The sequence below is a fragment of the Haliotis cracherodii genome, unplaced genomic scaffold, assembly GCF_022045235.1.
Source record: "Haliotis cracherodii isolate W230 unplaced genomic scaffold, xgHalCrac1.p SCAF_3, whole genome shotgun sequence".
NCBI classification, from domain to species: Eukaryota; Metazoa; Mollusca; class Gastropoda; order Lepetellida; family Haliotidae; genus Haliotis; species Haliotis cracherodii.
Genome location: NW_027266286.1, coordinates 297,688 through 416,634, shown reverse-complemented (window position 1 = coordinate 416,634; position 118,947 = coordinate 297,688). Strand labels below are relative to the sequence as shown.

Sequence of the window (118,947 nt, the reverse complement as noted above, 5' to 3'; positions counted from 1 at the left end):
AGATCGATCGGGGGGCTTTCGCGTAGTCTTGTGGTTCAAGCGTTCGCTCGTCACGCCGAAGACCCGGGTTCGATTCTCGACATTGGTACACTGTCTGAAGCCCATTTCTGGTGTCCCCCGCTGTGATATTGCTGGAAAATTGCTAAAAGCGGCGTAAAACCATACTCACTCACTAGATGGATCGATAACGCCATCGGGAACATCGTATGATCATCAACACCAGCGTCATCATCATCACGCCTAAGACGCAGATCCGACCTCCAATATGGGGAGAACCCCGTGGAATTCTGGGTCAGAGTAGGTCCTAATCACACAGTGATCCATCCACGTCACCTGGTGCGGCAGTCTATGTATGTTGGGCTCAGACTTCATATTTACATATTTGTGATAGGGCTGATTAGGGTGTACAGCTACAAGCAAACAATGCAAGACATGCCCCTTCCCGCATAACCATAGACTTCATTCGACTAGATCTAGACTACTGTCCCAGATCTCACTCACTGTATGTAAAATCGCCAATAGCAAAATCTCTGATAAAGGGTACTCATTCAGTAGTGGTAGCAGTGTTACTCTAGGCACAACTCGCAACCTGCACCCACCCCGAACCCTCCGACCACCTCACCACTACCCCCTACACGCCCCCCCCCCCCCCCCCGACCCCAGCCCCACTTCCTGGTGAAAGCATGCTTCAGTACACGGGGAGTAACACAACTCTCTATTACTCACCTGTATTATTGTCTATATCGCGTTCTGAGTTAAAGGGGGAGTGACGTCCGCTTGTAATCTTGATAGAAATCAAAATAAGCAGATTGAAATATTTTATTGTCTTACAATTAAATGTTCGTTGTTTTCATTGAAATTCCTGCATTCTGATTAGCTGAATTGGTCACGTGTTATTGCATTCATTTCCCCATGAATGTGAAAAATTAAGCCACGCCCATCGAGGCGGACTACTTTTATTACTGCGGAATGTCGGTGGTGAATCCAAATAGTCACAGTCGAGGGAATTCACTCTCTGCTCACGTGTTTCGTCATGCACAGGGCATTTAGCCTGTTTTCTTCCCGCTCGCCTCGGTTCCACAACTTTCATGTCATCGGGTTTCAATTCTAACAAGCAATGTTTCCAACTGTGTCTTCCCGTTTTCAGGGAACTAATGTTTGAAACTGGCGGTATCTGATCATGTCATTTGAAACAGCCGCCTTCCCCCGGACATATTTGTTCCAGTCTGACTGTTGCAGTTCTTCTCGCCTCTTCCCTTGATTGACGGGAATCCCGTGATGGGATTCGAACCACGGACCTTCTGATCCGAGGTCGGACGCCTTGTCCACATGACCAAAGAGGTTAACCCCGTCAGCAAGCTGACAAGATGACTCCACGCTTTGTGATATGTGAATAAATAAAACAATCACCTGATTCATGTCACGCCACAGTATGTATTGCTACACCTGGAATGTTTATCAATCTCGCAATTCTTGTCTGCTTTCATATATACAACTGTTTCTGGTTAAACTATTGTAGATACAACATGTTTACGTTGTCGGATTTATTATAAACATTGACTGTGTATTTCTTTTCGGTTCATTGAGATAATAATCGAAAACCGATGTGCAAACTTTTGTAAGATCGCGTAGCGGATTCCTACAGATGTTTGCACATCGGTTTGTCGATCCTACAGACGTTTTCACATCGGTTTGTCGATTCCTACAGACGTTTTCACATCGGTTTGTCGATTCCTACAGATGTTTGCACATCGGTTTGTCGATTCATACCCCAATGAACCGAAACAAATATAGTCAATCCTTAAATGGTTTTACATAGGAACCAGTTACATTAAAGCGTTTGATTCCGTAGATACAAAATATGTATTATATCTCTTGGCACACAAAGGTCTGAAAGGAAATATGTTTACTGCTATTAAATCTGTGTATGAAAAGGTTAGAAACACCATAAAGTCTGATGGAAAATTTTCAGATATATTTGAATCTCACATAGGTTTAAAACAAGGGTGTGTTTTAAGCTCTTTATCATTTTCTCTGTATATAAACGAACTCGTTCATACTTGAGACAACGAAAACAGAGGTGCAAAACATTTTCCTGAATATATAGAATTGTTGATACTTTTATTTGCAGATGATATTGTATTGTTTTCAGATACGATTTCAGGTTTACACAACCAATTAAATACTTTCAATAAGTATTGCAACAAATGAAAATTGACAGTTAATTTAGACAAAACAAAAATAGTGGTATTTAGAAACTATGGAATTTTGAAAAAAACACGAACGATGGACTTTTAATCACCAAAATGTCGAAACAGTAAAACACTATAAATATTTTGGTGTTGTGTTTTACTCAAGTATGAATATGATAAAAACAGTGAAATACACCTGCCAAAAAAGGTAAATTAGCACTTTATGAAATTTTAAGATCACTAAATAAACTTGGGTGCATGTCTTATGACATATTCTTTAGAATATTTGATGTAAAGATTAAGCCTATTTTATAGGCAGATATTTGGGGCACCAATACATTTGATCCACTTGAAAAAATTCAGAATTATGCATGTAAAAGATCTAGATTTCTTGGTTTACCGTCACAAACTCCAAATGTTATGGCTGTGGGATAATGTGGTAGATACCCGTTTTATGTTGATTCATTTGGGCAGTGCCAATGTATAAAATATTGGCTAAGATTAATACACATGTCAGATGATAGAATACAAAAAAGTCGCATAATATGTTAAAACACCTAGATGAATGTGATAGGAGAAATTGGGTAACAAATGTTAGAGAATCTTTGTGTTTGACAGGTCTTGGAGAAGTCTGGTTCTCTCAAGGAGTTGGTAATATTGATTATGTAATAAGTATGATTACATTTAGATTAAGAGGTATTTCTTTACAAGAGTGGCAAGCAAAATAAAGAGAAGGTACAAGATTCGATAGTTACAGTAAATACAAATTTTCATTAAACGCTGAACCATATGTGCATTGCACAAACTTTTTAATGCATTGAAGATACTTAGCTCTTTTAACAACTGGAGGTGCAAAAATTTACATAAATGTTGGAAGATGGAAAAATGTTGAAAAAAGTAAAAGAATCTGTCAGAATTGTAATTTAAATGAGTTAGAGGATAAATGTCCTCGTAATAATGAAATTCTCATGTTTTAATAATTTCGGAAACCTTTTTGTACCAAAGAATGTTTTAAGGAAATGCACATCAAAATGTTTTATTAATTTAATGAATGATTATGATCCAGCTACTTGTATAGTAGAAACTTGCTAAAATTCTGTAAAGCTTCACTTGTGAGGAGAGCATGTTATCATTAATTACTTTACACTCTGTTATCATTGAATATATAAGTATGATAAACCGTCATCACCCTTGATGTATAATTTATAATTGTGGGATGGGGGTGAGGGTGGTGGTGATAGGCCGCACACTGCAAGGGTCGTCCAGGATTTCCTGTCTGCGCACAACGTCACCGTTTCTGTGAAAATACCCATGGACATCAAATGTGACGACGGCACTGGCAAAGTGAGTACAAATCCCGTATCTTTGACTGTTAGAGATTGCTTTTTACTGACCAAAGTAGATTCTGCTTGTTCAACAATGCTGATCGTGCTCAGTTTTATAGTCGCAGTGGGGAAGGATTGGCACCAGGCTGCATTCAGGAAGAGCATCCATATGTTTGTGGTGGGTGATGGTTTGGGGAGGAATATGTTGCAACCACCGACCACATCTATAGGGATGACTTTATTCAAACAGTGGTGCTACCATTCCTTCACCACCAACAGAAAACACTCTTACAGCATGCCAACGTCGCCGTTCGTCGCCAGCTCAATCACCAGACTTACATCCAAATGAACACTTGTGATATCAGCTGGATCGTCAAATCAGGGTGTGTCCTCATCCTCCACAGAACCGCCAACAGTTGAGGGACGAGTGACAACGTATGTTCAGTGACGTCGTCAGGCGGCTGACAATATCGATAAGACGACGATGGGCGTGTTCGTAGGTGTTATATTCGTTAGTGAGGATGTCTGGTATTTGTCAACCAACTCAAACTGACAATACCTGCTTCACTGAGCAGTGTGTCCTGTGCTACCCCTATGTTCTGTGAGCAGTGTGTCCTGTGCTTCCCCTATGTTCTCTGAGCAGTGTGTCCTGTGCTACCCCTATGTTCTCTGAGCAGTGTGTCCTGTGCTTCCCCTATGTTCTGTGAGCAGTATGTCCTGTGCTACCCCTATGTTCTCTGAGCAGTGTGTCCTGTGCTACCCCTATGTTCTCTGAGCAGTGTGTCCTGTGCTACCATCATGTTCTTTGAGCAGTGTGTCCTGTGCTACCATCATGTTCTTTAAGCAGTGTGTCCTGTGCTCCCCCTATGTTCTCTGAGCAGTGTGTCCTGTGCTTCCCCTATGTTCTCTGAGCAGTGTGTCCTGTGCTACCATCATGTTCTCTGAGCAGTGTGTCCTGTGCTACCCCTATGTTCTGTGAGCAGTATGTCCTGTGCTACCCCTATGTTCTCTGAGCAGTGTGCCCTGTGCTACCCCTATGTTCTCTGAGCAGTGTGTCCTGTGCTACCCCTATGTTCTCTGACCTGTGTGTCCTGTGCTACCCCTATGTTCTCTGAGCTGTGTGTCCTGTGCTACCCCTATGTTCTGTGAGCAGTATGTCCTGTGCTACCATCATGTTCTCTGAGCAGTGTGTCCTGTGCTACCCCTATGTTCTCTGAGCAGTATGTCCTGTGCTACCATCATGTTCTGTGAGCAGTGTGTCCTGTGCTACCCCTATTTTCTCTGAGCAGTGTGTCCTGTGCTACCATCATGTTCTCTGAGCAGTGTGTCCTGTGCTTCCCCTATGTTCTCTGAGCAGTGTGTCCTGGGCTACCATCATGTTCTTTGAGCAGTGTGTCCTGTGCTACCATCATGTTCTTTGAGCAGTGTGTCCTGTGCTACCGCTATGTTCTCTGAGCTGTGTGTCCTGTGCTACCCCTATGTTCTCTGAGCAGTATGTCCTGTGCTACCCCTAAGTTCTGTGAGCAGTGTGTCCTGTGCTACCCCTATGTTCTGTGAGCAGTATGTCCTGTGCTACCCCTATGTTCTGTGAGCAGTGTGTCCTGTGCTTCCCCTATGTTCCCTGAGCAGTGTGTCCTGTGCTACCATCATGTTCTTTGAGCAGTGTGTCCTGTGCTACCGCTATGTTCTCTGAGCAGTGTGTCCTGTGCTTCCCCTATGTTCTCTGAGCAGTGTGTCCTGTGCTACCCCTATGTTCTCTGAGCAGTGTGTCCTGTGCTTCCCCTATGTTCTGTGAGCAGTATGTCCTGTGCTACCCCTATGTTCTCTGAGCAGTGTGTCCTGTGCTACCCCTATGTTCTCTGAGCAGTGTGTCCTGTGCTACCATCATGTTCTTTGAGCAGTGTGTCCTGCGCTACCATCATGTTCTTTGAGCAGTGTGTCCTGTGCTACCCCTATGTTCTCTGAGCAGTGTGTCCTGTGCTTCCCCTATGTTCTCTGAGCAGTGTGTCCTGTGCTACCATCATGTTCTCTGAGCAGTGTGTCCTGTGCTACCCCTATGTTCTGTGAGCAGTATGTCCTGTGCTACCCCTATGTTCTCTGAGCAGTGTGCCCTGTGCTACCCCTATGTTCTCTGAGCAGTGTGTCCTGTGCTACCCCTATGTTCTCTGACCTGTGTGTCCTGTGCTAACCCTATGTTCTCTGAGCTGTGTGTCCTGTGCTACCCCTATGTTCTGTGAGCAGTATGTCCTGTGCTACCATCATGTTCTCTGAGCAGTGTGTCCTGTGCTACCCCTATGTTCTCTGAGCAGTATGTCCTGTGCTACCCCTATGTTCTTTGAGCAGTGTGTCCTGTGCTTCCCCTATGTTGTGTGAGCAGTGTGTCCTGTGCTACCCCTATGTTCCCTGAGCAGTGTGTCCTGTGCTACCCCTATGTTCTCTGAGCAGTGTGTCCTGTGCTACGCCTATGTTCTGTGAGCAGTATGTCCTGTGCTACCCCTATGTTCACTGTGACGTCATGTGCACGTCACCTGTTGTGAGATGCTCATTGATATGAGGGATGTGATATCTTTTGATACCTGTATCAAATATATCGCCATCGTATAACCTTTTCTTGTATGTTCCATGTGTAGCCGCCATCTAACAAGGGTGAAGACTTTCTTATGCCCGACAGTTTATTTTCATCTCTATTTTCAAATGTTCTGACAATTTGTTAAAAATGAAAGCAAATGTATATGATATCGTTTAAAAATGGTCAAATAGCTAATTTCCTTGTCCTGATTTACCCACCTGAGCTACACGCAAAAGAAACATGATTGATAACTTCAACCTTCCAATGGCCAACATTTCCCTTTATGTCTAGCAATATTCTAGCAGTTCCAGCCTTTGATGTCTACATTTCACAACTCCTGGGGTACAAGTGGACTTGCCCGTTCAAAGAGGACCAAAGTGGTTTGGTCAGGCTTACAACTTTCAAAGCTAATAAAGAGTCTGATGCAATTTCCAATTTTAACTTGTATTGGTTCAGGTGAAGAAATGCCTTACCTTGGCATGTGCTTGGGACGTGTGCCCCCAGTGTACAAGGTGCGCTCACCTTGTCGCTGAACAGGGTATTCTGACTATTTGATAGTGATTCATAAACATATGCTTATCATATAGTCGGAATCCTGCAATGGATTCTGCAGATGACTGGTATGGTTCTGGAAGTGGACGATAACGTCAGACCACTCAGTGCTCCTGCTGGTAAATTAAGACATAATTTCTTCAATGAATATTACACACCACGTGACACAACAGACAAAATAAGTGCTAGATTTGTAAACACTATAGTTCCGGGCACGACACGTTTTTGTGTGTATTCTATAGTTCGTGGTTCAAGACATTATTTGTGTATTCTATAGTTCGCAGTTCAAGACATTATTTTTGTTTTCTATAGATCGTTGAACAAGACATTATTTATTCATACGCTAGTTCGTAGTACAAGACATTATTTATATAAACTATAGTTCGCGGTACAAGACATCATTTTTATGTACTATAGTTTGCGCATTTAAGGCATATTTACAAAACCACCCCTAAGCAGTGGGACATTTGTGGTCAGAGCCTAGGCGTATGGTGATGATTTATCAAAGTTTGAGACGCCAGTGTCATGAATATGTTACCAGTGTATGCAAGGCTGAATATAAACAATCTACGAAGGGTTAAAGTTCAATTCAGTATAATGTTCACATTCTTGTCTCTGATAAACACACAACGCCATATGTGAAATATGTCAATGGGTCTTTCACAAAGGCCTCTATACTCCTGTTGTTAGCTCCTACTTAGTCCACAGTGAATGGATGCAACAAGGAAGTAAACCACCTGACAATGAGACTTTTGTAAATCACCCCTTGTACACGTCCTCCCGTCACGCACAGCACACCGGCAACATGGAGACTGGGTTGAGGAAAATTGTAGAACTCCGCAGCAACATGGAGACTGGGTTGAGGAATATTGTAGAACGACGCAGCAACATGGAGACTGGGTTCAGGAATATTGTAGGACGCCGCAGTAACATGGAGACTGGGTTCAGGAATATTGTACAACGCCGCAGTAACATGGAGACTGGGTTCAGGAATATTGTACAACGCCGCAGTAACATGGAGACTGGGTTGAGGAATATTGTAGGACGCTGCAGTAACATGGAGACTGGGTTGAGGAATATTGTACAACGCCGCAGTAACATGGAGACTGGGTTCAGGAATATTGTAGGACGCCGCAGTAACATGGAGACTGGGTTCAGGAATATTGTACAACGCCGCAGTAACATGGAGACTGGGTTCAGGAATATTGTAGGACGCCGCAGTAACATGGAGACTGGGTTGAGGAATATTGTAGAACGCTGCAGTAACATGGAGACTGGGTTGAGGAATATTGTAGGACGCCGCAGTTACACTGGTACTGTGTGGATGAATATTGTAGAACGCCGCAGTAACATGGGAACTGTGTGGATGAATATTGTAGAATGTGTGTGCAAGTAGTAGTGATCACGGATGTTCTTGAGGAACCTGTATTGGATCTGTACACATCCATGTCGTATTAAGAGTGACAGTGTTTTACATGTGTTCGTTTTGGCAACTCCCTAATAGACAGTTACCTGGCTGCATGCGACACCCCACTCACCCTTCCACTAGCAACGTCAATGAAATCATCACACCGTCTGTATCATGTTTGACACCGTTTCAGTAAAAGGTATTCAACCCCGACCAAATGTAGATAGTTTGAGTTTGGTATCAACGTCCTCGTTCATAAAAGTGGAATCAAGGTCCAAATCGGCTTCATCCTTCCTGAACGAATGTAGCTCCATACGACCGACACGGAAGTTGTGGTAGCTGATATCATCTGCGTCGGCAGGGAACATCTCCTTTGATCTCCTTCTGAAATAGATATTTGAAATCATTCATGTTCATGTACACAGCGAGTCTCGTTTCGATCATCGCGTCCGGTGATTACATGTAAATATCAAACACACGACGTGTGTGTAGTGCCCCTGCAGGGTGTAGACGCCAGGAGAACAATGGCGGCACAGGAATAGTTCACTGACGTGGTGGCATTGTGGGTGGCCTAGATTCGTGTAAGGGTTGTATTGAAAGGTGTACTGTGTGCCTAGATTCGTGTAAGGGTTGTATTGAAAGGTGTACTGTATGCCTAGATCGTGTAAGGGTTGTATTGAAAGGTGTACTGTATGCCTAGATTCGTGTAAGGGTTGTATTGAAAGGTGTACTGTATGGCTAGATTCGTGTAAGGGTTGTATTGGAAGATATACTGTATGGCTAGATTCGTGTAAGGGTTGTATTGAAAGGTGTACTGTATTGCTAGATTCGTGTAAGGGTTGTATTGGAAGGTGTACTGTATGGCTAGATTCGTGTAAGGGTTGTATTGGAAGATGTACTGTATGCCTAGATTCGTGTAAGGGTTGTATTGGAAGGTGTACTGTATGGCTAGATTCGTGTAAGGGTTGTTTTGGAAGATGTACTGTATGCCTAGATTCGTGTAAGGGATGTATTGACAACAATGACACAATGACACAATTGTCTGAGCCCGACCTCCCGATCCACACTTTAAACTGATCGTACAGAAAGCAAAACACGGATCTCCCAGCACAGGCTGACATAGTATGACACGGATCTCCCAGCACAGGCTGACATAGTATGACACGGATCTCCCAGCACAGGCTGACGTAGTATGACACTGATCTCCCAGCACAGGCTGACATAGTATGACACGGATCTCCCAGCACAGGCTGATGTAGTATGACACGGATCTTCCAGCACGGGCTGACATAGTATGACACGGATCTCCCAGCACGCGCTGAAATAGTATGACACAGATCTCCCAGCACAGGCTGACATAGTATGACACGGATCTCCCAGCACAGGCTGATGTAGTATGACACGGATCTTCCAGCACAGGCTGACATAGTATGACAAGGATCTCCCAGCACGCGCTGAAATAGTATGACACGGATCTCCCAGCACAGGCTGACGAAGTATGACACGGAACTCCCAGCACAGGCTGACATAGTATGACACGGAACTCCCTGCACAGGCTGACATAGTATGATGCTGAACTCCCAGCATGGGCTGACGTAGTATGACGCGGAGCTCCAAGTATTGGCTGACGTAGAATGACGCGGAACTGCCATCACAGTCTGACGTAGTATGACACGGATCTTCCAGCACAGGCTGACATAGTATGACACGGAACTCCCTGCACGGGCTGACATAGTATGATGCTGAACTCCCAGCATGGGCTGACGTAGTATGACGCGGAGCTCCAAGTATTGGCTGACGTAGAATGACGCGAAACTCCCAGCACAGGCTGACGTAGTATGACATGGATCTCCCAGCACAGGCTGACATAGTATGACACGGAACTGCCATCACAGACTAACATAGTATGACACGGAACTCCCTGCACAGGCTGACGTAGTATGAGACGGAACTCCCAACACGGGTTGACATAGTATGACACGGATCTCCCAGCACGGGCTGAGGTTGAATGACACGGAACTGCCATCACAGTATGACGAAGTAAGACACGGATCTCCCAGCACAGGCAGACGAAGTATGACACGGAACTCCCATTACAGGCTGACGTAGTATGACACGGATCTCCCAGCACGGGCTGACGAAGTATGACACGGAACTGCCATCACAGGCTGACGTAGTATGACACGGAACTGCCATCACAGGCTGACGTAGTATGACACGGAACTGCCATCACAGGCTGACGTAGTATGACACGGGGCTCCCAACACGGCCTGACATAGCATGAAACGGATCTCCCAACACAGGCTGACATAGTATGACACGGAACTCCCAGCACAGGCTGACATAGTATGACGCGGTACTCCCAGCACAGGCTGACGTAGTATGACGCGGATCTCCCAGCACAGGCAGACATAGTATGACGCAGAACTCCCAGCAGTGTATCAACTTATATTTTCCACGATAGTTTAATATTGTTCAATATAATTCGTCACTACCATTCGCGATAGGAGGGGGAGATTCCTTACCTGTAGCAAATCACGGATACAACGACCACAATCAGGATGACAACCCCGCCCACTGCACTTGATACAGCCGGTATGATAAGTCTGGACATATCTGCAAGAATACCAAAACCACATTAAACGATGTTTACACGTTACGCTGTTCAAGAAGTCACACATTACATTGGGTCCGTAATCTTCGATACTCTTCGGATATTTTTCGGTGAGGACAGAATCTGTGATAACTTTGAATTACATTCTTTGTATGTTTATATAAAGGGATACCTACCTTCATTGTGCGTAGAGGTCGTTGAATCAAATGTAGATGTAGGACCGAATGTAGGTGTAGATGTAGGCGTAGACAGCGCAGAAGATGTAGATGTTGGTGTTGATGTAGAAAGGGATGAAGAGATAGCTGTTGCTGCATATGTAGATGTGGATGGAGATGGGGATGCAGTTGTAAACGTAGAGGTAGTTGTCGTGTAAAATGTAGATGCAGAAATAGGCGTTGATGTCGATGTCGATGTGATTGTGGATGTTGATGTTGGTGCAGGTCTAGGTGTATATGTAGTTGTGGATGTAGATGTTGGTGTAGATGTAGGAGTAGGTGTAGGTGTAGGTGTAGGTGTAGGTGTAGGTGTAGATGTAGTTATTGATGTAGATGTTGGTGTAGATGTAGGTGTAGGTGTAGGTGTAGGTGTCGATGATGATGTGGATGTGGATGTGGATGTGGATGTGGATGTGGATGTGGATGTAGATGTAGGTGTAAGTGTTGATGTGGATATAGGTGTTGATGTAGATATAGATGTTGATGTAGGTGTAGATGTAGATGTAGGTGTAGGTGTAGGTGTAGGTGTAGGTGTAGATGTTGATGTAGGTGTAGGTGTAGGTGTAGGTGTAGTTGTATAAGAAGATCTAGATGCAGTAGCTGAGGGTAATATGGTAGCTGTTGATGCAGATGTGACCTGTGTTATAGTGCTTGTTGTAGTTGAAGCTGTCATGACCGTTGTTGCTGCTGCTGTCGTCTGTGAATCACCACGTGTGGGTGTATATGTGTCAGAAGATGTTCTTGATGGCAGAGAGGACGTTTCTAGTTGAAAGAGGAAATGTGTTACTCATGAGCCTGAGACATGGCCATTGTGCCTGCTGTGCTGTTACTGCCCACAGTTAAACAGGGCAACTTCACCAGCGCTTCACGGGGCCATACAAAGCAAACAGATTAAACAACTGTACCTACGCTGTTACTGCCCACAGGTAAACAGGGCAACTTCACCAGCGCTTCACGGGGCCATACAAAGCAAACAGATTAAACAACTGTACCTACGCTGTTACTGCCCACAGGTAAACAGGGCAACTTTACCAGGCCTTCACGGTCACATACAAAGCAAACAGATCAAACAACTGTACCTACGCTGTTACTGCCCACAGGTAAACAGGGCAACTTTACCAGGCCTTCACGGTCACATACAAAGCAAACAGATCAAACAACTGTACCTACGCTTATAGTTCCAGGTTAATTTAGAACTGTCAAAACGAAATGTAACGAAATCTATATCGACAACTCAGTGCATTTACATCCTCCTTTAGCGTTAGAGCATACGTAACCTCAACCTCGTACCTTTTGATGTAGAATATTCTTCGTTTTGATACAAATTGAAAAGATATGTTTGATATCAACATACACTGGTTAGGTCATTTGTGTACATCCTTAAATACCACATCAGTCGATCCTGACAAGTTCTATGTACTATCTACTGAAAGTACTATGCTGTTGAAAACCTATATTTAATTGAAAGCGGTATTTTTTCTTACATACAAGAAATTATTGAAAGTAACGTTTATCCTGTATTGAACTGTGTCAAATGTTCAAGGAATATTAAAGGTACCTGTTTTTGGTAATGATGTTCCTGTTGGCGATGCATTCGTGGTTGTAGTTGTTGTTGTTTTAGTAACTCGAGTGAGTGTTGTACCGACTGCAGATGTGGCCACAGACAATGGTTGAACCGCGAGCCGCCGGGTGGATGTCTGGACTGATGCTGACGTCTGTGTCGACGTTGCCGAGGGCGTGGTGACGGATGTTGTTGCATTCGCTGAAGCCAGATAATACATGTATTATCATCCTATTCTGTTAACTTCAATGTCGCCATAGAATATAAATTGTCAATGCAAGAAAATAACCAACCTAGATTTTCTGCCGAAACAGATTCGACTTGGCATCAAGGGAAATAGCTGTGGAAATTATATGAATGGATCACTGAAAATTAGTCATGACACCAGGTGTTCGCAAAGAGGGTAAGCATGTCCTGCCCTACCAGTAGCACCCGTTATACGTACAATTTGCATAAAAAAACAAGTATTTATTGCTTGATGCAGCACAGCAGTACTCCGACCATGCGACGTCAGCCTTTGAGAAAACCAGACAATCAAGTGATCGGTGAGCCAGAGTGACGCCATGTTATGTTATAAATGTTATAAATCCATAAATTGTGTCTTCTTTGTCATCCGTCATCTTGTAAGTAATGCCTATCAAACGACTAATGTATGAACAATATGATATACAGGACTAATGTATGAACAATATGATATACAGGACAAATGTAAGGACGATACGATATAAAGGGCTAATATATTCACGATATTATATACATGGCTAGTGTAAGGACGACATGAAATACATAACTTATATATGTATGATATGATATAAATGACTAATGTTTGAACGATAGTATATACAGGAGTAATGTATGAGCGAGATGATATACATCATTAGTGTATCAACGCTTTGATATGCATGACTAGTGTATGGACGATATGATACACATGACTAGTGTATCAACGCTTTGATATGCATGACTAGTGTATGGACGATATGATATGCATGACTAGTGTATGGACGATATGATATACATGCCTAGTGTATGAATGAGTGAGTATGGTTTTACGCCGCTTTTAGCAATATTCTAGCAATATTACGGCGGGGGACCCAAGAAATGGGTTTCACACATTGTATCCATGTCGGGAGTAGAACCCGGGTCTTCGGCGTGACGAGCGAACGCTTAAACCACAAGGCGACCCGACCGCCCCGACTTGTGTATGGACGATATGATATACATGACTATTTTAAGGACGATATGATATGCATGACTAGTGTATCAACGCTTTGATATACATGAATTGTGTATCAACGCTTTGATATACATGACGAATGTATTGGCAATACGATATACATGACTAGTGTAAAGACGATATGATAAACATGACTAGTATAAGGACGATATGATATGCATGACTAGTGTATAAACGCTTTGATATACATGAATTGTGTATCAACACTTTGATATACATGACTAGTGTATTGGCGATACGATATACATGACTAGTGTAAAGACGATATGATAAACATGACTAGTATAAGGACGATATGATATACATGACTAGTGTATCAACGCTTAGGTATACATGGCTAGTGTATTGGCTATACGATATACATGACTAGTGCATGGACGATATGATAAACATGACTAGTATAAGGACGATATGATATACATGACTAGTGTATCAACACTTAGGTATACATGGTTAGTGTATTGGCTATACGATATACATGACCAGCGTATGGATGATATGATATACATGACCAGTGTAAGGCCGATATGATATACATGACCAGTGTAAGGCCGATATGATATACATGACTAGTGTATGGCCGATATAATATACGTGACCAGTGTATGGATGATATGATATACATGACCAGTGTAAGGACGATGAGATCTACATGACTAGTGTAAGCACGATAAGATATACATGACTAGTGTATGGATGATATGATATACATGACTAGTGTATGGCCGATATAATATACGTGACCAGTGTATGGATGATATGATATACATGACTAGTGTATGGTCGATATAATATACGTGACTAGTGTATGGATGATATGATATACATGACTAGTGTATGGCCGATATAATATACGTGATTAGTGTATGGATGATATGAGATACATGACTAGTGTATGGCCGATATAATATACGTGACTAGTGTATGGATGATATGATATACATGACTAGTGTATCGACGATATGATATACATGACTAGTGTATGGCCGATATAAGATACGTGACCAGTGTATGGATGATATATACATGACTAGTGTATGGCTGATATAATATACGTGACCAGTGTATGGATGATATGATATACATGACTAGTGTAAGGATGATATGATATATATGACTAGTGTATGGGCGATATGATATACATGACTTTTGTAAGGACGATACGATATACATGACTAGTGTAACGACGCTTAGATATACATGACTAGTGTAAAGACGATATGAAATACAGAACTAATATATGTACCATATGATGCACAGGACTAACGTATGAGCGAGATGATGTAAGGGACTAATGTACATGACGAACGATATAAAGGACTAATATATGAACACTATGATAAACAGGACAAAAGTATGAACGACATGATACACAGGACTAATGTATGAAAGATGTGATATAAAGGACTGATATATGAACGATATGATATACAGGACTTATGTACGAGCGAGATGAAATTATTCATCTAAGCAGGTACAGTATTTATATATACATGTCATGTCAATTCTGGTACATGGTTTTCCAGACATGTGCATCATTCCATAAATTAAATTTTTGCCTGTAGAGTCCACGTGCTGTTTTAACAAAGTGTGGAAGGAAGACAAGAAACTAAAAAAGTTTGCACAGTTACAATTTGTGAATGAAATTACCTTGTTAGTTGTAAGAATATAGTGAATAATCTTATGAGTAGAAAGGAATTTTTCCAAAGACCAGAAATTGAAGGATCAGAAAACATTGAAAAACTGTTTTTGTCTTGTAACTGTCATGATATCAGCAGACTTTATCAGGTGTCACATAGACACCCTAGGGAGTGCAGAGTCTATTGCAAGACAGGAACTCCCGTAACATGTGTATGATCCACGGACATTGACCACAGTATCAACCCTACGCCTCATACTTATTACAAGTCGCTGAGGCAAACGGATCTATTCTTCATGAAGTGCGGCTTCAAGTCAAGCGGGAGTTAAAACAGGGGGATCACATATCTGATTTTCGGGCCAAGAATGTCCCAGAGATGCTCAATCGGATTAAGATCCGGACTACAGGCCAGCCAAGGAAGAGTGGCAATAGCTTCTTGACGCAAATAAGCCAAAGATCTTTGTGGTCTGGGATTGTCGTCTATGTAAACAGGTCTTGTCTGAAGAGGATATATATATAAGTCTCACTCTTTCAGCACATGTAGTTCTAACTAAGCAGCATGGTACCTACCTTGTGAAACCACACACTGATATGTCTGAAGTAAAATCACAGCCACGGAGAAAACTTGGAATGTGTCCATTGTTAATTACCGAGCAGAATATCAGTCCGTGCTGCAGACAGCGACCTGTGTTGTGTCAATCATCGTCCTGGGTGGAATCAGGGAATAGTCTCCATGACTACATACTGTCCTCACTAACAGCTGATAATGTAATCTCACCTACTCCCTCGTGTATAGACATATAGACACTACATTGAAACTGATAGTGTACACACCAGCCTATACAGAGAAAAGCTGTGGGACAGAGCGACGAGGAAGTAAGTTCCGCATGGCCGTACAGGAAAACACATGTCCCTCTCTGTGTCTATTGAAGGAAGCCAACATGAACATGGGACAAAAATACTCTTTTGTCTTTCGACCGACAGTTGTGAGTCAACCCATACTTGCTGTAAGAGGCGACTAACGGGATCGGGTGGTTAGGCTTGATGTCTTGCTTGCATGTTGCGTAGATCGACGCCACAAACAAACAAACAGAAGATGTGATTCCTGTTCAGGCGTTAGCGTGTCAGCAGCTGTCAGCTGGACCTGGGCCCACTTGCGCAAAGCGATCTTAGCGCTAAGATTATCGTAACTCCCATACTTTAACATAGGCTAACGCTGCTCTTAGCGCTAAGACCGCTTTGTTCAAGTGGGCCCAGGGCCCCGTTCCACAAAGCGATCGTAGCACTACAACCGTGTTAAGTCTGTTGTGTAACAGTGCTGTGACAACAGGTCGGAGTGTAACAGTGCTGTGACAATACGTCGGAGTGTATCTATACTGTGACAATAGGTCGGGGTGTATCTGTACTGTGATAAAGGGGCGGAGTTTACCTGTACTGTGACAATAGGTCGGGGTGTACCTGTACTGTGACAATAGGTCGGAGTATACCAGTACTGTGACAATACGTCGGGGTGTACCAGTACTGTGATAAAGGGGCGGGGTGTACCTGTAGAGTGACAATAGGTCGGAGTGAACCAGTACTGTGACAATACTTCGGGGTGTATCTGTACTGTGATAAAGGGGCAGGGTGTACCTGTACTGTGACAATAGGTCGGGGTGTAACAGTAGTGTGACAATAGGTCGGGGTGTACCAGTGCTGTGATAATAGGGCGGGGTGTACCTGTACTATGATAAAAGGTCGGGGTGTACCTGCACTGTGACAATAGGTCGGGGTGTAACAGTGCTGTGACAATAGGTCGGGGTGTATCTGTACTGTGACAATAGGTCGGGGTGTACCAGTACTGTGATAAAGGGGCGGGGTGTACCTGTAATGTGACAATAGGTCGGAGTGTACCAGTACTGTGACAATAGGTCGGAGTGTAACAGTGCTGTGACAATAGGTCGGGGTGTACCAGTACTGTGACAATAGGTCGGGGTGTATCTGTACTGTGATAAAGGGGCGGGGTGTACCTGTACTGTGACAATAGGTCGGGGTGTAACAGTGCTGTGACAATAGGTGGGGGTGTACCAGTACTGTGACAATAGGTCAGGGTGTATCTGTACTGTGATAAAGGGGCGGGGTGTACCTGTACTGTGACAATAGGTCGGGGTGTAACAGTACTGTGACAATAGGTCGGGGTGTACCAGTACTGTGACAATAGGTAGGGGTGTATCTGTACTGTGACAATAGGTCGGGGTGTACCAGTACTGTGACAAAAGGTCGGGGTGTATCTGTACTGTGATCAAGGGGCGGGGTGTACCAGTACTGTGACAATAGGTCGGAGTGTAACAGTGCAGTGACAATAGGTCGGGGTGTACCTGTACTGTGACAAAAGGTCGGAGTATACCAGTACTGTGACAATAGGTGGGGGTGTAACACTCCTGTGACAATAGGTGGGGGTTTATCTGTACTGTGATAAAGGGGCGGGGTGTACCTGTAGTGTGACAATAGGTCGGAGTGTACCAGTACTGTGACAATAGGTGGGGGTGTAACATTGCTGTAATAATAGGGCGGGGTGTACCAGTACTGTGACAATAGGTCGGGGTGTACCTGTACTGTAACAATAGGTCTGAGTATACCAGTACTGTGACAATAGGACGGGGTGTACCTGTACTGTGACAATAGGTGGGGGTGTAACACTCCTGTGACAATAGGTTGGAGTTTATCTGTACTGTGATAAAGGGGCGGGGTGTACCTGTAGTGTGACAATAGGTCGGAGTGTACCAGTACTGTGACAAAAGGTCGGAGTGTAACAGTGCTGTGACAATAGGTCGGATTGTAAAAGTATTGTGACAATAGGTCGGGGTGTATCTGTACTGCGACAATAGGTCGGTGTATACCAGTACTGTGACAATAGGTCGGGGTGTAACAGTGTTGTGACAATAGGTCGGGGTGTACCAGTCGGGCGTGTTCACATGTCAGTGGGAGACATCAGTCTGCATACTTCAGACTGTGTTCACATGTCAGTTGGAGACATCAGTCAGCATACCCCAGACTGTGTTTACAAGTCACTTGGAGACATCAGTCAGCATACCCCAGACTTTGTTCACATGTCAGATGGAGCCAGCGGTCAGCATACCCCAGACTGTGTTCACATGTCAGTTGGAGACATCAGTCCGCATACCCCAGACTGTGTTCACATGTTAGTGGGAGACAACAGTCAGCATACCCCAGATTGTGTTTACAGTCAGTTGGAGACATCAGTCAGCATACCCCAGACTGTGTTCACATGTCAGTGGGAGACATCTGTCCGCATACTCCAGACTGTGTTCACATGTCAGTTGGAGACATCACTCAGCATACTCTAGACTGTGTTCACATGTCAGTTGGAGACATCAGTCAGCATACCCCAGACTGTGTTCACATGTCAGTGGGAGACATCAGTCAGCATACCCCAGACTGTGTTCACATGCCAATGGGAGACATTAGTCCGCATACTCCAGACTGTGTTCACATACAGTTGGAGACATCAGTCACCATACCCCAGACTGTGTTGAGATGTCAGTTGGAGACATCAATCAGCATATCCCAGACTGTGTTCACAGATCAGTGGGAGACATCAGTCAGCATACCCCAGACTGTGTTCAGATGTCAGTTGGAGACATCAATCAGCATACCCCAGACTGTGTTCACATGTCAGTGGGAGACATCAGTCAGCATATCCCAGACTGTTTTTACATGTCATTTGGAGACATCAATCAGCATATCCCAGACTGTGTTCACATGTCAGTTGGAGACATCAGTCAGCATACCTAAGACTGTGCTACATGCCAATGGGAGACATCAATCAGCATATCCCAGACTGTGTTCACATGCCAGTGGGAGACATCAGTCAGCATACCCCAGACTGTGTTTACATGTCAGTTGGAGACATCAATCAGCATACCCCAGACTGTGTTCACATGTCAGTTGGAGACATCAATCAGCATATCCCAGACTGTGTTCACATGTCAGTTGGAGACAACAATCAGCATACCCCAGACTGTGTTCACATGTCAGTTGGAGACATCAGTCAGCATACCCCAGACTGTGTTCACATGTCAGTTGGAGACATCAGTCAGCATACCCCAGACTGTGTTCACATGTCAGTTGGAGACATCAGTCAGCATACCCCAGACTGTGTTCACATGTCAGTTGGAGACATCAGTCAGCATACCCCAGACTGTGTTCACATGTCAGTTGGAGACATCAGTCAGCATACCCAAGACTGTGTTCACATGCCAGTTGGAGACATCAATCAGCATATCCCAGACTGTGTTCACATGTCAGTTGGAGACATCAGTCAGCATACCTAAGACTGTTCTACATGCCAATGGGAGACATCAATCAGCATATCCCAGACTGTGTTCACATGTCAGTGGGAGACATCAGTCAGCATACCCCAGACTGTGTTCACATGTCAGTTGGAGATATCAGTCAGCATACCTAAGACTGTGCTACATGCCAGTGTTAGACATCAATCAGCATATCCCAGACTGTTCACATGTCAGTTGGAGACATCAATCAGCATTTCCCAGACTGTGTTCACATGTCAGTGGGAGACATCAGTCAGCATACCCCAGACTGTGTTTACATGTCAGTTGGAGACATCAATCAGCATATCCCAGACTGTGTTCACATGTCAGTGGGAGACAGCAGTCAGCATACCCCAGACTGTGTTCAGATGCCAGTGGGAGTTGAAGTGACGAACGGGAACATTTTTCATTTTATGATCGCTTCATCCATTATTCGTGGTCTTGCAATATATACTCAACAAAAGTTCCTTTGACACCAATATTTTAGTATATTTTTCAAACAAGTAAAGTTTGGTTTATAATATTGTAGTATATGTATGGAATCAAGTCACAACAACGCCACTGCTACAGAAAAAGCATGCATGCCATGCCTAAGTTGACTTTTATGCAAGCCCCATGCATTTCACTTCCCAAGAATGGATATAAAAACATGTACGCTAACGGGATTCCATAATTATGCATTGTTTACCATGGTGCTCTAAAACAACCACTCAGAAAAAAAAAATTACGCATTCAACATTACGAAATGCCATGCCTGTCCGTAAATGAGTGTTTGCGAGCCATTGGTATGCTTGAAGCAGGATCAAGTCAGCGTGATGTTGCAAGACAATTTAACGTCCACTGAAACACCATTTGGCGTTTATGGCAACGTTGGCAACAGACGAATGCAGTCAGAGACCATCCTCGGGGTGGCAGGCCACGTGTAACCAATAATCGACAAGACAACATGATTCGAACAACACACCTACGAAATAATCGATTCCAGCCAGCAACAGTGACTGCAAGAAGCATCCCTGGTCTTCGACGAATATATTCACAAGTCGTATGTCGCCGCCTCACTTGTGCAGGGACTGTCGCCAGAAGACCCGCCAGAGGTCCCATTTTGACAGGAAACAACCGTCAAGCACGTCTACACCGATGCAGACAGCGTCTACGCTGGACGGCCATGCAGTGGGAACAAGTTTTCACTGACGAGTCTCGTCTTCACTTCAGTCACAGCGATAGACAGATTCGAGTGTACCGACGCCGAGGTGAACGTTGCGTCAATCATTGTGTCATGGAAGAAGATCGGTTCGGGGGCGGCAGCATTATGTTATGGGGTGGGATTACAGCAAGACAGAGGACCCGTTTGATAGTGGTAGAGGGAAATCTCAATGGACAGCGCTACCGCGACGAGATCATGGGCCTTGTTGTTCTACCGTTTTTGCGTCGTCATGGCCCAGGCATTACCTTTCAACATGACAACGCTCGGCCTCTTAATGCTCGACTTGTTCAGGATTCTTTTCAGCAGAACAACGTGAATGTCATCCCCTGGCTGGTTCGCTCCCCTGATCTCTCACCAATCGAGCACATGTGGGATGAGATGGATCGGCGCATGGACAGATATCCCACTGGTCCATTCCCTGAGACGAAGATGTGTTGTTTGCATCGCAACCAGAGGTGGACACACACGCTATTGATTTGTAAATTGACATTAAATCACAGGGACTTTTGTTGTTCAGTATGTGATTACACGGGTGTATTTATAGGGAAGTGTGTAATACTAATATTTCAGTATCAGAGATAAAAATTTTGATGCAAAGATTAAACTATGAAGCTTGTTGGAATGAGTTCCACACATCTTATCACACTCGCGTGTATCCACGTGCATATCCACTCCCTCCACGGAAGTAAAGATGTGCACGTGCAAGTGTGACATCATCATAAATGAGGGTTGGCGTTGGGGTTTGGGTTTGGGTTAGGGTTGGGGCTGGGGGTAGGGTTGGGATCGGGGTGAGGGTAATGGTTAGGAATAGGGTTAGGGTTAGGGTTAGGGTTAGGAGTAGGTTTGGGGTTGGGGTCGAGATGAGGGCTAGGATTAGGGTTAGGGTTAGGGTTAGGGTTAGTGTCACTGGCAATGAACAGCAGCGCACTACAGGACCACCTCACCCAGAACACCTAAGGTGTTATTAGACGACCAGTATTTCATAGTACTCGCCATAACGCAAAGCATGTTTCTGTGTAACGTACTGGTGCATTGTGACGTTTCGGTTGTTGTAGAAGCTACTTGAGTTGCCACAGCAGCAGTTCAGTGGGTTCCACTTTGAAATAACGGTTAAAAACGACCTTTGACAAAATTTAGATGAATTCTTGAAAATTGTATTAAATAAAAGTTATCACGCGAGTGTGTTTTAAATATCCTGTATTAGAATTAAATATTGTATTTAGTGACTCTTGTCAAGCTGAATACATCGTCTGTTTTTTTCCTATTACATGATATTTACCATCCCCAAACACAACCTCTTTATCATATAATGTCATTCTTCAATTCTGGTCATCATATTAATCACAATTATCAAAGAACATTAATTCAGGTTGTATTAACTGTTTGCCAAAGCGCTGTTTTTGTACTTTTAAACCATGTGCTAAACATCGAAATTTCGCCAAAACTCTTACAAGATCCTTATCAAAGCCTGAGAGTAAACAGAGTTTCCAATAGTGATTTCTATGAGGCATAATGGGTCAAGAACACAGAATTGTTAATCTTTTGACTCCAGTTTTGTACAACAATGTCATACATCTTCTCTTGAATAATCCCGTAAAACAATGTATATGCCCACAGTCCTGCGATAACAACGCATAAACAAAACCAGTTTCAAACAAAAGCATTCTCTCACATGAGATGCCCAATTAACACTACGATTATCATCTTGCACTTTCAGCATTTTATAATAAGTATGTGGAAGTCGATTTGAATTCATGCACATCTATCTGCACCAATATCTTATACATCGGCTGAAATAAATAACACTTAGATGATAACGGCCAACTTCACCAAGAACCGCATTAGATGATGCTTTGTTACTGATTGACAAATATATTCTTTAAAAAAGAACTTTGTACTTTTTCTATATTTTCTCCAAATGTAAATCCCCAAATTTCACTTCCATAACAAGCCCTCGGAGCTATTTTACTGCTGAATATAGAAACAATTACCTTAAATGACAGGTACCGATAGGGCTTAGTCAACTTAAAACTAGGAAAACATGCTTTCTTGGCCTGTGTCGCTTGGTTGCACATGTCTTAGACTACAGAAGACGTGATGTAAATGCCAATGCCCAAGTATATATGATATATGTTACTATTTTCATTTCTGTATTTTTATAGTACCATTTTTCAAATTGTTTAATAACACCACCATTTCTGAATACAATTATATTTGATTTATCCATATTGACTTCCAGGCCCCAAGTATCACAAAAATATTCCAATTTATCTCATTTTCTCTGTAACTCAATTACAGAGTCCGCTGCTAAGACAATGTCATCCGCAAACAGCAACAATTTGATTTCAGCAATACATTCATTAACAAGAATTCCTTTTGTTACACTATTATCTAAATCGGTTGAAAGTTGGTTTATAAAGAATATAAATAACAGAGGGCTTAACATACAGCCCTGTCGGACTCCACTGGAGGTCTGAAATACGTCAGTTCTAAAATTTTCCGTACGAACACCAGCAAAAACATTTTCTTTCATATTCTTTGACACTTAAAACATTTTGCCATGTATGCCTTTCATTAAAAGCAGGTATAATAACTTAGTTCTATCAACGGAATCAAACGCTTTCCGGAAGTCAATAAATGCGGCATAAAAACAATGCTTTGGTTTTCGAAGATATTTTTGCGCTAAAGACTGTAGAACAGAGATATTGTCGCTAGTCGAATGATCGTGTCTGAAACCAGCTTGGGCTTCTGTTAAAACTTCATTTACTTCCAACCACTGCCGTAGTCTACGTTCAATAATGGAGTTAAACACTTTGCCCCATTACATTTAGCAATGAAATGCCCCTGTAATTATTAGGATCACACGTGTCTCCATAAATTGGGGAAAATTGTAGTATCCAAAATAGACTTAAACAAAAGATATATATATATATATATATATATATATATATATATATATATATATATATATATATATATATATATATATATATATATATATATATATATGGAACGAATTACAAAGCATTCTTATAAAACTCCGGTGGCAAACCATCTACTCCTGGAGCTTTACCCGGTTTTAATGATTTGATGACCCATCTTACTTCATCTTCAGCTATAAAATCTGCATTATTGCAATCGTCGCATGTTAAGCAATCATGTTCTTTAACAATTTCGGATACTGCGCTATCAAAATCCGTTTGCGCTGACGTTCTGTCATATCTTTATTAAAGTAATCTCCTTTTCCTTACAGGTCTTTTTAAAATCACGTTTGGACTCTAAATACACATCTAGGTTTGCTTTCGTTTTGGATTTTCGAAGAATATGTAATCGATCATATGTAATTCGTTTATTTGATTGAACATTCCTCATCATACTATCCAGGCTGCTTATTTGCAGCCTTATCATTTGTCGGCGTCTTCTCCATGTGCGCACCAGTAATCTGAAATAAACTCCACAGTTTGTCAGCAGCCTCGTTCACGTGAACGCAATCAAGAAAGCTGTCAGTGATTGCTTTTGCTGGGGGAGAAGAGATATTGTCTCTATAGGACTTATATCCATTCTCGCCCGACACATATCTTGGAAGTTTCATTGTAATTAATGTTTCCTGGTCACTCGGTGACGGCGGCTGACTAATAGAATGTAACAATTGACAGGAAATGGGCAGGTGGCCTGACTCCGTTCTACTGTGTACATATACATCTTTGATAGCATTAAAACTGTTTGAAGATGCAAGAAAATAATCTATCAAATTAGTCCCATTTGGGCCTATGTACGTATAACCAGTCACCTGGTTTCCGTCCATTTACAATATGAATTCCCCACTGTTTACATATATTTAACTTCTTTGATAGGCATTTAGAAGTTGGAGTACTAAGTAAGGATAACAATTTATGGATGAACAACAGCTCTTAATTGTAATAAAGAAGTTGTTCCTCCATAAATTCTTATCCTTACTTACATATATTTAATAATGACAAACCAAACTTATTTATTTTCTCATCTTGTGTTTTCCTTCCTTCGCAGAGCATATCTGTTTCATACATCTCTCCTTGATCCAGCAATTCAACATCACTTTCATTCTCTAAAATAAAAAATCCTCCTGGGATGCATTTCGTGCATTTTCTGAAGTCAGTATGGCAAATAAAACCATTTGAACACTTACAGGATTCTTTTATCTGTTGCAAACTGAAATTGTTTCAGATTTGGTAAAAAAACATAACTTTGCATTAAATCTTATTCAATGTCACATGAACTTTTGTTTTTCAGTATATAACAAAGTCAGTACTGCAATAACTTAAAAGCACATCAGAATTGAACGTAATGTCCTTCAATGTAACCTTTAGTCAATTATTAGCAGACAGCTGGGTTATTTTCAACGTGTTGACCACGACCGGTCGCTGCAAGCTCCCCACCAATAACACCTATGTAATGTGGCTGTTACATGACACTCTGTAACAGCAATAACACCTATGTAATGTGGCTGTTATATGACACTCTGTAACAGCAATAACACCTATGTAATGTGGCTGTTATATGACACTCTGTAATAGCAATAACACCTATGTAATGTGGCTGTTACATGGCACTCTGTAATAGCAATAACACCTATGTAATGTGGCTGTTACATGGCACTCTGTAACAGCAATAACACCTATGTAATGTGGCTGTTACATGGCACTCTGTAACAGCAATAACACCTATGTAATGTGACTGTTACATGACACTCTGTAATAGCAATAACATAGGCAATAAGTATTCCTAAACACATCTAGCACATACATATATAAATCAATTAAATATTGCATAAAGGAGTTAAAAGCGGCGTCGTAAAACCATACTTACTCACTCACTCACTCTATCTAGGTACTTCCTCCATTCTGAAACTTTATTTGCAGCACAGAATAAATATATACCATTTCCTTGTATATAGGACCACGCAGTAGCCACACTATATCGTGTATTCTTTTCCTAACAGTGAAACCAGTTATCTAAACTCAGTCAAATGCAATCAACGTCCTGAAATACTCACAGGATGTAACAGCGTGTGAGCGTGAACAAACGGATTTTGAATATAATGAAATACATTATGTTGAATCTGTAATTCTCTGATCTGATAAACCCTTCAAAATACCGTATCATTTACAAATGTGCTCTAATCAGCGTTCAAAAGTTTCCTCATAGGAAAACCTCTACTCTCATAGAAATAAGAAATCAATCATTTCAAACAAAATTGTATGAAGTAGTGAAGAGTTGCTGCAGCCCGTGTGCAGACATGTAATACGAAATGGTGAGAAGTCAACGAATACTTCTGTTTAAACTCGTTTATGACAGCAGACACACACACACACACACACACACATACTATTTCCATTTTGAAGAGGTGTAGCATAATGATGGTCATGTGATGGGTGTTGTTGCCCACAATTAACCAATGTTAGAATTTATGCAAAGTCGTGAACAAACATGTCGTACGTCTACCATCTCTTTACCTATAATGCATGTTGTCAACCATCAACTCATTATTTACAAATTTCATGTCAGCGTTATATCTTTCCTCTATTTATGAATCCCTTTCATTTCCAATTACATAGGTATCATTATCAACCATCGACACAACACTGTCTGCATCAGTGTCGCGCCCAGTTACATTCATAGCATTATCAACCATCATATCATCACTCACATCGACCTGTCCAGTTGTGTATATGTAATTATCTACCATGTAACAGTGCGATGTAGAAGGGGTGGTTCCCCGTACATATATATTGTTCTCCATCATTTCCACGTGTGTATCCTCGGGTACAGATGCAGGTGTCTTCCTCGACGGACCGGGTTTGTAACAGCGCAAGGTATCATCATCACCATCAGTGCTTAAAGATGCCCCACCACATTTCCCTCTGAAGCAAATCGAATGTGATCCTGTCATTCTACACCTTGTACAGTTTGACATGTAGATTTGAAAAACAACATAAATATCGTTTGAGGGCGATATATGTAACTATATGTGTATATAACTATTCATTCTAACCTCGAGGACGTATTTAACATCATTTTTGGACATTGGACGCCCCATTGGGGCGGGTCAAGTTGTAGCAAGGCGTGGAGTCATCCTACAGATGACATCCTTACTTTGTCAGCTTGCTGACGGGGTTAACCTCTTTGGTCATGTGGTCAAGGCGTCCGAGCTCGGATCAGAAGGCCAGTGTTTCGAATCCCATCACGGGACTCGTAAATCTTATGGCCGCTACAAAGTCAGGATCCATTGATCTTTCGTTCGAAATCCAAATATGCACGGATTATGAGCCGTGTTTTTGGTTTTCACAAAACATCCGATATATTAAACCGTGAAGTACTGTTTAGAGAGGAGTTAAACCCAGTCTATCTTCTCATAGAAATGTAGCTGTGTGACACCGGTGAAACAGTGCTTGAAGAATTTGAAGAATGCTTAATTATTATGGTTTTTATGGAGTTTCCTTTTCCCTACTGAAACCTTTTTTAAAGTAAGCCTTTTCACAAAAAACGTGCGTATGAATACATTGATAGCATGCATATTAGCATAAATAATCGGATATCGGCTGCCAATAACCCAACTGAACTGCATTCCGTATTCCTCTATTAATCCATGCCGGCGCCCTGGTGTCTAATAGTGAAAATACGGTACATTTTATGTTTGATATTTTGGCGACGATTTTAATGCCCCAGGCCGTAACCCTGACATATTAGATGATGAGATGACAACACTAAGGAAGGCATATTTTTGCATACAAATGACAAAGTTTATGTAACTGTTTTGAACCCTTATTTTGAAGTAGTCGAAACTAGGAGTATTTTCATCTTGAACATTCGTAATATTTGTTACATTTGTATCTACCTGTGACCCCTTTTCAGAATGTTCTGACAGCGGACCTTTGTACACGTGTGTGATTACTGTTCCAAGAGAATCCGTTTTCAAAACGGTCTTGTCGTTATGGTGAAATGGAGATAAAAGTGTGTTAAAAGTTTGATGTATTCCCATGTAGAGTAGATTATCTATACATTTGCAACAGTGCCCGGTTCCAAATTAACAAAAGCGGCATATTCTCTAAAATGGGACTTCATCATATCTCCTAAATGTTTACCTGCGAACTGCAACCACGGCTATGACAAGAACGCCCACGCCAATGACTGCAGCAATTGTCCCTGCTATCAAGACGGTATCTGTAACAAGAAACACCGTCCATATGCTTATTGCATCTCTATCAACATCAGCTCCATTTACTTTCATCGTGTATAACTAGTTTATAACCTCTTCTAGTGTCATGTATGACTAGTTGACAAGCTACTCCTGTGATAGTTATATAACTAGTTAATAAACTACTCAATTGTTAAGTATAACTATTTGCAACCTGGTCCAATAAAATGTAAACTAGTTGACAACCTACTCCAGTGACGTGTACAACTAGTTCAGCAACTTTGTGCGGACTATGATAAGTGTTCTGAGAAAATGTCAATGTTTGATTTTATTTCTTTGAGGAAGTTAACTATTTTCAAAATTTATATGAACAACATATCTGTCGAGCAGGTTTTTGTTTTTTCTTGTTTTTATGAAATATGACAGGTCAAGTGTTTCAGAATTTGTTGGATTCATCATCCGCAATACTTTCTCATGTTTTTATTCTGAAGAAATCTGCATCTGCCCAAGCGTCTTATGTATTGAGATCAACATTCTATTACCAATCATTAATGTTGGTAACTAAGTCCATGTTTCTTTCAACTTCATTAAATATAGACAATTAGGAAGTGTTTCTGTCCTACTTGGATGTTTGGTCATCGGTGGTGCAGTTGGTGAGACTGTTGTTGGTGTTGGCAGCGGTGCAGCTGGCTTGGTTGTTGTTGGAAGTTGCTTTGGTGCACTTGATGAGGTTGTTGTTGGTATTGGCAGCGGTGCGGGTTGCGTGGTTGTTGTTGGGGATTGCTTTGGTGCACTTGATGAGGTTGCTTTTTGGGGAAGATGTGATGGTTGTCGTGTCATCTCTTGTGAAGTTGTTGAAGTTGTTAAAATATCCGCAAATAGAAACCAATGAAATACTTGTAATATCATGTTTTATCCTCCAAGCGCAACACATGGCAACCATTAAAACTACATCAACATATTGAGAAGAATATTGATTATTGATGTGGCAAGTGTAGTGACTTAACTGTTTCATATGAAATAATTGTGTTTTAGGAAGAGCATTGTATTGTTGTTGTGTAGTGATCCAATAGTTTCTATAACATAGGTATAGCAACTTAGCCATTGGTGCATAGGTTTCGTTGTCTTTTTCTCTTTTAATTTGGATTTGGTAAGGCCTGGAGTAGTCAGGAAAAAGGAAATCACGCAGGTTTTGTTACACTCTTCAAACAGAGATTACATGATCCTGTTTTCCAATCAGGGGAACAATCCTGGCACTGAGGTCCTCTTAAATGTTGTTATTGTGACCAGCTGAAAGCTCAACAAATCCATAACCGATGTTCCTCAACATCTGAGAGTAAACTATTCAAGGTGTTGATGCTGAGACAAGTGGATACACAAATAGAATGATATATAGTTAATGACTGAATATACTGTGTCATATCAATCTAAAGGTCGGTGTCATTGTTAAGATGAATGGCAAAATACTTTATGCTTGTGAGTCCTGGACAGATGGAAGAGATACATTTTGTGTAACAGTTACCCTTTCATGAATAATTTGCAGCAACATTGATATAATCAAACATGTCTGTTAATGTCTATGCAATGTGATAAGGGAAAGAATATCCGAAGGAATACTAAGCATATGTAAATGTATGAGCTTACCTTGATCACACAGAGGGGCACTGAACATGTTCTTCTTAGATACTAACTTAATAACATGTTATGAGTGATGCGGTTGTTGATGTGTGTTTTTTATTTTATTACAGAATAGTGTTAATGCGGTGATTTTACCTGTTGCTGTGATCTTCTTCGCTGTACTTTCTGTAGCTGCAGGTGTTTGTGGAGGGAGACACGTAGGGATGCGGGATGTTTCCAACTCTCTAGTGAACGTTACACACATGGATCCGATACCTAGAGATGAAACAATATTGATATTCAGGACACAACTATCACAATATCTTTACCACACATGATGAAACGACTCATGCCACGAATACAAACAATTACGTGCACAATTATATTGGGATCAAATAGAACCTTCACATGAAACTACTCTACATTATACGCCTTACGCTGATTTTAACGAAGATTTACTGAACAGCAACCTTCATCATCTGCACGATATTTTATAGAAAGAGTTTACTGATGTAGTTAAAGAGCCGACATGCGTCACTGAGTATTCACAAACTCTGCTTGACCCTATTGTTATCAGTGACGATTGTAATTGTAGTGAGTGTTGTTGACTTCAGCACGGATGTTTGACAACAAGGGGGGTTGTTGTTTCGCAAGCGAACTACATTGACATGAACAAATCCTATGTAAGAGAGGTTCTGATTGAATGGTGACTTTGCTAAGTTAAAGGAATTGATTGAGTCAACTGAATGGATGCGCTTGTTTAATAGCTGCGAGTCTATTGATGTAATATATGTATGTGACATTTTTCAAACAAAGAAAGAAAGTAAATAATTTGAAGAAATCCCACCTCTGGTCACTAATAACAACACAGTACATGAAGCATTTTCTGATTTTGATAAGGATGAATCAAAGATTATTTTATATCAGTTTCCAATGTTGATGATGAACCCCCTCGCTATCACCACTTGTGAAACTATGTGATCATGGATTGGATTACACCATTATAGAAAATCGGTCAATGAAGCAAGCGGTTCCGACAACCTGAACCACACATTACGAAAATACTAAAAAATGTTTCACTATCCATTGTCAATCCCTTACGCTTGTTATTCAGTTATTCTCTTGAACAAAGCACATTCCCATCACAGTGGAAACTAGCTAATGTAATAATGCCTTTGTACAAAAGGGGCGATAAATCCCACCATTCCAACTACAGTCCTATTTCACTGGTATCTTGTCTTGGAAAATTATTTGAAAGAATTTATTTTTAAAAGAATATAGAATTACTTTCTGGAGAATAAACTACTTTTCCACTACTGTGCCACTGAACATGTAGAAACTCCAAAACACCTGGGGGGCACTTTATCTCAAGAAACGAAAGGGACTGCACATGTTTCAATTATTGCTTGGTCAACAGCGAAATATAAATGTTAAAAATAGTTATTCTGCAGCTGAATTAAAAACAAACATTTATCCAAATGTTATTAGATCTCCATATTATTTCAGTTATGGAAAGCGTGAAATTAATATTATACACACAAGACTTAGACACAGATGTAGCCATATAAATGATTTATTTAGGGTTAATTTATCGGACACTTTTTCTTGCTCTTGCAGTTCCTCATGTGGTAATGCTTTTCACTTGTTTCTTGAATGTAAGTAGTATTATTAATAAGGCAATCTTTGTTTATGAACATTAGGAATACAGTTGCGCAGCCCAATTTAGAAACAATTCCAGGTGGTAACAAATATCTCTCCGAGGAACAAAATTTTTAAATATGTCCATCAATTTATTGTAGAAACAAACGGATTTTAAATTTATCTTAATGTAACTAGAATTATATCTATCGCCAGCTACTTCTAAATTATCTTGGTGCACGGGTGGCCCAGTCGCGATTCGCGTCCCTTGGGCACGCCAGAAACCTATGATTGTGGGTTCGAATCCCGGTTCGCCTCCATTTTGGTTCTAGCTTTGTCAGCACCATACCCGTGCTCTTGGGTTTCACCGAAGTGATAAACGTCAAAGACCTAAATTACTTTCCTCCCATATTAAGCCGACACGCCGTGATATAACTGGACTACTGTTAAAAGCGCGTTAAATCCAACTCACTCACTCTTTATTATCTTGGTTTACATGTACTTGCATATTTCATACACGCCTGTTTCAATACAAAACGACATAGTTATATTTTATTTTTCCATTAGTTTTGGTGTTCGATTTAACTTTGATTTTAAAGCAAAACAATAGCATTCCATGTAATTATCACAGCTTAGTTATATTCTATATTTTCCGCCCTACACTTCAGTTTAAAATGTCTATTATATTATTAACTACTGTGGTATTATATAGATACATTAAATATATTTCACAAATGTACCATTGTATACTTATAAATATAAATGTAACTCACGTATATCTATGTGTTTGTGTTTATGTGTATGTTGGTATGTCTTTGTGTGCAATACTGTATATATATATGTACGTTAGTGCGTATGTATGTGTGTGTGTTATTATATATTCTCATTTCTAGAGTATAATTTCTCTGCACTGTGCATATATTCTGCACATTATTATTCACGTATTACAATGTAATGACATGTATGTCGGAGACGGCTTCGTACGTTTGTCACTTGTGCCTACTCCATTTCATTTTCCGCAATAAATTATGTTTAATCAAACAAAAGTAGTGAACATCCAAAATATGATAAAATATTATACTGACCAGAGCCGATTTAACCCAACCCTGTCATTAGAAAGTAGCTTTGAGACGATGTTGATATATCGTCTGCTAAGCTAGTTCCTCTGCGCATGTCGGAAAACCTCGTGTTGTGAGAAAGTGTGTGAGTGTGTATGAGTGATGTAAGCTGAAGAAAAATAAAAGAAGCAAAGTGTATGCAGCGGTTGGTTTTGGTTATAAGACTGGCATAAACAGACAACAGTGAAAAAGTGGTAATTAATCTATATTTACCTGCAAACCACAATCAGGGCAATAACGATAACGACCGAAAATATGAGTGCTGGCGAGAACTAGCTGGCGAGAACTAGCGGGCGAGAACTAGCTGGCGAGAACTAGCAGGTGAGAACTAGCTGGCGAGAACTAGCAGGCGAGAACTAGCATATCATCATGAAGTAAGAAGCATTATTTCCAGTCAAAACTGCACTGATAAGCTTGACCCTGTGGATGACATTACAGATACATTATCATGAATACTTCAGCATACTTAGATTAATTCCAAGATATCCAAGAACATTATTGCGTTTACCTGCACATACACCCATAGTTCTTTCGACTCAGGGTATAAAATGTGAAAATAAGCCAACATTCTCTAAGGTGGTACAACAAAAATGCATATCAGTTAATGCAGGCTATATTGAGTTCAAACTTTACCTTCCTGAATCTGAATCGGTTACTGGGAACGAAATAAGAAACCCGAAATACACACTGTTTACTTGTATCCACACTTGCATACCACTCTTCCCGTTGTTATTGTACCGTATAGACACTTCCGGAACATGTCCTAGGTCTACTCTCTCTTTGTAAACTGTTTTTTTACCGCTGGACTGAACGTTTTTCTTCCTGGCTGAGATGCTGAGATTCCCCTGAAGTTGGCGTTGGTCAAGAATAATTACTTGCAAGTCTGTTCCAGTAACCGTAACAACACAATCTCTAGCGACTGCATAACTATCTGGATAGCCTGGAGAATGTAGGTAGAGAGGCGACTTGACTGTTTTCTTGCCTGTCGTCAATTCGCATATGTCGATACTACCTGTGTAAACAAAGTATGCGATACAGAATATGAGTTTATAAATGTGTAACTGTTATATTTGAAATTAATTCATAACGAATTTGACTTTACATATTTCCATATTAAAGTTTATTCAGAATGTGTAGTTACTTCTAACGTTTTTAGTTCTGGGGCATTACGACGGCGTAACCTAATTACCTTGTTAAAATGGAAAAGAAGCTCGGGGACAGTTTGCTTTGTAGACGGAAAACTTGCATAAGGTTTGCAATATCCACGCGCATAAATGGTAACTGGGACACTGGTGATAGCATGATTCATTCAACAATATTGATATACATACTTACATACACAAACATACTTACATTTTGCTCCATTATCAAAGGGAGGATTCGTTGGAGGGGTTACTCGTCTCAGCGGAGGTGTACAGGATTCTACAACAACAGTAGAGCTTTAAGGATAGAATAATGAATGAAAATGAACATGTTAACTGCGACTGTAGATTATTCCTACTAAAGTGATTACTTTGACAAAATATCATCAGTTTTAGAGTATTGTGTTTAAGCGTTAATGTAAAGTCGCACATTGCACAGTAGACAATAGAAGGGTACGATGTTAGGTCATCAGACAAATATTGTGACACATGCACTGAGAGTGGAAACTGCGCGCTGTGGCCCCATATTGAAATAAGTGCTGTCTATCTTTACGTATACATGTATACGTGTATGTTCCAAATTTGGAAAATTAATATCTTCGGAATACTTGGGAGAGAACTAGTTCCTGGAGTTTGGACAGGGGTAGATTTGAGTGTCTCAAGTAACGGTCACGGTGATCCTCGCGTGCCATGTTACTACCACTTTCACGCGAAGGATTTAATCCATGGTCATTACAGAGTTCAAAATAAAAGCGACAAAACCCTTTCCATAATCATAAGACATCGATTGATCAAAAAACTTCTGAGCCGTATGCCGCTTTTTGAAATATTGGTAGGAGGGCCATGCTCGATTGTACGTCCTACGAAATGCATCCTTTGGCTTTCAACTTCATACGCCATCTCAATGTGAAACGTGAAGTAAGATAGACTTTAGGAAGCATGAATATTGAAAAAAGCAAGTTTGTTGGGATGAATTGTATCTGATCGTAACGACGATCTGATAACCTAGAAATCGGAAATTGAAAGTTACTTGTTCCAGTAAATATGATATATGATTTCATTGTCAACTGTGATATTACAATATGACGGCAACTTGTACATATATGTAGGCGAGTCTGAACCATGCCAAACTTATGGTTGATATCACAAACAACGATGACACGCAATTGCAATTAGTCACACACTGTAACCTCACAATTCCCTCATACATATACTTGTACATGACATGTGCCATCCGTCTGAACAACATAAACAGTATAAACGCAATACATACTGATTGTATGTACACAAGCAAGAACTGCCCCAAAACCAATTAAGGAATGTTATAACACAATACCATTTTATTTTTTAAAATATTGTCTAGTTAACATGTGTGTAGAACCACAATTACCAGTACTGTCTACTTTAATTGCAATCAACATCACTGAGATCCAGTAAACATACCTGGTGAACATGTACCACTGGGACTGGAGGTGATCACCACAGCGAGTGCCAACACCACGTCAAGGTCCATGACCATGTACTTCAACTTGTGCACGGACAATAACACTGCAGTTTTGTCTCTCCTACAAACATTAAATATAGTCTCTTTCCCTGGATGTGTGTCTTCAATATTGCATAAATATCCCTATACAAATGATGTCAACTTCCTCCCGTTTCCCGTGACTTCACACGAGCCAACATATGCATGTTTGTGTACCACGCTCCCGTCACGGTAAATGTCCATGTTAGGTGCTGATTGTGTGTGTATTTGTGTTTAACTTGTGAATGAACATGAATGTATTTCCTCAATTATAAGTACATTGAGCAATATAGTCGAAATAGGTGGGTGGGTGCGTGCGTACTTCATTGAATGTTCATCATTATATGATGTGTGGAGTGATATCGGGGGCGTGGCATGTCGCATGTCCCTCAGCCTCACTTTCAGATCGGGTACACAATTACCTGTATAACCGTTATCTGAGTTTACACTTGCGCTTGTTATCAAAATAGAGAGTCCAGAGGGTTAGTTTTCTGGGTGATGTATTTAAATGTCATCTATACTGTCCGTCAAAGATATATACACAATGCACATGTCTGAGAGGATGCTGTTCTACACACGCAATGCGACTGAGCTGATCTGAGCAGACAGGTTCTTCACACTAGCTCCACGAGACTCCAATGTCCTACCGTCACCACCTACAAACTTTAGGGTTATACATCATCTCTCAATCGCCTTCATTGTTATCAACTCCTCTCACATAGATATCATTTGCTACCATTTTATCATCTTCCACGGTTGACGGGCCAATAATCTTCATGTCATTTGCTGCATTCAAACTGGCAACAATAGACTCATTATCACGTGGACGATCAGATCACAACATTTGACATGGGGGGTTTGATAAAGGTACTTATATAATTTCCTTAAAGTGTCTACCCTGTTAGAAGATGTAAGTGTTGAACCAACAATTCGCGTCATAAATAGAGACGACCTTTGTTACGTATGTACCCTATAAGTATCTGTACATGTTAAACCATCCACTTGCATCATCCAACAGATTCGACATTATGCACGGCTCTACTCTGTCACTACCCAGTGTACTATTGTCGTGCTGTATTGTACCATTACCGGCTGTGATAGAGTGTAAGGTATCAGAGTAACCTCTCTTGGCAGCTAAGCTGCGGGACGCACTTTTTTACCGGATGTACCACCCGAGTAATTTTGGCAATAAAACAAAGACGGAAGACCAGATGTCGTTCACTATTATTTATTCGTGCAAGCAAGCAAACAGTCCAGTTCACGTGCTACAATCATTCTTTGTGAGTAAGAATATTACACCAAGAACAGTGAACTATGTTCATAACGAACACTCTTTTAGCGAACTGATGGATATAACGAAATGTGTTTTGATACCGTCAACTTGCTGTTTATTTGCTATACGTCTGCTGTACATATGCTTATAACTTACTACGGTCATAACGAACTAAAATTAGTGGTCCCGTTGAGTTCGTTATTACCGTAGTTTACTGTAACTGTGCATGTTGACTTATCAAATTGTGTCATCTAACAGATACGACAATTGGCACGTGTCTACCCTATCAGTAACTTTAAATGACGAATCAACAACATGCATCATTAACAGATTCGACCCTTACCAGGTTTTCCTCTGAGGAAAGTCACTAAATGAGTATCGTAATTCAAATTCATTTTATTCTGTATAATAGTCATGATAGTAGGAACATTATACCGATTAGGATAATAATGTACAGATTGTGAAAGATATTCAATTTACGTCAAACACCTTGTGTCAGTTTCACAGAGCCAGTATAGCGATCCATTCTGTGCACAGACGTATAGCAGCCGTAGCACTAAGAACGGGGCCAGGGCAGCGAAATTACTGCCGCCATGGCCTCAAAACACACCTGTCTATACATACACACATATGTATGTAAATGAGTATTTCAGCTATGTCACAGCGTGAAGGAGGGAAGCCCAAAGTGATGGAGGTCCTCGACGTTAAACATTATCACTTTGGTGAAACCCACGAGCACGAAATCAGGCTAATCAGGGTGAACCGACATCCAAACCCACGACTGGGCCCCCATGCACCAGGGAACACCAACCCGAGTCACCAAAACAGTGAAAGCATGGCTGTATTCAGACATTTTTCCACAAATTTCCGTTATTCGAGTCTCTTAACAGATCCTCAGAGCGGCGAATTTCAAACCATACGTTTCTAGTGAATCAAAGCAAAAGACATGATATCTTAGTTTGTTTTGATGATATTATATACAGTGATAAGTTGATAAGGTTGCATGAATTTAGGCAACCACTTTTGAAGCTATTCGCAGTATGTGATACCAGATGCAATTCTATAAAACTATTTTGGCAACATATGTACAACCTGAAATGGTACTCTAAAACCAACCATGTAAAATCATTAAAAGTGCAAAATATCTGATACACAGACATGCACATAAGCATAGAGATACTTGTTAAGTCATAGGCATAGGTTTATGAAGTAATCCCCCCTAACGTACTCAGTGTGTGTGTGTGTGTGTGTGTGTGTGTGTGTGCAACACGCAACAAACACGTGATTGATAAGACGCATTTCGGATATGAAACAAGATGAGACCCGTTTCATGTGTTTAGGTGAAACAAGCAATACCTAAGCTCCGTTTAGGATTGAAACTATGAATATGTGTAAAGCGAAACTTGAATTATGCTTAAGAACCTTTTCACGGTGCTTGCGAAAAGCACCCATATAACTGTTAAGAAATGCTTTATAGCACAAACATATATCACTGAGTGAACTATTGCTATCTCTTTTGTTCACTGCCGTGCCACACAATCTCTGGTTTGGGTCCTTACAAAGTTTCATTTGATCCCTTACTTCTTTCAGTCAGTATAAATAGTAGCCCGTTTGGGAATAGCAAATGATTTTGAAATCATATCCATGGCTACGGGAGAAGAAGCCAATATTAACATTCAGTCTTCTCCTTCGCAACAGATTCAAGGCCAAATGGTGTATGTATTTATGATATCATGTCTCGTCTCTTACAAAACCCTTTCAATTTTCATAAAAAATCCCTGCTTAAAGCAAAGTATATAGTGTGCTTCCAACTGAATCAAGAGCTTGTGTTTGTGAATCACGATTAAATTGTGATGGTACCAGGTTTTCGCGAAAGGTGAGCATATCTTCCCCGCAGATGGCACCCGTCACAAGCAACACAAGTCAAATGTCTACAATATAGAAGTCACCCATGATTACATTACAACCAGAACCGAAACATTGCAAGTTTCCTTGAATGTTCGCTTTAATATACTTCTCCACAAGATTAGTAATCCGTCAGTCGGACAGTTACAGCACTAAGTATAGTTTCGACTGACACTGGTGTATTAGACGGTGCCGTTACTTCTAAAGACAATTGCTTAAATACGTTTTCATTGTCAGTGATCGCCCTTCCCGGCAATATGTCGGTATGTAGGCTGGTTCATTTGTCCTTTGCCAAAATGAAGATTCTCAAATCAAGTATGTTTCGAGTCTGCGTGGAATGTCTAAACCATTCAGAACTGCTGTCAGATGATAAAATGAAACGATGTAAAATAGTTTAACCAAATTCAACTATGTTAAATTCTCGAATATTCCAAGCTGCAGAGGCTTGTAAGCATATTTATTAAAACTGATCCCGCTCAAAAAGTATTTCCAAAGTTGTGTATAATTGTCAATGGCCTCACCTACATGATTCTCAGACACTTTTGTAAGTATCTTTGACTATGATGATGTAAAATTGGTCAGTGGAAAGATCATAATTATAATTCAACAATTTCAATTCAGAGTGGACGTTTGCAAGGCAGAATTTCAATAGTATGAAGACAAGAAGGAGAGTGTGAATATATAATAATTGTTTACGTTTTGCTTGTTTACAAATGTACTCCAGAGCTGTCACTATGGCCTTTGATTCTGCCGTTCAAATGGAACAGTTATCTGGTAGTCTGTATGATATGGATAATGAATCAAATGACTGTGGCGCTGTCAACCATCTTGTGTCGAGCAATGTTACAGCCTTTGGTCTCTTCACTTCACCTGCTATACACCTATTTCATTGCACTTCACCTGCTATACAAGTATTTCCATTGTACTTAACCTGCTATACAAGTATTTTCATTGTACTTAACCTGCTATACAAGTATTTCATGACACTTCACATACTATACAAGTATTTCCATTGTACTTAACCTGCCATACAAGTATTTCCATATTGTACTTAACCTGCTATACAACTATTTCATGACACTTCACCCCCTATACAAGTATTTCCATTGTACTTAACCAGCTTTTCAACCATTTCCATTACGCTTTATCTGCTATACAAATATTGTCATTACGATTATTAGTTTCAAAACATCACAGTTAGAATATCACTGTTTGTTATATTTTAGAAAACATCTTTTGGGCACAAACATATACAAACGAATTTACAAAGAAGCTAAAAGAAAAAGTAAAACACAATCATGGTTATGCTTTTAAAAAAACAGTTGAAATTGTGAATAGCTTTTTTTCTAAATGGCCTTTTGGGAAAGGTTTACTAAAATGATCCACACAAAATATTAACGAACTCCGCTTTGGCACATCGTGTTCATCAGTTCAACATAACCACCTTCCCCTTCAATTGTTGCATGTCTACACCGATGTTGCTTAGCTGTCCTATGATGATGTCCTAGATGCTGTATGCTGTATTCTGCCGTAGTCATGCATTTCTGCTTGGTTTTCATGCAGACCGAGGCCAGAGTAGGTGCTGTTGGTATCAGATGTGCTGAAGGTTACATCATTGGCATACTGGTGTATCCTGCCGTAGTCGTGTCCAACATCGTGTGTGTCCAAGTGAATGAGATCGGAATATGTGTTGCTCGTGTCAACGCGGTCACCTTCGTGTGTGATTGTCTGATCATAGGCGTCTGTCTGAGTATTGTTTTGGTGAGTGGCTGACTCATCTATTTGAACAACACCTGTTGTCATAGCTGGACTCGATCTGTTCTCTCGCCTTCTGAAAAGAGCAATAAAAACACCAATAGTACATGTTGTTGATCTATAGAATATGATAACAAAATAAGACCAACTAAAATTCTTGAATATATCAAACTCTGTGGAATATCATCACTGATGCGCCAAATTCGGAAGTGTCCTCCACTTGTCTACCAGAAAACCTTTTGAAGCCTTTACTGAAACCTTTACTGAAGCCTTGACCGTCTTACAAAGAGAGGCAAAACCTACAGATACAAGAAAATCTCTGATGATACCAATTGTTCGCGAAAAGGTGAGCGTATCCTGCCCAACCGATGGCACCCGTCACAAACATACGCAAATTCAAGTCAAGTGTTCATTCGTGTCACTGATGCGTCAATTTTGAAATTGTCCTACACGTGTCTACCATAAAACTGTTTGAAAGTTTTACTGAGGCTTTGAATGTTGTAACCTTGATCAAACAACTTCTGAGCGAAAGTCGTGAGGCGCGTTTGGAAATCTTGGTAGAAGAACATAGTCGATTTTACCTCAAAAGTTGTGAAATGTATACACAAAAGACTGGAGCTGTTGTAATATTGCTCGACATAAAGGGAAAGTCGACTATTGGAAAGTTGGAATAAATCATAAAAACGGTTTAATTTCCAGTTTTGTGAACTAGAAAGCCTGGCAATCAAAAGCTATTTAAATGTAGTTACTGTACTATACAAAAACACAATTTGCAGCCTAACATTATATTCATGGTTTACAGCATTCAAGTTATACTTAATATAATACGTCAACGACAGAGAATAATTATTGATACAGAAGCACATTCCACTGGACATAAAAGACAAAATAGTGGTGAAATTCCTCATATTTATGAAGTAGTCGAAATTGTAGAGTTGACTCTTCTGGCAGAGATTTGTTATGAAGATGGAAAGGGTTTTGTCGCCTATATTTTATATTATTAAATAATGTGAATGAAAAAGGAACATCCAAATGTATACTAGACATATGTAGCAAATGATGTTGTAAGTATTTACTGATAAACAACATAAATATGGCACACAGGAATAAGTTTCAGCCACCATAACAAAGATTCTTTAGTGGGATGTGCATCGCCCAGTCATCTAGGGCAGGTCGAGGTAGGATCCGCTGATCGTTTCTTCTTATCCCAGGTATGGCCTGATTATGACCCTTGGTTTGTTTGCACCATGGCCGTGGCGGACAGAGGGCTCCGACCCGACTGTCAAACTTAAACATCAATGATTAAATTTTGCAATGTAACTTCACTACGGATCGAAAGTGATTAATTATGGATGACCAAAAGGTGTCTCAGATTGCCTGCCAGTTAGCACAGTAAACACAGTGAATCAATCTACAATTATACTAAGGACTGACTGTGACTTCAATATGGATTCCAACATGGCGTCGCAAACTCCCGCTCAGTCAACTCAGTCAACCATGAAGCGAACAGGCTCGAACCGCCGATTCAAAGACCAAGAGATATCTTCACAAGTGAGGGTGAGTTTTTTACGGAGAATGAAACGAACGATGCCCTGACTCAAGCAATATTTAACGAAACGTTCCTAAACAAACTGATACCCATCATTGTTACTTAACTAATGTCCGAAATCCTTAAAAAAAGATGAGGAAACACTCAAACGAGATGTAAGATCGCTACATCCGCCCTCATTCGCAACATTGACAAACAAAGGACGAAGTGTTCGAGACTCAAGCTATATCTAATGAAACTTTCTCCAACAAACTGATACCCTTGTTGTTCCTACACTAATAACCGAAATCCTTAAAAGGATGGAGGAATCCGCCCTCAAACAAACTCGATTCGTGAATTTCCAGGGAATCCAGAAACCACAGAGTAGAGCTTGAACAGTCTGAAGTCAGATGTGAGGAACTTGAACAATACACTCACAGGAACTCTTTACGGTTCATGTATGTTTCTATTACAAGTGATAAGTCTCAAACCGGCTAAATGATCATTGACATGTGTGAAACAAGTCTCGGTGTTAAGGTGTCACAGCGTGATATTGATCGCTCACATGTTATCGGCAAGATCATAAATGACCGAGCACAGGTCTTTGTTAAGTTCGTTGTTCACATTCCCGAAAACCGGGTCTACATGGGAAAAAAACCAAACAAAACACTTAAGGGTCAATAAGGGGGAATATTTGTAACAGAGGTCCTCACTAAGCATATCGCCATGACTTCTTAATCTAAACAAAGCCACTACATTGTCTTCATTTTATACCCTTGATGGTACAATCTTTGCTTGCAAAGAAAAAGGTGGAAAGCGATTCATGATAAAAACACAAATGTTAAATAGTTAAAACTCAAATCCAGAACAAAACAAACTCTAAGATCTCACATCCATATACAATTTATTTTACTTGTGAGACTCAAAATTGAGATACACCTCTAGATAATTCTCTTGTATCAGTCATGTCATTATTCTATCACAGTTATATGTGTTGACCACAACACAAACAGCCAGTGTCCATACAACATGGTTCGGTGGCACAGTGTACATCTATCTGCTTGTATCTCGCACGTCATTGCGTTTGTGGACACGTTTCGTCATAATGCTTACTACATGTATTTGTGTATCACTGCACTTTATTTCATTCAGTTTGTCTGCAACAGTATAGTTCATCACACTCACTCATGTATTGTAAGCACACAGAAGTAGTTCTTTGCATGTTAATACCCTTCTTTTACTTAATTATTTAGTGGTACAATGTACACACGTTTTAATTATAAAACTTTGAGATTTCGTATTCTGTAGACTTGTCACACTTGAAAAAGACTAACTTACATTCACCTAAACTAACTAACAAACCCGTCGATGACCTTGCCTGGATAATATATTTTTCCTGTTTAGCAATTGAGTGAGTGAGTGAACATGGTTTTACGCCGCTTTTACCAATATTCCAGCAATATCACGGCGGGGGACCCCAGAAATGGGCTTCACACATTGTACCCATGTAGGGAATCGAACCCGGGTCTTCAGGGTAACGAGCGATCGCTTTAACCACTAGGCTACCCGACCGCCCCCGTTTGGCAATTGACTGGTTTGAGTGCGTACAGAGCATCGATAGGTTTGCATTACAACAAATGGTATTCAACTCTCCTAAGGAAGGGAAACTTTCATATTATCAATCAAGCATCCGCTACCTACTGTAGTTGGTTATTTCATGGATGTTTTGAACACTTTTATTTATCCATCAGCTGTAGTCTTGTTCAAATATATCTCTGTTCGCCATAATCTTTCACTAACTCCGATATATACTACCAATCCTCATCCTACTTCTCATTATTGCTGGAGATGTCGAGCAAAAACCTGGCCCTGGTTCAGTAAACTCTCACAATGAGGAAATATCCATGTTTCACTTAAATGTACTAATCTACGATATCAACTTCCGCGTATTTCTGAGCAAATCTCTGAATATCACATGGTATGTTTTAGAGACACACCTTGATGATTCCATGAACACAAATGACCTGAAAATAGACCTCTTTCATTCTCCTTATAGGAGCGATAGAACTATTTTTGGTGGTGGTATCATTGTATATGTCTCGGCATTGTTGTACGTTAAACGTAGGGAAGTTTTAGAATCATACAATTATGAAAATATGTGTTTCGAGTTTTTCATGCCTCAGAAGAGATTATTATTATGTGCGTGGCAAAGACCACCTAACACCCCTGTGTTTTATTGGCATGGGATCAACTAGAACACTCACTTGAAACTGCTCTACTTTATACGCCTTATTTTTACTTGGTGATTCAAACGAAGATTTACTGAACAGCAACCGTCATATTTAAACACTTATACCTACAATTACAGGTTACAAATGCACAGATGCAGTTACTACAATATTCAAAGGATGCGTGGCAGTACGTTTCGTGCAGAAAACACGACAGAAAACTACAAAGGGAATGCCTTTAGGTTTTGGAAACAACAGCTAGAGAGCTTGGAATTTTGGCGCTTTTCTATATACGACTGTGACGCTATATCTTTTGCGTCACAATGAGCGACATGACGTCATAATGGTAACGTGCAATGTAGAGCGAAAGCCTTGCAAAGCTTGATTTGATTTCTTTGGGGATGCCCACCTCATGTTAGCTTACTAAGTTTCCGTGCTTATATGCTTTCAATGCCTGTCATATGTTCCAGTGAAGTATAACGGTGTAAACAAACTGCTTGAGTATTTACAGCGCCATGTTGTTTTCGGTGATTCCGTATTTCAGATCGATAACCCACTCAAACACTGGACTCAACCAAGCAGCTTCACTCAGTATATTTGCTAACACCAAAGAGTTCGCGTTTTATTTCGTCATGGTAGAATGGAGATAAATATACTGTGTTTTTAATGTAGAGTTTGGTTACCTGTAGATTTAACCGCGCTAAATTTAACATTTGAAACCTCACGCTGCGCGTTGGGTTCCAAATTCAATTTAGCACCATTCCAACTAAAGGCATATTTCACTGTTATCTTGTCTTGAATTTCTTTCTGGAGAATAAACTGCTTTCTTAATATCAGTCGGAATTCATGCCTAACAATTGTAATACATATCAACTAATTGAAATTCATCATCACATTGGAAATTCGCTTGATGATCATAAATAAGCCATTCAACGGGGTATAGGCATAAAGGTATATTGCATAAACTTCAATAATATGCTAAAACTGGTAAATTATTAGCTTGGTGTCGTATTTATTTGTCAGCTTGTTGCCAAAACTGATTTATTAATGGTATTTTATCAAGTAAAACATTCACCAATGCAGGGGTCCCACAGGGCTCTGTGCTTGGGCCGTTCCCATTTCTATCTTACATAAATGATATCACTGATCAGCTTCAAAATATTACTAGGCTTTTCGCCGACGATACATGTATAGGAACTTCATCTACTAATATGGTTGTAATTAAAGAAAGACTAAACCAAGATATCCCCTGCCTTCATCAGTAGACAAGCACATAGCTTGTAAATTGTAATCCAACCAAGACAAATATATGGTTTTCAGTCACAAACAGGTACGGGACTATCCAGCTATTTGTTATGCCAACAGTGCCATTGAACACGTAGAACCTAAAAACCCCTGGGGTCACTTTATCTCAAGATACGAAAGGGGCTGCACATGTTTCAATTTTTTCTCGTCAACAACGAAATGAAAATGTTAAAAATAGTTATTCTACACCTGAATTAAAAATAAACATTTATCCAAATGTTCTTAAATCTCCATATTATTTCAGTTATGGAAAGCGTGAAATAAATACTATACACACAAGTCTCAGGCAAAGATGTAGCAATCTAAATGTTTACCTGCAAACTGCAACCACGGCTATGACAAGAACGCCCACGCCAATGACTGCAGCAATTGTCCCCGCTATCAAGACGGTTTCTGTAACAAGAAACTCAGTCCATATGCTTATTGCATCTCTATCAACATCAGCTCCATTTACCTTCATCGTGTATAACTAGTTTACAAACTCTTCCAGTGTCATGTATGAATAGTTGACAGGCTACTCCTGTGATAGTGATATAAATAGTTAATACACTACTCAATTGTTAAGCAAAACTTTTTGTAACCTGGTCCAATAAGATGTAAACAAGTTGACAATATACTCCATTGACGTGTATAACTAGTTCAGCAACATTATGCGGACAATGATGAGTGTTCTGAGTAAATATCAATGTTTGATTCTATTTCTTTGAGGAAGTTAACTATTTTCAAAATTTATATCAACAATAACTGTAGAGCAGTTTGTTTTGTTTTGTTTTGGTTGATTTTATGAAATATGACAGGTCATGTGTTCCAGAATTTGTAGGATTCATACACCGCGATGCTATCTCATGTTTTCATCCTGAAGAAATCTGCATCTGCCCAAGCGTCTTATGTATTCAGATCAACATTCTATTACCAATCATCAATGTTGGTAACCAATTCCATGTTTCTTTCATCTTCATTAAATATAGACAATTAGGAAGTGTTTCTGTCCTACTTGGATGTTTGGTCATTGGTAGTGCAGTTGGTGAGGCTGTTGTTTGAGGTTGCTTTGGTGCACTTGATGAGGTTGTTGTTGTTGTTGGCAGCGGTGCAGCTGGCTTGGTTGTTGTTGGAAGTTGCTTTGGTGCACTTGATGAGGTTGCTGTTGGTGTTGGCAGCGGTGCAGCTGGCGTGGTTGTTGTTGGAAGTTGCTTTGGTGCACTTGATGAGGTTGTTGTTGGTGTTGGCAGAGGTGCGGGTTGCGTGGTTGTTGTTGGGGGTTGCTTTGGTGCACTTAATGAGTTTGCTTTTCGGGGAGGTTGTGGTGGTTGTCGGTTCCCTTGTGAAGTTGTTGTGGTTGTTACAGTATCTGCAAATAGAAACCAATGAACTACTTGTAATATCAGGTTTAATCCTCCAAGCGCAACACATGGCAACCATTAAAACTACATCAACATATTGAGAAGAATATTGATTATTGATGAGGCAAGTGTTGGGACTTAACTGTTTCATATAAAATAATTTTGTTTTAGGATGAGCATTCTATTGTTGTTGTGTAGTGATCCAATAGTTTCTATAACATAGGTATAGCAACTAAGTCATTGGTGCATGGGTCTTGTTGTCTATTCTCTTTTAATTTGGATTTGGTAAGGCCAGGAGTAGCCAGGAGATCATTCCAAGTTTATTACACATTTCAAACAGAGATTACATGATCCTGTTTTCCAATCAGGGGAACAATCCTGGCACTGAGGTCCTCTTAAATGTTGTTATTGTGACCAGCTGAAAGCTCAACAAATCCATAACCGATGTTCCTCAACATCTGAGAATAAACTATTCAAGGTGTTGATGCTTAGACAAGCAGATACACAAATACAATCTTATATAGTTGATGATTAAATATACTGTGTCATATCAATCTTGTTGTTGATGTGTTGTTTTGTTTTATTACAGAATATTGTTGACGTGTTGATTTCTCCTGTTGCTGTGATCTTCTTCGCTGTACTTTCTGTAGCTGCAGGTGTTTGTGGAGGGAGACACTTAGGGATGCGGGATGTTTCCGACGCTCTAGTGAACGTTACACACATGGATCCGATACCTAGAGATGAAACAATATTCATAATCGGGACACAACTGTCACAATACCTTTACCACACATGATAGAACGACTCATGCCACGAATACGAACAACTACGTGCATAATTATATTGGGATCAAATAGAATCTTCACTTGAAACTACTCTACATTATACGCCTTACGCTGATTTTAATGAAGATTCACTGAAAGGCAACCTTGATCATCTGCACGGTATTATATAGAAAGAGTTTACTAATGTAGTTAAAGAGCCGACACGCGTCACTGAGTATTCACAAACTCTGCTTGACCCTATTGTTCTCAGTGACGATTGTAATTGTATTAAGTGTTGTCAACTTCACCTCGGATATCAGTGACCACAAAGGGGTTGTTGTTTCGCAAGCGAACTACATTAACATGAACAAATCCTATGTAAGAGAGGTTCTGATTGAATGGTGACTTTGCTAAGTTAAAGGAATTGATTGAGTCAACTGAATGGATGCGCTTGTTTAATAGCTGCGAGTCTATTGATGTAATATATGTATGTGACATTTTTCAAACAAAGAAAGAAAGTAAATAATTTGAAGAAATCCCACCTCTGGTCACTAATAACAACACAGTACATGAAGCATTTTCTGATTTTGATAAGGATGAATCAAAGATTATTTTATATCAGTTTCCAATGTTGATGATGAACCCCCTCGCTATCACCACTTGTGAAACTATGTGATCATGGATTGGGTTACACCATTATAAAAAATTAAGAAATAAAGACCCTATCGGTCAATAAAGCAAGCGGTTCCGACAACCTGAACCACACATTACGAAAATACTAAAAAATGTTTCACTATCCATTGTCAATCCCTTACGCTTGTTATTCAGTTATTCTCTTGAACAAAGCACATTCCCATCACAGTGGAAACTAGCTAATGTAATAATGCCTTTGTACAAAAGGGGCGATAAATCCCACCATTCCAACTACAGTCCTATTTCACTGGTATCTTGTCTTGGAAAATTATTTGAAAGAACTTATTTTTAAAAGAATATAGAATTACTTTCTGGAGAATAAACTACTTTTCCACTACTGTGCCACTGAACATGTAGAAACTCCAGAACACCTGGGGGGCACTTTATCTCAAGAAACGAAAGGGGCTGCACATGTTTCAATTATTGCTTGGTCAACAGCGAAATATAAATGTTAAAAATAGTTATTCTGCAGCTGAATTAAAAACAAACATTTATCCAAATGTTATTAGATCTCCATATTATTTCAGTTATGGAAAGCGTGAAATTAATATTATACACACAAGACTTAGACACAGATGTAGCCATATAAATGATTTATTTAGGGTTAATTTATCGGACACTTTTTCTTGCTCTTGCAGTTCCCCATGTGGTAATGCTTTTCACTTGTTTCTTGAATGTAAGTAGTATTATTAATAAGGCAATCTTTGTTTATGAACATTAGGAATACAGTTGCGCAGCCCAATTTAGAAACAATTCCAGGTGGTAACAAATATCTCTCCGAGGAACAAAATAGTTCAATTTTTAAATATGTCCATCAATTTATTGTAGAAACAAACGGATTTTAAATTTATCTTAATGTAACTAGAATTATATCTATCGCCAGCTACTTCTAAATTATCTTGGTGCACGGGTGGCCCAGTCGCGATTCGCGTCCCTTGGGCACGCCAGAAACCTATGATTGTGGGTTCGAATCCCGGTTCGCCTCGATTATGGTTCTAGCTTTGTCAGCACCATACCCGTGCTCTTGGGTTTCACCGAAGTGATAAACGTCAAAGACCTGCATTACTTTCCTCCCATATTAAGCCGTGATATAACTGGAATACTGTTAAAAGCGCGTTAAATCCAACTCACTCACTTACTCACTCTTTATTATCTTGGTTTACATGTGACTTGCACATTTAATACACGTCCTGTTTCAATACAAAACGACATAGTTATATTTTATTTTTTTCATTAGTTTTGGTGTTCGATATAACTTTGATTTTAAAGCAAAACAATAGCATTCCATGTAATTATCACAGCTTAGTTATATTTTATATTTTCCGCCCTACGCTTCAATTTAAAATGTCTATTATATTATTAACTTCTGTGGTATTATATAGATACATTAAATATATTTCACAAATGTACCATTGTATACTTATAAATATAAATGTAACTCACGTATATCTATGGGTGTGTGTTTATGTGTATGTTGGTATGTCTTTGTGTGAAATACTGTATATATATATATGTACGTTAGTGCGTATGTATGTGTGTGTGTGTTATTATATATTCTCATTACTAGTGTATAATTTCTCTGCACTGTACATATATTCTGCACATTATTATTCACGTATTACAATGTAATGACATGTATGTCGGAGACGGCTTCGTACGTTTGTCACTTGTGCCTACTCCATTTCATTTTCCGCAATAAATTATGTTTAATCAAACAAAAGTAGTAAACATCCAAAATATGATACAATATTATACTGACCAGAGCGGTCAACCCAACCCTGTCATTAGAATGTAGCTGTGAGACGATGTTGATATATCGTCTGCTAAGCTAGTCTCTCTGTGCATGTCGGAAGTGGGGCTGCTGGGAAAACCTTGTGTTGTGAGAAAGTGTGTGAGCGTGTGTGAGTGATGTAAGCTGAAGAAAAATAAAAGAAGCAAAGTGTACGCAGCGGTTGGTTTTGGTTATAAGACTGGCATAAACAGACAACAGTGAAAAAGTGGAAATTAATCTATATTTACCTGCAAACCACAATCACGGCAATGACGATAACGACCGAAAATATGAGTGCTGGCGAGAACTAGCTGGCGAGAACTAGCAGGTGAGAACTAGCTGGCGAGAACTAGCAGGCGAGAACTAGCTGGCGAGAACTAGCAGGCGAGAACTAGCTGGCGAGAACTAGCAGGTGAGAACTAGCAGGCGAGAACTAGCTGGCGAGAACTAGCAGGTGAGAACTAGCAGGTGAGAACTAGCTGGCGAGAACTAGCAGGCGAGAACTAGCATATCATCATGAAGTAAGAAGCATTATTTCCAGTCAAAACTGCACTGATATGCTTGACCCTGTGGATGACATTACAGATAAATTATCATGAATACTTTAGCATACTTAGATTAATTCCAAGATATCCAAGAACATTATTGCGTTTACCTGCACATACACCCATAGTTCTTTCGACTCAGGGTATCAAATGTGAAAATAAGCCAACATTCTCTAAGGTGGTACAACAAACATGCATATCAGTTAATGTAGGCTGTATTGAGTTCAAACTTTACCTTCCTGAATCTGAATCGGTTACTGGGAACGAAATAAGAAACCCGAAATACACACCATTTACTTGTATCCACACTTGCATACCAATCTTCTCGTTGTTATTGTACCGTATAGACACTTCCGGAACATGTCCTAGGTCTACTCTCTCTTTGTAAACTGTTTTTTTACCGCTGGACTGAACGTTTTTCTTCCTGGCTGAGATGCTGAGATTCCCCTGAAGTTGGCGTTGGTCAAGAATAATTACTTGCAAGTCTGTTCCAGTAACCGTAACAACACAATCTCTAGCGACTGCATAACTATCTGGATAGCCTGGAGAATGTAGGTAGAGAGGCGACTTGACTGTTTTCTTGCCTGTCGTCAATTCGCATATGTCGATACTACCTGTGTAAACAAAGTATGCGATACTGAATATGAGTTTATAAATGTGTAACTGTTATATTTGAAATTAATTCATAACGAATTTGACTTTACATATTTCCATATTAAAGTTTATTCAGAATGTGTAGTTACTTCTAACGTTTTTAGTTCTGGGGCATTACGACGGCGTAACCTAATTACCTTGTTAAAATGGAAAAGAAGCTCGGGGACAGTTTGCTTTGTAGACGGAAAACTTGCATAAGGTTTGCAATATCCACGCGCATAAATGGTAACTGAGACACTGGTGATAGCATGATTCATTCAACAATATTGATATACATACTTACATACACAAACATACTTACATTTTGCTCCATTATCAAAGGGAGGATTCGTTGGAGGGGTTACTCGTCTCAGCGGAGGTGTACAGGATTCTACAACAACAGTAGAGCTTTAAGGATAGAATAATGAATGAAAATGAACATGTTAACTGCGACTGTAGATTATTCCTACTAAAGTGATTACTTTGACAAAATATCATCAGTTTTAGAGTATTGTGTTTAAGCGTTAATGTAAAGTCGCACATTGCACAGTAGACAATAGAAGGGTACGATGTTAGGTCATCAGACAAATATTGTGACACATGCACTGAGAGTGGAAACTGCGCGCTGTGGCCCCATATTGAAATAAGTGCTGTCTATCTTTACGTATACATCTATACGTGTGTGTTCCCATATATGGAACATCTCCGTAATACTTGTGAGAGAACTATTTCCTGGAGTTTGGACAGGGGTAGGTTTGAGTGTCTCAAGTAACGGTCACGGTGATCCTCGCGTGCCATATTACTGCCACTTTCACGAGAAAGATTCAATTGGTGGTCATTGCAGAGCGACAAAACCCTTTCAATAATCATAAGACATCGATTGATCAAAAAACTTCTGAGTCGTAAGCGGCTTTTTGAAATATTGATAGGAGGGGCATGCTCGATTGTACGTCCTACGAAATGCAAAACTTAATACGCCATGGCTTTCAGGTAATGCGGGGATCTCAATGTGAAACGTGAAGTAAGATAGACTTTAGGAAGCATGAATATTGAAAAAAGCAAGTTTGTTGGGATGCATTGTATCTAAACGTAAAGACGATCTGATAACCTAGAAATCGGAAATTGAAAGTTACTTGTTCCAGTAAATCTGATATATGATTTCATTGTCAACTTCGATATTACAATATGACGGCAACTTGTACATATATGTAGGCGAGTCTGGACCGTGACACACTTATGGTTGATATCACAAACAACGATGACACGCAATTAGTCACACACTGTAACCAAACAATCCCCTCATACATATACTTGTACATGACGTGTGCCATCCGTCTGAACGACATAAGGGGGCACGGGTGGCCCAGTCGTCTAAGGCGCCGCGATTCGCTGTGCAGAGTTGCGTCCCTTGGGTACTCAAGAAACCTATGATTGTGGGTTCGAATTCCGGTTCGCCCCGATTATGTTTCTAGGTTTGTCAGCACCATACCCGTGCTCGTGGGTTTCACCGAAGTGGTAAACGTCAGAGACCTGCATCGCTTCGGGCTTTCCTCCCACATTAAGCTGACACGCCGTGATATAACTGGAATACCGGTAAAAGCGGCGTTAAACCCAACTCACAACTCACTCACTGAACAACATAAACAGTATAAACGTAATGCATACTGAGTGTATGTACACAAGCAAGAACTGTTCGAAAACCAATTAAGGAATATTATAACACAATACCATTTTATTTTTTGAATATTGTCTAGTTAACATGTGTGTAGAACCACAATTACCAGTACTGTCTACTTTCATTGCAATCAACATCACTGAGATCCAGTAAACATACCTGGTGAACATATACCACTGGGACTGGAGGTGATCACCACAGCGAGTGCCAACACCACGTCAAGGTCCATGACCATGTACTTCAACTTGTGCACGGGCAATAACACAGCAGCTTTGTCTCTCCTACAAACATTAGATATAGTCTCTTTCCCTGGATGTGTGTCTTCAATATTGCATAAATATCCTTATACAAATGTTTTCAACTTCCTCCCGTTTCCCGTGACTGCACACGAGGAAGCATGTATGTGTACCACGCTCCCGTCACAGTACATGTCCATGTTAGGAGCTGATTGTGTGTGTATTTGTGCTTAGCTTTAGAATGAACATGAATGTATTTCCTCAATTATATGTACAATGAGCAATATAATTTGAATGTTCAACATTATATGATGTGTGGAGTGATATCGCGTGTGTGGCATGTCGCATGTCCCTCAGCCTCACTTTCAGATCGGGTACACCAGTACCTGTATAACCGTTATCTGAGTTTACACTTGCGCTTGTTATCAAAACAGAGAGTCTAGAGGGTTAATTTTCTGGGTGATGTATTTAAATGTCATCTATACCTTCCGTCAAAGATATATACACAATGCACATGTCGGAGAGGATGCTGCACAACACACGCAAGGCGACTGAGCTGATCTGAACAGACAGGTTCTTCACACTAGGTCCAACATACTCCAATGTCCTACCGTCACCACCTACACACTTTAGGGTGATCCATTATCTCTCAATCGTCTTCATTGTTATCAACTCTGCTCACATAGATATCATTAGCTACCATTTTACCATCTTCATCGCTTCCACGGTTGACGGGCCACTAATCTTGATGTCATTTGTTGCATTCAAACTGACAATATTAGACTTATTTCTGCTCTCGCATGTATGTTTCAGGTTGAGTTGAACTTCGCTTTCTGATGGCTGTTCCCTCGAGATCGTGCCTGCATGCCCTGGAATGTCGTTGCACCCCCTTTGGATCTGCAGTCTTCGGAGGAGTTTGATGCAGAAATAATAATAATAATATAGCGACAAAACCCTTTCTATATCAAAATAGAAATCTCTACATAAAGCAGAGTCGATTGTACGATTCCGACTATATCATCAGCATGTATTTATGAATCACTATCAAGTAGTAATCATACCAGGTGTTCGCAAAAAGGTGAGCGTATCCTGCCCCACCGGTGGCACCCTTCACATACACAGGCGAAGGCAAGTCAATTGTTCACCTGAACAAACATGGGAACATGTGGTACAAGTCAAAATAGGGAATTGCACGTTAGGGAAGCTGTGACACCCTTTCTGGTACCATACAGTTACTACAAGCCTGTCATTAGGTGCTATATCAAAGATCTAATGCAAAAGAAGTGGGACACCCAAGTAGGTACTAGTAAATTACATGCAATTAAACTAACTATTGGTTACACTTGTCAGTCTTGATTTGAAGAGGTCATTATGCGACGATGTCGTATTGGCCATTCTCGTTATACACATGAATATTAATTAAAAAATGAAGATCCTCCATTTTGTGTCCATTGTGAAGAAAGAATCATAGTCAAGCATATCCTGCTTGACTGTATTGATTTTTCCATCACAAGGGATAAATATTTCCAGGTTTCATCCATAAAGGATCTTTTAAATGTAAGTTCTCGTTTAATTCTTGGGTTTTTAAAAGAAATAGAGTTGATTGAATTTTTTTTATATGTATTGTGAAAGGTAGGTGATTTTAATTTGGTAGAATGAACTAATAATTGAGATTGTTGGTGGCTGTACCTTCAAAGAGGGTTGAAATAACGTAAAATAATTGTTCCCCTGAGAGGGTACGTAAGTCCCATTTCATTCAAAGCATATTTCAATTTCCATGTTTTAATCGCAGAATGCTTGTTGTTTTTAAATCCTTTGGCTTAAACTTACTAACAATCACCAGTAGCCAGAGAGATGGTGTAAATCCTGCTGGGGTAACATGCAGGAAGCAGATGTACCGTAAGTCCCGATGGTCCCTAGTATGATAGCCTAACTTTGGTTGCTGGTGGTTTTGCCAATTTTTATAATGAATTGTTCCGAATAGTCACATTTTTATGGTAACAGACTAGTTTTAAAACTATACCTGTGATAAAATAGTGTTTTTACTGTCCTTCGTCACAGATTTTATAGTTAATGCATTATTACTGTACAACTTGATTTAGTAACAATATGGCTGAAATATTGCCGATGTGACTATAAATCTAAACTCACTCACTCACGTTAGGGAAAGCCACGTTTTGAGATTTGTGAAGATCTGTGTTGGCGTTCTGTATGCAGTTAGGAACGGATGTCATTTCGGGACTCACACCATCACAATGCCGACAGATAACATGTTCTAATAAATCAAAAAGACAAAACAGTTCCGTAATCGTTATGAACCTCTGCTAAATCCATTACGATTCCTGTTATAGCATCAACATGTGTTCATGAAGCACTGTTAACTAGTGACGATAACACGTGTTCGCGAAATGACAAGGGTATCTTGTTCCACCATGACACGAGGGGCACCTCGTACTGTGAAAAGACTGCATGTGAATGGGGGATTGACATGTCTCATTGAAGGGTATCGCTTACTGTGGAGAAGATATATATGTCGGTGGGGGATTAAAATCAGGATCAGTGAGGGACAGAGAAGGAATAATATAAGTTGTAGCAGGATCACAAGGGGTCCCGCGTTAGGTTTTATACCATGAGCCCGCGGCGAGTACCCCGAGCGATCCTTACCGACATGTTTTATATGGCATTGTAAAAGAATTAAAACAAATTCAAAATTGATAGTGAGTGAGTGAGTGAGTGAGTTGGGTTTAACGCCGATTTTAACAGTATTCCAGTCATATCACGGCGTGTCAGCTTATTGTGGGAGGAAAGCCCGAAGTGATGCAAGTCTAAGACGTTTACCACTTCGGTGAAACCCACGAGCACGGGTATGGTGCTGACAAACCTAGAAACATAATCGGGGCGAACCGGGATTCGAACCCACAATCATAGGTTTCTGGCGTGCTCAAGGGACGCGAATCGCGACTGGGCTATATCATTTGACTTTCACTGACTCGGAGAAAGGTTGCAGCGTTTTGCTGCGAAGCGAGGGATAAGGAATATATTCTCCTGCCAAGAAATGTATTTCCCTCCAGGTCGGGATACATAGCATTTTGTCATTATCACGTGGACCAATCAGATCTCAACATGCTGACATGGGGATATGATAAAGGTACTTAAATAATTACTTTAATGCGTCTACCCTGTCAGTTACTCTAAATGTTGAACCTTCAATTTGCGTCTTTTATACAGACGTCATTTGTCACGTATCTGTAAATGTTAAACCATCAACTTGCATCATGAATTGATTCGACCTTTGCCACGTGTCTACCCAACAGTAAGTGTACATATTGAACTATCAATCATCCAACAGATAAGACATTAAGCACATGTCTACCCATGCGTACCAGGTGTACTATTGTCGAGCTGTATTGTGCCATTAGCGGCTGTGATGGGATCTAAAATATTAGAGAAACCTCCCTTGGCAGCCAAGCCGCGGTACGCCTTTTTTTATCGGATATACCACCCGTGTAATTGTGGCAATGAAACAAAGATGGAAGAACAAATGTCGTTCAGTATTATTTATTCGTCCAAGCAAGCAAACAGTCCAGTTCAAGCGCTACAATCATTCTTCGTGCGTAAGAATATAACACCAAGTACAGTGAACTATGTTCATAACGAACACGTTTATAACGAACTGATGGATATAACGAAATGTTTTTTGATCTCGTCAATTTGATGTATGTTTGCTATAAATGTGCTGTACATATGCTTATAACTTACTACGGTCATAACGAACTAATATTAGTGGTCTCTTTGAGTTCGTTATAACCGTAGTTTACTGTAACTGTAAATGTTGAACTATCAAATTGTGACATCTAACAGATACGACAATTGGCACGTGCGTACCCTATCAGTAACTGTAAATGACGAATCAACAACATGCATCATTAACAGATTCGACCCTTACCAAGTTTTCCTCTGAGGAAAGTCACTCAATAAGTATCGTAATTCATGATCAAATTCATTTTATTCTTCATGCGATAGTCAAATGTTAATAATGTGTTTGTATAATAGTCATGATAGTAGGAACATTACAGAGATTAGGATAATTATGTACGGATTGTGAAAGATATTCAATTCACGTCAAACACCTTGTGTCAGTTTCACAGAGCCACCACTAAGATCCATTCTGTGCACAGACGTATAACAGCCGTAGCACTAAGAACGGGGCCAAGGCAGCGAAATTACTGTCGCCATGGCCTCAAAACACATGAACTTAGGAAATGGCAACCACTTTTGAAGCTTTTTGTAGAGTGTGATACCAGATGTATTTCTATAATGCTATTTTGGCAACATATGTACAATCTGAAATGTTATTCTAAAAACAATCATGTAAAATGAATAAATGTGCAAAATATCTGATACACAGACATGTACGTAAGCATACTTGTCAAGACATAGGCATAGGTTTATGAAGTAATCCTCCCTAACGTACTGTGTGTGTGCAGCATGCAACAAACACGTGATTGATTAGGTAAGGATAAGAATTTATGGATGAACAACTTGTTTATTACAATTAAGAGCGACGTTTCGGTGTAGGTTCTAACACTGTTATCAAGCAAGTGATATACAGAGTTACTTACTTACTTACGTTTGGAGATTTAACGTGCGCTTTCCGACTGGAGCGTATTTCGCACACGGGCCCGGTCGGGCCATTTAGCGTGGTTTTGAAGGGAAAATAAAGGTGTTGCAACCAGAGGGGGGTTTTAGTGGTTGCTTATATAAGTTTTGGAGATTTTGAAATTTGGAATGCATGCCTAGGGGTGTGGTAGTGTACTAAGGGAGTGTGTTGGTGTGTGTTTGTTTGTTTATGTGGTGTGGTTGAGTGTTTTTAGATGCGGATCATTAGATTGGTTTTAGTTAAGTATACGCCTAGTGCTTTAAATTTTTCTATATTGTTATGTGGATTTAGGATTGATTCTAGGGTTATGGCTTTATCTAGTTTTAGATTTGTTTGGAGTGTTGCTCGGTGGGTTTGGTAGTGCGTGCAGTGTAAGAGTGCATGTTCTATTGTTTCCAGGTGTGGGCAGTGTGGGCATTTTCCGGTTGCGTGTTTTTTTATTTTTAAGAGTTGACTGTTTAGTTTAGTGTGACCTGTTTGGAGTTTGGTGATTATTCTATCAATTTTCTTGGATGGATGGAGGATTTTAGGTTTGGTTAGAGGTTTTTTGAGGATTTTGATTATCTGTGTGTTTGTTTTTAGGTATGTCTTATGCCATTTTTGGGTGATTTTACGTTTGTTAATGCTTTTGATCTCTGCTTTAGATACTGGTAGATTAAGGCTTATTTCAGGAATTTTGAGGGATTTTTTGGCGGCTTGATCGGCGTTTTCGTTTCCATATATTCCTACGTGGGCTGGGATCCAGATAAATGCTATTTGTTTGCCTGCCTCTGTTAAGTTATTTGCGCTTTTGAGTATTTGGTTAATGAGTTTAGGGCGGTTTTTGGTGTTTTTATTTTGGAGGGCCTGTAGTCCACTTAGTGAGTCTGTGAGTATTAGGATTTTTTTATGTTTTTTAGCATGTTGGTTATGGAGGGCGGATGCTATGCCCATTAACTCTGCAGTGAAGATGGATTGGTTGTTTGGGAGTCGATAAGATTGAGTGTTCCTATTTGGTTGTGCTATGTGGACTCCGAAACCAGTGCGATTTGTGATCGGATCGGAAGATCCGTCTGTGTAGATGTGGCACCAATTTGGCCAGTTTTCGTGTATGTAAGCTAGTGTGGTGGATTTAGCTATGTTTGGATCGGTTTGTTTGTTTATTGAGTTTGCCAGAGATGTGTCTATTTTAGGGATTTTTAGTTTTGGGGTAAATATATTTGATGGTTTGCAGTTTTGTTGGAGGTTATCTATTTGGTTTTCGTTTAGGTAGTTGAAAATTCGTTGAGATATTGGAGTAAGTAAAGGGTGCTTCCTAGTTAGAGCCTGGTTACGAGGGCGGATATTTTCGTTTATGAGGTTTTGGATGAGAGGGTTTGATTGGGACGAGGCCCAATATATATACAGGATATACAGAGTGTAGTTGGCAAGTATATATACAAGTAGGAGGCAATGTTTATACAGTAGAGTAGATATTGTTATACTGGAGTAGAGAAGCCTGTTATGTATACACAAGGGTAGTGATGAAGTCAGTGACATAAACAAAGGATGAAGCCAGTAATATAAACAACGGGATAAAACTGATTGGGGTCTTTGATGGTGCCTCGGGGGTATGTTATAGCCTTGGTCACGGTTGATTGACGGCTGGAGTCTTTTGATGTTGATGGCTTCCTGATTCTGAAGTCTTTGAGGTTGGTGGCGAGGGTTGTGACTCTCTTCCACTGAATGCTGTGGCTTGGGTTGTCACGGATGTGGTCTGATAGAGCTGATTTAGAGTCACCTTTGGAGACAGAGCTTTGATGTTCTTTTATTCGGGTTTTGAGGGGCCTAGATGTTTCTCCTATGTAAGCTTGTCCACAATTGCATGGAATCCCAGAAATAAGCTTAAACTTACCCATCTCAAAATCAGAAATTAAAAGTGTAAACAAGCAACAAATCACAAAAAATGGCATAACCTTTATCTAAACTCAAATAGCCAAATCAAAAAAGTGCTCAGCAAACCACTAACCAAACCAAAAATTCTCCAACCATCAAAAGAAATCGACAGAGTAATCACTAAACTCCAAACAGGACACACCAACCTAAATAACCACCTAAAAAAAATAAAAAAACACACTACAGGTAACTGCCCACATTGCAAACAACTAGAAACCCCAGAACACGCACTCATCCACTGCACACACTACCTCACACATCGAACCGCATTACAAACCACCCTCAATCTAAACAAGGCTCTCACTCTAGAAGCAATACTAAACCCACAAAATAAACTAGAAAACTTCAAGGCCTTAGGCGTATTCTTAATCAACGGAACTAATAAAACGCATCTAAAAACATAATAACCTACCAAATCAAAATCACATAAACAAACAAACACCCACCATACCCAGCTCCCTTAGTTCTCCTCCCCAACCCCATCGGCATCTATTCCAAATCTCAAAATTCCCAAATTATATATAAGCAACCCCTAAAGCCCCCTCTTAGGGTTGCACAGACCACCTTCGCCCCTTTTGGAAACACATTAAATGGCCTGGCCGGGCCCGTGTGCGAAATACGCATCAGTCGGAAAGCGCACGTTAAATCTCCAAAGTAAGTAAGAAAGTAAGTAATGCATGGAATGTGGTATACTGCCTCTGATGGTTCTAGCTTGTGGCTGGATAGCAGTTTTGCTCACATCAGATATTAAAGAGATAAACTATAGTATTTTTGTTCAATATTTCCGTTATTATTTCATCATTATTAACCATCTCCAAGTCACTGTTCACGGGTCTACGTATGTATATTTCATTATCTACCATATGACAGCTGATTGTGGGCGTGGTTCCTCCCTCATAGATGTAGTTGTCTACCATCTCCACGTGTTCGTTCTCAGGAACTGGTGAGGCTGGCGTCGTCAGAGAAGCAGGACGCAGTTGTCCCGCGTCACCAATCTCATACCCTGCATCGTGTTCATCACTGCCTGCACTCTGCTTGGCACTGTTCCGTCTACAAAGTATCATATGGGATATCATTTTATCATTTATATTTATAAATTATATTTTTTTCTTGGATCGCGGTTATCACGCGATAGTGTTTTAGGATGGTAAATACCCTACATCAGGAACTACCTTGTATTTAGCTAGCCCTAGTCAGCTGAATACATTGTGTGTGTTCCTAATCCAGGATATCTTCAGTCCATGAACCGGCAAGCCTGATAACCTCTTTATAATATAATGGCTCGTCTCTTACAAAACCCTTTCCATATCCATATGAAATTCCTGCATAAAGCAGAGTCTATTGTGCGCTTCCGACTGAATCATGAGCATGTATTTGTGAATCACTATTAAGTTGTGTTGATACCAGGTATTCGCGAAAGGTGAGCGTTTCTGCCCCACGGGTGGGACCCGTCACAAACACAAGCAAAGGCAAGTCAAATGTTTACAATATAGAAGTCACCTATGATTATATTACAACCAGAACCGTAAGATTGCAAGTTTCCTGGAATGTTCGCATTAATATACTTCGTCACAAGATTAGTAATCCGTCAGTCGGACAGTTACAGCAGTAAAAATAGTTTCTAATGAAACCTAGACGGTGGCGTAACTACAACAGACACTTGCTTCAAATAAGTTTTCATTGTCAGTGATCGCCCTTCGCGGCAATATATCGGTCTGTAGGCTAGTTTAGTTGTCCTTTGCCAAAGATAAGATTCTCAAGTCACGTGTGTTTAGAGTCTGTGTGGAATATCTAAGCCATTCAGAACTGCTGTCAGATGATAAAATGAAACGAGGTAAAATATTCAAATTCAACTATGTTAAATTCTCGAATACTCCAAGCTGAAAGGGTTTGTAAGGAGATATATTGAAACTGATCCCGCTGGCGTCCTCAACATGTTTTTCCAAAGTTGCCTATTATTGTCAATGGCCTCAGCTACATGATTCTCAGACACTTTTGTAAGTATCTTTGACTATTATTTTGAAAATGATAACGATTTTCCAAGTAATTTGTCCAGGACTTCGGTGGTCAATTCTGACATCGATACACAAGGGTATGTTTGTAAACACTGATTGTAGTTGCTACCAGGCCTTATGTTTGCATATTTTTTGTATAGTACCCTAACCGATACTGTTTTTTATCCGTTTAAGATCGTTCCGTGGTCTAGTGGATAGAGCGCCTGCCCGGAGAGCAGTCCTACCGAAGATGTTCACAGATGATAGTTATGTGTTATCCTGCAGGGTCTTAACCAACGACAAGTCGACTCGGAGTCAATATACTGTGCAGTAATCTTGATCGGGGCGTGAAACCATTTCACCTCACCACACCTTATCCGTTGGCTTTATCCTGCCTGGAAACCTAATGATTATGTCATGATGAAGTTTCTGGATGTGTGTGTCCGTCTGAGAAAGAATATTCAAGATTTAACATAAATAATGTTGAATGTAACCTCTATTTAAAGGTTAAACCAACAGACACAGGTGGTTGTATCAGTCGTTGGTGTTGAGCCTGTCAATGATGTTGTTGTATCAGTCGTTGGTGTTGAGCCTGTGAGTGATGCTGTGAAATATGAGTTATAACACATGATGTATGTAAATCATTTATATTCGTGTACAATGTCTGGGCTATCTGTTATCTATTATCTATAGATATCTATAGTTATCTATTATCGGTGATTAGTAGGTACATGCATATACATGTATGATATATTCTATTGTCATTCCGAACGGTATATAGTGAATTTTGGAGTGGATGAATCTGGTTGAAGATACATTATTGGACCTATTGCCGCATGAGAAGGATCAGGTCATACAATGGTCAATCATACCGTCCCAGAACATGCATGCTGAAGTCAGACGTGCAGAATATTGTCCCCAATGCATCACTGTGTGACGTAAATGAAGTGTAGCAGAACATTGTCACCCATGAGTGGATGCTTGCAAGGCTGATTTTTAATAGTCTGAAGACAAGAGAAGAGTGTGAATACATAATACATTGTTTAAGTTTTGACTGTTTACTAATCTACTCTAGAAGGGTGAATATGGCCTTTGATTCCACTGTAAAAAGGGACCAGTCTTATGATAGTGATAATGAATCCAATGACAGTGACGCTGTCAACCATTCTTGGATCCATCTGTAGATAGAGGTTTGCAAGTTTCATAGATGTTTCTGATTTGTTTCAGATTTCTTTTGTTTAGTTAATGTTAGACTTTACCATTACCGTTGGTATTACCAAATGCCATGTCGTGGAGAAGATACAAGATTTGTAAGATTTATTTTAGCTGCCGAAATATCTGATTGTAGTCTCCAAGGGGTGGATCAAGACATGTTATTTTATTACAGAGTTAGTCATAGAGAGGGTAAAACACACAGTCATACGCTGGATTAGATTTCGTACAAAGCAATTTAGAAATGTACTGTAATGATAATGAACTGCGACGTTGTTTGAGGGACAGCTCATCAGTCCCAACATACAGACTATCAAGCGGAATAGTTCTAATGGCTCCGAGGCAAAGCGTCATATCTTGATGCATATATTCTTTATATAAATTATGTGTGAAAAAACGGTTAAGACAATTTATGGATCTTATTTAAACACAGTCGCAGTTGGCGTTCAATAGTATGCGTGTCTTAGCACGGAAAGAAGTATTAAAGTCATCCACAAAACGTCATACATCAATGGAATCATATAACACATTTGCTCTTAGTACTAAACAATGTGACAGACAACATGTTACCCTGTGGTACGCTATGATCTGATTATAATGATCAGACAGGGTTTAACCCACGCTGATTTGAAATTGTTTGTCAGTTAAAAACCTGGAAATGAATAACGGAAACGGCCGCGTTATCCAAAATCATGAAACTCGTTTAAAATCCCATGTCTCACAGTACTTCGATTTTGGTTGAAAACCATAGTGAATATTGGTGATTAGATTATTAGTTTCCAAGTACCATATTTATCTGTTGTTGACTATGGTTTTGCAAACGCGGCTGGTTAATCAAACTGGTCTATTATTTGAGGGATCAGTATGATCCCGTCAACGGTTTGGAATGGGAACAATTATGGCTTCACGCCACGAAGGCCAGATTTCGAGGAAAAATTAGCAGAAGGGTTTCTAAACATGGTTCTGGTAAATGTTTAAGGAGTTGAAATTGTATATTAACAGCTCCTGTAGCAGTGTCATGGGTTTGCCCAAAAGGCAGTATGAAGTTCATAGATTGAACATATTTAAATTCTTATTATAAAATCGTATTGTATTCCCCATTAGGTGATTTATAATCAATATGTTTCCTTCCTTGGTGTTTTGGGTATTTTTTTTATAATGGTGCATAATTAGACGACGAAGAATGTTCAGCCATATTTTCAATATCTGATTTAACAGTTAATAGTTCAGCCACATTCTTTAGATGCTGGATGCTGGAGTTTGAACTTTTATATTTGATCTTCCATACCTTTGTCAAAGGAGTACGTGGATATAATTTGGAGACAATTGACGTGTTTTTGCTTAAAAGTACTCTTTAGTATTAAATTCTTTAATTCTTTAAATTAGGTACCATAGTATGGCGACAGAAAGACTGTCCAGCTTATTTGTTTGCATTCAAAGCTGGTTTGCAATCAGTATTAAACCATGGTCTACGATGTCAGGTACGTTTTTTAAACAAATCAGATTTTAATTTGTTTGAAGATAGTATTTCAAAGGCCAGTTAGGTCTAGTAAAGTTCCATCTTAGTCATTTCCACAGAGGTTATGGTGGACTGACCACTGAAATGCTGTGAGTGATGCATCACGAGAAGAGAATATGTTTTAGAGCAATCATGGACATGTTGTTTGGAAATAAAATCTTCTGGACTCTCCCCCTCATTACTGGTATTGATCATAAGCCTTTGTGTAAATTTGATCGTTCGAGATATTTCGGGATGTGGCAGTTTCGGGAAGGCTGGCTGTACCTATATCAGAGCTGTTAGTGTTTAAATATAATTGTATTAATCATTCATTATGTGTAGTCTTTTACTGATTCCACAGTTTAGATCTGAGTGAACTGATTTCTAGATTGACATATGTTTTTCAATTTGAAGATATTGTTGTAACTAAGGTCATGAAAGAAAAACAAGTCTCTTTGAATGTCAAAATTAGGAGTTTTACCTGTAATGATACATAACTATTTGTCACTCACTGAGATAGAAATGAACTACCTTGTATACCACACTGAACAGAGATGACAACCAGAGCCACAAGAGTCCACCTGACAACACCCATCTCAACCCCTGCACCACCTCCGTCAACTCTGTCCTACTGATGGTCAGGTAACTTCAGGTACAACATTAGCAATGGCAAATCACGATAAGAGAGGGACACTGCAACTGGAGATCTTTTACTGTTTGAAACAAATGTAACCAGCTGAGCGTTGAAGGAAATAATTCATTGCTCAATCATATCTATATCTCTGACTGGTTCAATAGTCATTCAAATGATAATAATATGTAGATTACCAGCCATACAGGTTCCGAAATGAACATGTAATTGAGTCACATTTGATCATTATGGGTATGGAAAAATTGGGAAATGTTCTGACTTCAAAATGGTTGTATACATATCTTTAGTTTTCTTCTCCTGATACTCTTAAAGTGAGTGAGTGAGTGAGTTGAGTTTAAGGCTTCTTTTAACAGTATTCCGGTTGTATCACAGCGTGTCAGCTTTATGTGGGAGGAAAGCCCGAAGTGGTGCAGGTCTCAGAACGTTTACCGCTTCTGTGAAACCCACGAGCACGGGTATGGTGCTGACAAACCTAGAAACATAATCGGGGCCAACCGGGATTCGAACCCACAATCATAGGTTTCTGGCGTGTCCAAGGGACGCAACTTTGCACAGCGAATTGCGCCGCCTTAGACGACTTGGCCACCCGTGCCCGCGATATTCTTAAAGCCTTCATTAGCAAGCAGCACAGCTTAATTAAGGATAGGTGTATCTAATGTATCAGGTGTGTCAGCTATTTACTGAATTATAACAATTAAATCTCTGAGCATGAAAATGGAAACATGTGCTTTCGTGTCACTGGATCTTCTCCATCACTTGATTGTCCTGGCAAGAGGACTTCTGTGAAAATAAACACTTACATTGTATGTAAAGTTGAGCGAGAGGCTTCCCTTTTCGCAAACACTTTATGACGCGGTGCAGGGTATGAGCTGGTATGTGTGCACACATATGGTATTCATGTTTTTTAACACTTATAGTTTAGTTATGGAGCTCGTTTGTGTTTTCATATCGCATTCAATTACCCTAAATGACCTTTTTTTCCAGATCACAAACACTTTCCCGTTGTTGATATGTCGAGCCTCTATCCAACTACATGTATATGTCATACTTCAACTGAATCTAAAACTGTCAATGACTGTATATATAAACTTACAAACTGTGACTTGACTAGTCATACACGATTTTATGTCGAATTTTGAGGGTCCTGGTTTAGGGCTCACTCAGACACCACGGAAACAAGGACGAAACCCAAGCCTGCATAATAAACCCAAATGTTCTCCTCTCTCCCCCACTTTATTTTTTCATGGTGGTGCCTCTGATGTCTGACTTTCTCAACTATTTGTAGCGTTATCGACACTGCCAGTGTCAATGCCCTCGAAGAACCGCAACCAAAATGGTAGACAATCATGGAGGGAGTTGAGAGAGCTTTGATCAATTAACAGTTTAAGACAGTATATTAGTGAAAGAAATGAAATAACTGCGGGAGTTAAGAGTGAACAAGAGAAAAGGTGTCAGTGCCCTTTGCTTTGCGAAAATTCCGACCGATTCTCAACCTGGCAGGACCTTCTCAACATCCAAACTCTGTACTCAAAGTGGATGCACAACCCTAGTTTTTTTAAAGAGGAGATGGGGTGATTACCGGAATTCACTAAAAGAAAGCTGAAAATATTTGATTTTAAGTATACATTTGACTACTTACTCAAGCCCAATTAATACTACCCCACAACTGACGGATGCAATGTTCTGTGAAGATCGACATCTTCATATATTCCCCGTGTTTAGTCAGGGAAATATCCTCAGTCTTTGAAGCCAAGATTATATTTGTTTTAATTAGAACAAGGCGAGAATATCTTACTTCCTATCCGCTACCCTCTGTTGTTGCTTTAGTCACAGCGCTATTGTTTTCTCATTTAACGCACTCGTCACTTCACAAATAATCTTGTTAGTTTTTCAACGGAAGTGTTACTTCCATACTTGAAGAGCTCACAGCAAGACGAACAGTTGCTATATGACTGTCATGTGTGTGTCTGCCTGAAGGCTCATATGATAAACATGTATACACAACTATGAGGATACGGACCCAAGATTGAGACTATGCCGCTCCTGTCTTTACCAGCACACTGCACTTGTTGCATGGATGTATTGTTATAAATTGAAACAATAAGCTAACCAAGACACCTGTACGCAACAGAATTCAGTGTGAAACAAACAACAACAAAATAACAAGTGTATCATAAAAATAACTAGGTTTACAAATCAATACACATTACTGCAAACTTATTACAATGGCAGTACACAATAAAGTGACAGTACAATTTCCAAGGCATGATAAAATACAAGAGCAGTGGTAATAGCAATAAAGTCAGTGATCATAATATTCTCCTAGTAGCAACAGTGGTCAATCTTACAAACTAGGTCTAGGCTGGATAGCTAGAGTGACAATATGATTTTCACACAACGTCTGTGTTATTACCTCCTTTTAAATGCATTATTCTGCTAAATAAACTGCCCGGCAAAAGGAAATATTCATCAATCTTGGTGGTAGCTAAAACTGGAACAAACAAGAAATGGTTATTCGATGATGCTGTATTGGGTACGGGTAGCTACATATCAATGAGTATCTCACAACAGGTGCACATAACGTCTCAGGGAACATGGGGATCGCAGTTTCATAGCACACAGTAATAAACCGAGTGAAGCAGGCATGGTTGATTCACAGATACAAGACATTCGCAGAGCGAATATTACCACAGCGAGCACCAATGCACGAGCAGGCTTGCTGTCTCATCGATGTTGTCAGCCGCCCGATGACGTCATGGGGAATCCGTTGACACTCGTTCCTCGGTGCGGTTGAAGAACGTCACCCCTTGAGGTCTTGCCGTTGGTGTTGCCACGAATACGGATGATGACAATTTCAAAATGTGGTCTGCCAGTTGTTGCCCTGTCCTGTGTACTGCCAGTCTGTCTCTGACGTTGAACGATCGGACGATGGTTGCACATGTCCAGTTGGTGTTTCTTTGGCACCCATTTGCCACATTACTTCCTACGGCCCTCGCTCTCTTTGTTGTGCAGTTAAACGTGACATTTATTTTGTGCTTTTCCATTAACTGTGATGTTTTGGCAAAGATCAATTGCATGTTTAATCATTTCCGCGTGTGCTTTCTTAACCGGTACCTGAAAAAAGTGAACTATTTTTCACTTCTGCCAATCGTGTTTTGGATCTTAAATTTGCAGAGTTTCGGCGACTGTTTTCAGTCCAGTAAGGTTTTGATAACGTTCGTAATATTGTTATAATTTTCAAGTGTATAGTCTCTTTTGCCCAGGCGTTTACTATATTGAAAATATGTTTAGAATTTAGAATAAACCGGAACACGCGAATGAAGCTGGTAGGAATGTTCCGTTGTTCCCAAGTTGGTCAGGTCCAGAGCGAGATTACCAGACCACCCTCTCTGACAGGTCATACTTCACTGATGTTCGAGCCTCATTCACACTGTTGTCAAATACAATATCAAATGCTAAAAGGCCTCGGGCAGTGTACGGTATAATAATGTCCTGTATTTATTTGTATTTGGTACTGGTAATTCCTGCTGCTCTTTCCTCGTGTTCATCAGAGAATCACACACAGGCTGATAGTACAATACGAGAACATTTTCGTGGCCTAAAGGTTTATTCAGCATATTGGCCATACGGCCAAAAGTACAGATACTATACAATGAGAATGTCAGCATCGAGTTAGGTTGCGGGAGTACAGTCTTTAACACAATCTAGGTATAGTTAAAGCAGTAGCTGGTAATTACAATATATCATGGTTTACTATTTAAGCATTTTTAAAACGTCTTTTAGGGAACAAAATATAAATTATGTCGACTTTAAGAAATGTATGAGTCATTCATAAAATAGTCTTCAGAACGTAATCATGAGAAGTTGTGTTTCTTGAAGCATTTATAAAAAGCCCATTTAAGCCATCGTAACTGAAATACATTTTTTCATGAACAGAGTTACTGATTGATTAAGTGTACATTGCTTGATTATAGAATATTAATAAGTGTTTAATAAATATCTGTTTTGAAACACGGAATATTACTAATAGTTTAATAGAACATGGTGTTCAGACAATCACATTTTTTTACATATTTCTTCTTCTATGTAGATTTATCTTAAAGCTATGGATTGATATTCTTGATTTACACAGTGCTCTACATTATTAATGATCTGTCCTCTGAATGAATGACACGTCGGATACATTCTACAATTAAGTTTATCGATCGATGTGTGTGTTTGAGAATGTTGTGTGATCTTGGGGTATAACTTATCAAAATGATTGGCTCTCACTTAATGTTAATTTAGGAACCTTTCGAGAGTGAAGGCCAAATATGATATGTTGTCACAAGGTCTACTGTAGACATAGGCTTTCCTTCTCAACGCAAAGGTTCATACGCCAATGAAATCACAGAACAGAACATGTGCCACATAACCACATAAATTGTTTGTTTGTTGCCTAACGCCGCTCACAGCAATATTCCAGCTGAATGACGGCTTTCTGAGAATAATCGGGATACGATCATAGGATGACATGTATCAACTAAGTCTGCGAGCCTGACCACCCGACCAAGTTTGTACCCTCTCACTTCAAGAATAGGTTGCTGAAGACGGGATTTTCACGGGATGTAACCCTTAATACTATTTAATGTATTATGCAAATGAAACTTAAGAAGAAAATAATATGTGGTCACTAGGACCATTTATTGATCTCCAGTGACGCAATACATGGATCAATGATGCACAACGGTCGCTGTACAGAGGAAGGAATGTGTAACTATCTGGATCAGTATCGATAGGAAGGCTTTAAAGTATAAGGGCTCTCTTCGTGCAAGATATTTCTGAGTTGTTGTTTCGGTTGCATATTTATTTCCCTCTACCGATCGTGAAGCCGCACAAGACAAATCGTGAACTTTGTGGACACCTACAACGCATATCAATCGTTAATTTACGTGTACAAGTCTGTGACCTGGTAGCGGAACTCATGTCAGATATTGAGGAGATAAACCTACTTTGTTTTGAAACATGACGTAGTCCTACTGTAGATTATATATCTCTTATTTTACTTTGGAACCTATAAGGAAACAGGAAAATGGATACCTCTTTTTAACCAATAAAAGTCAAGCCAGGTTAGAGTGACCTATAAACCATAAAGTCTAATGCAACATACTACACTCATACGTCACTCATACTACAAGAGGGTGCTTTTAATTTCGAGTGGTTAAATTACGTTGGGGGAAAACAGTGATATGGAAACGTGATTTACCTACTGATATATATTGTTTATTATACAGTATTAATGTTGATTATTCATGCAATGTGTTCACAGGTCATTTAATTCTGATCCTTTCAGTATCTCATAGCCCCCTGGTCATTGGTTGTAATTAGACTTGAATGCGGACAGGCCGACAGCAGAGGTCTCCCTATCGCGAGTTTACCGTTGTTGAGCTTATCTGTAATAGGTGATAAGTTACCCACCCGTGTGTAGAAACTGCCAGCTATGGCTACGATACCTTCCGGGAGTCCTGGTCAGGAACACAAACAAACGTGCATGTACCTTCCACATACACATAGGCTTGTGCTCAACATACAAGGACAACATTAGTGACAAACTGTACAAAACCCAAAACAACCGTGACCGTGAAATATCGTATGATAGTTTACGATAGTTTTTACATAGGTTGCTTCTTAGAGACTATCTGCATATAGCATAGCAAACATAGGAATCATTATTTAACAGCGCAAACACTGAACTGATCGTGATAGCCCGTGCAGGAAAACACTTCAGAAAACACTTCCTCACTGTAACTGATTGTACAGGTTGTATTTGCGTGTTGTTTCACGTGTAAACAATTCAGTGACAGATACCGTTACACACTGACCTGGGTCGACCGGCGGTCATTCAAACAATACAAGTTACTTGAAAGATATCCTCTGTGTCAATCTAGTAAAAAAGCCTATCATTAATACACTTAGAAATTCGTATATATCGACATTCTAAGCCACACTGTCCTTAAGCAGTCATGGAAGACTGCGTTAACAGGTAGCCCTTGGTTGTTATCAATTACATAATATTTAATTTAGCTTTAGGCCTCAATACCCGCAGTCATTATTGACTGGTTTAACTTGATACGACAGTACGAGATATGTACTCCCTTGTCTATAGGTCGGCATCATATGTCTGAATGTCAGCATGAGATATGTACCCCCTTGTCTATAGGTCGGCATCATATGTCTGAATGTCAGCATGAGATATGTTCCCCCTTGTCTATAGGTCGGCATCATATGTCTGAATGTCAGCATGAGATATGTTCCCCCTTGTCTATAGGTCGGCATCATATGTCGGAATGTCAGCATGAGATATGTACCCCCTTGTCTATAGGTCGGCATCATATGCCTTAATGTCAGCATGAGATATGTACTCCCTTGTCTATAGGTCGGCATCATATGCCTTAATGTCAGCATGAGATATGTACCCCCTTGTCTATAGGTCGGCATCATATGCCTTAATGTCAGCATGAGATATGTACCCCCTTGTCTATAGGTCGGCATCATATGTCGGAATGTCAGCATGAGATATGTACCCCCTTGTCTATAGGTCGGCATCATATGTCGGAATGTCAGCATGAGATATGTTCCCCCTTGTCTATAGGTCGGCATCATATGTCGGAATGTCAGCATGAGATATGTACCCCCTTGTCTATAGGTCGGCATCATATGACTTAATGTCAGCATGAGATATGTACTCCCTTGTCTATAGGTCGGCATCATATGCCTTAATGTCAGCATGAGATATGTACTCCCTTGTCTATAGGTCGGCATCATATGCCTTAATGTCAGCATGAGATATGTACCCCCTTGTCTATAGGTCGGCATCATATGCCTTAATGTCAGCATGAGATATGTACCCCCTTGTCTATAGGTCGGCATCATATGTCGGAATGTCAGCATGAGATATGTACCCCCTTGTCTATAGGTCGGCATCATATGTCTGAATGTCAGCATGAGATATGTTCCCCCTTGTCTATAGGTCGGCATCATATGTCTGAATGTCAGCATGAGATATGTTCCCCCTTGTCTATAGGTCGGCATCATATGTCGGAATGTCAGCATGAGATATGTACCCCCTTGTCTATAGGTCGGCATCATATGCCTTAATGTCAGCATGAGATATGTACTCCCTTGTCTATAGGTCGGCATCATATGCCTTAATGTCAGCATGAGATATGTACCCCCTTGTCTATAGGTCGGCATCATATGCCTTAATGTCAGCATGAGATATGTACCCCCTTGTCTATAGGTCGGCATCATATGTCGGAATGTCAGCATGAGATATGTTCCCCCTTGTCTATAGGTCGGCATCATATGTCGGAATGTCAGCATGAGATATGTACCCCCTTGTCTATAGGTCGGCATCATATGACTTAATGTCAGCATGAGATATGTACTCCCTTGTCTATAGGTCGGCATCATATGCCTTAATGTCAGCATGAGATATGTACTCCCTTGTCTATAGGTCGGCATCATATGCCTTAATGTCAGCATGAGATATGTACCCCCTTGTCTATAGGTCGGCATCATATGTCGGAATGTCAGCATGAGATATGTACCCCCTTGTCTATAGGTCGGCATCATATGTCGGAATGTCAGCATGAGATATGTTCCCCCTTGTCTATAGGTCGGCATCATATGTCGGAATGTCAGCATGAGATATGTACCCCCTTGTCTATAGGTCGGCATCATATGACTTAATGTCAGCATGAGATATGTACTCCCTTGTCTATAGGTCGGCATCATATGCCTTAATGTCAGCATGAGATATGTACTCCCTTGTCTATAGGTCGGCTTCATATGACTTAATGTCAGCATGAGATATGTACTCCCTTGTCTATAGGTCGGCATCATATGCCTTAATGTCAGCATGAGATATGTACCCCCTTGTCTATAGGTCGACATCATATGTCTGAATGTCAGCATGAGATATGTACCCCCTTGTCTATAGGTCGGCATCATATGCCTTAATGTCAGCATGAGATATGTACCCCCTTGTCTATAGGTCGGCATCATATGACTGAATGTCAGCATGAATATGTACTCCCTTGTCTATAGGTCGGCATCATATGCCTTAATGTCAGCATGAGATATGCACCCCCTTGTCTATAGGTCGGCATCATATGCCTTAATGTCAGCATGAGATATGTACCCCCTTGTCTATAGGTCGGCATCATATGTTTGAATGTCAGCATGAGACATGTACCCCCTTGTCTATAGGTCGGCATCATATGTCTGAATGTCAGCATGAGATATGTACCCCCTTGTCTATAGGTCGGCATCATATGCCTTAATGTCAGCATGAGATATGTACCCCCTTGTCTATAGGTCGGCATCATATGCCTTAATGTCAGCATGAGATATGTACCCCCTTGTCTATACGTCGGCATCATATGACTGAATGTCAGCATGAAATATGTACTCCCTTGTCTATAGGTCGGCATCATATGTCTGAATGTCAGCATGAGATATGTTCCCCCTTGTCTATAGGTCGGCATCATATGTTTGAATGTCAGCATGAGACATGTACCCCCTTGTCAATAGGTCGGCATCATATGTCTGAATGTCAGCATGAGATATGTACCCCCTTGTCTATAGGTCGGCATCATATGCCTTAATGTCAGCATGAGATATGTACCCCCTTGTCTATAGGTCGGCATCATGTGTCTGAATGTCAGCATGAGATATGTACTCCCTTGTCTATAGGTCGGCATCATATGTCGGAATGTCAGTACGAGATATGTACCCCCTTGTCTATAGGTCGGCATCATATGTCTGAATGTCAGCATGAGATATGTACCCCCTTGTCTATAGGTCGGCATCATATGACTGAATGTCAGCATGAGATATGTACCCCCTTGTCTATAGGTCGGCATCATATGCCTTAATGTCAGCATGAGATATGTACCCCCTTGTCTATACGTCGGCATCATATGACTGAATGTCAGCATGAAATATGTACTCCCTTGTCTATAGGTCGGCATCATATGTCTGAATGTCAGCATGAGATATGTTCCCCCTTGTCTATAGGTCGGCATCATATGTTTGAATGTCAGCATGAGACATGTACCCCCTTGTCAATAGGTCGGCATCATATGTCTGAATGTCAGCATGAGATATGTACCCCCTTGTCTATAGGTCGGCATCATATGCCTTAATGTCAGCATGAGATATGTACCCCCTTGTCTATAGGTCGGCATCATGTGTCTGAATGTCAGCATGAGATATGTACTCCCTTGTCTATAGGTCGGCATCATATGTCGGAATGTCAGTACGAGATATGTACCCCCTTGTCTATAGGTCGGCATCATATGTCTGAATGTCAGCATGAGATATGTACCCCCTTGTCTATAGGTCGGCATCATATGACTGAATGTCAGCATGAGATATGTACCCACTCTCCCTCTGATAGCGTTCTCTCTTCTCCGCCTCACGTGTTGAAGGGTCAGAAGTAGGAAACATGGCTGAATTTTGGCCATGTCTTCTGTGTCCTCCATACTGACTGCTGCTCTTTGTGGATCTTTGTACCCATGGCTTTGCAAGAACGTACATGGACCTCGACTTGCTTGACCTTGTGATCGGTGGGACACTGGGTGTTGCGGGGGCAGCTACTGGGGGGTTGACTGGAGATGGACAACTGGTACGGTTGGAGCCTGGTGTCACGTCAACGTGTTCTGTGTGACCTGCGTGACCCGTGTCATCATTAGTGCAGGCCTGTGCTGGCTCCTTCCTGTAGTGACCCGTGTCAGCATTAGTGCAGGCCTGAGCTGGCTTCTTCCTGTAGTGACACGTGACAATAGTGAAGATTGAACCATGTGTCACTCCTTACAGACAAATAGTTATTGTATATATCTGTAGGCCGGCAGCCAAATATGAGAAATGTTTAGACACGCAAATCAAAGAATACTGGAACGTTGCTGTTTATATGAAAATTTTGCCCTTCATGTGATCATCACTGAAGCCGTTTCACTCCATTGCTAAGATGGTACAGCAACCATGCTTCATACCCTATAAATATGAAATCTCTTAATTTATGAGCGGTGAAGGTGAGGGAATGAGTATGGTTTTAATATTCCAGCAGCAATATCAAGACAGGGGACTCTAGAAATGGACTTGACACAGTGACCTAACGTACGAACATTGTACAAACGTCGGGCTTCTGTTTAGTGGACAATAACCACAAGGCCACTCACCCCTCTCATCCTAAGTTTTATGCGTGCCTCAGTAAGTCAAAGGTCAATGTATACAAAATATATTTCCAGCAATTCGAAACATTCTGCAGATCAAAGAATGCAATGCTACAATGAAATGCTGTAGTTACTAGTTCCGGTTGACTCGTATCCTTCAGCATGTATTATGTTCTTATAATGTCTTTTCACATCGCGTATAACATGTCTGCACATTGGTGTGATACACTGACATTTGTGTAGCCTGTTGAGTAAGTTTACCTGCTATATATAGTCGCAACAACGACCACAAGAACGGCCATGATCAGGATGCTGCCACCCACTGCCCCGACAGCTGCTATCAGGATAAGATCTGAAAATAGACCAGTTGTAACAATACGAGCGTCCGTGTCCCTCTCGACTCTATCCGAAATCATCATATGCGCCCCACTAACAGAATTCCTTATCTGTCAAAAGACGCACATAACTCATCACTCATTTCCTCCATCAAACTATCGTTCTCCTCTAGATCAGGTCAATCAAGAAGATCGAGGATATTTCATGTGTCGAGTTACATATCATGTTTCTCTTATCGAGTGACGGCGGAAAGGAGATATTTTTTGTGGCGAAGCATGATGTTTCACGAGTAAAATAGAATATGCTATTTGTTATATACTTTTTGTGTAGTTGTCAACCGGAAAATGTAATTTCAACCCTACCTAACACCCAGGAACGTTTCAACACGCCTTGTAATTGCGATTTAAATAGAAGTTCCGAGTTGGCACAATCTTAAAAAAAGATAAACAAAAGTAATAAAACAGATTTGAGGTCACCAAAATGTTTTACCATACATTTGGATATGATTATATACAAAATCAACTGAAAAAGTACATTCTTGAAATCTACGAGACCGCTGTTGGAAGTGAAGGAATACACGCTGGTCAAATAACAAAACTGGCGCTTTGTGATTCGCTTGGCGAATTAAATGAGAAATTTAAAGTTTTTAAGGAAACATATTAAAGAGATAAACAAATAGCAAGGAGCGACATTAACTCCATAAATGATCATCTGTCAGTATTTTGTCACGTCAATATGGAAGTAACGTCAAAAAGGACGTCAACAGTTTGTATAGGGGCCAGACACTTGTTTTAAAGGGAGACAATTTTCGGGGAGGTAGCTCTTATTTGGCAATAGTTCCGTCAAAATGTTATGTTCTCTGCAGTGAAATATCAAGTGTTATGTTCACTGCAATGAAAATATCACTTTTCTCAACTTCAGATAACTCAGTCTTTCACACTGAAGTATATAATAAATAGTTGTATGCTACACTGTAGGTATGGAAATGAGTGAATGTATTCTGTAAACTATATCTTGTTACATACACATTGTGCTGACTGGAGAACTCGACGAGGTACTTTGTTCCCTGGTTGTTCCTTGTGTGCTGGTTCTTGCAGCCGTCGTCCCTTAGATGATCAAAACAATATTTATACATCAGCATTGCAGTCTATGTTAACACGGCTATTTATTTGACTGTGTTGTATAGTAGGCACATTTACTTTGTTTGTTTGTTTGTTTTTTATGTGACGGCGGTCTGTAGATAATCGAGACTTGACCAGACAACCATCGATCGATATAATGAGCATCGATCTATGCAATTCGGATACAATGACATGCAAGTCAGCTGGCCTGTTAGACGCCTTTAACGGTATATATGTGTTGCTGAAGAACATTTCTAACCCGGAACTTAACGAGTTTTACTTGCATTCGTCTTGTGTTTAATTCTAACAATAGTGAAATGAGATACACCTACCTTGAGAATATACTTAATCTGCCATACTAATTAGGACGTATGCCCAAACGGCAGATCTGTGAAGCACCATTTATTTTTCCAGTCCGTCAAAGTCAACAGGAGGCAACTGTCTTCACGAGACTGTTATGTCAGTTCACTGATAGGCATTTTGCAAACTGTGTTAGGACAAAGCATTAGACCTTCCAGTGATGTTACGTCACAATTAAAATAGTTGATATTCAAGTTGTACCACAACGAAGGTCCAGAGATATGATCGATTATTTCACTCACATGCCCTGTGATGATCAGCTTGTGAAGTTAATGTATCCATTAAGCACTAATCCGCTACTGGTTAGTCGCGCCCTTTTCTTTCAATGATTTAAAATCTTGTCACGATGTTATACCAGGGTTGAACAGAACATGCTGGTATCTCTGCCTTACAACAGTGATTTACAAATACGTCACAAATAACTAACATGTGTGCCTGATTATTTTTATCCAATTTTCGATTTCCTTGATCAACACCAACGGAGTTGTTATCGTATCAAACCCCTGAATAAACTGATACCTTGTGACGGCTGAGATATGATGGCGATATGCAAGCGTCTGTCAAGCTGTTTATTGCTGGAGAACATTTTGTTTATGTAAATTTGATGTCTTACTGCTATATCAGAGACAACAGAATGTAAGGAGTATCAATTCTTAGCTTAACTTGTAGCCTGGGAATGTGCAACAGGCAAACAATATGCATAACTAGCGTTATCATTTCTACAGGTCATGAGGAAAGTAAATACACTTCCTCATAGGTGCATGCACTTTGATTGTCACTAATGACCGTGCACTTAGTTTCTTTGCCGCTACTCAAAGTGCACTCATATCTCTTTGATGGTAATCTCTGTGTCTCTAATCACCTCACACTCGGTTTGTTTGCCGCTTATCATTGTGCACTGGGTGACAGCCGACCTACAGATAAGCAAGACACAAAAACGATACTCAACAGTTGTAGCCATTCAGCTCTCTCGCGATGTCGGAAATATTTACTGAGTAATATAACCTGTTGGGTTGGCGTGTACAACCAGTATTATTTGTCTGACTGACTTCATGTTGAACTTGTTCTCTCCCAGGTGTTATGCAGCATGTGTACGACACCATCAAGTGAACGTGGCTGTCGGTATTAAAGAACGGGAATTCGGGGATAAACCCACTGTGATTCGCAGATTAGATTCCTCCTGTTTTTAATTTGAATCGACCTGGCTGAACAACAGGAACTAGAGTGCCTATGTTTAAGCCTTCCCACTGCAGGAACACACACCTTTCTGTTATGTTTGAAGAACACCCAACAACAGCATAGTCATGCGGCAATGTATTTATTTTCAAAGATTAAGTGTACGTACTGTGATATTGGCAATGAATCAATTCTATACAAAACGTCATGTTCGAATTTCATCGCAAATAAATATATTTACAATCAAATTTGTAGAGAAAATACCTCATGTTATTACAGGAACCAACATCAACAACCCTACAAGCATAGTGTCACCTGAGAGAACGGAGGTACACAGTGAAGACACACATCTATTGCCAGTCAGAATAATCAAGCACAGTGTCAAGTGAGAGAACGGAGGTACACAGTGAAGACACACATCTATTGCCAGTCAGGATAATCAAGCACAGTGTCAAGTGAGAGAACGGAGGTACACAGTGAAGACACACATCTATTGCCAGTCAGGATAATCAAGCACAGTGTCACCTGAGAGAACGGAGGTACACAGTGAAGACACACATCTATTGCCAGTCAGGATAATCAAACATAGTGTCACCTGAGAGAACGGAGGTACACAGTGAAGACACACATCTATTGCCAGTCAGGATAATCAAACATAGTGTCACCTGAGAGAACGGAGGTACACAGTGAAGACACACATCTATTGCCAGTCAGGATAATCAAACATAGTGTCACGTGAGAGAACGGAGGTACACAGTGAAGACACACATCTATTGCCAGTCTTGATAATCAAACATAGTGTCACCTGAGAGAACGGAGGTACACAGTGAAGACACACATCTATTGCCAGTCGTGATAATCAAGCACAGTGTTACGTGAGAGAACGGAGGTACACAGTGAAGACACACATCTATTGCCAGTCATGATAATCATGGAGCAGTGTGGGTATCATCATGAACAACGAGACAAGATATATGTTGCCATAGAGACATGTTATTTGGTGTAAACTTCAAATTAGGCAACAATAAGAGACAACGATGTACAGTCATTGTAGAATCTACAATTAGCTAATGCTTTTGAATTTCATTTTAAGAGGTAAGTTACACTCACATACATGGGCACAACGTTGTTGAGCTTAATGCTTGTTTGACAATATTTCACTTTTATGCCATGGTGTCAGAGAAGGGAAGTATACATTGCACACTGGGATGATGATGACAGACCAGGGGTCCTAATCGTATGAGGGACAATCATCTGACTCTAAGGGACGTAACTCTGAATTTCACCAAGATAATACACAATTCATACAAAAAGGGAATAAGTACATTTAAGAATCACTTCTTCCCAAATAGATTAACTTCCACGAAACAGACGTGTCTTATTTTGAGGGGGCATGGCTGGCACAGTCGTCTAAACCTATGATTGTGGGTTCGAATCGCGGTTTGCCCCGATTATGTTTCTAGGTTTGTCAGCACCATATCCATGTTCGTGGGTTACACCAAAGTGGTAAACGTCTGAGACCTGCCTTCATCCAACATTAAGCTGACACGCCGTGATATAACTGTAATACTGTTAAATGCGGCGTTAAACCCAACACTCACTCACAATTTTGACCAAGGAAGTTATCCACAAACTTTCTTCACAAGTTTTAAATATGTATCTGTCCTCGTTTTACTTTCAGTACGTGTACCGACCCCCGCTATGTGACTGGAGGGTTGGTGGTGTGGAATGTTATACAGTCAGTACGTGTACCGACACCCGCTATGTGACTGGCGGGTTGGTGGTGTGGAATGTTATACAGTCAGTACGTGTACCGACCCCTGCTATGTGACTGGAGGGTTGGTGGTGTGTACCGACCCCCGCTATGTGGCTGAAGGGTTGGTGGTGTGGAATGTTATACAGTCAGTACGTGTACCGACACCCGCTATGTGGCTGAAGGGTTGGTGGTGTGGAATGTTATACAGTCAGTACGTGTACCGACACCCGCTATGTGGCTGGAGGGTTGGTGGTGTGGAATGTTATACAGTCAGTACGTATACCGACACCCGCTATGTGGCTGAAGGGTTGGTGGTGTGGAATGTTTTACTGTCTGTACGTGTACCGACCCCCGCTATGTGGCTGAAGGGTTGGTGGTGTGGAATGTTATACTGTCAGTACGTGTACTGACCCCCGCTATGTGGCTGAAGGGTTGGTGGTGTGGAATGTTATACAGTCAGTGAGCTCCACATCACCTCCGTCTCCTTGATCAGTATCTTGACCACTCCCCTTTGTACAGCTTCCTGGCCAGGCTTTTGCGAGTACATACGTGGATGTTGATCTATCTGTGGGCGTTTTGTGTGTTGGCGTAATGCTAGGGGTAGAGTCAGTACTTGTTTGTTGGTTGATGAAAGATGTAGAACTGAAGTGAAAAGCGTCGAGGTTGACCTCAACGACTCCCGTGCGGCCAGTATGAAAGTTATGATAGCTGATGTCTTCGTTGTCATTTCGAGACGAACCTTGTGTCTTCCGCCATCTTGAAACAAATGTATGATAAAATATAAAACACGTGACAATGTGTTTAAAACGTTTAAGAATGTTAGATAATATATGGAAGTGAATGAAGTAGGAAGTTAAATGTTATTTTGTTCATCTTTAGTCACCGCAATTAGGTGCCTAACTCTGAGATTGTGGGTTCGAATCCCGGATCGGACTCAACCAAAAAGAGTACTAGAATTCATACTTTCTTAAGAAACTGTTATCCCAAATATAATATTTGTAACAAGGGAACAACTATATTGGTGTTTTCAGATAAATATATTTCTGAACTACAGCTGGGTTTCAAAACACTATAAAATACATGGTTTGATTTTGGCACTATGCCAATTCTGAAGGAACTGGATCTTTTAATGTTTGCTCTACTATAATTAGTACTACTCCTTACTATCTATTAACTGATTTTTCCATACACGGCTTAAACTACAAGTATCTAAACTAATTGGGACAAGTAACAATCATGGTGGATGTTAAAAATGATCATGATGTTTCTTGTATATGATAATGAAGATGATACCTGAAAGCTTATTTACATTTTGTGGCTATATTAGGTTACTCCAGAAGCCTCGACACGTTTCTTGACAATGATATCAAACGATGTGCGACCTGTTTCGCCATCCATGCAGCACAAAAGTGGAATTTGCAGCAGTGTAGGAGAATCGAAGACGGAGAATAGGGGCCAGAGAGTCAGGGCCAGAGAGTCAGGGCCGGAGAGACAGGACCAGAGAGACAGGGTCAGAGAGACAGAGACGGAGAGTCAGGGCCAGAGAGTCAGGGCCGGGGAGACTGGGCCGGAGAGACAGGGCAAGAGAGACAGGGCCAGAGTGTCAGGGCCAGAGAGTCAGGGCCGGAGAGACAGGGTCAGAGAGACAGGGCCGGAGAGACAGGGCCATAGAGACAGGGCCAGAGAGACAGGGCCGGAGAGACAGGGCCATAGAGACAGGGCCAGAGAGTCAGGGCCAGACAGACAGGGCCAGAGAGTCAGGGCCGGAAAATAAGGGCCGGAGAGTCAGGGTCAGAGAGTGAGGGCCGGAGAGTCAGGGCCAGAGAGACAGGGTCAGAGAGACAGGACCAGAGAGATAGGGCCGGAGAGACAAGGCCAGAGAGACAGGGCCGGAGAGACAGGGCCAGAGAGACAGGGCCAGAGAGACAGGGCCAGAGAGATAGGGCCGGAGAGTCAGGGCCGGAGAGACAGGGCCGGAGAGTCATGGCCAGAGAGACAGTGCCAGAGAGTCAGGTCCAGAGAGACAGGGCCGAAGAGAAGGGCCAGAGAGACAGGGCCAGAGAGACAGAGACGGAGAGTCAGGGCCAGAGAGACAGGCCCTGAGAGACTGGGCCGGAGAGAAGGGCCGGAGAGACAGGGCCAGAGAGTCAGGGCCAGAGAGATAGGGTCAGAGAGTCAGGGCCGGGGAGACAGGGCCAGAGAGATAGGGCCAGAAAATCAGGGCCGGAGAGTCAGGGCCGGAGAGACTGGGCCAGAGATACAGGGCTAGAGAGTCAGGGCCAGAGAGACAGGGCCGGAGAGTGAGGATCGGAGAGACAGGCCGGAGAGACAGGGCCATGGAGTTAGGGCCGGAGAGACAGGGTCGGAGAGTCAGGGCCAGAGAGACAGGGCCGGATAGTCAGGGCCGGATAGTCAGGGCCGGAGCCAGATTATGTAGAGGATGATATACTTGAATATCTCCATGGCCAGGATACTTCATACTGGGACTTCCTCTTAGACAGGTTTAATCTGTGTAGATATTCAAACGATACTATTCTTAATAACTTTGGAAAATGTTTTTTCAATTTATGTGCTGTTTTAAATGTACACATTATGAATGGCCGCTGTGGAAGTGATTCCGAGAAACATTTGTTGGCAATGCTGGAGCAAGTGTTATCGATTACATTATTAGCACCATAGATATATTTGAATTGTGCCAAAATTTTGATATTGAGACACGCCACGAATTACAGCACCTGCCTATCACAATGTCATTACGAGCACTTCATTCAGGTGGAAAAACATCATTTGAAAACGTCTACCATAGTCATTCAATGTTTAAGTGGGATAACAGCAAAGCAGATATTTTCCAAGAACGACTGTTATCAGACACCTTTGCATGCCTCCTAAGAGAAGCTATTGATTCTGTTTTTACAAATATTGATGAAAGTGTATCGTTATTTACAGAAGCTATTACATATGCAGGGAATGTAATGATAAGGGAAGTAACCCTAACAGAGAAAGTAAACAGTGGTTTGACTGGGAATGTGAGCTGTTAAAGAAGGAAAGATGCATTCTTTTAAACCATTTCAGAAAATTAAAGGATAAAGACTCACTTGCTAAGTACACTCATTCGAAAAAAAAGTATAAAGCTACTTGCAGAAAAAAAGAAACAAAAATTCATGGATAGAAGCAGAGAAAAACTAGAAGAAAGTATCAGCTCATCAAAACAGTTTTGGACGACCTTGAAAAACATCAGCAAAAAGAAGGAAACTAAAAGTAACATGGAAATGCATGAGTGGTTTAATTACTTCAAAAATCTTTTTAGTGGTGATGATTCCACAAATAACTTCCAGTTGAACTCTTTTGATAATGATGAAAACAATTTTGCAACTTAAATATTAGATTCCCCAATCTCAAAAGAATAAAATTAAATCTATTATTCAAAATCTGAAAAACTTGAAAAGCCCGGGATTTGATAAACTTATAACAGAATTCTTTAAATTCTCTCTTGATAATACCCTGTCGTATTTGGAAATATTATTCAATACAATAATGGATACCTCTTACTTTCCGAAAGGTTGGACACATCGAACTATCGTTCCAATTCACAAAAAAGGCTCAGTGACTGATGTTGAAAATTATAGGGGGATTACACTTACCAGTATATTCAGTAAGATATTTCTTAGCATTATTAATAAACGCTTGGTATTGTGGTCGGAAGCACTTGATAAGATTGAGGAAGAGCCAGCAGGTTTTCGACAAGGTTACTCAACCACTGATAATATGTTTATTCTCCAGGCTCTTATAGATAGGTATATTCAACGGAAACGTGGAAAATTGTATGCTATATTTGTAGATTTTTCGAAAGCATTCGATTCAGTCTGTAGAGATAAGTTATGGTATCTATTTAATTCACATGGTGTCTGTAATAAAATGGGTAAATTGTTATGTGGTATTTATAAGGAAGTTAAATCATGTGTTAAACAAAACGGCATGTATTCAGATTCTTTATTAATGAGCTTGCAGCCCAAATCAAAAGCAATTATGATGATTTGTATACAATTACATCCTGAACTTATAAAAAATATCTATGTTACTATTTGCAGATGATATAATCATGTTCTCGAGTACTGTATAAGGTTTACAAACTTTGATAAATCAGCTAGAATTGTACTGTGATACGTGGAAACTTAATGTTAATCTAGATAAGACAAAAATTGTTGTATTCAGCAAAGGAAATACGCTGTCAAAAAAAGAAAAGTGGTACTTTCGGGGACAATTACTCCAAACTGAAACCTCATATAAATATCTTGGTGTAATATTTTCAAGTAAATTATCATGGAACCGACATATATGTAATGCAGCAATCCAAGCTAAAAAGATGCTATTGGGCATTTTACAAACGTTTGAACATTTTAGCGAGTGTGCTTATAAATCTTTCTTCAAAATCTTTGACACAAAAATAGCTCCTATTCTTTCCTATGGTTCAGAAATATGGGGTTTTGCAGAGGCTAAAGAAATTGAATCCGTACATTTATACGCATGCAAACGATTTTTGGTGTTAAACATAGTACGTCTAACGTAATGGTTTATGGTGAATGTGGTCGCATGCCCTTGTATATATATCACTACTTAAAAATCATAAGATACTGGTTAAACTTACTAAAAATGCCAGTAAGTAGATTGCCAAAAAAAATGTTATAATATGATGCTATTGTATGAAAAGAATGGAGATCAAAATTGGGCATACAATGTTAAATGTCTACTGTATAAATGTGGGTATGGTTACATCTGGGAAAACCAAGGTTTCCTAGAGAATCATGCCATGATCATATCGAATATAAGGCAGACGCTTTTTGACATGTACTTTCAAACATGGAGATCTACTGTAGATGTTTCTAGCAAATGCGAATATTATAGATATTTTAAAATGCAAATATGCGCAGAAAAATATTTAACTGATGTAAATATAAGAAAATGCAGAATATCATTAACACAATTTAGATGCAGCTCACACAGGTTAATGGTTGAAGTTGGCAGGCACAACAAAATACCCAAATGTTTAAGATTATGCAAACAATGTTCTTTAAATGTTGTCGAAGATGAATTTCATTTTCTACTTGTATGTTGTAAATATGATAATTTAAGGAAAAAATATATTGAACAGAAATACTATGTATATCCAAATAAATATAAGTTTATCGCTTTAATTTCACATGTCAGCAAACCAGCTATACAAAATCGCTCTCTCTCTTTATATATCATGCCATGTTATTAAGAAATGAATCTTTGTAACATTCCTAACCGCTTCCACATTGTCATGTATTCTGTACTATGGGCCTGTGGCCTTACAGTTATATATGAATAAACTGATTGATTGATTGACAGGGCCTGAGATAATACGGGTCGGTTAAACTTTAGATTTCCATGAGATTTTATATAAGCATAAGTGGCATAAATATCTAATTCATCATAATGAATTTTGAATGCATACTTTCTTTTATGTGAAGTAACTGTGGATGTACCAAGAATAACAACTTTAGGTTTCCATATATGGATCTTAAATTTCAATGTATTACAGTTATTATCATAGGCATATAACAAGAAAAAAGAATACCAATGTTCACACCATCACTATTATTATATAGAAAAAAAGTTTCTACACTCTTAAGGAAAATAGTAAACAGCAAAGGTGACTAACTTTTTCCTTGGCGAACACCACTGTCACAATTAAAACACAGCAGACAGTTGACGTTTCAAATAAAAACATGACTTAATATAATCATATATAGTTCTTATTATAAGAAACAGTTTTGCTGAGCCACACATCTCCACACATTATTAAAGCTTTTTTAAAAACTCCACCAAGACACACAATAGGAGGTGACTGACTTTCTCCTTGGCGAACACCACTGTCACAATTTAAAAGAAACCCAGGCAGGTTGACGTTTTAAAGAAAATACATGACTTAAAATAATCATACATAGTTCTTATTATTAAAAAATGCACAAAGACACACAATCATTTCTGACCTGAGGAGTTCACTAATTCAATAGTGCAAAATAGAACAAAAACGTAGAGTATCCGTTCCAGAATCGTGCTTAAGCTTGCAACAGAATATTATTGCCTTCAACAAACCTTGCTAACCATAGATAGCACTCATAAACAATTTTCTGAGACGGGATAATACAGTTATATGTATGCAATTGTCTGTAAACGTCCCCAGCTTTCAGATGAATTGGTTTGATTATTCCCAGTAACCAGACTTCCGGCAAACGTCCTGTTTATAAAATAGTATTAAACAACTTGCAATCAAATCTTAGAAGAAGAGATTTTGTCGGGATAATACTTTTCAATTGTGTCTATACCTTCAGTAACAAGGGATCAGACGTATATGTATCTACAATCATGGTCATGCCATTGGTCTCATTTAAGTTTTAGCTTAATTCAACAATTTTTCTTGCCGACTGCGTCGATAGCTGTGTTCACAAACATATAATGGATAATCACCGTGGCCGCACGTCGTTGAAAGAAGAGTCAGGTATGTGTTGCTCTAGGGCTACGGTTAGAGCTAGGGTTAGGCTTCAAATGATGGTTAGTGTTAGGGCTAGGGTTAGGCTTCATACGATGCAATGGCATTGTCATCAATACTTCAGAAGTTACAAGTGACAGCACCCATATATAATTATCTTTTCTTACAATAGGCATGGGTAGAGCTTTCCAAATGTCTTCTTGTTGCAGATCAGTGACTCAGAGACTGGGGGACACTTGTTGTTTGTAACATCATGTTGTTTGAAGATACCATTATTATTAAGACAATATGTCATGAAATACAATGACTAACATTTAAGTTAATGACACAAGTATCTTCTGGGATGGTCAGGAATGGTCGTGAATAGTAAATTTGTGGCCATTCATGGCACCGGTAGATCAATTAATTCTTCCTTACAATTCAAGACATTAGAAGCAAAGGTTAAAAATAATTGTCCTGGGGATGTTTCAGTCTTACTTTTAAACTAACTTTCTCTTTTCGACAGTCTTCGATTTATGAGTTCATAAAGGTGATGTTGTTCTCCAGGTCTACCAAGGAAGCCTCCATAGTTTCCATCTGATGACTTTATGGTCAAGTGTTCACTGTATATTTCGTTGATTTTGGACACTTGCGCCTTCACATAGGAAATCTCTTTGAACAGATCCACCACCCAAGGAGGGTCAGCTGTTGTACTGAGGTCGCTGTATAACAGGGTAGAAGTCGTGTTTGCCACAAAGTGAGCATGAGGATAGTGGTGGTACATACCGAATGGTTCTTGGTGATTATTTGCTGACATGAAGGCATGAGTGTTAGCTTGTGCCCTGATGTGTTGAGGAAACACAGTCGGCGTGTCCCCACTGATCGGTAGTATCAAGCTGTTGGATGCCATGTTGTGTTGCTGTTGAGATTTGCTCTCTGCCGAAAGGTTATTTTTCGCTTCGTCCTCTTTTTCTCCTCTGTTCAAGCTTTACTTTATTCATTGTAACATCTAGCTATACTCGAAGGATGTTCGTACAATAGCATCACCGTATTGAGGTTAAGTTTGACAAAGATAACGGGAGGACTTAGATATGTAAATTTTGTGAGTGGGTGAAACCGGAAGGGCAGGACATGCTCACCCTTTTCGCCATCAGCTGGTGTCATCACTGATTTTCAGCGATCCATTCATATGATTTTCACCTCACGTTTACCTTCTATGCCCACTGGAATCTGTCTGCTCTGATTAGCAAAACCCAAACAATATCATTTAGATAAGAAGATTAACTTAAGTTTCAGGTATATCAATGATCTGATATCGTTCAATAAAAATCAAATAGCCAATTCCCTTCCACTGATTTTCCCACCTGAACTAGAAATAAAGAAGACCATGTTGTCCGCTTTGTCTGTTTATATATATAAGATTCAGTGTGACAAAACCCTCTCCACAAACTATATGACAGAAGGATGACTTCAACTTTCCAATAGTGAGCTTTCCCTTTAGGTCAAGCAATATTCTTGGAGCTCCAGTCCTTGGTGTCACATTTCACAACTTTTAAGGTACAATCGAGCGTACGAAGATGTCCAAGAACGTCATACAACTATTGTTCAGAAGTTGTTTGATCAAAGTTGCAACATTCGATGCTTCCGGATGGTCTAAAAGGTTTTATTGTGGATCAATGGAGGATATTTCTAATTGTGACGTATCAGTGACAAAAATGACACCTGTCATTTTTTTCACTTATTTCATCGTATATACCCATGTGTTTGCAAGTGAACAATTGAGACGCTTCAGCATGTATTTGTGACGGGTGCAACCGGTGGGGCAAGATACGCTCACCTTTTCGCAAACACCGAATGTCATCACTATTTGAAAATGATTGATGAACACATGCTCATGATATAATCGAAAACTCAATTGACATTGTGTGCAGCAGGGATTTCTGACGAAAATAGAAATGATTTTGCCGTTTTCCTTTACCTGCACCATACAACTGCGACAAGAATCACGAAAACCAGGCACGTTGCTGAACCTGCTACTGCTATTGTTGTTAAGGGGCCATCTGAAAATAGAATAATGAAACCGTATACACTACTCTTGTGACAATTTGTAAAATATATATTATTGTCTTCCAAAGTTGCAAAAAAATTGATTGTCAGTCAACAGAGGCTAACCATTTACACTAACCATGGTTAATTGGTATAAATGTCTATATGTCCTGCATCATGCATCATTATGACCAACTATCAGCGAGATGTTGCCCTCTTGATACTGACCTGAAGATTGTGGAGGCCTGGTTGGCTTTGTCCCATGAGTTCCAGATGGTCGCGTTGATCCAGCAGTGGGATTTGTGTGGTCTTCTGCGGATGTTTTCTTTTCTTTGCCTTCAGCGGTCGGACCTGAACATTTAGTTCCGAATTAAACAGACTGTTTTCATATAATATAGTTCTGCTATTATCCAAATCTAAAGAAGGAATAACATATCCGCTTTTTTTTTCTAATTTCTACTTGAAAAAGATTTTCATACGAAAGGCGATAGGTTAACAAGTAACAGAAAAATTGAATATATGAAAGTAACAGTTCTTCTTCACAACACTACCACTGTGAATTCAAAACGTTATCATCAACTTGGGGCACGGGTGGCCCAGTTGTCTAAGGCGCCGCGATTCGCTGTACAGTGTTGCGTCCCTTTGGCACGCCAGAAACATATGATTGTTGGTTCGAATCCAGGTAAGACCCGATTATGTTTCTAGGTTTGTCCGCACCATACCAGTGCTCGTGGGTTTCACCGAAGAAGCAAACGTCTGAGACCTGCATCACTTCAGGCTTTCCTCCCACATTAAGCTGACACGCCGTGATATAACTGGAACCGTGTTAAAAGCGGCGTTAAACCCAACTCACTCACTCACTCATCATCATTCTCGATTGTCTGCTAAAAACAGATTACATGGGGCGTAAAAGTCAAATTAGTGATAAAAAACAGAGATAAAACAAGGTGTTTTCTGAAAAGTCAAACATGTCCTGCTCTACAGTAACTACCCGCCACTCAAATCATTTTCATTTAAAAAGTGTTTCTTTGGTTGTCGCCTAATTGCACAGCCAACAATACCCCTGAAACATGACTGCGGCCTATAATCGAATCTGGACTAGACATTCCAGTGATTGGTATTATGAGCAATGATTAATGCAGTCGGGATATATATAACCCCAGGTATAAGCCACATCACCAAGTTTGACCACCCGATCTGTGAAATTAAGCCGACTGTCAGTTGCAGGATGTCCTCATGAAACAGACCTGATGCTAGATGAATAAAAATGATGGCAGTATTTCTAACCAACGAACTTCCAAAGTTCATTGATTGAGACTGTTTCCAGCATTCCGAAGATATCGCTGCAGATCTGGTCACAGGTCTGGATGAAGGCAAAATGATGTATTGAGTTGGAAGATCTGTTGCCACTCCAGGAACTATTGGGACAGTACAGAGTAAGAGCCGTGTCATTTTGGCTGGTGGGTGTGTCTACTAACAGTAGGGTTCATCAAGAGTGACACTAGAAAATAGTTGTTGATATTGCTTTCAAACGTTTTGCAAAACGAGAAATAGATAAATAGGAAAATAAACGTTTTATTCTTAAATTTGGAATTTGTTCAGTGAGTGAGTGTGGTTTTACGCCGCTTTTAGCAATATTCAAGCAATATCACGAGGCTCCCCGACGGCCCCAGAATTTGTTAAGTGAGGAAGAAATCTGTCAAAACTGCGAATCGGCACTATCAACTTTTCAAAATAAAACATGAAGATATGTACATTCCCATTTTGTACTGGTTTCTTTAGCTCCTTAAAAATCAGAATAAAGATAGTTATGTTCCCGTCGACTTCAATTCTTTCCAACAGTCAGTTTTCCCTTTCTGTCAAGTGCAATCGAGTCGGATCAAACTGATCAAACTGATGTCTTATGCAATATTCCTTGTTGTGACTTATACCACAGGTCACCTGATTGTTCATGTGAACGATTGATATACCTTTGCACGTGTTTGTGACGGATGCCACCGGTGGGACAGGACGCGATCAATGTTTTCTGAACACTCATTGATAGTGATTCATAAACACATGTTTTTTAGAAAGTTGGAATGGTTGATTAATATCCTATTTATTTACCTGGAGCCGTTGATGAAGTTGGTGTGGCTGCCTCCTGAGCTGCTTGAGTTGGGTGAGTTGAACTTGTTGACGCTCGTTGTCTTCCGAATGTGAGCGTTTCAAAACGCGAAGCTGCAAAGGTATGTAGATTTAAGAAAATCAACTAATCTCATAAGGGTTGTCATACTGCGTCATGTGGTATATTTATCATTCATGTTATAACAATATATATTTGTGATTATAAAAAATGGTATAATACATTGTTGTTTATTGCATTCAATAAATTCTTGGGTATAGACAGAACGGAAATATATACAAACTGATGGTAAGATGTTGTACAGTGACAGGATGCGATCAATGTTTTCGTGAACATTCATTGATAGTGATTCATAAACAGATATATATGATAAAGTTGGAATGGTTGATAAATATCCTATCTATTTACCTGGTGCTGTTGATGAAGTTGGTGTGCCTGCCTCCTGATTTGCTTGAGTTGAACTTGTTGACGCTTGTTGTCTTATGAATGTGACGTTTAAACCGCGCGAAGCTGAAAGGGTAGTAACGGTATGTAGCTTAAAGAAAATCAACTAATCTCACAAGTGTTGTCATACTACGTCATGTGCTAGATAGATAGATAGATAGATAGATAGATAGATAGATAGATAGACAGATAGATAGATAGATAGATAGATAGATAGATAGATAGATAGATAGATTCATTCTTTAACAATATATATTTGTGATTATAAAAAAGAACATTATTTTAATACATTATTGTTTATTGCGTTCAAAAATTCATATAGTATAGACAGGATGGAAATATATACTAACTGATGTTAAGATTTGTTATATGCGAAAGTTTGCGTGTACCTACCATTAACCATTATCCAGGCATTTACTCCATCATGGCCCTTGTTGTCATAGTGTATGTGTACTGTTGTAGCTTCAGTAACGACAAGCTGGTTGTAACTTTCATATGCCCCGTTAGGAAACTGTTCTTTACCTCCAGCTGAAATTGTAAGGATCCCCTGAGTTTTTCGCTGTTCAATCACAGTGACTGTCATCTTCACACCAGTGACGTTCACATTGCAGCTGCCGTTGACACTGTCACTGTCTGGAAAGCCGGGGGAATGAAGGTACAAGGCTCCGTTGACTTTGACTGTACCCCTGTCCTGGGAACACATGTCCAGACTACCTGTGTTTGTGAGACTGAGTGTAACGTTTCTTCCCCAATGCGGTTTTCAAGGTTTTAGACTACATTAAAAAAGCGACAGGACCCTCATGTAGCAGTTTAAGAAGTCAGTTCAACAATGTTGTGTAGAAATAGGTGATGGTTAAATGGTGCATGGTGAGAATATACCGCATTAGGCTAATACTTGAAAACGTTACGATTAAATATATTCCCTTTAATTTAGAGTCAGTTCAAAAGGGGGAAAATGTCTGTTTAGTCTGCTTTCATCGCTCATTTATTGTTTGAATATAAGACTTTGACGTTTGGCTATTTAAGTTTTACATATTTTCTTCAATTTGTACCTTCAATGCACTGATATTGAACCCATGCAGCACCATCTGTAACGCTGCAGCTGTTGCTGACTGTTGGGACGGTCTCATTACAGGACTCTCTGCCATTACAGTTGACCGTCAAACCTGTACTAGATCTGTCATAGACACGTTTACATGGTTCTCTATCCCTATTTCCCAGGGAACAGTTCTCAACTGATCCTCTTTCCCCATACGACTTGCATAGGACATGTATCCTCTGGGTAGAGGGGCAATGTAGATGAGTGACGATGCTGCCTACGCCCTCCACACAGATCCTCCGGGAGTCTTCTTTGTCATGGAACAGGTATATACTCAACAACAAAAGTTCCTGTGACGCCAATATTTTAGTGTATTTTTCAAACAAGTAAAGTTTGGTTTTCAATATTGAAGTACATGTATGGAATCAACTGCTACAGAAAAGCATACATTCCATGCAAAAGTTGCGTTAAAACATGTGCGTTACCGGGATTCCATATGTATAGTGTAGCATCGTGCTGACAACAACCACTCAGAAAAGCAATAAAATGACGCAATTATTCAACATTACGAAATGCCACGACTGTCCGGAAATGAGCGTCTGCGAGCCATTGGTATGCTTAAAGCAGGATTGAGTCAACGTGATGTTGCCAGACAATGTAACGTCAACGGAAACACCATTTTGTGTTTATGGCAACGTTGCAACAGACGAATGCAGTCAGAGACCGTCCTCGGCGTGGCAGGCCACGCGTAACCAATAATCGACAAGCCAACTGGATTCGAACAACACACCTACGAAATCGACAGCAACAGTGACTGCAAGAAGCATTCCTGGCCTTCAACGAATATCTTCACAAACCGTACGTCGCCGTCTCAGATGTGCAGGGATTGTCGCCAGAAGACCCTCCAGACGTCCCATTTTAACAGGAAACCACCGTCAAACTCGTCTACAGTGGTGCAGACAACGTCTACGCTGGACGGCCATGCAGAGAGTTCTATTCACTGACGAGTCTCGTCTTCACCTCAGCCACGTCGATTGACATATTCGAGTGTACTGACGTCGAGGTGAACGTTACGTCAATCATTGTGTCATGGAAGAAGATTGGTTCGGGGGCGGCAGCGTTATGGTATGGGGTGGGACCCGTTCGATAGTGGTAGAAGGAAATCTCAATGGACAGCGCTACCGCGACGAGATCATCGACCCTGTTGTTCTACCGTTTTTGCGCCGTCATGGCCCAGGCATTACCTTTCAACAAGACAACGCCTGGCCTCATAATTTGCTCAATTTGCTCGACTTGTTCGACATTCACTACAAAACAACGTGAATGTCATCCCCTGGCCGGCTCGCTCCCCTGATCTCTCACCAATCGAGCACATGTGGGATGAGACGTCAACCACGTGTTCCACAGACACTCCAGGAACTTCGAAACATGCTCCAGCAAATATGGACAGATATCCCACAGGACTTGGTGCGATGCCTGGTCCATTCCATGAGACGAAGATGTGTTGCTTGCATCGCTACCAGAGGTGGACACACGCGCTATTGATTTGTAAATTGACATTTTGACATGTTCATGTTTTTTTATGAAATCAAGTATTTTCTGAAGTCAGTATGGCAAATTAAACCATTTGAAACCTTTCTGTTGCAAACCTAAATTGTTTAAGATTTGGTTAAAAACATAACTTTGCATTAAATATAATTCAATGTCACAGGAACTTTTGTTGTTCAGTATATAATCTCATTATACAAATAGCATGGTGACTAATCATGATGTAAAATAAGGGTTTACCCAGTTACAAGTATTGCCAGTAAACAGAAGATAGATGCAACATAGCTTTAAATTACACATGAGTTACTGTATTTCGTAACACAACATCATTTGTCTTTATATGACCCTTTCATATTGTTAAACGTATAATACAAACTTGAAAACTTTGAAAATGTTGGTCTCACCTGAGCAGGATTCTCCCTGCGTAGCAACACAAGTCAGCAACAATGTCAGCCACAGATCAGCATCCATCAGGATTGTCACTATACGGATATCCAACCCACGCTGTGTGCACCGAGAAGTCCCCTGAGTTGACTCAGTATTCAGTTAGCATCTGCAGTACAAAAAACACAACTGCATATTCATAACATGCATGACTGTCATCGGCATCCAGGAAACAGTTTAATGCAAAGTTTTTGAACTTGTGTTGTTGTAACAATGTAAACATAATAGGCCACGGCGTGGCTACTCCAGTGAATAGCCTACCATGACAACCATGTTACTTGCTTGGAGTATCGTGTGTACAACACAACTCCAGCCTGTAGGGAGGAAGTATTCCTCAACACATGTACATGTGTATGTTATCAGGTACAAGTAACTACGTCTACAACGATAGGAACAGTACTGTTTGTTGAATTTGTGTGGCATTAGGGCTATATTTAATGTTCAAAGTGTAAATATGTTAGAACCCTCTACGGTCAGATATAAAATGTACATAATGCGAAAAGGTGAGTAATGTAATGGGTTGTGTCTCCCATGAGTTGTGATGCCACCCACTCCCCAATTCTGTTACACTTCCACCCCAAAAGCTGGTGACATTGAGTAACGCAAGAGTCGCTGAAACGTTCTGCTAGACGCCTGTAGACCCTTGCAGGGCCACCACGGCTGTCACAGATTTTCTTCGGAACCTCAGATTCTGTCTGCACTTAGCTAAGCGGGACTGATGGTGGCGTGGAAGCAAAGTAAGGCGTAGTGCAGGATGTCGGGGCCGGCTGTTGTGCTCCCTGAACCTGTTGCATACGGTTCGTCCACTCAATGGTATCAAACTAGGAAATTGTCCGAGTAGTTAATGTGACAGTTTGGAATAGATTCAGTAGAATATGGCTGTCTTGTTGTCACGTGACATCACACGTGAACAACCGGCCCGTGGCAATTCATGAGTGGTGCCCTACTGCAGATTACGTCTCGAAAGAGATCTTATTGTGTTTCCATGAACATATAAATGACTGTGTGGTGACCCCATACTACATACAATCATATAATGAACAAGACAACCCGGTATTAGAGGGATAGTCAAGATATATATGTATTTACTCTTCTTGAGTGTTTACATTCATGGCGGAAGCAACCGTGGCGAGGTTCCCAGAATTCCCTGCTAAGGGAGCAGTTATTACGCTTAAGTGGAAATCACGGGGAGTGGCTTATTGTTTAAACTGTTACTCTATGACACCCCTCTCCCATAGTTTTGTTGCACTTTAAACATAACTACCATAATGAATCTACACATGTTGAAAGAACTGACAATTGCTCCAGAAGATGTCATTAAAGTGTCTCTTCACACATCTCATTGGAACATTTTAAATGAAATTTAACCAATAGTGTTCCAGATGTTATTTAGAGTCTCTCATGTCACACAATAACTGGAACACTTTAACTGAATATGCACTTGCATTAATGATTAAAGATAACTGGATATGCATCTGCTTATGTCTGAATAAGGGAACCAATAACAAGATCCAAAACTATCAATCACTGATGGTTCACTTAGGTGACAAATAGTGTGAAATACAACACATTCTCATTACAGTTCATAACTCAGCAGCAATCTTTAGATTAAGTCTATCCGGCGCTTTCCGGGTTCTGGAAGAACGACGAAATTCTTGCGCACCACAAGAATCTGACTGAGTAGGAGATAGTGTCTCTGGTAAGACCTGCTGTGGCTCGGGCCTTGTAGAAGTAACTTCATCTTGCAGGTGAGGGGTACCCGGAAGTACTGGAATGTTGCCAGGTTCAGGCAACATAGGTAACTTGTCGGGTAGTTCTGGTAGAACTGATTGTTCATGTGTTGATGGAACTGTTTTATCACGTTGGCTTTCCTGCGTCAGAACATGGGAGCAAACGCAGGTGATCAATATGGCGCTTGACAACACCACCATTGTCAAGACGAACATGGAACGACACTGGACCAGTTCTCTCTGTTATGATTCCTGACAACCATTTGTCACCAGGACAAAAGTTTAACACATACACAAGATCTCCAACTTGCAAGTGACGGTCCTTTGCATGTGCATCATGTACTGACTTTTGCTGTTCTTATTTGTTCCTAACTTTACAGCTCATATCTGGATGAAGAAGATTGAGATGAGGCTTCGGTCTTCTTCGAAGAAGTAATTCTGCTGGAGATAACCCTGTTGTAGTCTGCCGGGTAAGTCTGTATCTGAACAAAAAAACGTGCAAGTTTTGTGTCCAATGTGCCCCCTGTCATACGTTTAATGCCAGATTTAAAGGTTTGTACAGCTCGTTCTGCTAACACATTAGAGACAGGGTGATACGGTGCCACACATGTTTGAGTGATGCCATTACGTTTCATAAAGACAGAGAATTCCTCACTTGTAAAACAAGTGCCATTGTCGGTGACCACTTGGTCTGGCAGTCCATGAGTTGCAAACATATGTCTGAGACAATCAATTGTAGCAGTGGATGTGGCACTGTTCACTGGAAACACTTCCAACCATTTAGAATGTGCGTCAATACACACAAGGAACATTTTACCCAGGAAAGGTCCAGCATAGTCTAAATGCAAACGACTCCATGGATGTTCAGGCCATTCCCAAAAGTGAAGCAAAGCCTCGGCTTGTACTGGACGAGACTGTTGACACACAGAATAGGTTTTTACCTTGAGTTCCAATTCATCATCCATCTTTGGCCACCATACAAATCCACGCGCTACAGACTTCATTCGCGAGATACCTGGATGAGCTTCATGCAACATGTTCACAACCATCTCTTGACCTTGTGGCGGCACAATAATACGATTGCCCCAAAACACAGCCATCAAGGACACTCAATTCATGTTTCCTTTTCACAAAAGGAGTGAAAGACTCCTCTAGATATATGCTTGGCCATCCAGAAAGAAGGAAATTTCTTACTCTGGTAAGGGTTGTATCTCTGTCTGTCCATTGTTTAATTTGCCATGATTTCACAGGAGAAGCATCCATTGCTTCCAGTAAGAGGATTGTGTCCCCTGGTAGAGGTGGATTTGGTGGTATGTATGGTAAGGGAAGACGACTCATGCAGTCGGCATTCGCAAGGGAAGTACCTTTTCTGTACTCAATTGTATAGTTATATGCAGAGAGGGTTAATGCCCAACGTTGAATTCTGCTTGATGCCATCTGTGAAATGCCCTTGTCCCAACTGAAGATGCTCTCGAGGGGTTTGTGATCTGACAACAGAGTAAAGGAACGCCCATAGATATACTGATGGAACTTCTTAGTTCCGAAGATAATTGCTAGAGCTTCACGATCCAATTGAGAGTAATTCTTTTCTGCTTGCGACAGAGACCTGGATGCGAATGCTATTGGTTTCTCTACACCATCATCAGACTGATGTGAGAGGATGGCACCTACCCCATAGGGAGATGCATCACACGCCAATACAAGTTTCTTATGGGGATCATAATGCGTCAAGAGATCACAAGAAGACAAATGTCCTTTCACCATGTTGAAAGCTTTTTTCTGTTGAGCTCCCCATGACCAGGTAACTTCTTTCCTGAGAAGCCGATGCAAGGGCGCCAAGTGGCGAGATTAGGCAAGAAACGCTGATAATACTGCACGCGTCCAAGGAAGGATTTAAGTTCAGCAACATTGCGTGGAGCTGGAGCCGACACTGTAGCCTTCACCTTTTCGTCAAGGGGATGCAAACCCTGCGCATCTATTTTGTGACCCAAATACTTTACTGAGCCGACCATGAATTTGCACTTCTGTGCGTTTAATCTGAGACGAGCCTTGCTAAGTCTGGATAGGACTTCCTTCATGTTTTCCAAATGTTCCTGTTCAGAGGCCCCGGTGACAAGAATATCATCCAAGTAGACACAGACATGGGGACTGTCTTTGAGCAAGCACTCCATAGTTCGCTGGAATACAGCTGGAGCTGCCGATATGCCAAAGGGTAAGCGCTGGTACTGATAGAGGCCATGATGAGTGTTTATAGTCGTGAGCTTTTGCGACTCCTCGTCAAGGGTTAACTGTTGGTAGGCTTGACTTAAATCCAGTTTCGTGAAAGTCTTTCCACCTGACAAAGATGAGAACAGATCTTCGATCCGTGGAATGGGGTAAACATTAGTACGAGCGACCTTGTTGACAGTTAATTTGTAGTTTCCGCAAATTCGTATGTTCCCATTGGATTTAACCACTGGTACGATTGGAGCAGCCCAATCAGAATACTGCACTGGCTTGATAATACCCTGTTTTTCAAGGCGTTCAAGTTCATCGTCAACTTTCTGACGAAGAGTATAAGCAACATTCCTGTGCTTATAAAATCTTCGCACATTCGAGGTGATCTCAATAGTGACCTTTTGATCCTTGAATTCCCCTATATCATCTTGGAACACATCAGAATAAGAGTTCAAAATGTCTTGTAACCCTTCATTTCTCACATTCAAAATTTTCCCCCAATCTAGTCTGATGGCCTGAAGCCAATCTCTGCCAAGCAAGTTCTCGCCATCACCTTCCACCACTGTCAGCGGGAGAGTAGCCGACTGATTTCCATAATTTACTTGAACGTCTGTAGTGCCTACTATAGGTATTAGGACCGAAGAATAGCATTGGTCTCACTTAACTTGGGCCTGTCATCACCCTCCTTCCACACTGAATGGAAAGTACTTGAACTGATCACTGAAGTTGCTGCGCCAGTGTCTATCTCCATAGTTAGCTTTTTACCATTAACTAGCACTTCAATGAGATAGGGCTCCACTTTGTGTCGATTACCACTCAATCCGTTTTGAGCATGTTGAGTTTCTACCTTAAAAAGTCCATATTCATTGTTCTCGTCTTCCTGAGATACATCGTCAATACGATTAGCATGATTAGTGGAAGATCTGTTGTCCTTGTAATGGGTACCACGTCCATGACCACGGCCTCTGTCGTGACCACGACCTGAAGATCTATCATTCATGGCGCTGCGAGAGCGACAAGCACGCTGGATATGCCCAACCTTATTACAATTGTTACACACTGCGTTTTTGTAATAGCAAAGAGAAATGAAAGTAATTGAAATTGTATAAATATCATTTGCAGAAAGTTTGTGCTGGAAATAGATCAACAATAACATAAACTAGTTCGATGTTTTCGGTTTCGAAAACATAATTATGAAACACTATTACATTTACGTACACGTGCACAGATAAATTAAGATACTCAAGAATGTGTCAGAAATCATTTATTTGTCAAATAAAACGCATCACCATAATACCATTAATGTTGACAAGGAATTCAAGGATCTTGTGTTTCCTCTTGAAACGAAGATGATGTTCATGTCTCATAAATGTTTTACACTGTTGTGACTGTCACGAGTTGCCTTAGGACAAGGTACTGTACCCACAACTTGAGAGCATGATTTGACAGATATTAAATATAACCTAGATGTCTACTTTTATAGCATCAAGGGTACATTTAAAATATAATTATAATTGCGATAACGTTTAATATGTGTTGGAAAGAGAAGATACATGATAAAAATAGATACATATTAAAATACCATTACTTTGAAGACCAAAGAATTAATATTACTTTCATGTGCAAGTGTACAAATTCATCAAAACCCTAGCATCCAATGGCACTCTTTATCCTGCAAGGAGTCTGACTGACGTCACGTAATTTTACTCTGATGAATCATATTCCACTGCAGCGTTTTCAAACATAATGTTATCTTTTATACTGTCCCAATCAATCAAATTGAGCTGCGTCTTGGATTGACAATCGTCCCTTTTAGGCAAAACTGTAATCCCATCCCTTGTCGTTTGGACATTGACATCAGTAGCATCACCATCTACCATACCAATGTGCTTGTCGTCATTAATGCCTTCTTCGTGTTGAGTATGGGGCTGCTGAACCTGAAGAGATTGATCGTCACCGTCTTCCGTCTGTACAGAAGGTTCCCCATTATCTCTTGGATGGAGAGTGATATCTGTACCGTCTTTAGACTGCAAGGATTGCTCCTCTACTGTGTACTCGCCAGACACCGTGGTTCCTTCTTTAAGCACCCCAGGAAGCTTCTCGTCGGACATCTTGATTCCTTCTTTAAGCACCTCAGGAAGGTGCTCGCCAGATATTTTGTTTCCTCCTTTAAGCACCCCAGAAAGGTGCTCGCCAGACACCATGTTTTCTTCTTTAAGCACCCCAGGAAAGTGCTCGCCAGACACCTTGTTTCCTTCTTTAAGCACCCCAGGAATGTGCTCGCCAGAGACCTTGTTTCCTTCTTTAAGCACCTCAGGAAGGTGCTCGCCAGACACCTTGTTTCCTTCTTTAAGCACCCCAGAAAGGTGCTCACCAGACACCATGTTTTCTTCTTTAAGCACCTCAGGAATGTGCTCGCCAGAGACCTTGTTTCCTTCTTTAAGCACCTCAGGAATGTGCTCGCCAGAAACCTTGTGTCCTTCTTTAAGCACCCCAGGAATGTGCTCGCCAGACACCTTGTTTCCTTCTTTAAGCATCTCAGGAAAGTGCTCGCCAGACACCTTGTTTCCTTCTTTAAGCACCCCAGGAATGTGCTCGCCAGACACCTTGTTTCCTTCTTTAAGCACCTCAGGAAGGTGCTCGCCAGACACCTCGTTTCCTTCTTTAAGCACCCCAGGAATGTGCTCGCCAGACACCTTGTTTCCTTCTTTAAGCACCCCAGGAATGTGCTCACCAGACACTGTGGTTCTGTCTTCATACACAACAGGTAAGAGTGCGCCTTCCCCATGTTGAACAGGACGCTCACTGTTAACTTTGTACGGAACAGTTTCCTCCACGCCAAATTCACGTGGCACTTCATGCACCTGTGCCACAACATCCTGTGTACCGGCAGCAGGGGTACACTTAGGCTGGTCACTCATTTCCAACATTTGCCCTGGTATTGGAACATGTGGGCTCTTGATTTCATGAACAGAGCAAGAATCTTTCTGATCTTGACTTGGCATCTGATTTGGACAGTGTTGAGATATGTTGTAGGTGTTCATGTCTTGCGTTTGGAAATCATCGTGAATGTTCGCCTTCAGTGTATCAACCAGCTGAATTTTGCCGCCATTTGCAAGCTTTTCATTACTTTCAACAATATATACAACATGCTGGCTGACCTGGGGAGCCATCTCTCTTTCCATTTTGATGTCTACCTGGAAAACCTGAGTATTAGAATTGGGAATGACAGTAGAGATGACACCAGCGGTCGTTGAACTTGCGTTGACCTGCGTTGTATGAACCCTGATTCCACAAGTGACGCCCAGGGATTTGCCTATTCCCGTCTTCCTCTCTGGCTTTGGCTTCCTTTTCTTCTGCTTTGTGGGTTTCCTAATTGGAGAAATAAAGAAGTAAAGTATCAAGAAAAAAGTGTCATGTATTCATCCAACTTATAAATGTCTATCAAAGACTTAAAAACCTAAGAAAACAAATACAAACTAGAATGACTACTGTATATTGATTGCACTTACTGATCTTCAGTTGAGGAAAAGTAAAGTTAAGTTGCAATGCGGAGATCCTCACCTGCAAAGAGCAACAGCTATGATGGCTGCTATGAGGACAATCATACTGGAAGCCACACCTGCGGCAATCAATCGTGTCGGCATTTCATCTGAAATCATAACATTACACTATGAAAACACACCATTCTCCTGAAATTAGAGTTATTCGGTAAAGTTTGTCAATGCAAACTGTAAGCTGAATCAAAACATAGGTTTTGTCTTCATATTAAACATTTTTGTTGGACCAGATTTTGGAATGCTGTTCTTTCACACTGTACACCGGAACCTGTGTTACAGTTACTTTCCTCACGTACTTCCTTATTCATGTCTGTTATTAACTTTAGTAATTACCTTGTATTTGAGGGATTCCAAAGGACGATTGCGGCGTCTGTTCCTGTCCAATTGTTGTCGGTGGTGTTGGTGATAGAGGATAGTGGTTTTCTGCTCATGAAAGACATAAGGAAATATGAATTATGCTTGTGTTGCATGTTATGTATAAACAATGAAGAACGAAGCGTTGTTTATTTCATGATGAAATGTTGTTCTATTAAAACGTCATTTTGATGATGTCGTAAATTGGATGACAATATGTTTTGAGAAGGACGTTCCGAGTTAGTTGTTCCCTATAGAATCAATCCAAATGTGTGCGCGATATTACAATCTGTATTGGGAGAAAAGCTACAGATAAGCCACGTGCAAATATGTACTCATATCCAGAAAATGCCCAACTGAAACCCCCTGTTCATAAAAGGAATTTGTACGACATTTGGCATAATCATAATTTAAATACGGAAATATATTGATATTTAGGTTTGTTCACAGCTTTCAGCCATGGGAACCGTGCCAATTTACACTTAGCAGAGAGGTACACAAAGTACATGATCTAGACTACCAGTTATCAGACTTCCATTTTTTGTGGAAGCATCGATGGCTGAGTGGGTTACATCGCTGACTATGTGTGCTGGCGATTTGGTGCCTCAATATCAAACCCCAAAAAGTACGAGAATCTGGGCTTAAGTAAGAAAGTGTTATCCCAAAATATAACATTTGTTACATAAATTTCACCATGCCTTATACAAGTATATTCGCACTTTAGGTAATCAAACTGGTAACTTCACTTATTGATTGACGATCTATTATCGACATGATCTTACTTTGAGTCAAAGTTGGGATCTTTGTTGGTGATGATACACTGGAATCTCCTGGCAGTAAAGATATGTAATTTTAAATACAGTTTTTGACAGTTCAAAAGTATTATTCAGTGAGAACTTCAACATATACTGTCACTTCAACGTCAGTCAGAGAGTGACAGAGAACAAGTAGTTCCTGCAGGGCCTGAAATAATATCATGGCGCTAAGTTTGTCGTCAGTAAGATACATGACAATAACTTTGCCATTTTACAAGTGCCTATGTACCTGTGGTTTCAGACCGTTCTGTTGTGGCTGGAAGTCGCCTAGTTGATGGTTGAGCTGCCGTAGTTGATGGTGGAACTGCCGTAGTTGATGGTGGAACAGCCGTAGTTGATGGTGGAACAGTCGTAGTTGATGATGGAACTGCCGTAGTTGATGGTGGAACTGCCGTAGTTGATGGTGGAACTGCCGTAGTTGATGGTGGAACTGCCATAGTTGATGGTGGAACAGTCGTAGTTGATGATGTAACTGTCCTAGTTTGTGGTGGAGCTGTGGAGATCAGCACGCCAGCAGCCAGCACGAGTAGCACCAGCGTATACATGGGTGTGTATTGCAGATCCCTCCCGTCTCAGTCCCACTGACGCTGGTCGTGTCCTGTTACTGCCAGTATATGCACTACGACAACAGTAATTGTACACACGGACCCACACAGAGTCGTGTACTTGACAATACAGTGACAGGTTTATTTAACACAAAGAATGGCCATGCCACAAGCGGAAGGAAAACCTCGTCTCTGTTGACACCAATACAATGAGATTTAAAGTAACTTGTGTACCAAACACACCCTTGTTTCAAATATCAAACTGAATTGAGAGGCAATAGGCGCTTGGCTGGTATAGGAATATGTTTATATATACAATCATATCTATGATCATGTTCATTTTCACCTATGATATATTTTTTTTGTGAAAATAGCATATGCAATTCAATTTCCATGCTTATAATTTACTATGTATGTATTATTAAATGTCTCAATCACATGTTCACGGACCAGTTTTAACTTATCCATCTATCCATTAACATGATCAATAGCTATTCAGATTTTGATAAGGATCACCGCTTCGTTGAAATCTCCTTGTCTTCGCCACATTCGATCTGTGAAGTCCAGACAGTATCTAGTTTCCTCGTGAAAAGAACTGGAACCCAGTCCTGGTCTGTCCATTTGATCTTCAGCCCAATGCAAACATGCCTGCCTGTGGTAGTGGGATGCATGAAATTAAGGTCCTATAGGGGTGACCCAATCACTGTGAACCGGGATTTCTCAATCATCACTTCTTGGATGATTTTTTTATATCACGAAAACTTGATCCTTAGCAAAGTTTGAGTATAGCCATATGTCTCTTATACAAACCTGCTGTACATCAGGCAAACACAGACCGCCTGAGAGACAGATAGAGAGATTATAAGAAGTGTTAGCTAAAGCTCCAGGCATATCGATAAGGTGACATCGTTCAATAAGAGTCAAAAAACTTAAAATACCGTTTCATCTGTTTCATGTTTTGATCTATACATAAGAGTGACAAAGACTATCCACACGAGTGTATGACAAGAAGGATAATTTCATTTTCTTCCAATAGTCAACTTTACCTTTGTGTTGAGCAATATTCTAGCCGCTCCAGCCTTTGGTCTCTACATTTCACAACTTCTGAGATACGATCGACCCTAATCTTTCTACGACCATTTCAATATACAACTCTTGCTCAAAAGTTGTTTGATCCCTGTTACAGCATTCAAGCGCTAACTAATGTTATATAGCAGTGTATTTCGGTGTTTAACAGTGAATGTAGCTGTACATGTGTTGTATGTTTTTGTTAGGATTTGGTAGACGTTCATTGCGCTGTGTTACGACAGTGACATACATGTAGATGTAAAACCAATTTTTGCCAAATATCTAAAATAATTACATTAAATGAGAACCAAATAACAGAAAGATGGTGTGTCTATAATTCGCGAAGACACATGCAAAGCACATAAACGTAACGTTTGGGGATGAATTTTACAGCTTCATCCAAACGCAACCTCCTGTAAAAAAACGTGCAGCACAGGATCCTGCAATTAGGCATGCAGGCCCCCCTGCTGAATGGGTATAGAAATCCACATCAACGGCTGTTCATACAGTCCTTATAACGGCAGTAGAGGCTTTGACAGACTGAATGCAGCTCAACGGAACAACGCCATTGGGAGATTACAAGCTGGAACAACTCAGCAAGAAGTGGCCAGGCACTTGGGCGTATCCAGACAGACAATCTCCGCACTGTTTCTGGACCCAATACCAGGGTCAGGAAGATCCGGCTGCGACACCTCCGAGACCGCACTACAACAGCCACGTCTACAACCACACAGATCCCCGGGGTATGCAGAATATTAGATCAAACGGTACGCAACAGACTGGACTTTTTGCACGAAGACCTGTTCGACGTCATGTATTGATCCCACGTCATCTGGCGGACCGTCTGCTTTGGTGCCAACAGAGGATTAGATGGGCACGTGGAAGGTGGAGAATTGTACTGTTTACTGACGAGTCCCGTTTCCTACTCACACGTGCTGATAGGCGCGCACGTGTCTACAGACGTCGGGGTGAACGTTACGCCCCCAGCTGTGTGCAGCAGATTGTCCCATTTGGCGGCGGGAGTGTCATGGCATGCGCCGGAATTCATCACGGTGGTAGGACGCCTCTCGTGCATGTGGCAGGTGCATTGACAGGTGTGCGTTACAGAGACTTGATCCTACAGCCTTACGTTCTTCCTCACGTCAACGTCAAGTAGGACAACGCTCGACCGCATATTGCACGTGTTTGTCAGATCTTCTTATAGCACAACAACATCAAGACATTACCTTGGCCAGCCCGGTCCCCGATTGAGCATCGGGACGAGTTGGATCGACGCGTTCGCAGAAGGAATCCACCGCCCCAAACACTTCCATCGCTTCTTGATGCACTTCAGCGTGTTATTGACAACTTGATTGCATCTATGGGTCGTCGGTGTCAAGCGGCGATTGATGCACATGGTGGGCACAACCGATACTGACATTTTCTTTACCCCTGTGACATTAACTGTATCGTGTTCGTGTGTCTGTCTAGGTGACATGATTAATTTTTTGAACATCGTGTACATTGATCTTCAAACAGTGTTTCAATTATGGTTTCTGTGTCCTATTTTGAAACAATCGCATTATATTACGTTTTGAAAGTCAGTGTCAAGTTTCTTTTTTTGAAGAGTATATATTGAGATGCTAGAGTGGTGTGTAAACTTCCGGTCCGGTATACCGCGGACTTCGATAGAACGTTACGGAAATTTCTTTAATGTTCTAGTGCCGATAGACTGTTAAGGGCACGGTGTGAAACATTTCAGTGGATGGGAAGGTTTCATATAAGGGGACAATAGCGTGAGTATTTCTCATGCATTTTCATCACATCGCAACCACCTTTCAAGTGAGGAGCGCTTATCATCCCTGATTCCCTGCCTAGCCCATCACGGAAGCTTAACCACTGTCGCTGCTGGATTAATATATGTTATAATTTTATGACTTTTGCTATCACCACTGTATTGTTATATTTGATACTGTCTGCTGCCATCATATATATACAATGTAATATTTTACTACCACTCTATTGTGTACTGCCATTGTAATTGGTGTGCAGTAATGTGTATTGATCTGTAAAACTAGTTATTTTTTGCAATACATTTGTTGATTGTATACCGCTTTTTGGTTGTTTGTTGGTTTCGAACGAAACAATGACAGATGTAATTCCCTATTTTTTTTTTATCGTGCCTTGTTTCCCGTGTTTGTTAGGGTGAACAATTAACTTGCCTTTGCATGTGTTTGTGGCGGGTACCATTGGTGGTGCAGTATAAGTTCATCTTATCGCGAACACCTGGTATTTACTGTTTGAAACAATGCGAAGTACATGGCATGGATCTTCACTATATATAAATATAACACAACGCCAGAGAATCAACAGAGGTATTCAATGTATCACTGAAAAACTCCAGTGATGAAACCAAGTGTTCTTGAAAACATGGGGTTTAGTCGAAAACGAAATAATGATCAGACACCAGGTGTTTTAATGCAATTTGCTATTAAACCGCAATGGGACCTGCAATACCCGGGGAGTTTACAGGACAGAGTTCACAGGAGGAAAGTGTTGGCAGTACATGTACATGTGTACATTGTCTCGCATCGTGTACACACATGTTTTGTCAGTAATACTTACATGTGAAAAGAATGGGTTATATATTCTACATGCGGTCGTTTTAGTTAACCATGAAAATCTACTGCCTGACCTATGTTATCTACACGAGGAAATTTGTCTGTACATTTGCATGTGAAAGCGGATGAGGAAAAAACGAGTAGTTCTTTCATAACAATCCACGCTAGGTTATCCTTGTTGTATGAAGGCATACAATGCTTCAATACCACACCTAAGCCAATACGGCTAATACACCATGATTCTAAAATTACTTTTGAGCAATGTGGTAATGAGTTTTTCAGTATCACAAGTCGCTTAGTCGCTTTAATTGATGGTTCATATTTGAGAATTTACATGCTAAATCAGTATTTAAAAAAAATAAAATTATAGTATTCACAATGATCTCACATTTCTCTTCAACACTTGTGCATTTAGAAGCTAAATTGTATTAAGTATGTATATGATAGCAGCCATACTGGATGTGTAGGTCACGTGATCAACAGCGGAATAATTTGGCTTGTGTCTCTGTAATAATTTACTTGTTACTGATTGAGCAACCATTGTACTTAATGGCATATCGGATATTGGGGTAAGTAAGGGGAGTTTACGGGCTAGAGCTTGGTTTTGGGGGCTGATGTTTTGGTTTATTAAGTTCTGGATGAGAGGATTGAATTCGTTTAATACCCCGACTACTGTATTGTTTCACTATAAGGTACCCGATGTTCTTTTGTAATAGGGGCGGTCGGGTAGCCTAGTGGTTAAAGCGTTCGCTCGTCACGCCGAAGACCCGGGTTCGATTCCCGACATGGGTACAATGTGTGAAGCCCATTTCTGATGTCCCCCGCCGTGATATTGCTGGAATATTGCTAAAAGCGGCGTAAAACCATACTCACTCTCTCACTCTTTTGTAATACGTTCGGGTATTTCTTGCATTCAGACTCTCCTCCTCCTTCTTCTCCTCCTTCTCCTCCTCCTCCTCCTCCTCCACCTCCTTCTCCCCTTCTCCCCCTCCTTCCCCTCCTCCTCCTTCTCCTCCTCCTCCACCTCTTTCTCCTCCTCAACCTCCACCTCCTCTTCCTCCACCTCCTTCTCCTCCTCCTCCTTCTCCACCTCCTTTTCCTTCTCCTCCACCTCCTTCTCATCCTCCACCTCCTCCCACCCCTCTCCTCCTTCTCCTCCACCTCCTCCTCAACCTCCCTCTCCTCCTCCACCTCCTCCTTCTCCTTCTCCACCTCCTTCTCCTCCTCCTTCTCCTCCACCTCCTCCTCCTCCTCTACCTCTTTCTCTTCCTCATGATCCTCCTCCTTCTCACCTCCTTCTTCTCCTCACCTCCTCCTCCACTTTCTCCTCCTCCTCCTCCACTTCTTCTCCTCCTCTTCCACCTCCTCTTCTTCCATCTTCTTCTCCTCCTCTTCCACACCTTCTCCTCCTCCACCTCCTTCTCCTTCTCCTTCTCCACCTCCTCCTCCTCCACCTCCTTCTCCTCCTTCACCTCCTCCCCCTTCACCTCCTTCTCCTCCTCTACCTCCTCCTCCCCCTCCCCTTCTCCTCCCCCACCTCCCCCTTCTCCTCCAGCTCCTCCTCCTCCACATCTCTCTCCTCCTCCTTCTCCTCCTCGAGCGGTTTTACATTTTCAACCGAAATTTCGGAGTCGTGTATCAACTGTTACAGTATATTCAGGGTGATCGAAATTGCTTCATTTGTTTGAACAGGAATAGTTTTACTACTCATGACGATGAAACTGAGTGGACTGAGGCGGTGAAGATGGTTTAAAAGGGTTTATTATCTGTAAAAAGATATAATAGCATCAATATGAATTGAAGTTTAGTCGGGGGCGCAAGAAGGTCGTCTCTCGGCTATGGCGTGACAAAAAGTCTTAGGAAATACAAATATTTAGCATATAACAATGTTATGTTATCGTAATAATTTCCTAAATATAATAGTTCAATACAGTTACGTACGTTGCATAGAATAGCTAAATATAATATTCGACCGCTGTTACTTCACATACATTGAATGTAACAATGAATGCGGCACACGTTCGATGTGACGTCACACCATCAGAAAGTAACATTTTTATGATATTTTATGTTTACATATGATTGAAATGGAAGTTAAACACACCTTTCACTCAGAATCTAACTTACGGGATGGTGCTTTAACTTTGTGTTTGAATTAGCAATCGCGTGCAACCCGATGCCTTTTGACCGAGTAAGATATTCACAATTTATTACATTTATGATTCAGTTTCTACCATCACGATACCTATTCTATTGACTACCTTACCATAAAGAAAGCAGATAGATTATGGTATATAGATGTACCCGTAAAAAAATATGGCATCAGTATGAATTAAAAGTTCAGTCGAGGGAGCAAGAAGGTCATCCCTCGGCTGTGGCGTGACAAAAAGTGACATTTGAAAGTGTCCACCTCACAAACCGGGTATGTGCACGAGACACTGCTGGTCAGACAATCAGGAGTATGAGTGAGAGATGAAGCGTACGTAAAATGAAATAGAGATGACTCTTGGAAAATAAATTTAAATATATTCGGCGTATATTTCGTTGACGTATACGCATATTAGTTAGACATGAAATCATTTAAAACATTATTTTTTATTATACCTGTTGAATACTGTTCACAAAAAGAAACGTTACACACTGGAAAATTACTGTATTGTTTCTGCTGAATCGACTTTGAAAATATTTTCAGGAGATGTTTCGAAATGTGAGATTGTCTAACTGTAGATTAGATACATCGTATTTTAACTTGAAACCGAGCATGCCATCACAATACTTTTGAGTGTACCATTGTTAGCATTCAATAACTCCGGCTGAAATGTGAAGTTACTGTTTTGTATTGTAGCCTGAACCGATTGCGTGGATAAATAATAAAACGAGACACTGGACGTGTACCTGGTTAAGTGTGTTTAGTAGTGATTATCCCTGACTGTCTGGTAATCTGATTATATTCACATTTACTGTATTCAATACCCGGAGAATGACTGAGCAACAGGGATATATACGCTGCATAAGAAGAAACTCAAAAGTGATTTTAGATGAATACACAGTGCCATTTAGAAAGTGGTCAAATGTTACAAATGAAATATTTGGGATAACACTTTCCCGGACGGGACTCCGGGTACGAGAATCTTACTTAGAAAGTGTCATCCAAAAAATATTTAATTTGTTTCGCGTAATTTTAGATTTTTATGTTATATATCATCTAAATAACAGATGGTAATTGTGCATGTGTCAACTGTCAGACGTTTTGTGGTTGTTGCTGACGTCGTTGATCCAGTGCATAAATGTTCGATTGGGTTTAAATCTGAAGACCTGGAGGGCCATGGCAGCACCTGGATGTTGTGATTCCTGAAAGAAAAGCTGTTGTCAGTCTTGCCGTGTGAGGTCGGGCCTTGTCTTATTTGGAAAATGACGTTTGCTGTTTGCATAATTGAAAGGACGTGTGGCCGAAGAATCTCGCATGTGTAACGTTGTCCCTTCACATCTCCCAGAACTTGCAGAAATCTGTTCTACCAGTGTAAGAGATGGCTGCACACATCTTCATACTGCCACCACAACATCTGTCCACTTCCTGTATGCAGTTTGGTGCATAACGTTCCTCGCGACGCCTGCAAAACTCGACGTCTACCATCCGCACGCATAAAACGTGACTCGTCACTTAACCAAACTTGTATCCATCGCAGCTGTAGATCTTGTCACCGCTGACGTCGCAGCCGACGATTCAGGTCCGTCAAAATTAAACCCCATACCTCAGCGCGTAAACGGTTCCTCACTGCACAGTCTGGGCTGATATCCTACGCAATCCTGGTACTTCCGTAGAGGTGGCCGTGGTGGTTCTGTCACGTAAGTATGAATCTGTCCTGTGCTCTTGTAATGATACATGGTCGACCGGATCTAGGAAGGTCACATGTTGTCCCGTATGTCTGAAATGGTGCTTGGTGCAACGTGGAAAAAACGTGGTTACGGCCAAAGAGGATGATCCTGTTTGCAGTCGGCGGATGGCGTTGTTGCGTTGGGTATCCGTCAGTCGTGGCATGTTTTCGCTCTTCACTTGTTGTAAGATTGTGGTGGCATGTAAATGAAAACCCAACGTTTTAATAGCCCAAGTGAGGTTGCACGCGCATGTTATGCTGGTGTGTTTCGCTTCCAGGCTTTCACGGGTTTGTGTTTACGCGATTTTCGCATCTTTTCACCAAATTTCTGCAGTACCTCATTCTTTCCACAAAAAGCAATCCCAATCCATAAGGGAAATGACCAATTCATGTTTGGTTTTAATTGTGTATGGTTGTCGGCAACACTCTGTCAGATATTTACCATTTTACTACTTTTGCGTTACTAATTTGCAGAGTATATTTGTATTTCAGAATCGTAGCCTTTACTATCCAATGTCCTAGAACTAAGTATTGTCTGAATTAACAAAGCTTTGTCCATTTATAGTTTTAATCACTGCCATGCTTATATGAACATCTACCCTGACCAAAATCAGTTATGGTACTCGGTCACTGTAGTTTCTCGTTCATCGATCACTTGATCACTAGTTTGTTTACAGGCTGACATAGCATGGCAGGAGTACTGCTAAGCAGCGTTAGGCAATACCTACTTAATTTTTATGCAAATTCTATAAATAGTGGGTGCTACCGGTAGGGCAGGCCAGGCTTAACCTCTTCGCGAACACCTGGTGTCATCACTGAATATCACACAGCGCATTTACGCGGAGTGGAATTTGTTTTGGCAGCAAATCTAGGATGGTTATTGTCTTGCATTGTCAATTGTTATTGTCTCTTTCCTGACCAATGTCCGTATTAGTCCCTGTCTTGTCTCTATGAACATCTACCCTGACCAATGTCCGTATACAGCATTAGTCCCTGTCTTGTCTCCATGAACATCTACCCTGACCAATGTCCGTATTAGTCCCTGTCTTGTCTCCATGAACATCTACCCTGACCAATGTCTGTATACAGTATTAGTCCCTGTCTTGTCTCCATGAACATCTACCCTGACCAATGTCCGTATACAGTATTAGTCCTCTGCTTGTCTCTATGAACATCTACCCTGACCAATCTCCGTATACAGTATTAGTCCTTGCCTTGTCTCCATGAACATCTTCCCTGACCAATGTCTGTCTGTGGTAGTAATCCCTTAAGATCTTCTTAATGATATACCTCAGTGAAAAGGAGGTAACTGTGGATGGCCACTGCTAGGTGTGGTCATTCCATGAATTATGAACATCTTTAGATCTCTGAAATGCTTACAATTTAAAAACAATGTATATTGTTGGGATGTGGACATGTTCTGGACCCTAATCGCATAGATGTTGGATATGTTTTGGTGATGAAATGACATCCTAGCCACTTTCGTGTGTCCATGTTTACACCTAACCACATGTTTGTTGTGTTGATGAACCTGTACAGAAAATAAAAGCGAACGACGTAATTCCATAACATGTTAATAATAAAATGTTCGTTGTGTTCATTGGAATTTCTCCATTCTGATTAGCTGAATTGGTCACGTTTTATAGTATTCATTTCCTAATGAATGTAAAAAAAATACTTTTATTACTACGGAATGTCGGGGAATCCCGATATTACAGTCGAGGGAATGTTCTTCTGCTCACGTGTATCTTCATGCACAGGACATTTTGCGAATTTCATGCATATTCATTCTCCAAACTACCCTTTGAAACCGAAGGCCGAGAATGAATGAACAACAAAGGTGCAGGCTCGCTCGCCTGTCTTTTCCCGCTCGCCTCGGTGCCACAACTTTCATGTCTTCAGGTTCATTTCTAACTAACATTTTTCCAACTGTGTTTTACCGTTTTCAGGGAACTAATGTTTGAATCTGGTGGTTACTGACCATGTCATTTGAAACAGCCGCCTTCTCCCGGACATATTTCTTGAGGTTCGTTACAGTCTGACTGATGCAGTTCTTATCGCCTTTTGCCTTGATTGACAGGTCCTATGAACATTGTTTTGGTCCTACTCTTCGTTGATTGGCTACTTACTGTGTTGGCGTGTTACGTTATGTGCAGAAATTAAACAATCAACTGATTCATGTCACGCCACAGTATATATTCCTACACCCGGAATATTTATCAATCTCGTCATTTTTGTCTGTTTTGATATATACAACTGTTTTTGGTTACACTATTGTAGATAAAACATGTTTTACGTCCTCGAATTTCATTACAAGCATTGACTGTGTATGGTTTTCGGTTCATTGAGGTATGAATGTATAAACTGTATAAATCCGCGTAGCAATCCTTAATTGAAATATGTTATAAAAGAGATTTTGTGCAGTGTATACAGTCATTTATTCACTCTTGTTACATGGCGCTTTAAAACGAGCCAAAAGCAGTGATATGTAATAAATATAAACGAAGGTTTGTACAATAAGGTGTTCTGAAAAGCAAGATCATATGTACATAGGAAACTGTTACCTCGATTCGTTCGTTCTGTAAAGAACTTCTTCAAGTTCGGTACATAGTGTATACATGTTCATCACATTACCACCGATTAATGTTCCCTACACATTCAGGTGTTTCCTACACATTCAGGTGTTCCCTACACATTCAGGTGTTCCCTACACATACAGGTGTTCCCTACACATTCAGGTGTTCCCTACACATACAGGTGTTCCCTACACATACAGGTGTTCCCTACACATTCAGGTGTTCCCTACACATTCAGGTGTTCCCTACACATTCAGGTGTTCCCTACACATTCAGGTGTTCCCTACACATTCAGGTGTTACCTTCACATTCAGGTGTTTCCTACACATTCAGGTGTTCCCTACACATTCAGGTGTTACCTTCACATACAGGTGTTCCCTACACATTCAGGTGTTCCCTACACATTCAGGTGTTCCCTACACATTCAGGTGTTACCTTCACATTCAGGTGTTTCCTACACATTCAGGTGTTCCCTACACATTCAGGTGTTCCCTACACATTCAGGTGTTCCCTACACATTCAGGTGTTACCTTCACATTCAGGTGTTTCCTACACATTCAGGTGTTCCCTACACATTCAGGTGTTACCTTCACATACAGGTGTTCCCTACACATTCAGGTGTTCCCTACACATTCAGGTGTTCCCTACACATTCAGGTGTTACCTTCACATTCAGGTGTTTCCTACACATTCAGGTGTTCCCTACACATTCAGGTGTTCCCTACACATTCAGGTGTTCCCTACACATTCAGGTGTTACCTTCACATTCAGGTGTTTCCTACACATTCAGGTGTTCCCTACACATTCAGGTGTTACCTTCACATACAGGTGTTCCCTACACATTCAGGTGTTCCCTACACATTCAGGTGTTTCCTACACATTCAGGTGTTCCCTACACATTCAGGTGTTCCCTACACATTCAGGTGTTCCCTACACATTCAGGTGCTACCTTCACATTCAGGTGTTTCCTACACATTCAGGTGCTTCCTACACATTCAGGTGTTCCCTACACATTCAGGTGTTCCCTACACATTCAGGTGTTTCCTACACATTCAGGTGTTCCCTACACATACAGGTGTTCCCTACACATACAGGTGTTCCCTACACATTCAGGTGTTTCCTGCACATTCAGGTGTTTCCTGCACATTCAGGTGTTCCCTACACATTCAGGTGTTTCCTCCACATTCAGGTGTTCCCTACACATTCAGGTGTTTCCTACACATTCAGGTGTTTCCTACACATACAGGTGTTCCCTACACATTCAGGTGTTTCCTACACATACAGGTGTTCCCTACACATTCAGGTGTTTCCTACACATTCAGGTGTCCCCTAGGAAGAGATGTCCTCTGTTGTAGTCGATGACTGGGGGAAGCCTGTAGCTAGGGAATAAACACCCTGGGCATCATGGTCAAAGCTACCTGGCATCTCCGACACTGGCGCTTTCTTTTTGATCCTGCTAACATACAGAGAACCGGTGTGAATGTGTTTGTCTGACATGTCCCAAAATAAAGTCAGTGAGGCAACATACACCTACGTTCATCAAACAGGGCTTACATCCAGGAAACATGGAACAACCAACCAACCATAATAATGATAATCATATCATCCATTTCTTTACAAAATAAGGCTGCGTATATTAACAATGTTTTATTTGTACATTGTCATTGGGATTTTGTCATTGCTTGCGAGACCCGTGAAGGTCCGGGGTAGAATAAGTCTTCAGTAACCCATGCTGGCCGTACAAAGCGACACAGCTTGTCGTAAGAGGCGACTAACGGGATCGGGTGGTCAGGCTCGCTGACTTGGTTAATGAATGCCATCGTATTCCAAGTGCGAGGATTGATGCTCAAGATGTCAATCACTGGCATGGATTGTCTGGTCCAGAATCGATAATTTACAGACTGTCGTCATATAGCTGGAATAGTGCTGAGTGCAGCTTTAAACAACACACAAACATGGCTTGCGATTCCTCATTAAGCCTGCAGTGAGATTATCTGTAGTGAATCTGAACTAAGACAGCCTGAGTCAGCACTCCCTGTGTGTCCTTGCTTGACCCTGACTAGTCTCAGGCTGATGTTCTACGCGACGTTTTACCACTATTTTGCCTTGTACACATCGTGTTGATGTTTTAAACATAACAGGCATCGTAGGCACATAGCGAAAATACATTTAATGTCCATTATGTGTGGATTTAGGCAACCAAGAAAAGGCCAGGTAAATGTGTTACCTGCAATAGCCGCAGATGATGTCGAGCGTCACTACCGTTATTACAATACCCACGACAGACCCAACAACAGACCCCACAACAGGCCCCACGTCATCGGTCTCTGAAACATACACACATTACTACATGTGCTATACAGGGACATCATGCTGCAAGGTGATGCTTTCAGCAGAAATTTCTTACGATCATGGAAACGGTTTTGTTGCTTTTATTCACGAAGATGTGACTAAGCATGTAGGAATTGACGATCGACGTTCAGGTTAAACATATCTAAAACATCTTATCTAAAACATGCTTTGACGTGTGGAGTGCTACATGTTACGTTTTAAGATTAAGGACAACATTCTTGGACAGTTAACTGTAAAACAGCCTGTTAGTTATAGTTGATATCTCATCATTGGACGGATATGTAATATAAATTTGGGCTGTCATAGATCATACGGATGTTACACTAAGCTGAAGTCTCACCTGGTACAAGAGGTCTCCCGTCTCCACAGATAACTGTTACCCCTCGACCTCCACCTCGAGCTAGGAAATAGGATCAGATGTTAATCACAGAGACGTTCCATTCGAATTCGTTCAAGTATGATGACTGGTTTAGAATGTAATGAAAACGAACAGAGACACATCACTATTTTTTTATGTAAATTTTAAATCTATCATATCATGTGACAATGCTTCGTTCATTAACATATGTTTTCTATTGACATAACAGTTGTAGGTTTCAAAATAAACATCCGATTCTGTCATTTTCTCATACATTGCTTCATTCTGTGATATGATATATGCCAACAGTCAATGTGCTTGGTTGGTGAATACTATCGATATACCATCCGAAGCAGGTTCAAACTGAAACAATATAAAACACCAAACGTACTCCTCATGTACGACACACAACCAGACTGTCACAATACAAACTCACATGGTAATAATGCAAAATACGGTACATATGGTAATAACATGCATACATCACAGCGACACGGTAGTGACTCTCACATAATTCTGGCTTTAAAAGGAAATTATATTGAATTGCACCCCTTTCATAAATACATATGTCAGGAATACATATGCAATGTATTAAGTACAAACTTCGTGGCTGAATCATAGCGTTGAAAACAGCCGTAGATCTTACTACTCACGGCAATGCACATTTTCAAATCTCACGCCAAACTGCCTGCTTTTTCCTTCAAAAAACATTTGATAAACCACAATCGTTAAGTATTTTTTTAACTAAACGTATCCATCGAGGTTGACAGCTAACATCGTTAACAGCAATAATACTATATAGCAATATGAGGAATATTGACAGTATTGATTATTTGTTGCTAATTTATGCCAAAATGAGATAACCCGTTTGTATACTTTGATATATAGCGGTTCTCGACCAAACTCACCATACACCATAAAGTTTGGAGTCGAACTTCGAAGACCAACAGCAAGTTTTGATAAATTTAAGATGTATTTTTTCAACAAGATTTAATTTTTCAAATCCCCATATTTCACAGCCGTGAAGCAGAATCGGACTTATCATAGCATCAAATGCTTTAAGGGTGCAGTCAATTGGTAGATTTAGATTTCTAGCCTTTTTTAAAAGCGCAAACATAGCTTTAGTTGCATTATCAGCTAGCACTTTGATACCTGTCAAGAATCTACCATTCCTATGGAACTGTAGACCCAGATAAGTATATGTGTCTACTACTTCAATTTTGCTACCCCCAATCGAAAAGGAGAACTTTCGATTTGCTGTTTTCGAAGGCCCACCTCCAAAAATTATAATATTAGTTTTTGAAAGATTAATATTGAGTTTTCATTTGGAGCAGTATTCATAAAAGAGTTCTGTAATTCTTCAGGTGATTCATTGAAGGTAACCGCGTCATCGGCATATAACAGCACAATCAAATGTAACCAGAGATTAATGTCATCATCATTTGCATATTCAATTTCCACACGCGTACATCCATTTCCGAAAAGGGAAGATTCAAGATAATTTATGAAAATAGAGAACAATAATGGTGATAGGTTTTCACCTTGTCTAACACCTTTTCTACAATGACAATGACTGTAATCCAAATGGCCTCAGGGGGTGAGACTGTCAATCCCTCGATACTAACACTTGTTGACAGACTCCAGTTGAACAGGACGGTGAAGGGTAAGACAGATTTATTGAGGTTCCTTGTGCATTTCCCTGATGAAAGGATCAGCTGGGGAGGTGTCTGTGACGGTGTAATACATACATCGACTGCTCTGATGACGTAGTATGTTGTAGTGTTGTCAGGCATCACTGTGCAGGAACAGACGTCCCAAAACAAAAGTATTCCTGCCTTTGATGCAGTGAACGTATCTTCTGAAAGGAAGTGTTTCTGTATTGGTGTTATGTTAACATATGTTACTTTATAGCGAAACTCTCCAGCATTTCATTTTACAGCGTCCGTTTAAATAGGAAAAAATCGGAGATGCTGTTAAAGTGACACAATGCACCCTAAATGCTTCGATGTGGGTGGGAACAACTACATATGAGGAAAACACAACTGTGTGCACAACTCATGCAAATCCCTTATACGTCCTCGAATATGAAAACGTTTTCATATTTCCTATTTAAGATTGATTATATATCATCTATGTTATCAGTTTCAGTTATTAATACTCACCATTCCAACACTGATAGGTAATTACAGACAACTGTCGAGCAGGAGGTTTGCCTGCAGACACTTCACCCGGGACCCTGATGGAGCAGGAGGTTTGCCTGCAGACACTTCACCCGGGACCCTGATGGAGCAGGAGGTTTGCCTGCAGACACTTCACCCGGGACCCTGATGGAGCAGGAGGTTTGCCTGCAGACACTTCACCCGGGACCCTGATGGAGCAGGAGGTTTGCCTGCAGACACTTCACCCGGGACCCTGATGGAGCAGGAGGTTTGCCTGCAGACACTTCACCCGGGACCCTGATGTAGCAGGAGGTTTGGCTGCAGACACTTCACCCGGGACCCTGATGGAGCAGGAGGTTTGCCTGCAGACACTTCAGCCGGGTCCCTGATGGAGCAGAAGGTTTGGCTGCAGACACTTCACCTGGGGCCCTGATGGAGCAGAAGGTTTGCCTGCAGACACTTCACCTAGAACCCTGATGGAGCAGGAGGTTTGCCTGCAGACACTTCACCCGGGACCCTGATGGAGCAGGAGGTTTGCCTGCAGACACTTCACCTGGGACCCTGATGGAGCAGGAGGTTTGCCTGCAGACACTTCACTCGGGACCCTGATGGAGCAGGAGGTTTGCCTGCAGACACTTCACCCGGGACCCTGATGGAGCAGGAGGTTTGCCTGCAGACACTTCACCCGGGACCCTGATGGAGCAGGAAGTTTGTCTGCAGACACTTCACCCGGGACCCTGATGGAGCAGGATGTTTGCCTGCAGACACTTCACCCGGGACCCTGATGGAGCAGGATGTTTGCCTGCAGACACTTCACCCGGGACCCTGATGGAGCAGGAGGTTTGCCTGCAGACACTTCACCCGGGACCCTGATGGAGCAGGAGGTTTGCCTGCAGACACTTCAGCCGGGGCCCTGATGGAGCAGGAGGTTTGCCTGCAGACACTTCACCCGGGACCCTGATGGAGCAGGAGGTTTGCCTGCAGACACTTCACCT

General features: G+C 40.7%; 4 protein-coding genes and 1 pseudogene across 4 annotated transcripts; all 5 read right to left on the bottom strand.

The window, feature by feature from the left end:
- Positions 1-8,041: 8,041 nt before the first annotated feature.
- On the bottom strand, positions 8,042-16,330 carry LOC139474834 (mucin-2-like). Its single transcript, XM_071257982.1, has 5 exons — positions 15,883-16,330; positions 12,434-12,637; positions 10,837-11,637; positions 10,572-10,662; positions 8,042-8,430 (listed from the first exon to the last, which is right to left on the bottom strand). The coding sequence occupies exons 1-5, from the start codon at positions 15,950-15,952 to the stop codon at positions 8,250-8,252; spliced, it is 1,347 nt and encodes a 448-aa protein (XP_071114083.1). The 5' UTR covers positions 15,953-16,330; the 3' UTR covers positions 8,042-8,249.
- Positions 16,331-21,566: 5,236 nt separating this feature from the next.
- LOC139474074 (circumsporozoite protein-like) lies at positions 21,567-60,350 on the bottom strand. The gene is made up of 5 exons (XM_071256933.1): positions 60,155-60,350; positions 58,933-59,131; positions 46,050-46,403; positions 28,648-28,866; positions 21,567-21,777 (listed from the first exon to the last, which is right to left on the bottom strand). Exons 1-5 carry the CDS (start codon positions 60,348-60,350, stop codon positions 21,567-21,569), a joined length of 1,179 nt encoding a protein of 392 aa, XP_071113034.1.
- Positions 60,351-74,020: 13,670 nt separating this feature from the next.
- Positions 74,021-77,045, bottom strand: LOC139475893 (uncharacterized; annotated as a pseudogene).
- Positions 77,046-79,992: 2,947 nt separating this feature from the next.
- Positions 79,993-96,574, bottom strand: LOC139474073 (uncharacterized). Its single transcript, XM_071256932.1, has 6 exons — positions 96,416-96,574; positions 91,107-91,404; positions 90,254-90,364; positions 88,376-88,498; positions 88,080-88,161; positions 79,993-80,364 (listed from the first exon to the last, which is right to left on the bottom strand). Exons 1-6 carry the CDS (start codon positions 96,572-96,574, stop codon positions 80,025-80,027), a joined length of 1,113 nt encoding a protein of 370 aa, XP_071113033.1. The 3' UTR covers positions 79,993-80,024.
- Positions 96,575-97,231: 657 nt separating this feature from the next.
- LOC139474072 (uncharacterized) lies at positions 97,232-102,857 on the bottom strand. The gene is made up of 5 exons (XM_071256930.1): positions 102,650-102,857; positions 101,585-101,677; positions 101,256-101,343; positions 99,574-101,063; positions 97,232-98,118 (listed from the first exon to the last, which is right to left on the bottom strand). Exons 1-5 carry the CDS (start codon positions 102,855-102,857, stop codon positions 97,232-97,234), a joined length of 2,766 nt encoding a protein of 921 aa, XP_071113031.1.
- Positions 102,858-118,947: the final 16,090 nt, after the last annotated feature.

Bases quoted from the DNA above. Each gene is read 5' to 3' on its own strand.
- LOC139474834 (XM_071257982.1), bottom strand. From the start codon at position 15,952: ATGGACACATTCCAAGTTTTCTCCGTGGCTGTGATTTTACTTCAGACA. The intron at 10,663-10,836 runs GTAGGTATCCCT...GTATTCTTGCAG, and splicing joins GACCTCTACGCACAATGAAG to ATATGTCCAGACTTATCATA. The intron at 8,431-10,571 runs GTAAGGAATCTC...TATCTATTTCAG, and splicing joins GTATCCGTGATTTGCTACAG to AAGGAGATCAAAGGAGATGT.
- LOC139474074 (XM_071256933.1), bottom strand. From the start codon at position 60,350: ATGATACTTTGTAGACGGAACAGTGCCAAGCAGAGTGCAGGCAGTGAT. The intron at 59,132-60,154 runs GTCATATGGTAG...CTGTCTCCAAAG, and splicing joins AACCACGCCCACAATCAGCT to GTGACTCTAAATCAGCTCTA. The intron at 28,867-46,049 runs GTAGGACAGAAA...CAACTTCACAAG, and splicing joins ACCAATGACCAAACATCCAA to AGATGACACGACAACCATCA.
- LOC139474073 (XM_071256932.1), bottom strand. From the start codon at position 96,574: ATGGCTGTGTTTTGGGGCAATCGTATTATTGTGCCGCCACAAGGTCAA. The intron at 88,162-88,375 runs GTCAGTATCAAG...TTCTATTTTCAG, and splicing joins CAGGCCTCCACAATCTTCAG to ATGGCCCCTTAACAACAATA. The intron at 80,365-88,079 runs GTAAAGGAAAAC...ATTTGTTTCAAG, and splicing joins GTCGCAGTTGTATGGTGCAG to ATGGCGGAAGACACAAGGTT.
- LOC139474072 (XM_071256930.1), bottom strand. From the start codon at position 102,857: ATGGCAGTTCCACCATCAACTACGGCAGTTCCACCATCAACTACGGCA. The intron at 101,678-102,649 runs GTACATAGGCAC...GTCTTTCATGAG, and splicing joins AGAACGGTCTGAAACCACAG to CAGAAAACCACTATCCTCTA. The intron at 101,064-101,255 runs GTGAGGATCTCC...TTCTCCAATTAG, and splicing joins ATAGCTGTTGCTCTTTGCAG to GAAACCCACAAAGCAGAAGA.